General features: G+C 57.1%; 3 protein-coding genes and 1 long non-coding RNA gene across 5 annotated transcripts; 3 read left to right on the top strand and 1 right to left on the bottom strand.

Moving 5' to 3' along the window:
• Positions 1–13822: 13822 nt before the first annotated feature.
• On the bottom strand, positions 13823–15587 carry LOC120229784. Its single transcript, XR_005527842.1, has 2 exons — positions 15525–15587; positions 13823–14067 (listed from the first exon to the last, which is right to left on the bottom strand). It is a non-coding gene; the product is annotated as an uncharacterized LOC120229784 (long non-coding RNA).
• IFFO2 (intermediate filament family orphan 2) lies at positions 15261–63924 on the top strand. The gene is made up of 9 exons (XM_039228998.1): positions 15261–16237; positions 48052–48112; positions 49567–49662; positions 50866–51006; positions 52265–52407; positions 56176–56296; positions 56403–56495; positions 57439–57569; positions 59430–63924. Exons 1-9 carry the CDS (start codon positions 15567–15569, stop codon positions 59533–59535), a joined length of 1563 nt encoding a protein of 520 aa, XP_039084929.1. The 5' UTR covers positions 15261–15566; the 3' UTR covers positions 59536–63924.
• Positions 63925–65882: 1958 nt separating this feature from the next.
• On the top strand, positions 65883–93607 carry ALDH4A1 (aldehyde dehydrogenase 4 family member A1). 2 transcript variants are annotated; one of them, XM_039229059.1, is made up of 16 exons: positions 65883–65970; positions 75466–75559; positions 76084–76176; positions 81309–81356; positions 82132–82287; positions 83633–83782; positions 83862–83936; positions 84892–85079; positions 87353–87426; positions 88625–88821; positions 88977–89024; positions 89840–89992; positions 90601–90722; positions 91443–91561; positions 92190–92340; positions 93307–93607. In XM_039229059.1, the coding sequence occupies exons 1-15, from the start codon at positions 65909–65911 to the stop codon at positions 92300–92302; spliced, it is 1692 nt and encodes a 563-aa protein (XP_039084990.1). In that variant the 5' UTR covers positions 65883–65908; the 3' UTR covers positions 92303–92340; positions 93307–93607. The 2 variants fall into 2 exon arrangements, with proteins under 2 accessions (XP_039084990.1, XP_039084989.1); XM_039229058.1 differs by having other exon boundaries at positions 92190–93607.
• Positions 93608–100620: 7013 nt separating this feature from the next.
• Positions 100621–119615, top strand: TAS1R2 (taste 1 receptor member 2). The gene is made up of 7 exons (XM_039229065.1): positions 100621–100802; positions 102564–102864; positions 104546–105319; positions 110121–110330; positions 116669–116792; positions 117915–119354; positions 119437–119615. The coding sequence occupies exons 1-6, from the start codon at positions 100621–100623 to the stop codon at positions 118835–118837; spliced, it is 2514 nt and encodes an 837-aa protein (XP_039084996.1). The 3' UTR covers positions 118838–119354; positions 119437–119615.
• Positions 119616–121896: the final 2281 nt, after the last annotated feature.

Here is a 121896-nt window from a genome sequence, read left to right as displayed (position 1 = left end):
TTGCCGACCTGATCCTGACTATGATTTCTCTAATACTTTCTTTAGATTCGCCCTTTCCTTGCTTAAATTTATCTCTTTATTTATCTCCTTTGATGAACAGGAAACTTCACATCACAACAACACACCTTAACATAAACAGAAGGTGACTGTAAAAATAGCATAAAAAGGCAAACTGGCCTCATCAAATTTTCACCAGGTCCGGCCCGAGGGTCTGAGCGGGGGGGCCGGTTCTCTCTTCGTTAGAGCGACAGAGAGGAGTTAAGGACAAATGAAGACAAGACTGAGACTTCCTCCGGGTCAAATTCAGGACGGAGGTGGAAAGGAACGAACAGGAGGGTGTCTCATTCTAGAAGCCAGCATTGTTTGCTGCAGCGTCTTGCACGCCCAGCGCTGACACACTTTCCGGAGCGTCTAGCACCGCGCCTGGCTGTGGTGCTGCGGACTGTGGGCAGCATGGGTCCCGCGAGCTTGTCAAGGTCATTGACTATCTGGGGAGGAAAATGATGCTGCCCCTGACCAGCCCATCGGGCGTGAGTCAACCTCCACTAACTCTTTTGATTCATCTGAAGACAAGGTGGTGTCCAGACCCGGGAGTGCTACTGTGAATAAAATACTAATCACAGTAATGGTGGGTGAATGCTATTGATGAGATGTTAGTGCCCGAAGGCCTCCGAGCATCTTTGAAGAGCATCACTACTATAATCATTAAAATCGCTGCCAAGGTGGGTCAAGGATATAAAAGCAACTTCGGCCTGGTGAGAAAGCCAGGGGGACAGCCTCGGCACCCCGTGGTCCCTTCCCGGCAGAGCCGGCATCAGGCTTCAGGACGCTCAAGGAGATGAGAATTCTTAAGGCCCCAAGTGAGATGTGGCTTCTGACATGTGGTCTCATGTTGGAGGTTTCTGGGCCTCCATGGCCTCATCTGAGAAATGGGAATAATAATACTGTATGTGCAGGAGGGAGGGGCTGCACCAGACAAGCTCTTGAAGCCCCATCTCTGTCCTACCAGCTCTTTCCTGATGTACCCTGTCACCGGGTGGCCGGCCCCCCCCCCCCCCCCATCTGGGCGAACGTACTTGAGTCACTCCGTACGTGCTGCCGGGAGCCCAGATCCGACCCTCAGCTGTGTTTATTTCTTTAACCGGAATAGTTAAAATTTAAAAAACAACTTTCGGGGGCGCTTGAGTGGCTCAGTCATTTAAGCATCCCACTCTTGACTTTGGCTCAGGTCATGATCTCACAGTTCCGTGAGTTCAAGCCCCACATCAGCGCAGAGCCTGCTTGGGATTCTGTCTCCCTCTCTCTCTGCCCCTCCCCGGCTTGCTCTCTCTCTCTCTCTCTCTCTCTCTCTCTCAAAATAAGTAAAAATAAACTTTAAAAAATTTTAAAAAGCAACATTTGGGACTTATTACCTATTCTGAAGTCCTGACATACAGACAGAAACATGCACACGATGTAATCAGTTAGCTCAGTGATCTGTCACATGGCAGGCAGCTGGGTAACCGGCACCCGGGCCAAGAGAGAGTGCACGGCATGGGGGACCCCCAGAGGCCTCTGGTGTCCCTTCCCATCACGTGACACTGTAGTTTAAAAAATTTTTTTCACGACGTGGTGTCTTTTTTCTGCTTCTGTTTGTGACACCAAATGGTGTGGGGTTTTCCCACACGAATTCTCCAATTCTCGGACACCAGGGGAAGCATCCAGCAACCTAGCTCAGTTCTGACACTAAGGGCCTTGGAGCCTGCACAGGCCACGCAAGTTTAGGGTTCAGTGTCTCAAGACTGCCCCCCACTTCAGACATCAATGGCAAGTCCTGGGGGCCACCTGTGCTTCTCACCAACTAACTGGCTATAAATCGAGGGGTCCCGTGACCCCTTCCTTAGGTTGAATCATTCGCTGGAACGACTCACTGAGCTAGGAAGACACTTCCCTTGTGTTTACTGGCTTGTTGTAAAGGACCCAACTCAAGAAGAGCCGAGTGGAAGAGACGCGTGGGGGACCCTGGGTGCGCCACACCCTCCCAGCACCTCCGCTTGCCCGCCGACTCGGAAACTCTCTGCAACGCGTTGGGTAGGGGTTTTATGAGGGTTTTGTCATGTAGGTAAGATTGAGTAAAACCACCGGCCACAGGGGATTGAAGTCGATCTCCGGCCCCTCTCCCTTCCCCCAAGTTTGGGGAGGGGAGGCTGGAAGTCCCATCCCCCTCAGTCACGCCTTGGGCTGTCTGGCCACCAGCCTCCCGTATTCGTGAAGCTATCTTGTCCCTTCCCACCCCCCATGACTCATCTCATTAGTGTACAAGAGACAGAAAATTCCAAGAGTTTTAGGACCTCGGTGCCCGGAACCAGGAGCCAGGGACAAAGACCAAATATTTATTTTTTATTTTACTTCAGACCGTGTTTAAGCAGGGGGCCTGCCCACCGCACTTTGCCCCAGACATCCCAGTGCACTGCCAAGTTCAAAGATTCATGTTCCAGCCTTGGCAGGCATTGGAGGGGTGATCCCTGCTTTAGACATGCTCTTTGTCTTAATAGTAATAGTAACAGTTTCCACCATCATAAGCAATAATAATAATAATAAGTAGCTATCAATGGTTGGGTATTTATAATATTCCAGAGACTATATTGAGCATATCAGATTCAGTATCCCATTTAATCTTCCTGGAGTACTTCTGAGTAAGGAAGGAGTCTTATGCTCTGTATTTTCAGATAAGGAAACCAAGGATCAAAGAATTCGAGTACATTCCCTGAGGTGACGTAGCAAGCAAAGTAGAAGGCTGACGGAGCCCAGGCCTTGAAGTGGGCTGGGGCGTGGGATCTGCTCTAACTCTTTGGGAGCAGTTTTGTACTGGGGTGTGGTATGGGCTAGGGGGTCACATAGGCTGTCACATGGTCACCCTGGATAAGTGACTCAGCCTTTTGAGCCTCGGCCTCCCTATCAATGGCATGGGCACAAAGACAGCCGCCTCGCAGGGGTCACTGTAGGGAACGAACAAGCTAGGCAGTGGGTAGGAGTTCTAGAAATAATTCTCGGCATCTGGCCTAAGCAGAAGGGTTGCTAGAGAGCTGCCTCCTTCAAGACCCAGTTCAAAGCCACCTCCTCCAGGAAGCCTCCCTAGGTTCCCAGCGGCCCCACGGTTCTTGACCTTACTTTCAAATTCCTCACGACTTTGGTTGGTGGGACAACAGCCCATCGTGCACCTGCTCCGCCTCCTAGCCCAGGGTACTCACTCCTCCCTCGGAACACCCCTGACTTTCCGGAGCACCCTGGACCTCATCACTCATCACTTCTGATCTGCTGTGGGCGTCACTGGTGGGCCTCCAGGTCCCTTCCACTGGGCAGTGTGGGCTCCTCAAGGGCAGGGGTCCCGTGGAGAGTGGACAGCAAAGCTTTGCAAAGGCCCTCCCGCCCCAGGACCTGCCGCAGGGCTCAGTGCCGTGCATGCCTGTGGTTGAGGGACTTCAGGGAGTCTCTTGTCCCTCCCTGGCAAGGAATCGTGCAGGGACATCTTTTTTGCCAGAGACGTATTGGAGCAAGGGGGCTCACACCCAGCCTCATTTAACCTTCCCACGAGGTTTTTTACCAAGGATATATTAAAAACATTAAAATTTTTTTAAATTAATTTATTTTTTTAAATGTTTTATTTATTTCTGAGAGGAGACAGCATGAGCAACAGAGGGTCAGAGAGAGAGGGAGACACAGAATCTGAAGCAGGCTCCAGGCTCTGAGCTGTCGGCACAGAGCCCGACATGGGGCTTGAACTCACGAACCGTGAGATCATGACCTGAGCCAAAGTCGGACGTGTAACCTATTGAGCCACCCAGGTGCCCCATGACAGCTATTTATTTAAAGTGCCTACTATGTGCCAGCCATTGCTTCAAGCCCCTTACATTTACATGTAAATGTAATACATCAATGCATTCCCTTATTTAATTACCCAGACACAAGTATGAGGCTAGAACTTTTATTACCGCCCTCACTTTATAGAGGAAGAAAGTAAGGCACAGCGGGGTTGAATAGCTTGTCCCATGTCACACAGTAAGTGGCAGAGAAGGGACAGAAGCCTCGGCAGCCTGACTCCAGAGCCCACTACCCCAAACACATAATCATCTCTACTGCCTCTGCCTTGTAATGCACTGGGTTTCCCTCTCAATCCTCACACCCACCCTGGGAAGTAGGTATTATTAGCTCCAGTTTAAAGGTGAGAACACAGGGGCGCCTGGGTGGCTCAGTTGGATGAATGTCCGACTTTAGCTCAGGTCACGATCTTGTGGTTTGTGGGTTTGAGCCCCTGCATCAGGCTCTGCGCTGACAGCTCAGAGCTGGGAGCCTGCTTTGGATTCTGTGTCTCCCTCTCTGCCCCTCCCTTGCTCATACTCTGTGCTTCTCTCTCTCAAAAATAAAATAAACATTATACAAATCTTATTTAAAACAAGGTGAGAAAAGGGAGCCCGCAGAGAGAATTGCCTTCTGTTGCCTCTGTGGCTGTGGAAATATTACTTATGGATCGAGTCTGGACTCAAAGTTTGCTTTGTCCTGAACATGCTCTGGGAGCTGGTGGGGATGTAGGGGTGGGAGAGGTGTTGGCTCTGGGGGCAGGGGTTCAGATCCGGTCTCTATTGCTGCTAGCTTCACGGCTCTGGGGAGATTCTGGAGCCTCAATGAGCCTGGATTTCCTGTGGGGAAAATGAAAGAAATTACCTCCATCTCAGGGGCTGCCATGAGCCTGAAATGAGAAAAGACGCTCAGAGCAGAAGCCACATAGTAGGTGCTCAGTAAATTGTTCCATTGCCCCTAAATCTATTGTCCTTCCCCCCCATATTTTCTTAACACTTTGGCTGGTGCCTCTCTTGGTTCACTTACCAGATTTGAATTAGGGTTCTAGTTATTTAGGTACCCAGGGCTGGAAACTTCTTGAAGTCAAAGGCCACACCCAACCATCTTTAGATCTCCCACTTGGCCTGGTGCCTTCTATGCGATGGTCCACAAGAAGTCCTTTTGTCAAGGTGAAAATAGCTATTCCATTTTCCTCCTCATAGAAGTAATACACGCTCGGGGCGCCTGGGTGGCTTAGTTGGTTAAGCGTCCGACTTTCGCTTAGGTCATGATCTCACGGTTCGTGGGTTCGAGCCCCGCATCAGGCTCTGTGCTGACTGCCAGCCCAGAGCCTGGAGCCTGTTTCAGAGTCTGTGACTCCCTCTCTCTCTGACCCTCCCCTGCTCACGCTGTCTCTCTCTCTCTCTCTCTCCTAGAAATAAAAAAAAAAAAAAAAAGAAGTAATCCATGCTCATTGCAAAATGGAGAAAGAATTTTCCTGACCTCGTTATTTCTATGTGAAGGTCAAATGAGATAATTGATACTGGCTAAGTGCTCACCGTTGTGCCTGACACAGCTTTGTGACGACTGTCATGCTATTCGGAAGACACACAATGGCATTTTGTTAAATATTTATTAATTTTTGAGAGAGAGACAGAACGTGAACGCGGAAAAAAAAGGAGACACAGAATCCGAAGCAGGTTCCAGGCTCTGAGCTGTCAGCACGGAGTCCGACGTGGGGCTCAAACTCACAAACTGTGAGATCATGGCCTGAGCCAAAGTCGGACGCCCAGCCAACTGAGCCCCCCCGGCGCTCCCCTCCCCCACAATGGTAGGGACATCGTCTGACCTTTTGGATGACCTTACAGACTTTTGCTCTGTATTTACACACAGGCAGCCCCACAGACAGAAGAGAAACACTTTTAAAATGGGTTTTATAGCGTTTTATCGTGTCTTTTCACATCGGTGCAAATGGCGGAGCCTCCCTGCACGGATACGTGTCAGCGTGTGTTGTGTGTTGTGTCCTCTGAACTGTTGGAGACGATTCTTCTTACAGACGCGCCGTGACTGACTCCGTCGGTCCCTGTGGCTGTAGAGTGTGGTATGTGCAGGGCAGGTGGAGGGCGGGTGCAGACCGTGGAAGCCTCCGGCCGGGGGAGGGGGGGGGGCCTGCGGTTACGTATCAGCCATCGATCGGGGACGTCACAGAGGCTGACACGGCGACTTGTGTGGGGAGTGATTTCACAGTTGTGCTAAGGACAATTAGCCTGGCACCGGGGCCTGGGGATGAGCTCGGACACACCCTCGTCCGAGCTGCGGGAGGGACAAGCAGCCCTCCGGGGGGGAAGGCCTTGGACCCACCCCGCTCTTGCAGTCACTTCCCAGGAGGTGGCCCCCGTTGCCAGGACATCTGTTTCAGCAGAAGTGGGTCCACGAGACCACCGAGTTGGGCCTGCCCTGCCCGACCGTGAGGATTTTCCCTGACGTGGGAGGTGGCCGTGTGCAGACCAGAAATTAGAGGGGAGGTGAGTGCAGATTTACCCCCTCTGGCCTCCTAATGAGGGCACAGCATGGGGTGAAGAACCCAGGAGGGAACCCTGGGGGGGGGAGGCAGTCCTGTTTTGCGGTTTCTGGACGGGCCAGGGTCTCCCTGGCAACCACCCGCTCATCCTGGTGCCCCACGTGGCCGCAGGGCCCACATTCTCTGCTGTGGGTGCGGGCCATGCAGTGTCCTCGCCGACCCCGACTTAAGGTTTCAGACTCATGATCTCTGGGCCCTGGGAAGGGTAAAGAATCTAGCTTCTCCTCTCCAAGCCTCGGTTTCCCTGTCTGGGAAAGGGGAACAGCAGTCCTTCCCCCAGATCGATGCAGCTAGGAGAGAACGAGACAAAGCCTATCAGGCTCGCACACAGACTGCAGCCCTCCGGGGACCAAGGAGAAGGCTCTCAGGACCCATTAGCCCTTGAGGTCAGGGACCCACTGCTTTGCGCAGAGATGGACACGTCGCCTTGTACAGTTGGGCACTTGATGGAGCTTTCTGGTGATGAGAAGAAAGAGAGGCAGGAGAGGCGTCTCCTCTGCGAGGACTGCGGGCTTCAGAGTGACCTCGGAGAGCCACCCCCTGCCCAGCACCCTTCCCAGGACTCAATAGATGGCATGTCAAGCAGCAGTCCCTCCGTGAGATGAGGGTGACATTGAACTGTTGGAAACGCCACAGAGGAATGAACCCGCCCTAGAGAAGAACAGGAGGCCCCTAATCTGGTTTGGGGGATGCAGAGCGTGGCTTCTTGGGGCAGTGCCACCTTTCACACCCTCAGAAAGCTGAAAATAAAAACGGCCACAGCTTCTGCCCGGCTCAGTCAATGGAGCGTGGGACTCCTGATCTCAGGGTTGTGAGTTCGAGCCCCACGTTGGGTATAGAGATTCCTTAAAAACAGAATCCTTAGGGGCGCCTGGGTGGCTCAGTTGGTTGAGCATCTGACTTCCGCTCAGGTCATGATCTCATGATCCATGAGTTCAAGCCCCGTGTTGGGCTCTGCGCTGACAGCTCAGAGCCTGGAACCTGCTTCAGATTCTGTGTCTCCCTCTCTCTGTCCCTTCCCCTGCTCATGCCCTGTCTCCTTCTCTCTCAAAAATAAATAAACATTAAAAAAATAAATAAATGAATGAACAAAATTTAAAATAAATAAGCATATACATTATAAAATAATACAAATAAAATCTTTTTTATTTATTTATTTATTTTTTTTTTTAAATTTTTTTTTTTAATGTTTTATTTATTTCTAGGAGAGAGATAGAGACAGCATGAGCAGGGGAGGGTCAGAGAGAGAGGGAGTCACAGACTGAAGCAGGCTCCAGGCTCCGAGCTGGCAGTCAGCACAGAGCCCGACGCGGGGCTCGAACCCACGAACCGCGAGATCATGACCCAAGCGAAAGTCGGACGCTTAACCGACTAAGCCACCCAGGCGCCCCCAAATAAAATCTTTTTAAAAAACAAATAAATCAGGGGCGCCTGGGTGGCTTAGTCGGTTAAGCGTCCGACTTTCGCTTGGGTCATGATCTCGCGGTTCGTGGGTTCGAGCCCCGCGTCGGGCTCTGTGCTGACTGCCAGCTCGGAGCCTGGAGCCTGCTTCAGTCTGTGACTCCCTCTCTCTCTGACCCTCCCCTGCTCACGCTGTCTCTCTCTCTCTCTCTCTCTCTCCTAGAAATAAATAAAACATTAAAAAAAATTTAAAAAAAACAAAGAAATCAAAGAAAAGGGACTGGCTATTGTAAATATGAAGTAGGCTGTGGGGCAGTCAGAACTCTCAGGGTGTAAACCCTGTGATCCACTTGGAAAGCTGGGAGTGTGCACTACTTCTAAACGTGCACGTACCCTGCGGCACAGCGATGGCGTCCCTGGTTATATCCAAGAGGAACAAGAGCTCACCTTCACCAAATGACATGAATGAGTGTTTGTACAGCTTGACTCTGAAAAGCCCCAAGCGGCAAGCCACCCCCGTGTCCATCCCAGTAGGAAGGACCCATGAATAGTGATGTGTTCGTACTGGACACCAACAGAATGCTGCTACGCACAGCTACACATATGGGTCTCACACAGCTAACACGGGGCGAAAGAAGGGGTGCCTGGGTGGCTCAGGCGGTTAAGCAGCCGACTCTTGACCTCAGCTAGGTCATGATCTTGTGGTTGGTGGGACAGAGCCCCACATTGGGCTCTGCCATGACAGTGCAGAGCCTGTTTGGGATTCTCCTTCTCTTTCTCTCTCTCAATAGGTAAATAAACTTAAAAAAAAAAAAAACTGAGCAAAAGAAGCCCAAAATATATTGTATGATTTCACTTACACGAGGCTGGAAGGGAATCCATGGTGAGAAAAGTCAGAATCTGATGACCTTTGGGAGCCTTCAGGTGTGTGGGGAATGATCTGGGTGGCAAGTCCCCTGGGGTGTGCATCTGAGGAAATTCGTTGGGCTATACGTGTAATATCTGTACACTGTGCTGACTGTGAGGTATACCTCACGCAAAGTTAAAACAAGACAACACACGAAGAAGAAGTGCTACCAAAGCTAAGATCTGAAGGATGAGGAGGAACTGGCCAGTGGGAAAGGGGAACAGTGTTTCCGGAGGAGCAGCCAGCATGTGCAAAGGCCCAGAGGCAGGAAGGCATGGGGTTGCTTCTCGTCTTGGCTCTGGGCTCCTTTAATGATGCCCCTGCACCTCCATTCTCTATGCCTCCTCCCACTCATTTGAAGGCAAGAGCAACTGTGCCATGAAATGTGTGTTCTTGAAAAGGCCCTTTCACCCCCTCAAGGCCTCAGTTTCCCCATCTGTAAGAAGGGTAGAAGGGTCTTTAGCACATGGAGTTTTGCTGACAGTCGGGATAAAGATGTTCACCAGTCGCCTGTCATATGGGAGTCAGTCAATAAAGCCTAGAAGCAAGGGCCGCCCAAAGTCCTGGCTCCCCCCGGGGTGACCCAGCATGGTGCTCATCAGTTCTCTGCAACCCCCAGCTTTGATTTCTTGTCACCAGGAGCTCAAATCACCACCTAGAATGGTCCCTGGCAGGGCTTCACGGAGCGCTGGCTTGTGATGGCTAGCGCTTATGCACGCCACTTCACGCATGTGGACTTATTTTATTCCAGAGTAACCTTAAGAGCCACTACCCTCCCATTTTACAGAGGGAGGAATGGAGGCACAGAGTGGTTGAGTGACGTGCCCACAGGCACAGGCACACGGTTCGTTGATGGAGCCTGGCTCCGGACCCCCCTGCTCATAACCACACTGCCATACGGCGAGATTATACAGTGCCGCCCAGGCCGGCCTTCATGAGACAGGCCCGCGGGGGGCCTGGAGAAGGTGCTGGAAGCAGCCGGGGCTTCCCACAAGGCTGCTGACCAAGATCAGCGCTGTCTGGGCAGCCAGTGGGACACTCCGGCACCTGATGGTGGTGAAGCCCACGCCCTTTTCGAGGAAGGCAAACCCACCCAGAATAATTGTTGAGACAACCCACAGCTTAAGCCGCTTCTGAGCCCGGAGGTGCTCAGGAGGGATGAGGCCTGGCAACGTGCTGCCGCTACGGGCCCAGCCGGTCACCTGCTGCCAAGTCTTTTTTTTTTTTTTTTTGGCTGTTGTTCTCATCATTATTATTTTCTGGGAAGAGAGACGGGACATCTCAAGAATTCGCCTGCGCTGCTTGAAGAATTCATTTTCACCTACAGCGTCATGTGGGGCTTGCGGCCACTCCCTTTCTTCTGTGCCATCATGTTTTACTGCTGTCTTTCATTGTACTGGGAAGAAACTTCATGGGAATGTTCTAGAAGCTGCGGGCTGAGGGTGGGATGGGGAATGCAGGGGAGAGGGAGCAGTTTACTTCCCCCTGGCTGCATCCCGAACTGAGATGCCAGACAGGGTCCTCGGGTGTGGGATTGTGGGAGATGTCTTTTCTCCCCTGCCTCTTTGTACGTTTTTGGGCTTTCTATATTTGCATTAGCAAAAGAATGGAAAAAATTCACGGTGCTAATCGCTGATATTTACTGAGCAATTGGCATTACTACATGCCAATTTTACTCTTACTCAGTCATTTAACCCTGAGGACTGCCCTGTGAGGGAGATAGTCTTACTTGGTCCTATTTCCAGATGAGGAACCAAAGTGCGGAACAGTTAGTAGGTAAGGAAAAATCCCAACTATCAACATTTAAAAAGAGATTGTCGCGGCATCTGGGTGGCTCCATTGGTTACGCATCCGACTTCGGCTTAGTCATGATGTCTCGGTCGGTGAGTTCCAGCCCTGTGTCGGGCTCTGTGCGGACAGCTAGGAGCCTGGAGCCTGCTTTGGATCCTGTGTCTCCCTCTCTCCCTGCCCCTCCCCTGCTTATGCTGTCTCTGTCTCAAAAATAACCATTTAAAAAATAAAAAGAGATTGCAATAGCAAGGAATTATCCACGAGGACTATGTATTATGTGTTTCCATTTATATGAAATGACCGGAAAAGGCCAGTCCACAGAGACAGAAAGTAGATCAGTGATTGCCTCGGGCAGGGGGTAGAACAGGGAATACCAGTAAGAGAGCGCCAGCAATCTTACTGGGAGAGATGAAATATTCGAAAACAGGTTTATACTGATGGTTGCACAACTTGGTAAGTTTCCTAAAATCCACTGAAATGAGCAAATGATATGATAAGTAACATACAGTTCAATAGTTGTAAAACAAAGAATGTAGTTAAAATGAGAAAAATCTAACATTTATTGAGCACCTGTTCTGCACTCGAGGGGAGTTTTTTCTAGCACTAACAGCCCATTTGCTCACCTGAACCCATCTCTGCGGAGCACCTCCTGTGTGCCAGGCACCGTGCCCGGATACGGGGCTCTAGCGAATTAGACTGGGGGTTCTGGCTCCAGGTCACTGCCTGATGGAGATCGTGGTCTAGTCAGTGTTAGGAGGTTGGGGTGGGGATGGGGTAGAGGTGCAGATGAGAAAGCGGCGACAAGAGAGTGTAGCTGGGGGCTCTCCTGGGGTGGGCATGGTGCTGATGTGGCCCAAAGGCCCACCTCCAGCCCAGACCCCGAGGATGCGGGGAGGACAGAGGTTTTATGCATGAGGTTGGGATCTGAAAGGTGAGGGATAGTTACCTGGTGACATGCCAGGGGGGTGGGGTGGGAAGAATGAAGTTGTTTGTCCATTCATTTATCAGTTCGTTCATTCATTCATTCATTCATTCATTCATTTAGCAACTATTCATTGAGAGTCTATCACGTTCTCCAGCACTTTGACAGGGCAGACAAGGTGGCCGTGACAAGGAGGCAGTGCCTATAAAAAGAGCCTCGTGGGTGAAGTCGTGCCCATTTCACTGATGAGAAAACCCATCCTTATTCAGAGAGTGGAGGCTGGCATCCCTCCTGAGGATATTCTTTTCTCTGAGTGACCCCGCCCCCCACCCAGTGAAGAGCTACCTGGGCTCCCTCTGGATGACGGATGGGGTGGGGGGATTGGTGAGGGTGTCCAGGGCTGAACGGATGGAACGACTGACCTCAGTGAGCAGCTTGGGGTAGGACCGAGCATTGGACAGAGAGTGGAACAAGAATTCTAGGCCAGGCTTTGCCACCAATTTTCCGGGTGACCTGTGGTTAGTCCCTACCCCTCTCTGGACCTTGATGCTATTGTCTGTAAATTGGGAACCCTGGACTAACTTCTTTTTTTTTTAATTTTTAAAAAATATTCATTTTTTGAGAGAGAGGGAGAATGAGAGAGAGACAGAGCATGAACGCGGGAGGGGCAGAGAGAGAGAGGGAGACACAGAATTCGAAGCAGGCTCCAGGCTCTGAGCTGTCAGCAGGAACACGAGATCTTGACCCGAGTAGGATGCTTAACCAACTGAGCCCTCAGGCGCCCCTGGGCTGGCTTCTTTCTGAGCTCCATCTGCCTGGTCGTTGATGACCAGGACTTCCGGCCTCAGAAGTCCCCAGAGCTATAAGGGCTTGTCTTGGTTCCTCTGAAACTTTCTGGTGTTAGCATTGAAAGTCCCACATCAAGGGGAACCCTGGGTCCTGGGCAGATGAAGACAGCTGGTCGCTCTCCTGGTAGGATGTCGGGTTAGCCTCCCTTCTCATCTTACCCATAAAGCAAGACACACAGCATCTCACTCTGGCTCCTTTGTGGCCACAGCACTATTTTCTAGCCATTTTGTTGTATATTTCTACAGCTCAGCTGGAAATCCCTTTGGGTACTATTTCCTCCATTTCCTTCAGATCTTCTGGTTCTCTAGTCAGCCACCTCCTCCAGGCCAAGTGTCCCTTCTTGCACCCGTCCCACGCCTCAGGATTGGCTAAAATTTTGACAGTCTTCATCAGCTATCTCAGAAGTCCTTAAACTCTTGCCTTCTGATAAGCGGAGGCTCTGGGCTGAAGCAAGTGCTCTGTTCATGATCACAGAACGTCCGAATCTCTTCAGCGCCCAGGACAGGGCTGGGTGCCCCCCCCCCCCACGTCAACTCCAGGGCAATGGAGCCACTCCCCAGGTGTGGCTTCTGAACCCTTTCTGTTCCACAGGCCCCTTGGGCTTCTGCTAAAGCCTGTGGTCCTCTTTTCAGAATAATTATTTTTAAAGTTTTATTTTAGAGAGAGACAGACAGACAGACAGCGGGAGCAGGAGAGAGGGGCAGAGGAAGAGAGAGAGAAAATCCCAAACAGGCTCCATGCTCAGCATAGAGCCTGACAGAAGGCTTGATCCCACAACCATGGGATCATGACCCGAGCCGAAATCAAGAGTCGGATGCTCAAACCAACTGAGCCACCCAGGTGCCCCAAGAATAATTTTAAAAAATGGCATTAGGATTATAATCAAAACAATTTCTACCAACACCTTAAATAATAAGACTTAGTGGTGGGTCTAATATGATCTTAATTTCAGAGTCGTGGTAGCTTAAATGATATTTTGAAACATCCACAGTAACTGTAGTACCGACCTGAAAATATCTTTAATTTCCATTAGTAACAAAATCGCGGGGACTTCTACCGGTTGCCTGCACTCATGGTCAAAGAAGATACTAAATACCATTTAGAGAGTAATGAAAATAAGGATATAACGTTTGTCCATCCCTGTGACATAAATTCTATCCTCAGCCGCCTTGGGGCGATCCTGAACTCCTTCTCTAAGGCCAAAGGTTTTGATTTTTAGATAAACTAAATCACCAAGAGTGGAGAGAACAAAGAGTGAGGAACAGTGACCACGCTGGGTTGGACAAAGCAGAGAACGGTTTCAAGACAGGTGAGTTTCACTGCTGTATGTTGTCAAGGGGAGCCCATTCCGACAGGAAGCAAGGAACCGAGGATGGGGGAAAGAAACGTGGGCAGGGTTTGCCCTTGTGACCAAATCAAAAGCCCGTGCGTGACCTCATCCTGGAGCAAGCCCGAGTCTCCTTTGTGTCTCTTTTGTCACTGAGGACACCCAACCATTGTCCCTGTGAGACAAGGTACCTGCCCTCAAGCTGATACACGAGACAAAACACAAAAGTTGAGGAGACAAAATTAAATTGCAATTTGAAAAATGCAGCTGGAAGAATCTGGAACATGCCACAGGTCTGGTTAAGTGTACACAGTGCAAGCCACAGGCATTCAAAGGTGCGGGCCACCTCCCCTCTGAGGTTTATGGAGAGGATCAAATGGGAAAATGGCACAGGAGGCCAGCAGCCTAGGACTGTCGCTTTTGGGATGCGCTTTTGGGGTGGCGTGTTGTTCCTCTGGTCTCAGCGACCTTCTCTGTAAAATGGGGATAATAACTAAGTATGGCACCTGACATATAGGAAGTGCTCAATAAGAGGAGCTATTATTAGCATTAAAATTAACAGATATTTGCAAATCGGTTCAAGAGAGCTTGCGTTTTGGGGTGGTAGATCTGAAAAGACTGGCTGAGGGACTGAATGAATGAATTCTCGGGTTGGCTCCGCCCTCCAGACTGGTTCCACCCCCTTGCTGCCCCTTAAACAGTTGGCTGAAATGTACCCCAGCTGCGGGGCCCCCTGCCCTCTGCGTGTGAGTGTGCAGAGGCGGAAAGGTGGTCACTCAGGGCCGGAAACAGCAGCAGCAGCCCGGGCTGAGCTTTCGGATGTCATTTTCCGGGAGGGTCTTCGCTCAGTCTCCCTGCCCGCTCTCCCCCCGACGCCCCGTCTCCGCCGCCCCCAGCTCGGCTCGGCTCCTCAATGCCCAGGGACCAGCGGCTCGCTAGTGCCCAGGTCGATCTTGGGACAACGAACTCTCGCCCATAGGCGGGGGCAAGCGGTGCAGGAGCCGGCCCGGGGCCACCGCGTGGGGGACGTGCTGGCGGAAGCTCTGCCTTATCCTGGGAAGGTCGATCTAGGCCGCCCCAGATTGGAGTGGGGGTGGGGTGCGGATGCACTTTCGGACCCTTTGGTCCTCCAGCCCTTCCGGGACACCCCGTGGGAATTTGGGGTCGGGGGAATCCGGGTAGGGAAGGGAGAGAAGCGGAGCCTCGTTGTTAAAGGATGTGGGGGCAGGGGCGCTGTAACAGGGAAACGTGCGCTGCTCAGGCTGCCGGCCCCTTTAAGGGGCCGGGCTGGCTCTGCGGCGGTTCCAGCTAACCGCGGGCCTGGCGCAGCTCTGCGGTCCGTGTCCCCAGGCAAAAGAATCCGAGCCGGGCCGGGCGGCGGGACCCGGCGCGGGAGAGGGCGTGGTCCAGCCAGGAGCCAGGCGGAGCCGGAGCTGCAGACAGCCAGTCCGCTCAGCGCAGAAAGCGGCGGAGAGCAGGGGTGGGCGGAGCCACCGCCCCGTGGGCGGGGCCCGGCGCTGCGGGCCTAGGGGGCGGGGCCTCGGCCTCCGGGAGCGCCGCAGAGGGAGGCGGGGTGGGCGGGGCGAGGGCGGGGGCGGAGCCTATGTCTGCAGTGGGCGGGGCCCGCCGCAGAGGGGCAGTGCCGGGCGAGAGTCCTCTGCGTGCCGCTGCCGCGGAGCCGCCACAGCCACTCTGACAGCCGCGGTGCTGGGACCCGCGACCCTCACCACCTCAAGCAGCCTTCGCGGCCTCCACCGCGGCCCGAGCCCCGTCCCTCGCCTCGGCGCCCACATCCGGGGGGCGGTCCGGCCGCCGTTGCTGCGGAGGCCGCATCTGGCGCGCATCTGGAACCGCCCGGCCGGCCGCGCTGGAGCCCGCGCCCGCCCTGGCCCGGCCGCGCCGGGAGCCCTGCCCGGAGCTGGAGCCGCACCTGGAGCCGCGGGCCCGGGGCCCTGAGCCGCGCAGCCGGCGCATGGTGAACTCGCTGCTGTTCGGGGAGATGGCCTTGGCCTTCGGCTGCCCGCCGGGCGGCGGTGGCGGAGGCTGCCCCGGCGGGGGCGGCGGCGGCGGCGGCGGCGGGGCCGGGCCGGGGCCGTCGCCTGTGACGGCGGCGCTGCGGGACGACCTGGGCTCGAACATCCACCTCCTGAAGGGGCTCAACGTGCGCTTCCGCTGCTTCCTGGCCAAGGTGCACGAGCTGGAGCGGCGCAACCGGCTGCTGGAGAAGCAGCTGGAACAGCAGCAGAGCGAGCGCGAGCGGCGGCTGCGCTACAAGACCTTCTCCCGCGAGCAGGCCGTGCAGACCGGGCCCGAGCTGCTGCGGCCGCCCGCAGCGGGCGCCGGGCTCGGCAGCGGCAGCGGCGCGGCGGCCGGCGCCAACGCCAACGCCGTGGCCCTAGGCGGCCTGCCCCCCGGCGGCGGCTCGCACCCGCAGCACTACGGCCGCCTGCCCGGGACCATCTGGAGCTACACGCAGGTGCGGCGCACGGGCGGCGGCGGCGTGGAGACGGTGCAGGGCCCCGGCGTGTCGTGGGTGCACCCCGACGGCGTGGGCGTGCAGATCGACACCATCACGCCCGAGATACGCGCGCTCTACAACGTGCTGGCCAAGGTGAAGCGCGAGCGGGACGAGTACAAGCGGAGGTGAGTGGGGACCGCCCTTCCCCCGCGCAGCTCCCGGGGAGGGGGCGCCCAGGTCCGGGAGGCCGCGGAATGCGTGCGTGCGGGAGCGGCCCGGGCGGCCAGCCGGCCCTAGCAGGTGGGCTGGGAGCTGTGTTTGCCGGGCGCCCTACACGCGCTCGGGGAAACTCAGTTACCTAGTTCCAAGAATGGGGGGCTGGCGCTGACTCCCATAGGGGACACCTCGACGCTGTCATTGGTCCAGGCAGGTTGTCTTCTAGGTGACATAATAACCACTGGTGTTTTATGTGATCTCGTTTCATCCTCGCCCAAGGCAGAGTGTAAGGCAATCTTATCCCCGTTTTGTAGATGAGGAAACTGAGGCACAGATATGCAAGTGACTTGCCTAGGGTGACTTGGCTGATAGCAGTGAAATCAGGGTTTGAACGACTAGGGAATTGAACGACTTTTGGCTAGTTTGTGTGCCGCTCTAGGTATTTTCCACGGATGTAGGAGGTGGGCTCCTCTCTGTGGGTGAAAAGAAAAAACTCAACCAATCTACTGGGTTTTTTTTTTGTTCCTTGAATTAAACGAGATCATATGTTTGAAAATGGGTAGATCTGTCCCTACCCATTAGTGCCAGAGTCTGCCATCTTGCTCTGGCTCTGCAGGGTCCAGTTAGCGGGGCCTACATCAGACTGGCCACAAGCTTTTAAAAATGCCTCCTTTCACCCCTCTTCTCGCCACCCCACCACTGTCATGGCTTATCGAGCCCCCACAGACTCAGCCCTAAAGGCCCACAGGAGGAGAGAACCGTGGGCTGGAAACTAGACATTGAATGGACCCAGACCACCATCTCTGGCTAGTGTGGGGAGCAGACTGCCCGCAGGACCAGCCTGCACATTCCCGCCCAGTCCCGATTCCCCGGCTGGGACACGACACTGCTTCCTGCCTGCCTGGAGCCTGACCTCCAGGACTGATGGCTCAGCTTTCCAATAGGAGGAGGGGGTCTGTCTGTAGCTGGGGGCAGGGCCCTCTGCTGCCCCAGACATGGGCGGCTCTCCACATTGGGCGCCTTGGCTCTGAACTCTGAGGCTTGGAGCACATTCTGAGAAGGGTCTTTCCTTCTATTCCTTGAGTCCTGGCGCTTGCGTGAACATAGAGGTCTGTCTGCTCAGGGAGCTGGGCATGGATCTTAGTCTCCTTCCTTTTCCTCACTGGGCACGACTCAAATTCCAGCTCCATCACCCGGCAGGGAGTTTGTTGAACCATCTGGAAGGCTGTTTGCTCATTTAGAGAGACAGGAATAATAGAATCTACCCATACTTGCAGAAGGGGACAGGAAGATGGTGATGCTTTTTGGAAGGGATAAAGTAATCCGTTGAGGTTGTTAAAGATGAGAGTCTCAGGTCTCTCTCATACAGGGCCTGACTCTCTGGGCGGAGGGAGGGGCTTACAAGGAGCTCATCTCCTGGGCTGGTCTTTTCTGGAGGCCTTGAGAATGTCCTGGTGGCCCGCCACGGCCACATGCAGGCTACCTCTGCCTCTGTGGGCAGCTTCACTGGGGTGGGATAGAGGGAACGGGCACTTGCTCTCGATGGTGAAGATGGTGAAACTTGGAGGGCTGGGCCCTTCTGTCTGCCACTGTTAATTGTGTCGTCATGCTCCAGGCTTGTGCTGTGTTTGTTTTATTGTGTGTGCTTTTTTGGACCGGGCTACTAAGGAGATGGAAAAACCATGCCCAATCTCAAAGGGAGATAGGCTAGCGTTGAGCAATGCTCTATTCAAGTTGCACCCAGGGCGTGGGGTGTGATGTCAGCCTCTGGCGTTGGCCTGGAATGAGATGGCCATCGCTGAGGCAGGTGGAGTGTGGGTGCCTTCCGCCCACCCTCTGGGCTGCACGAGCACCTTCTCTCCCTACATTTTTTTTTTTTTTTTTTTTTTTTAATGAACCAGGGAGGTGCATCTTTTCTGAAGTTGATTCGGGGCTCAAGCTGGATTTTTCCAAAGCAAGTGTACTCCCTTCTTTGGGACTCAGGTTCCCTCTCTGTAAAGTGAGGGGTGAGTGGATAGAACCATGCTCCCTGAAGCCCCAGGCTGTTATTGGGAGTCCTGAATATTACATGGGACTTCCTATTTTAAATTATATTAAAATGTTAACATGGTTATAAACATGGGCTCACTTTTTAAGTTCACGTTAACTCCTTGAGGTCCACTGACAACAAATGTGCTAGTAGTTGGCCTCAAGTTAGAGCCACCCTCCTGCCTTCTCTATTTGTCCGAAGAGTACTCTGACATTGCAGAGCAAACCGCTAAAAACCATTCCCATTTGTAGCTGCTTATCTGTGTGAGTCAGGATTTTCGTGAAACTCTGCAGCCAGAACTGGAGACAGAATTAAACGGAAAGTGACTCTGCCATCCATGGTCCCCATTCTAAGTGTTAACGAATCAAAATAGCCTCATCAGCTTTGCTGATTGAATTTAGAGTAGGTATATTTGAAACATCTATATTTGAACTTAACAATATAAATGATACAAGTAACATTCTGTGTCTGTATTTGGATCTCTCATAACAGTTTTCTCTTGGGAGGAGGGCAGGCATCTGAACAACTTAAAAAAAAAAAGTTAGGGGTTTCTGGGTGGCTCAGTCAGTTCAGCGTCCTACGCTGGATCTTGGCTCAGGTCATGATCTCACGGTTCGTGAGATTGAGTTCTGCGTCAGGTTCTGTGCTGTGGAGGCTGCTTGGGATTCTCTCTCCCTCTCTCAATACCCCTACCCTACTCTCTCTCTGTCTCTCTCTCAAAATAAATACACGTAAAAAAAATTTAAAAGCCACCGGGCTAGGTGATCTCAAAAGGTCTTCCCAGCCTTGACAAAATAGAATCTTGCATTTGAGCTCACTGCCCGCTTCCGGGCTCCTGTCCGTGAGAGAAGGCACGGTCTGAGGGATGGGCCCACACTGTTTGCTTGCGCTGTTAGCCACTGAAGGCTTTACATACTTTCGGGATGTCTAGCATGGAGCCCCAAGCAGTGACCAGTGGAAGGTACCCGTGCCAGGAAAGGAAAGTTCCTGGGTTTCCTCTGGTCCCCCTTCCCATCCCCGGAGGAACTCACAGCCTTGGACCCCACCACTTGCTTCCCCAGAGGGCACCCCGGGATGTGAAGCTCCGTGTTCTCTAAGCTGGAGGCCTTTGGGTTCCCCCTCCGGAATGGGTGGCCATAACCACGTACATTATTCCATGTATAAGCGATCCTTGAACAGTTTTACTGCGGTGCAGTTTGTATATCATAAAATCGTCTCATTTTAAGTGAACAATTTAGTGATTTTTTTAAAAAAGTAAATCCATAGAGTTGTGCGACTGTTACCACGAGCCAGCTTTAGAACACTGGGATCCCCCCCCCCCCCTCCAAAAAAAACGATCCTTCGTGACCATTTGCAGTTAGTCTCCATTCCCAGCCCAGGCAACACAGATCTGGTTTCTGTTTCAATAGGTTTGCCTTTTCTGGACACTTCACAGAAATGGAATCGTACCATAGATAGTCTTTTGTGTCTGGCTTCTTTCACTTAGTGCTTTTGAGGTATGTCCACGTTGTAGCAAATTTCAGTAGTTCCTTCCTTCAGGTTGGTGAATAATGTTCCACTGTACAGACAGACCACGTTCGGTGTGTTCGCGCACCTCTGTGGTCAGTAGATTTAAACGCGAGAAGTCACCTGCGAAGCCCCTCAGATCATCTCGTGTGCCATCAGTGGTATAGCAACCGTGCTTCGGAAGCACCCAGCCCAAACCAGAACCTGGGGTGCCTGGGCCCTGGCTCTGTTCGCTACGGCTTTGGGTTTCCCTTCGGTCCAACCAGCTCTGAGCTCTTTACTGTGAAATGCGGTGGCGAAACTAACTATAACACCGACAAGGTTGTCAAGCGCTGATTTGGAAACCACAACAAACATCTCTGCCGTGTCACCACCCAGTGCCACCAAAATATCCTATTCTGAGTGTGCACGCTGGGGGCTTTTCCCTGGAGATTCCCGCTGAATCTATCTGAACTTTAATCAAGTGGGGGTTTCTTTGCATCACATCCAAGAGACCCAGACTCCAGGTCTGGTTCTGCCGCGAGGCGCTGTGTGACCTCAGGCTAATGGCTGCCCCCTCTGAGCCTTACGTCCTCCATCTTTACAGGAGGGGGATTTCCTTTTGGTGACCCTTTCCAGTTCACTCTACACTTTGGTCTGTGACTCCGAGGGGTCTGGGTCAGGGTTCTTTCTGCCTCATGGGACGGCAGTGTGGGCCTCCCCATCTCCTGCCCCAGGCCCAGTATGGCTTGGAACTGTCTGGTTCCCTTCCCTCCCCGCTGCAGGTTGCTAAATGTCTGTGCCCCTGACTCAAGTTAGCACGAAGGGCTTGGTTTGGTGGCTGGGTGATCGGAGCTTCACTTGAGAGTCAGAAGGGACCACAGCTATCATTTATCCTGAAGGTTCCCACATGGGCCCTTCGGAGCCCCGGGATCCAGGCCTAGATGCCTTGGGGCAATTCTGGGGACAGCAAGTGGGGGTGCAGGACACCTGGGGTTTGGCCTTCGTCAACCACAGAAGCTCCATTTCTGTGACTGTCACATTGATCTTCTGTGGAAGATTCAATTGGAAAGCAGGGTTCTATGACTTAGAAAGAAACAAAGAAGAGAAATTGCTGATTCAGCTGAGTTACTTTCATGTTTTTTTTTTAATGTTTTATTTATTTTTGAGAGAGAGAGAGAGACAGCGTGAGCAGGGGAGGGTCAGAGAGAGAGGGAGACACAGAATCTGAAACAGGCTCCAGGCTCTGAGCTGTCAGCACAGAGCCCGACGCGGGGCTCGAACCCATGAACCGTGAGATCATGACCTGAACCGAAGTTGGACGTTTAACTGACTGAGCCACCCAGGCGCCCCACTTTCATGTTTGAGGTGGGGAAACTGAGGCCCAGAGGGAGCTCACCCACAAAGCTGGGCTGGGAAGAACTTGCCTGCTGTTGAAAGGTTTCCCTACCCCTCTGAGGTGATCCCCACATCATCTGCCCGTGGTTGGGTGCTGGGAGAGTTCTCCCCACTTTTCTGTGTCTGCCGTTAGCCATTTTTTAAAAAGCTACTTTCAGAGATGGGAGGGACTTTTGTCACAGCTATTTCTGATCATGAGCCGGAAGAGGCTGGGCTGGCGGCCTGAATGAAGGACTCCAAGAAGGGCTGGTGGGTGAGCCAGCCTGAGTGTCCCCTGCCTTTTCCCATTATGCCCTGGGAGGCCCTTGAGCAGGTGTGTGCTGGCCCTTGAGTGCCCCAAAGCCAGAGGAGTGCCCCAGAAAGCTGGGTGGAAGCCTTCATTGCCTGCCACTTCTGTTGTTTCTGAAGCTGCCACCGATATGGATTCTTTATTTCTGATTTTCCTGGTAGGCAGCCTGGGATGGTGGAAAGAAGGTTCAAATCCCAGCTCTGCCATTTTCTGTGTGGCCATGGGCAATTGCTTAACCTCTCTGAGCTGCTTGATCCACTGCTTACTGTAAAAGAGGGGGAATAATGTTCCCCCTAGGAATCGGGGAGGAATACATGAGCCCTGGTAATAAGGCACCGGGGGCTTGGTAGGTTCCACGTTGGCCCCCTCTCTGACCCACCCCCAGCCCTGCAACGTCTGTTCCCTTCCTTTCACAGGGATTTCCCGGCACAAGGCCGGACTGCCCAGCACATCCATTTCAGGACACGTCACAGCTCTCTGTCCCGTGGAAGGCGCCAGACGTGGTGCTGGGGGCGGAGGGAGAAAGGGCTACTTCTTTGTCCAGCATCTAAGAGAGTGTTCTTCCTACTCTTAGCGGTTGATTTGTGCCTCCGGAAATCTCTGGCCACCCCCCCCCCCTCGCCCCCCGCCCTTTCTTCCAACCTTCATTGAAAGAAACACACAGACCCCCTCCATTCAACTCCTGGGTATCCCAGAGTCTCTTGGCTGTGCCTGGCATTCTCTTTGGGAGCACACTGGGGAGGGGTTTTTTAGAGCCTCAAGCCAGAGGGAGGGGAACGAGGTCCCAGAAAAGAAAGGGAAGCAGGAAGCCCAGGGACAGCTGACGCTGAAGATTCCTTCCCTGAGGAATGTGGGGCGGGGCCTCGCCTTGGCCACCGGATGCGAGGCCCCTGCCCCCCCCCCCCGCCCCCAGTGCGCGCACACGCGCACGCGCGCGCGCACACACACACGCACACCACGGACTCACGCGCTCAGGCTCCGTAGGCTCTTGGCCCACATCCCCCACACGTGTCTGTATTTGAAGGACATGGAAAGGGTAGACCCAGAATTTGAACGTGCTCTTTGCCGCAGGGAGATGCGTTGACTTTTAGGGGAATTGATTGAAACAGTGCCGTGTATGCGTGATACCGGAGCCTGCGGACTTTGCAGTTGGAGTCCTGGCTTTTGATCACATCGGGGAGGTGAAGCCCGGCTGGGGTTTGGTTGATTTCCCATGTCATGGAGGGCTGAAGGCCTGGGACGGGAAGGAGGCGCTCTCGTCCCCTCTGCTCGTGACCCCAATGCACTGGTTTCCCTTGACTCTCTTCAATCAGATGTTCCCGAGCGCCCCCTCCCTCTCCCATCCTGGCTCTCTGCACCCTGAATCAGGGTCTGCCTGAGATGTCTGCTCCCCAGCCGACTGTAAGCCCGTGGGGGGCCGGCTCCAGGTCTGTGTACTGGCGGAGCCCAAGCCAGGCCTGGCCAGAGTCCATGCCAAGAAAGCGTTTTGTGGTGCGGGAGGGCCTTGTGCCTGGCTGCCGCGTGGCAATAGGCCCCCCGTGCAGCTGGGAGACGTAATGTCCAGACGACTCTGGTCGCCGCCCCAGACTGTACATCCAGGGACTCGCAGCTGATGGAGGGAGGAGGCTGGATCCGGAGTCAGTTGTACCGAATTTGAATGGCACCCATCACCTGGTGCTAGATGCCAGTCTCCTGGCGCAGGAGTTAAAAGCTGAGCGACATCGGTCTAGTTGCTTTGCCTCTCTGGGTCTTTTTTCCCTTTTTCCCTCATCGGTGTCCCCGGGTTGTGGGCGGGTTGAATGGGCTCATGCAGCCACAGCACTGTATAAATGGTGAAGTTCTGTAAGAGTTGCAAGGCAGGATTTCACAGGGCAGAAACGTGGGTGCCCTGAGAGGTGAGTGGTGCCAGCTTTGTGGAGTGGGCAGAAGTCAAGCGCCAGGCTAGAGGCTGGGGGGAGGGTGGTCAGTGCCTCTGCCAGAAGTGGCTCGGTGCCGTGTGGCCTCTGGGCGTTGCTGGTTGCAGGGCCGAGTGGGAGGCTGGTGCTGGTTTCTGAGGCTGCTGCCTGCCCGCCGGAGCAGTGCCCCCCACCTTCGGTGGGCACGGGCATTCAGCTTCCTGGGCAGGATGTGGCTTCTTACCCTAGTTCCTGGTACAAGGGAGGGTAGTTGTCACCCCACAGGAAACCCGGTGAATGCCTCTGGTTCCCTCCAGGGGCTCTGGCCTGGCTGAGCCCCCTGGCTGCTGGCAGGGGTGCAGCCAGAGCACTGTGGAGTCCTGGTCATGGTCCCGGCTTGCCTGTGATGTGATCTGAGCTTCCGGTTGCCCGCTTGGGGGTGGCGGTGGTGGGAAGATGGGTTTGCCCGGTGCACTGTAAATCCTGTTCTCTCTGTAACTTTGTCAGAGTGGTTTCGAATCCGCACACCGCTTAATCTCGGGCACCTCAGTTCGTCACTCCGTAAAATGGAGTTTTCCCATGAGTTCTGCTTTCCAGGGTTGCTGTAAAAATCAACTGAAAATATGGAGTGTAAAGCGTTCTGAAAGAGGCTTAAAAATAAGTCATAAGGACTTAATAGCCTCCACTGATGGAGCAACTACTACGTGCTAGGCTCTGTGATGAGTTCTTTATTTTTTTTTTTAATTAAAAAAAGTTATCATTTTAGAGAAAGAGTGAGTGGGGGAGAGGGGCAGAGGGAGAGAGAGAGAGAATCCTAAGCAGACTCCATGCTCAGCACAGAGCCCCATGCAGGGCTCAATCCCACCTCCCTGGGATCATGACCTGAGCCGAACTCAAGAGTTGGACGCTCAACCGACTGAGCCGCCCAGGCGCCCCTGTGAGGACCTCTTTAAATAAGTGAGATTTTATTACTAGACAACCCCGAGAGGTGGGAATTAATTATGCCCACTTTGCAGGTGAGAGGTTCTGAGAGGTGAAGAAATCTGCCCCCGATCTTGTGGCAAGTTCAGTTTGGATCTCTAGACCCCAAGTTCAATGTTCTTCCTAGGGGCAGATGGGCTGGCCAGGTTCCAGGCCACTGGAGGGCCGGGGAAGACGGGTCCACGGTGAGGAGGCAGTGAGGTGTGGGGTCTCCCCAGCGCCTGTCACAATATTGCCGTCACGGGTGGCAGAGTGGGAGGTGGCTGCTGTACTGGGAAGACTTCCTGCTGTCACTCGACAGTAGTTATTTCTTGAGAAGCCAGTGAGTCACTGGCAATGGCAGGCAGATGAACCTCCCGGGCCACCGTCGAGGGCGGTCCAGCCCCCTTGCTCTTTGGAGGTGATCCTGGTTGGTGACTGGACTCTGGGCAGGGGACAGTTCCTGGTCAGCCACAGAGGTTGGCACGCCGAAGCTGGTGGGCCTGGCAGGGGGAGGAATGGGGGCATCAGGGGGCCCGTATTATTACCTGTCTGATTATTATCATTATCATTATTATTACCATGCTCTGATTTAAATCTTGTACCATCTCTGCAGATGGAAACCCAGGTTCAGGGCAGACAAGTAACCTGCTCCAAGTCACACAGCAGAGCCAGGGGCTGGATGTGGGTCTCAGATTTGAAGTTAACACTCCTTTGATCTCAGCCTGCACCCGTGCCCTGCCCGTCCCCCCCCCCCCGCCCCCGGGCAGTGACCACGGTGTCTCGTCAACTGATCATAAGCAGGAGAGAGCAACGGTCACCCTGGTGACCTCAGGGAAATGGGCCTCCCGCCCTGGGCTTGGGTCTCCCTAACTTTTACTTTCGGTTGGTTCTATAAACTTTGTCTGGGTACAGGGAACTTGTGACAGTCATTCTGTGCCTCTTGTTGGGGAAGAAGAGCCCGCTGGGTGTGGGTGTCTGAGGAGCTGAGGCTTTGTTCTGACCGTCGCTGGGCACCTGCTGTGCCCTGGGCTCCGTGCTGGGCATTGGGGTGGAGCAGACGTAGCCCCTGTCCTCAGGACTTCAGAGTCTGGGGACACAGGCAGACGTCACAATGCCACGTGACACATACCCGCTCAGGTAGTACCCGTGCATAGTAAGGGCACAATAAATATTAATTCATTAATTAAGCAAATATTTGTATAGCATTTATTCTTTGTCAAGCCAAATTCAAACTTTGATTCACGTGACCGCATAATAACCCTATGCGGTAGGTGCTGTCGTTAGCCTGTTTTAGGGAATGAAACTAAGCTGCAGAGACATTGAGGGACCTGAGCCCAGACACAGTCAGCAGGTGGGAAGCCAGGATTTCAACCTGGGAAGTCAGGCTCTAGATTCAACCTTCTGTGCTGTCTCCATGAAAGGGCATGTGTCCACTGCAAGTAGCTTCCGTGCTCTGAGCCTCAGTTGTCACTTCTGTGAAATGGGGCTAGTACATCTCACCTCCCTGGGCTGTTTGGAAGATTAAATGAAGCGATGTCTGCGGAAGCACTTTATAAACTGTTGCGGGTTTGCCCTGGGGGTGTTTGTGGGGAGTGGGAAATGATTAGAAGCCTGGGTCCTGCCTACACACACTGCCGTTTCCTCCCCAGCTTCCCAGGCAGCCTGGGGCCCCTTGCAGCCCCAGGAGATGTCCCGTGTTCCCCTTGCCTTTGCATTCACGCCTGCCCTGGATCCCGAGACAGGCTGTGCTGGGGACACTGGACAGAAACCTGCAAAGCAAGACGGCTCGGAGAAGGGTGCCTGTGTGGAACTTGGCAGCTGGGAAGAAAGGAGGTGGAAGAGTTTCTGCTGCGTATCAGCAACGTGAACTTGAGAGAGCCATTTGCTCCTCTGAGAAATGGGGACACTGCTCGGCATGGGTGGCAGGGAAAGCCAGGGGGTGGTGGTGGTGGACGCTGGGACTGGGGGTCCTGGGGAAAGGAGCAGGGGTGGGAGTTGCAGGGGATCTGGACCCCGGCCTGGGCAGGAGCTCCTCCACTCGCTGCCCCAGGTGGGGGCTGTCTTGGAGCTCTCTCTGAGATGCTTGCTCAGTGCACTCAGGCCGGCCCTCGGGCTCCGACTTCAGGATGCGCCGGTTCGCACGGCCCCCCGCTCATCTGCTGCACAATGCAGAGATGCCCCCGCAGTGGAGACACTGCCTTCCGTCCTCTTAATTGGCCATTTTTATTACTTGGGTTATTTAAGACGGTCCTTGGCTGGCTGCCGCCTGTTTGCCGTCTTGGGGGAGGGGAAGAGCTGCTGGTCTGAGTGGACCTTGTGAAATTCCCCGGCAGACAGGCTCCTCTCAGGGCAGGGTGCATATTCCCAGGGCCTCCCAGCACCTCCTCTTTGCCCCTGGCCTGCTGTGGTAATGGGCACAAGGCCATGTTGGGGGTGGGGGGGAGACCAACTGCAATAACTTTGGGAAAAGCTTACTGCAGAGTCAGACCACAGGACCAGGGAGCCGTGGACCAGAGAGCTTGGGTGGGACCCTGCCGTGCTCGAAACCCCGGGCTTCTGGAAGGCACCTGAGCCAGTGTAGAGCCAGTCAAGGAGGGCTTCCTGGAGACGTCGCCTGCGTTGTGTTTCAGAGGTCCATTAAGAGTGGAAGAGAAGGGAAGGGTGCTTCAGGTCGAGCCAGCAGCTTGGGCAAAGGCCCGGTGGTGAGGCTGCCATGCCAGTGTGCATGCTGTGCTCCCGCAGGGCCTGGTCTGCCTGCTCGCTCTTCTTCCCCTTCTCACCCTCCCTCCCTCTCCCCGCCTTGGCTCTCTTTGTTCCGTTTTGCTGCCTCTCACCCTCTCTCCTGTCCTGCTTGCCCTCCTTTCTTGTTTTGGTCTTTAGTCCTCATGGCTGGTTTTCACCCGCCCATCCCCCCCATCCGAGGCAGGGGAGGGCTGTGAGGGGGTCCCGTTCCCTGCCCCTCTGCCCACCCGATGCCAGCCCTCTGTAGGGGGCTCTTTGTCTGCTCCCCGGCCTTAGTGAGCCTTTGTGCGTGCACGTGTGTGTCTGGGGGCCTCGGTCTACACCCTGCAGACTTGGAGCCTGCGGGGTCAGGACCCTGCCTTTGGCCACCCCAGTCCCTTTGTATTACCCCTTGTACATCATCGTTGGGGGCAGGGAGGCTCCCTGGTACGAGCGATAGCTGTCGGGTCCTGGCGGTCAATGCTGCTCGTGGGAGACCTCAGCCCCCAGCCCCCTCAGAGAAGAGCCTAGACATGGGTGGGAGTGTGGGGACTGGGAGGCTAGGCTACTCACCTTACCTCCCAGGCCTGACCACCCTGCCTGACCCCGCTCCCTCACACCTGTGACTTCATCTTACCCCTGCTGGGCCCAGGGGCTGTCCGAGGTCAGTCAGAGGCAGGCTTCCTGCTCAGGCAGCGCGTTGCCCTGTCATTGCGGACGAATGGATGTCTTTCTGTCTTCTGAAAAACCCCTTCTGAGAGTTTGTCCCTCAGTGTTTATATTTTTCTTTCCACCCCCACTGACATACCCATGATTGTTTTCAGATGAGAAAGCTCAGGCCCAGAGAAGCAGAGCAGCTCCCTTGAGGTCACACAGCAGAGTAGGGTTTCCTTTGAAATGCTGCACATGGGGATCCTTCTGGGGGCTGATAGCCATTTAAGGAGGGGTTTGGAAAACTCCCTGAGGCTGGAGGTCTTAGGAGGAAGAGGCCCCAGGACCTGTCAAGTAGAGTCTGCAGAGCCTGAACCTTGCCCCCCAACTGGCATCGAGGTGCCTGGCCCCTGCCCCCCAGCCGGCATCCAGGTGCCTGAACTTGCCCCCCAGCTGGCATCCAGGTGCCTGAACCTTGCCCCCCAGCCGGGATCCAGGTGCCGGGGCTGTGGGATGAGCCTCTCTGTCTACAGAGATGTCTGAGGTGGCGGTGGGTGGGTTTGTCTCCTTATAACAAAAGGCCCTCTCCTGGCCTCAGCCAGCAGCCTTGGGTTGTTGACTGACTGACCGACCATCCTTGTCTTGTATCGTGTGTTCTCTGTCTCGTTTCTCTGTGCCTCAGTTTCCTCTTGTGCAAATGGCAAGAGGAGCCCCCCCCCCCGCCCCCCGCCCATTCTTGTCGGTAAGCCTTGCCCAGCGAGGACCCGTCCCATCCTCTTTCCTCTGGGTGGGTCCCGAGTGTGAAGGTCGGAGAACTTTGCCTTAGATGCTGGAGTTGTGTGAACCTGAAAGATGGGCCCCCAGCCCCACAGAGGTCCCCTGTCTGGGGCTGCGGCTGACATATCATACTTTGGATTTGTACTTTTTTTTTCTTTTTTAAGTTTATTTATTTATTTTGATAGAGAGAGAGCATGAGCATGGTAGGAGCAGAGAGAGGGGGAGAGAGAGAATCCTAAGTGGGCTCCGCATTGTCGGCAAAGAGCCCGACTTGGGGCTTGAACTCACGAACCGTGAGATCATGACCTGAGCCGAAATCGAGTCAGACGCCTAACCGACTGAGCCACCCAGGTGCCTGAGATTTGTACTTTGTTGTTGTTGTTGTTGTTGTTGTTTTATGGAAAGTCTTCATACTCTGTTGCGATTGGTTTTCCACTTGCCTTCAGAGGAAATACTAACAGTTAAAACACCAAGACTTATCCAAACGAAGTCCTAGCTCAGCAGGCTACTGGAAGAGCCAGGATTCACCTGATGGCAAGTTCAGGGGACATCCCCCAACTCGTAGGTGTAATAAATACACGGGCTTTCACTTAGGAGGGGCTTTGACCCTGAGCAGGGCCACCCCGAGCCTCCATTCTCTCATCTGTGAAATGGGTTGACATCCTGAGCTCACAGGGTTACAGGGAGGGTTCAGTGGAGTAGTGTGTGCCAAGTACTCAGTGTGATGCTGACCCCTCAGCTGTTATTGCTCTGTTCCGTCTTTCCCCGTGTCCCCAGCCCGCAGGTCCCGTACAGTAGGAAGTGCCTGTTCCCTCCCTCTTCTGGCTACAGACTGGCCTTTTGTATTCAGGGCACTTCCTTTCCCCAGCAGAGCCTCCTGCCTGACCAGCAAGGAGGAGGTCACGTCCCCTCTCCTCCCCGGCAGATTGTCAGTGCGGGGTCACTGGTAGGCCAAGACCTAGCATTCAAGGCTGTGGTGTCTGGTGGCCTTGCTGCAAGGGGGAGTGTGTCCCTGTTCCTGCCGCCTGGGGGGAGGGGCCCTCTAAGTCCCAGACTCCCTGTATGGATGTGCGGGGCAGCCTCCGGAGGTCCCATCCCTGGCCCGAGGTCTCACTGTCCAGGAAGCAGGGGCAGAGCTGGGATCCGAACCTGAGTCTGGCGGACTCTCCCAGAGGACTGCTCACCACTCACACGGTCTCAGTGTTCCAAGCTGAGCAGCAGGCCGCGTGTTCCCAGCCCTGGCTCTTGGGCTGTGGTGGAAGAATCGGAAGATGGATTCAAGTCTCTCCTGGCCTCTCTGCAGTTGAGGGAGGGGAGGGGTCAGCTCTTCCTCCTTCTGGGCTCTTTAATGTCATGGGAGGTTAGCTTCTGGGTTCTGGTCCAGCCCCCAGATTGCCTCTGTGGGGCCCTGTGGGTGAAGCGTGCGTTCCCAGACCTTGGCAGAGAGGTGACGTCGAAGGGCACGTTAGCATTGTTTTTCCAGGGTTGACGTCAGGGCGGCTGGTTTAGAATTTCGTCTCGGAGACAAAGGCTGCTCTGTAGCTTCTGCCTGGTTTCAGCCCGGGCACATCACCCCCCGAGGTGGGAGAGGAGATGGAAAGGATTTCAGGGCCCAGGCTAAGAAGCCCTGGGAGGTTTGGCTCACCCTCACCTCCTCCAAGAAGGAAGCCAGGCTCACATCAGCCCGTAACACTCAGCTCACCGTTTCCCAAGCACATCTCTCGTGCCCAGCGCAGCTCAGAACTTCGTGGACATGTTCTCTTGAAATCGCTGCACTCATGAAGGGCGGCTGTGGTCATGCCCATTGTACGGATGAGGAAACAGAGCCTCAGCAGGTGAAATGACTTGCTCCTTGTAATAGCTAGAAAGGGGCAGAGCTGGCATGAGAACTGGGGTCTCTACGGCTTAAGAGATTGCTCACTGCTGGGCTCCACCGCTATTGAGTCCCATTTCAAACCCGGCTTCGAAAGTACACTTCAGAAAACCAAGATGCCCTGGGGGAAAGGCTGGAGCAGATAAATCTCATGGCTTTGGGGATCCAGAGCTTCTGTGCTCAAGATTCAGGGCTGGGCCACGGTGCGTGGAGCGTGTGCTGCGTATTTAAGTGTGCATGGGAGGTGTGTGTATGTGGATGTCTAGAATAGCGGAGGATTGGGTGCCGGGGGGCTATAGTTGCAGGAATGTGATTCCAAGGAGACTTTGTGGGCAAGCGGAGAGAATCATTGCAGTGGACGCCTAGGACCTTCTGCTCTTCTTTTTCAGGAATGCTCCCACTCGATTATCCATCCTTCTATCCTTCCTTCCTTCCTTCCTTCCTTCCTTCCTTCCGTCCGTCCTTCCTTCCTTCCTTCCTTCCTTCCTTCCTTCCTTCCTTCCTTCCTTCCTTCCATCCATCCACCCACCCACCCACCTGTTTTCAGGACCCCTGTGCTCAGGCCCTGTGCCTGGGCCCCAGCAACGATGCTGCACGGACCAGAAAGGCAGACTCTTGTTTAGTGAGCTTGCCGACCGACTGTTAAATCAGAGCCGCAAGTATCCTGACAGATGTTTAGGTTCCCCTTCAACACATATCAGAGAGGGGCAGTGACTTGCCCGAGGTTGCACGGCATCTCAGGGGCAGAGCTGGGTCTCACAGCCAGGTCTGTGGACCCCCAGCCCCACGTTCTCGCCCCTTGCCCAGCCCTTGCCTCTTCGCCTGTTTCAATGTGTCCTTGGGCTTTTCTGGAGTCCTCTGCAGCCTCTGCACTCAAAGACACCTGGAAATGCCTGCTGCGCCAGCGTGTAGGTCCTAGGCTGGAGCGAGCCTGGCCGTGCTCTGCTGCCAGCAGGTCCCTGTCTGGAGCACCGGCTTGGCTGGGGCCCTGGGTGCAGAGACTCTGACGCCCTGCTTTACTTCTGGTAGCCACCAGCTTGCTGTCCAGGGGTCTCCAGAGGTCATCTGTTCCTCCCTCCACCTCGAGGTTAGGACCTTTGCAGATCCTACTTCGAGACCTTACTGCCAAGGAAGGGCATCCAGAGCCTTCCCCTGGAAGTGCCTTCTAGCTCTTTCCATTAGAAAATGCTTCCTGGTGTCTAGCCATAATCCCACACGCTGCATTCTTCTGTGTGGCCTTCCATGGCGTAGGGGAATGGGTAGGCAACACCGCCGGGGGAAGAAGCCCCACTCCCCTCTGAGCCCCTCTGCTTACCCTCTCCGCTCCTCAAGTTCCTCTTGGCTTCTGCGCACTTGTTAGAGCATGCTGTTTGCGTGGAAGGGTCTGGCCTGTCTCTTTGGGACCCCACCCCCACCAGTGCCTCGGGGCAGGGGACGCATGCCTTCTCCTGGAGTCGTGGAACCCTCTGAGCTAGAAGTGGACTTGGAGCCCGTGGACCCCCCGGCCCTGTCTTTCCTAATGGGGAAACTGAGGCCCAGAGAGGTTGAGCAACATCATGGTGGCCATTCAGCCAGCCTGGTGGAGTTGGGTCTCTTTGTTCACAGGGCCGTGCTGATTCTGGGCTTCAGGCCGGGGAGTGGGTCTTCCAGCCCGATAAAGGTGGCTGGTGGCCTTCTGGCTCCACGCGTGCATCATGGAAGCAGAGCAGCCAGCTGCGCGCAGCTCCCCAGGTCTCCTCCGCCAAGAGCCAGTGCCCTCCCTGCTTGCCCTCCAGGGTGGCACATTCCTGGCGGTCCTGGCCTGTCCCAGAGCCACCTCCTCCACTCCTGCCTGCCCCAAGCCTCCCTCTCCCCCGCTGCCTCCCTGACTCCCTTTTGGCCCTGGGGGAGGCCACTCACCTCCAAGGGCAGGAAGCCTGAGACAGCGAGGAAGTCGCCATGGGAACGCTAACTCCTGTGGCTGAGGCAGGAAGGGGTTAAGCAGCTCTGCCTGCTGGGGCTGGACACCCAGCTGGTGTCCTGGCCCCCGAGGCCGACCAGGCCATCTGGCTCGACAGAAGCCACCATGTGTTCCATCTGTCCCAAGGCAAAGTCACCAGGAGGAGGCCGCCTGCCGCCTTTGTGGGCTTGCAGGGGTGGGTGTGCACGTGGCTGTCTGTCCCCAGGAAGCTGGGCCTGTTGGGAAAGGGCCCACCACTGGGCAGGCTGCCCTGGGGTTTCCCAGAGGCAAGAGGAGGGAGACCCTGAGCTCCTGGGGTGGGGGTGGGGTGGTCAGAGCTTCCTCGTGGTGCAAGGACGGGCCCAGGGTCATGCAGTGACTCAGTGCCGGCAGAGTGGGACTTGCACCCAGGCCCTCTCGCTGCTCTGCCCCACGGCTACAGCTCACCGGCTGATTTATCCGGTGAATACCAGTTGAAGGCCTACTATGTGCTGGGCACTTGGAGACCCTGGACACCACACAGCACCCCCATCCCAAGGTGGGGGAGGGGGAGCCCAGAGGACAAACTACTGCAGGGAAGAATGGCATGACTCAGCCAAGCCCAGGACCCTGGACCCGGAGCCGCCCAGCAACTGTTCGTGGGTCCCACTCGCTAAGATGATGCTTGTGTTTGTAATCTTGTACAGTCCCCACAACCCAGGAGGTAGGAACTGTTGCTATCCCATTTCACAGATGAGGCACTGAGGCTCAGAAAGAGGTGAGGTCACTTTTACTAGGCCCCCGGCTTGGGAAGTGGCTGAGTCTGTCTGATGACAGAGTATCTTGAGGTAAAGGGACAAGGGAGCTGTGTGAATGGCCTCATGCCTTCCCCCAGGCTGCTCCTTCTTATCTTGCTCGTGCCGTCTCCTTTTCTGGCTTCTTGCTCAGTCCAGGCCAGGGGTTGTGTGGTTGGGGGGCCTAGCGTCAGGGAGAAGAGGGCCCCTATTTGGGTTTGAGCCAAGAAGAGATGCCATGCTGGTTCCGTGGCAGGATCTGGGCAATGCTCGATGGCCCCCCGTGGGACAATCTCTGGGTTTTAAAAGACTCCTTACCCACTGGAGGGCCCTGGAGGCTGGGCCAGGCGTACAGGAGCCTCATGTCATGGGCCACACGGTCAGGGTCACACTGGGCTCAGTGTGGCGGGTCAGCATGGGGACCTTAGCGCTTTGCCCTTGGGGTTTGTAGGCGATGCAGTTCAGCATCCATCCTGACCCCTGGAGGCTGACGCGCACACTTCCTGACCCTTCTCCCTCCTCTTATGAGGCCAGCAGGCACAGAGAAAGGAGCCAATGCTTTGGGATGTGAGGGACTATGTTCTAAACCAGCATCTGTTGCTCCATCGGGCGCAAAGGCAGGTGAGTCTGGTGTCGTGAACTTGGGCTCTGAGGCCAGACAGCCTGGATTCAAATCCTGGCTCTACCACTTTCGAACTCTGTGACCTTGTGCAAGCCACTTCCCTTCCCTGGGCCTCAGTTTTCCTCACCTGTAAAATGGTCATAATGATGGCATCCACCTCCTAAGCCAGTTGTGAGGACTGAAGGAGCTAACCATGCTCTACCACTTCATAACATTAGCTGTTTTGATGATATGACACCAGACAAGTCACCTCCTCTCTGTGAGCCTTGGCCTCCTATCAGCAGAATGGGGGCAAGGAAGTTAGAGGCTCCAGTACGTTCTCTGCCGGATGCCTTCCTGTCATAGCAGGTTCTCTGGGCAGCTGCTCCATGTCTTTGTCTCTGTTCTTAGGGGAACTGACCTCTCTGGCCTCTGAGAGGGGTGCCCTAGCTCCATGAATGGGCGGGTGGGATACTGTGTGTGTATGTGTGCACGCGTGTGTTGGGTGTCCCAGTGACTTCCTCACTGGTTGGGCTGGCATGATGGCAGGAGGCTGGTATTAAGCAATGAGTCTGTCCCCTTGAGCTGTGTTTAGTCACTAATCCCTGTCTTGGCGCAGACGATCGCAGAGCAGTCACCTGCCCAGCCATGCTTAGAGCAGTTGTGTGGCCAGATGTGGGGGTTAGGATGCTGCACACCAGGCAGGGCCCACCACAGCCCATTCAGACCCCGTGTGTAGTTAGCTTCCTGGGTCCTGGTCACTCCCCTCGGTCCTCCCCGGTGATGGCTCAGGAATGTCCTCCCCCCCCCTTACCGCGGTGTGGCAGAAAGCATACGGGCTCTGGGTTCCAGTCCCTGCTCTGCCACGGTCTGGCTGTGTGACCTTGGGCATGTCACATCACCTCTCTGAGCTTCGGCCTTCCCATTGACAAATGGCCTGGGCTCCTAAGCACCCCTTTCTCACATCTGCCTGTCCGCATATAACCCAAGTGGGGGCCATTGTCCCCCATTTCACATATGAGGGGACCATGCTCAAGGCTGCAGGGCCTTGGTTTAAATCCAAGGTGGGCTGTGTGCCCCCTGCTCTCCAGTGGGCTCCCCTTGGCTTTGACCCCTTGTTTGTGCAGGCTGCAGATGTTAAGGGAACTTGGAATCCGAGGCAGGGGGCCAAGGCGTGCTCAGGGTGCACGAGCGCTCCCAGGGAGTGATGTGGCTTTGATGGGGAGGTTGCACTGAGCTGCGGCCCCACAGTGCCTTGCGTTTACCTGCGGGGCGGCGCAGTCACTTGGAATAAACAACGGGAGACCCAGAGTGCACATTAGGTTTCCAAAATAGCCTTGGGAGTTGCTGTTTTCCCTCAAAGCTGTAAACATATCTCTGGGTGGGGCCCCCCCAGCCTTCTGGGCACAGAATCCCCTCCCCCACCCTGCCAGGCTTCCTGCTTGTTGGCCTGGGTGCCCAGAACCACTGCTGGCTTCTGGAGTTGAGCTACAGCAAGAGCCCCAGAGTATGAGAGCTGCTGAGTGCCTGATGTTGGGGATAGGATGGAGGGGGGGGGGTGCGTCTTTGGGGGCTTGCTCAGGCCTGAGCAGACAGACAGAATCCTGGGGACGGAGAGCCATGTGCTCACCTTTGCCCTGTGACCAGGTGAGAGAAGGAGCGCAGGAGGAGAGTCGCAGCGCTGGCAGGGAGTGTGGAGGTTGGGGAAACTGAGGCTGCTGGGGAGGGGCAGGCAGGGAGGTCATGTCCAAGGCTGCACAGTGAATCAGTGCTGCAGACTCCAGACTGGATGTCCTAAGAAAGGCCCTGGATGCACCAGTCATCCAGGAAACATTTATTTGGTGCCTGCTGTGTTCCAGGCTCTGTGCTGGACTCTGGAGTTGCAGCTGGGAAGCCAGAGGTGGGCCTGGCCTTGTGAGAGCTAAGTAGGGAGACCACTTCTCTTTTGGAAGAGAGGTGTCGGGCCCATTGCTCAGATGAGCCCGATCTCCCAATACTTTGCTCCTTGGGGAGGGCAGAGTGCCACCCCAGTGAAGATGAGGAAGGGCAGTATTTATAGCAGGGTCTTCTTCCACCAGCCTTTTGATTAATGGGGGAAACTGAGGCACAAAGCAGCGTTGCTGCAGGAACTGGGGTGAGGACCGCGGGACCCTGCTCTTCCTTGGCTCCCTGAGCAGCTGACCAGGCTCCAGCAGCTGCTGAGCCCCGCAGGAGCACAGCCCTGTCACACATGGCGCTTTGGAGGGAACACTGATGCCTCTTCCCACTCTTGACCCAGCCACTCACTCCACTGAGATAATATGCAAATATGCATGTACCAGGATGTAGTTTGCAGTGTTGTTTACATTGGTAGGACTTGGGAACGAAAGCATTGAGAAGGGTGTGCAGCCAGTGTGAAGGTGATTCTCTCTGGGAGGGGAGATTGAGCGGGGTTTTAATGGTTTTGTTTCACTTACCTGATTTCTCGCGTGATCCTTGCGACATACGCGAGCAGCGTAAAACAAGGGGAAACTGAGCAGGTGTTTTTGTCTTTTAAAAGTTTGGATGGTTTTGATTTTTTGGCTTAACAGACACATTACATCATTCAAAATATAAAAAGATAACAAGAGAGTAGAGTCTCACACAGGCTACAACATGGGTGAGCCTCGAGGACATTATGTTAATAATTAGTGAAATAAGCGAGACACCAGAGGGTAAATACTGCAGGGTTTCATTTTGTGAGATCCCTGGAGTAGTCCATTTCATAGAGACAGAAAGTTGCAAGGCAGGGGCCGGGGGAGGGGAGCGTGGGGAGTTAGTGTTTCATGGGTGCAGTTTCCGTTTTGCACGGTGAAGGGTTCCAGAGGTGCACGGTGGTGATGGCTGCACAATAACATCAATGTACTCGGTGCCACCGAACTTGTTTGCTCCAGGGTTCATCTTAAAGAGGGTTATGATAGAAGGGGGCGCCTGGGTGGCTCAGTTGGTTAAGCATCCGACTCTTGGTTTCAGCTCAGCTCATGATCTCACGATTCGTGAGTTCAAGCCCCACATCGGGCTCTGTGCTGAGAGTGCAGTGCCTGCTGGGAATTCTCTCTCTCCCTTTCTCTCTCTGCACCTCTCCCTCTCAAAAAGTAAATAAATAAACATTTAAAAAGTTTAAAAAGATGGTTATGATGGTACATTTTATATTTGTATCTTACTATGACTTAAGAAAAAAAGATACAGCAGGGGACAGAGTGAAAAACCTCGCTCCCACCCCTGTCCCCCAGCCACGTGGTTCTCTCTCTGGAAACAACTGCTGTTTTCAGGGTGGTGGTAGATTCTCGGCATCCTCCTCTCTCTCTGCCCCTGAGTCCAGATGGGCAGGGACAGCTCCCCTCCGTTCGTGGACAGAGCAAGGATGCCTCCTGCCCCTGAGAGCCCAGGCTCAGCAGCCCTTCCATCCCTGCTTTCTGGGCACCAGGCAGCCGGTGCCCAGCCCTTCCTGCCCTGTGGGTTGAGGGATTGCGGACTTGAGGGTAAAGAAGCCAGAGGTGCCACCAGGAGAGAGCGCCAGAACTGAGCCCCGCCTCACAGTGGGAGAGGGATATTCCTAATCCACTTCTCTGCCACCCTCTGCCACTTGGCTCCCAAGTGCATACTTGGGAAATGTTTGTTGAAACTCTTTGGTGGGGAAGAAGATGCAATCCAAGCCAACAGCCCGACAGAGCTGGGCCGCAGTGGATGCCGGGAGGTGCTGAGCTCTGCGACCCAGAGACACCCAACTCTCATTCCCTGGGGCGTGCCGTCAGTGCCTGGGGGCCCGATGGCAAACCGCAGCCTTCTCCCCGTGCTTTCCATAGAGCAGCAGAGCCAGAAGAAGCAGAGACCATTTTACAGATGAAGAAACTGAGGCCCAGAGAGACCTCAGAGCTAGTTACTGGCGGCAGGGCAGGGCAGGGGAGAGAGCCTCTGTTTGTTCAGAGCCTGCACAGATCACCTCTTTTGCAGACCAGAGAGGCCCCGAGGAGGGTCCTCCGTGATCCCCATGTCCAAACAGGGAGGCTCAGGGTCAGGAAATCATTTGCCCAGAAACGTGAGGCCCATCATGTTGGGATCTAAACCCATTTCGATCTGACCCCGAAGCCAGCGCCCCTTTTGCTGGTCACATGCTGGCCCCCGCTAGTTTCCAGGTAGGTGGATGGTAAGGTTGCAGGGAGATGGGTCTTGGCCACTGGGGGTAGAATGCTGATGCCTCTCTCCACCTGAGCTCTGGGGCCTCGCAGGAAGGAAGCAGGCCAAGCAAATACCCTGGCTAAGCAGCTCTTTTCCAAGTTGGTGACTGAGACCCCACAAAGCCACATCTGACCCTGGGATGGTAATCTGGGGTGTGCTGGAGGGCATGGTGGAGACTGGGGTTTACCGAACTGGTAGGAAGACACTCTTAGCCCCTAGAGGCTGCTCAGCCCAGAAAGTCAGATGGACCGGGCTTGACCTGGGGCCAGGCACGGCACCCGGACCTCTATTTGCGTGTCGGTGAGGTGGACGTGAGGACCCGAGGCGGGGGACGGTGATGAGGCCAGCACACACGAAGCACTTTCAAGGCAATGCAAGTCTTCCCCTTCTCCTAGGAGAGCAAGTGTGATGAGAGAGGCAGAGGAGTGACAGCTCACGGATGCCACGAGGAAGGCATGTGCCAGGACTGGACATAGTGACTCACCCTGGGGAAGTCAGGAGGGGCTCCCTGGAGAAGGTGATGAAGGTGTAGCAAGCCTGAAAGAGGTTGGAAATGGTGCCCCAGAAACCTCATGGTCGTTTATGATTTGGGGTGCAGATTCCTCCTTGCCATGAGTTGCCCTTTGAGTCACTTTGCTTCTCCGGAGTGGTCTGGTTTGTGGGGGACAGTGCCTGCTCGGGTATGGTTTCTGGACAGAGGCACTGGAAGGAGGGCGCTTCGCCGCATGCAGCCTCCGGATTACAGGCATCTGCAGAGCGGCCATTCTCGATAGCTGTTTCAGTGCAGCCGAGTGGGGAGGGCACTGGGAGTCTGGGCACTGGGGTCACTGGGAGTCTGGAGCAGATGCAGATGGCTCCTAGAAACGGCCCAAACCTCAGACTGGCAGTGGGGCGGGTGCCAGGGGCTCCTCATTCTCCCTGAGCCCAGGAGAATGCCTCGTGCCTGGGGGCTGTGCCGTGAGACCAGCTGGGCTCTGGCCGGCGGGGCATCTCCTGCCTTGGTCTCTCTGGTCGTCACGGTGGCCCCAGGCAGGACAGACAAAGGACTGAGCACATGCCCGTTCATTCTTGAGGCGTGTCTGGGGGCAGAGGGGGGTCAGAAACAGACACTGGCTGGGTTTTGCTGGCAGTGGAATCCGACTTCTTTCCCTCTGCTGCCCCTACCCCAGGTCCCCCCTCGCCCCCTGCCATCACCCAGCCAGGTGACGGTGGCATCTGGCTCATCACTGTCATCATCAACATGAGGATTATGGCAGCTCTGGAGTCAGCCAGTCCTGGCTTCCAGTCTGGGACCTGCTCTGTGGTCCAGGACCATTCTCTCCGCCCCTGGACCTCGCTGACCATCTGTCCCCGGGAAGTCACAGGGATGATGACACTGAGCGTGTGCTCGTGGCGCGCCGGGCGCCATTCTGGGTACCTGTCATACACAAGTCCATTGAATATTTGCAAAAAAAAAACAACAAAAAAAACCCAAAAACCCTGTGAGGTGGTGGGCTTAGCAAGGCTCAGAGGTGGTGGGCTTGCTCTAGTCACAGAGCTGCAGGATGTGTCGCTGGGGTGTGGTCCCAGCACCCTCCAGGGCCCCTGCCCTTCTCTTTACTGTGCACAGTGGGTTTGAGCTCAGAGACTGGTATCTCACATGTCTTCAGACTTCGTGGCTTATCAGATGGATTTGTGGCCAGCATGGGGGTTTTGCCTAGGGGCCACGGGCATTGTTTTCTGGCCTGGCTGGTCAGGTTCTTAGAATTTATCCAGCCGGACACCGCTGCATTAAGAATGGGAAAATGACGCTTGGGGAAGGAAGGGACTTGCCCAAGGTCACACGGCAAGTTAGGGGCAGAGCCGGGACCAGATGCAGAGCTTCCTGCACGACCCTGGCTGCTGTGTTGCCTGAGGGTGTGTGGCCCTAGGGAGGGGGGGTCCAGTCAAGGGCTTTCCAGTCTCCCCCTTCGACCTCTCTCAAGGCCTGGTGGGCTCCACAGAGAGCCCTAGAAGCCGGCCATCCGTCCTGCAAAGGGTGCCCTTGGCCATGGAGAAATAGGGAGGGAGAGTGTGGATAACTCCATGCAGCTCATCTCGCAGTTCATCAGCAGGGCCAGCTTTCACCTCCTCGCCGGGGAAGCTCACGGGCAACTGAATTTCAGCCCTACCACTCGTAGTAGCTTCCAGATCCCGAGTCGGGGCAGGATGGAGTAAGTGCCCCTGCTGCTTAGGTGGCCCGGGACATGCCACCCTGTCTCTCCTTCCCCCAGGCAGGCTCAGGGAGGGGGACACCAGTTATGAGAATGGCCATCGTCCATCAGGGGTGCCTATGGACCCTCACGTGAGTTTATCTAACCTGCCCATGTACCCTGCAAGGTAAGACTGCTATCCCCATTTTACAGAGGAGGAAACTGAGGCTCCTAGGTAGTGGTACGTGGGCCCCTAGAAATCACAGTAGCAGAAGGCTTTCTCCGTTCACAGTCCCTTCTTAGTGGGGTCAGTAGGCTCCTTTCATCATTGGTTCTATAAGGTCCTGGGCGCCTCGTGGCAAGCCGTGTCCGCCAGGCTCCCCGGACGGGGCTGCAGTTTCAGGGTGAAGGCAGGTCCGTGCGTGTGTGTGTGTGTGTGTGTGTGTGTGTGTGTGTGTCTGGTGGCAGCATGCCAGCTAGAGGTACACACGAGGCATGGTGGCTGCTCACATGTGGCCCATCACCAGCTCACAGCCCATGCTCTGGCCTGCCCGGGCCATTACTGCCCGCCTGTAATGGAATCGGCTGCCCTGGTTAAGTGTACACATTAAATTAATACCTCCTCCGTGGAGACAATCAGCTGGCATTTAATTTGTGTTTCCTTTCGAGCAGCGGAGCACAGCTGGGCAGCCAGGCTGCTCGTGGGCACGTCTGCGCGGGGTCCCTTCCCTGGGATCGGGGGCTCAGTGCAGATGGGAGCACCGGGGTCCACAGGGAGGAGGGCGGTGAGCACGAGTGAGGCGGTGCCAGGAGGTCCCCGTGACAGTGGGGCTCAGGGGCAGGGGGAGCCTCTTTGCTTGCGGGCTGGGGGACCCGGCCTCCTTCTACTGGAGAGCAAAGATGCTCCAAGTTAACCGCATGAGAGGAGGAAGTCAGGAGGCGGCCGGAGTTTAGGCACTTTGCTGCCTGGGAGGAGGGTCCCCCTCCCTGCCCGTTCTGCTCATCCATCACTGAGAATGGTTCGTGTTGTCAGGCAAGGGGGTGCTGTGGTGTGGGAAGTTCTGGGGGGCTCCGCAGAGGCTAGGAGGGAGAGGGGCTCTGGATCTTCGCCTGCAGCTTGGCCTCTGTTGAAGTGCCTGCTGTGATCTCCTACCTGGGGGCTTGGGTGAAGCTGCATTTGCGGCAAGGGTCCCCTGCTCTGCCTGTGGGTCTGCTGCCTTGTCCCCCAGCTTGGGTATTAGTCTGGACCCAGCTCTGCAGTGTGGTCAGGGGGGCGGGTGGCGGGGGGAGCAGCGCCTCTGTGCATCTGTGAGTGGGCTCACATGGAAGCCAGGGCTAGCGCAGAGCCCTGGGGTGGGAGGGGCGGGCGGAATGTCCATCCTGGCAGCCTGCACCCAGCTGTGCTGCACTGGGGGGAGCTCCCCATGGTCTGGGTGGAAACCGTTCTCTGCCACCTGCCCTCCACCAGAGGCCAGGCCCATGCTTGGCTCAGAATGAGCTTTTCCACCGACGGCTCCAGCCTAGGCTCGCCTTTCCACTGATGGCTCCTGCCTAGGCTCACCTGAGCTTGCTTCCCATCACCTGAGTGAGTCAGCCTGGGTGTGCCAGCTGCTTCCCTTCCCTGGAAAGGCGTGGACCATTCCTGTGGCGCCCTCCCAGCCCTCCGAGGTCTGGGCACTGGAGCCAGCCCTAGCATTTCACTGTTCTCGTCGAGAAGCCCAAAGTTCATTGTCTGCTCTGTGCCGGGGGCGAGTCTGGGTGTTTTCACCTGTTGTGCCCACCACAGGTAGTCCTCACATCCACCTTCAAAAGGGGTGGAGAGTTTCCCATAGCAGAGGTAAGGAAACGGAGGCCCAGAGAGGGTGATTGACTTGCCCAAGGTCACACAGCTGGGAAGTGGCCGGGGCAGGATCCAAACCTCATCTCCTGCTGCCTAGGAGCCTCTAGGACTTCCTCCCTAGCAGCCCCATGAGCTGTCCCTAAAGCCTTAATTGTTTTGCTGGGGTTGTACCCACTCTCCTCTGGACGTAGGGCCCCCACAGCTTCTTTGACGGCACAGGAAGTGAAAAGTCTGTGAGTCAGTCCCTCTGCCAGTGACTCCAGCTTGGCTTTCCGTCCCCCAGCAGGCCAGGCTTTGTGGGCCCCTTTCCTGAGGCTCAGTGTGTCATCGTGAGCCGCTGGGGGAGGGGCAGTGCTGGCGGGGGGGGGGGGTGAAGTGGCCCGTCCTCTCCCCCCAGCGGCCCTCCAGACTTCTCCTCCATCCTGTGGTTGTGGCCCCTCCGGAATGCGGGGAGACGGCTGGGGCAGGGGGCGGCGTGTCCTGGCCGCGGGCCTCGCACATGTTCCCCTTCTGCTGAGGTGGTGCTGTCATTTCCCCTCCCTGCCCTCTTTGTCCTGGGGCCCGTGCCTCCCCTCTTCAGCCCCCAGGGCAGTGGGAAGCTTTCTCCTTCTCCCCGCCCCCTTCCTGCCCCGGCGGCCCCTCCCCCTCGCCTTCCTCTCCCAGGAGTGGACAGAGCTGAGCAGACGGCAGTGCCAGGGACTCTGCTCCTGGGAGCCCCTAGGCTGGGGTGGTGCAGGCGTAAGATGGTCCAGGCGGGAGGGGAGAGCAGGAGGGCTGGGGAGTGATCACGGCTCGGATTCATCCCTCCCTCCCTCCCTCCTTCCCTCCCTCCTTCCCTCTCCATCCATCCATCCGTCCGTCCACCCATCCCTCCCTCCCTCCCTCCGTCCATCCCTCCTTCCCTCCCTCCATCCCTCCCTCCCTCCTTCCCTCCCTCCCTCCATCCATCCGTTCATCCCTCCTTCCCTCCCTCCCTCCCTCCAACAAATCCATGCAACCCTTTGGCTCCTGACCAAGTATGGGTGGGCTCTGGGTGCAGGAGTGCAGCTCTGGGCGCAGGAATGGTAATTGCAAGCAGTGCCTCAGACCCGACTGCTCTGGTGACTTGTATGAGATGATGGCGCCCCTCCCCTCGGCCTCTCTTCCCACCTAGAACAGGCATCTCTGCCATCTCTCCTCGTGCCCCATGAGGCCAGGGCACAGGGTGCCAAGACTAGTGAGACGGGTGCTGGGGGCTTCGCCTTCTGCCCGCACACACATCGGGGTCCTGGTCTGTGCACTTCCCGGTTTGCATCGTCCTTTGCGTCGGCACAGAGGCCCCGTAGGGCTGCCACTGCCCTTGTCCGCTGCCCCGTCCAGGCGCTGTGCTGTGCGTCGTGCTGGGCTCAGGGGTCTCCAGGGGTGCCACGCGTCAGCCCCTTCCTGGCTGGGGGCTTGGTTTCTCTTTCAGTTCAAGGCTCCAGGCAGTGGGAGGGTTTGAGCACAGGCCACCGGAGGGACTGGGGGGGACAGGAGGCTAGGGGGGTGGGGCCCGGAGGCACGCCCTGAGGTCCCGCCCGGCGAGCTGGGGGCTGCTCACATGACCACCGGAGAGTGTGGGAACAGAGTGGTTCCTCCTGAGCGTCCCTGGTGTGTGCCGGGGCTGCATTCGCGTCCAGGTGGAGACACGCGGCTCTGAGGGATGGAGGCGGGTGCTGGGGGAGGCCGGGCCCGGGTTCAGGCTCACGTCCCTCGGCCTCCCGGTCCCTGCGAGCTGGGGCCTGAGCTAAGGGAGCGCAGGGCAGTCTGCCTTCAGCTCCCTGTGTGACCCGGGCCTCAGTTTCCTTCTCTGCACCCTCAGAGGTTTGGACTAAGTGAAGTCTGGTCCCCTTCCGCCTTTTACTTTCGGAGATTCTCGGAGTAGAGGTGTGAAGTAGAAACGACCCCACTTTCCTAGCTGTGCGATCTTGGGTACTGGTCTTGGACTCGAGCTTCTGCCTCAGTAACACGGAGATGATGGCTGCGCCTAGAGCTTAGCGGGAGGCTTGTTTAAGTGAGGCCGTGCGCGTGAAGCTCCTGAGAAGGGTGGCGGCCCCCCCGTGTGCACTCGGTCTGTCGTAGCTGCTCTGTTAGTGTTCTTCCTCCTCCTCCGTCATGTCGGCCCTGCCTGCTGCGGAGGCTGCTGGGAACGTTGGAGCCCTCGGCGGGGCCGGCCTCGGAGACTGCTGTCGAAGGGTGTCTGCAGGTGGGGAGGTGAGACCACCCCGCGGGGGGTCCACCCTGTGTGATTGGGGCACAGCTGGGGCCAGGGCCGGGCCCTGACACTTTCTCCGGAGGTCCCCGGCATGGTGGCTGGCTCTCTGGGTCAGAGCCATACGTGATGAGGTCCCACGGCCAGGCGTCCAGGGAGGCCAGGGTCCTGAGACCCGGCCCCCTCGAAGGAGGCACACACCTGGTGTCAGCAGAGGCCTGGGAAAGAGATGGTGTGTGACACAGCTGACAGAGGAAGAGGAGGGACAGGGAGGGACAGGGGAATCGAGCTGCCTCTGAGCCTCTGTTTCCTCACCTGCAGAATGGGGACAGTCTGTGGGGGGAAGGTTAGGTGGTATTTTCTATTATACTTCTATTTTCAGGTATATGAATGCCTGACTAGGTGAACAGCACCTAGATGGTGACGAATAAATGTCCCTCCTCTCCCTTCTCTTACCCAACACTTGAAGAAAGAGAAGCTGGAATTTTTTTTTTTTTAATATTTTTATTTATTTCTAGGAGAGAGAGAGAGAGACAGCGTGAGCAGGGGAGGGTCAGAGAGAGAGGGAGACACAGACTCTGAAATAGGCTCCAGGCTCCAAGCTGGCAGTCAGCACAGAGCCCGACGCGGGGCTCGAACCCATGAACCGTGAGATCATGACCTAAGCGAAAGTTGGGCGCTTAACCGACTAAGCCACCCAGGTGCCCCGAGAAGCTGGAAGTTTTATGAGCCGCTGGGCCAGGGTGGGCAGTGTGGTTCTAAGCGATGCAGGCCGCCATCCCCCTGGCTGGAGTTATCTCTGTGCCCTGGACCTTCATTTTCCCCACCTGTAAAATGGGGAGAGGTTTCTCTGTAGCTTTTTAGTCTACCACGTGAACACCTGTGCTCGGCGGTGGGCCAGTGTGACAGCCGGGAGGGCAAAGGCTTCAAAGACTCGATATTGACCGACCCCTGACCCATAGCAGGTGTGTCCCTGTCTCAGTGGCGGTGGCTACTCCCTGGCCTCCCTCCTGCCCATCTTTGCCGATGCGGGTGCCTCCGCCTGAAACACTCTCCTGCTGACACCTTATTCCTATGGGCAGATCCAGGTCAGGGGAGTGGGGCGGGGGGGGGGGGGGGTTGGGGTGTTGGAGACCACGCCCTGGGACAGAGGTGTGGGCAGTTCAGAGGCCACAACTTAAAAAAAAAACTTGACCCATGTTTCGTTAAGCTGCATGTTCGCTCCTGGGCTGAGCAGCAGAGAACACGGGGTGCCTGGGGCCCCTTAAGAAGCACATCACGGGCGTCCTTCCACCCCCGTCAGGCAGAGCGGCTGAAGGGCAAAGCTTTTCTGCACCGTCAACGTTGGAGCCCGCAGAGCCAGGTTTTCCCACGGCGGCTGGGAGGTGGGGCGGTGCGGGCAGCGGATTTGGTCCATCATGCCAGCTGCCGTGGACACGCGGGGTCTTCTGGGAGCAGGCCCGCTGCCTGCCCACCCAGGCCTGCTTTGGAGATGAGAAGGCCCGCGAAGTCATGTGTGCAAGGGCACCCATGTCGGGGGACAGCTTAGAAACCCCAGTGAGGTGTGGGGCCGCTCCAGGCGCTGTGTGCAGCAATGTCAGGTGTCTGCCCTGCCCCAGACCTGCCGAGTCCCAGCAAGGTCCCCGTGTCATTCCTGTGCACATCACAGCATGGTTCTTGCTGCTCTGGAGCACGGGCCAGGCTTGAATCCCCTCCCTGCTGACCAGCTGTGTGACCTTAGACAAGTTCCCTCGCCTCTCTGAATTGCACCTCTTGCATCCACAGAATGGATGTGGGGAAGATTCTCCACCCGGGCAGGTTAATAGTAATTCACACGAAAGCCAACGAGCCGTGGAGGAGGCACTGAGCTCAGCGTGGGGGCGCAGATGGTGCCGGCCCATCCGTGGTGGGCGCTCCAGAGACCTGGCTTGTGATTCCTTTCTCTGGGTCAACTGGGGCAAATCCCTTTCCTTCTCTGGGCCTCATTTTCCCTCTCTGTGCAATGAGTCTGTTAACCCCTCTGGCACTTCCGTCCTCCAGAGGTTGCTGGAGAGAAAAGTGAGAGGGGCGGGGCCGCATCTCCAGAAGCTTGTCTGGGAAGTGGGTGTGCTGGGGTGAGGTGCCCCTGGGCGCCCACATCTGCACCCCTCGCTGCCCCCTTCTCTGATGCTCCTGCTGCAACGTGCAATAGCGAGGCCGGCTTGCAGAAGGCAGGGTGCGGCCCTTCCTCGCACCTGCTCTGCTAGTCTTGGAATTGAGTCCCCTGCCCCCCTCAGAGCCGCGTGGCCAGGAGAGATGATTCAGCTGGGACCCGTGTCCTGGGCCTTGTCCTCCCTTGAGAGGAGCTTCAGGATCCCCGTGCTGCCGGGCAGGCTGAGGGCAGCCTGTGAACCTCTCCCCACCTGGGATTCCTGTCTCCCTCGGGGACCCGGGGCTAGACTCCCGGCCTTGCCCCTGACATACCGGGTGACCTTGGACAAACTCCCTGTATGCCGTGGGCCTCGGATTCCTAATGTGTACGGGGTAAGGGGGGGCGTTCAGTGAGACGGTCTGGCCTGGGTTCGATCCTTCACTTCCTCTGTGCCCTCCCTCCCTGGCAGGAGCCCCAAGCCCCGGTCCCACTGCCCGCCAGGTTCTGGACCTGGCAGCCCCTGGCAGATCCAGGCCTGCCTGCCAACACCAGGGAGGGCTGGTAAGGGCCAGAGGGAGCAAGGGAGAAGGGGAGCGTGTGGGGGAGAGGAGGAATTTTCCTCTGTGTGTGCAAACAGTATCCGTTTTCTCTTGTTTCCAAAAGCCAGTGACGTAACCTACCCTTCCTCCATTCCTCCCCTCTGGCCTATTTTTAGCTGGCCCCGGACAGCATCCTAAAAGGCTTCCAGACTTGCCTGCTCTGAGGCCATGTAGGGAGGCGGCCCTAGGGTGAGGAAAGAGACAAGCGCATCGCCTGTCCCAGGAGGGAGGGAGGAGACCTCCCCGAGGCTTCCTCTGGGGAGGGAGGGGGCTGGGTGGGGAGCCCGCGTAGGGCTCCCATGGGTCCTACGTCTATGGGGGGCCTGGCAGTGTTGCAAGTACTCAGTCGGGAGCCTCCAGCCTGGGTCAGAGTCCTGGCTTCACCTGTCCTCACCCTGACCTTGGGCACCTGACTGCACCTTGCTTTCTCCGTCTGTAACATGGGGTAACGGTGCGCCTGTGCTGGAGGGTTGTTAAGAGGACCGCATCATGTCATGTAGGACCGTGCCTGGTACCGAGTGAGCACTCAGTTCAGGTGAGCTCAAGGATTGTCACGGTGACAACTAGTAACACCCTATTTGACCTCCAGTTAATGTTGGGGGGACACTGGGAGCCCCTGTGTGCCCTCTCTTCTTTCCCGTCTGGCTTTCACCAGCGTGTGGCCGAGTGAGACAAAACACAGAAAGCCCTGGAACAAGGCCTGTCACATAATATGCGCTGAATAAGTGAGAGCTATATTTATTGGTTTTGTTTTAATGTAATCAAGCAGACACGGGTTTGAGTTCCAGCCCCACCCACTAGCTAGCTGAGCGTCTCTGGGTAAGACATTTAAACTCTCTGGGCCTCAGTTTCCGTATCTGTGAGCTCAGGGTAATAGTGGTGTAGGAGATTTCTCTGCCGATGAAGGTTGCTGCGGGACCTGACTCTGAGATGGCGATGATGAGCACAATAAAAGTTTCTTTCTGGCGGGTGCAAAGAGCCCCTAGGGTGCTGGCTACGGCCCGGCTCCTGTGAAGCAATAGCAGGAACATTTGCACGGCACTTTATAGCGTGTGTGAAGGGGAGAGGGTGGTCCGCCTGGTATTATGGTTATGGGTCAACCTGGATGTCCCCCCCAATCTCTAGACTGGGAGCTCCTGGGTGGGTGCTGCATTGTGTCTGAGGGCTGGACTGGCCCGGGGAGGCCACCTTCTGACCGCCTGTCCTTCTTGGCTCTTGCAGATGGGAGGAAGAACTCGCCAAGCGCATGAACCTCCAGACCATGGTGGACACGCTGCAGGAGGTGAGCGCCCTCAGAGGTCCCGACCGGGAGAGGCTCGTGGGAACCATGTGGTCGAGGGGCACCGGCTTGGTGGGGCAAAGCCCGAGGCCATTCCTGGCTCAGCCCTTGCTCTGTGCTGCCTCCTGCTGCCTCGGGCTCTCTAGATGGAGGCACCAGGCCTATCCTTGTCCCCTTCTTCGGACCTAGGAAGGGACTGGCAGTGTTGCAGAAAAGCGTGGGGACAGGAGTCGGGAAGCCTGGGTCTAAGTCCCAGCACCGACTCCTGCTTGCTGGGTGACGTGGGTCCAGTAACTCTTCCCACGTTCTCCCCACCTGAACTCAGGATTGGATGGTCTCTCTGTCTCTTTTTTTTTTTAGTGCTTAGTTATTTATTTTGAGAGAGAGAGGGCACTAGTCAGGGAGGGACATAGAGGGATGGAGAGAGAGAATCCCAAGCAGGCTCAATGCTGTCAGCGCAGAGCCTGACATGGGGCTCGATCTCACAAAGAGTGAGATCATGACCTGAGCTGAAGTGGAGTCAGATGCTTAACCGACTGAGCCACCCAGGCACCCCAGGACTGGATGTCTTTTGAACTGCCCAGCCCCCAGCTTAAGGGAACTGACTTGGGGCGGAATGCCTTGGAGAGGGCGGGGGGTAGGGGGGCCGTGTCACCAGCTAAGAACATTCCCTTGCAGTTCTGGCTCTGTGTCTGTGGCTCTGCTTCTTACCCACCTGCTGGGTTCCCTGGGCAGCAAACTTCACCTTCTTGGCCTTTGAATAGCGACCGAAAGTTCTTTCAGACATTTTAAAAAATTGCTTTCTGATATTTAAAGCGCTGATCTGGTAAGAGAGAGAATAAGATAATGTCAAGAAGGAAAAGGATGGAATGTGTGCCCCCCGTTCTTTTATAACAGGAATCTTTTTGTTTACAAACATGGTCATGGTCACATATTTGGAAAATTCAGAGAAGTACAAGAAGAAAATGAAACTCCCCTCCAGCTCTTCCCCTGCATAGTTGATAAACTGCCATGCAGCCTTCTGGCCTTTTCTGTGCAAACACATGTGCCCTAGATGTATACATTTGATTAGGTTAATGCATATGACACCGCCATCTTTGAGATGCTGATGGTCACCACTGGCAATTTCACACGGACCGACCTCATCTTTTCACCTATTGGGATCATTTGTTATATTAACCTCCTCTTTTCTTCCTAATATCTGCCAATTTAAAATCTACCAATTTTTCCATACATTAACTATTTCTTTGAGAAGCATTTTAAGCTGAGTGGTGCCCTGCAGTGAGCTGGGCTCAGAGGGAAACCGGGCTGGCGTGAGGTCCTCGGCACCCGTTTCCTGGCTCGCAGGCGCCTGGCCCGGTTGGACATAAGGCGTCCAGGGCTGCAGACCCAGGCGCCCAGCCCCTCCGAGCCCTCAGGATGCCCCCTGAGCCCATCCCCGTCTCTGTCGTCCATAGGCGGCACAGGAGGCCGAAGCCATCCAGGAGGAGATGAACGAGAAGATCGAGCGGCTCAAGGCTGAGCTGGTGGTGTTTAAGGGGCTCATGAGTGACGTAAGTGCCGCTGGCCGCCATCGCAGGCGTCATGACACCCCCCACACACCCATCATGCAAAACGCTTTATTCACTCCGAGGCTCCAGAGCTCGGCTTCTAGTTAGAGTCCTGGCTGGCTGCGTTTGCCCCGTGAGGATGTCGGATGCATTGGAGACCAGCCCCCCCACCCCCCCGACTTCTGCTTCCCTTGGTCTGAGTAGAGATGCATTAATCTGCTGCTTAACCCATCCCGCCCTCCCCTGGGCTCCTCTGACGGTCTGTTTGTGTTTGCCCTGACGCGTCCCAGCTCCCCACGTTGAGGGCGGGTGGTGGCCGCGGGCCTCGCTGTCTGGTCCCAGCGGAGGGCCCAGTGGCTGGTTATGGGAGGCCCCCGGTCTGGCCCATGCCAGCCTGAGAGGCTCCCCAGGCCAGCGGCCTGCAGCAGGGTTGCTTTGTAAAGTTGGGGGAAGGCCAGCGTGTGCATCCTTTTGACGACTGGGACCTTTCTGAGTGACCGTGGGTGCAGGGAGCTGTCGGCAACAAAGGCCTCCTTCCTTCTGGGGACCCGGGTTTCCTGCCGCCTTCAAGCAGCGGGCCGCACGTAGGGAGGGCCGCCAGAAAGGGGAAGGAGCCCAATCGCTGGTGACTCAGCCTGGTGTGGCTTCTGGTCCTGCGGGGTGTGGAGCTGGCTGTGGTTGGAAGGAGGCTCTGGGGGCTGCAGGTGGAGGCCGTCCGGCTTCCCCTCACTGGGGTCCTGCGGGACCCCCCTCATCTTAGGCGATGCCCTGCTGTCAGCCGTGGGGGGAGTCCTGGGGAGAGTGCGCCACTCCGCTGGCCCCTCTGTGGGGGGGGACAGGTGGGCACGCGGGGTGGGAGAGAAGGGAAGTCTTTCAACGGTGGAGGCTGTCTTTCTTTTTTCTTTGCTCTAACAAAATAAACAGTCGCACAGTGTCCCTTAAGGGGATGCCTTCCAGCAGCCCTTAGGGAGGCCGCCAAACATGGTCTCACATTGTCTCCCGGCGCCAAAGCCTTTAGCTCCTACGACCCCCCTCCGCCACCCCTCCCCCAACCTGAGCAGCGCTGGCCCCACCCTCCATGCCCAGGAGAAGCTTCAGGGCCCCTGCGCCCCTCTGCCCACCCCCAGGAGCCTGGGAGCAACTCCCCGCCCCCCATGCTTGCTCCAGCCCTCGCTCATGTAACCCCCCCTGCTGTCCTCCCTGCAGCCCATGACAGACCTGGACACAAAGATCCAAGAAAAGGCCATGAAGGTGGACATGGACATCTGCCGTCGAATCGATATCACGGCCAAGCTGTGCGATGTCGCGCAGCAGCGGAACTCGGAAGACGTGTCCAAGATCTTCCAGGTGACTAGGGCCACCCTGCTCACCAGCCACCACGCCCCGCTCCCAGAGGGCCTGGCCTCCACCCTGTGCAGCCAGGCCCTATTCCCCTCAAGTCCTGCCCACTCCCCTTCCCCCAGAGGTAGCGTTTACCCACCCGTCTGGCCTCCCCAGGACAAGGTAGCATCAGGGACTTGTAGGGCCGTCAGGCTGCATCGTCGAGGCTGGCTGCTTCATCCTGTGGCTGAGGAGACCACTCGCCCGTCGGGGGGGTGCGGGGCATGCGACAGGCACAGGGAGGGAAAGGAAGAGCTGGGACCAGATCTCAGGTCTTCTGACCCCCCAAGGCTTGGTCCACAGCTCCACGGGTGCCATTGCCAAGGTTGAGAGCCCTGGCCAGGCTGTGGGAGCCCTGGGTAAGCCGACCTGAGCCCTGGCAGATGAGCCTAAGAATTCCTGAGAGGAGCTTTTCGTCTCTATTTTCCGTTTCCACTGAAGAGTCTCTGTCAGTCCCCACCCCCAGCCATCAGTGAGCAAGTGTGTGTCCCTAGAGATGGCAGGCACGGGGGCAGTTAGCACTGGTGGGCTGTCCTCTAGGGAGGGCTCGGGGGCTAGTCCAGTTGCCCAAAGGCCATGCGTCATTCTCCAAAGGCTGCTTCTTGAATTTTGGGTTGTAGTTTGGCTTTTTGCTTGAGCCCAGGGCAATACGGTATGTGTCGTCGCTTTAAGTGTGTGACTCTGGATGTAGCGGGGAAATCCGGGCTCGCTGCCCCTCTGCTGGGAAGCCGGGGCAACCATTCCAGGCTTTGTTTGGTTTGCTCGTGTCTTGTCCGCTCGGAGTGGAGGAAGCTTAGTGAACCTTGGGCTGCCTGCCCGTTACCTTTGCATGTGAGCAGGAGGGCTCTGAAGCATGGGGCCCTCCGGGCCTCTGTGAAGGGTTCTCCATCTCTCTGGCTGGCTCTGACGCATCCCGGGTGACTCTGTGCCCCGGTCTGGCCCACTCCTCTGCCCAGATCATGGGGCTGCCGCTCTGGTGAAGGGCCGAGCTGGGCTGGCCCACCCCCCAGGGGAGGGCAGGGTCAGGCCTTCGGCCCTCCGTCCTGCATGCCTCCTGCCTCGCTCTCCTTGCTAACGCCGCCTGCTGCCTAGAATAGCTAGCTCCGCTCCTTCCCAGCAGTGGCTTCCCCAGCCACGCTCCATCCATCCCGGGGGTGCCGGCTCCTTTCCCAGCCCATCTCAGTAGAGCCTCCCACTTACCTCGATCTCTTCCTTTCCGGGTCAGGTGGTCCCCAAAAAGAAAGAGCGTAAGGTGCCTTCCGACGATGACATCTCCGAGCAGGATGGGGAGGTGACAAACCGGTTCTCGGACGACGAGGTCGGCTCCATGAACATCACGGATGAGATGAAACGCATGTTTAACCAGCTGTGAGTATCTCCGCTGCCCCACCCCCCGGGGGCTTCTCTCCAGTTTCCCCACACCGCTGGGACAGGGGTGGCAAACTGGTGGCCCTGGGTGGAAAGTAGCCTGCAGACATGTTTTGTTTGGCCCGCATGGTGTTCTGAAAGAGTTTATCTTCAACGGTTCCAATTTGGGGAGTTTCAACGGTTTCAGAAGAGGCCGAATAGTAGTGGTGGGGCTGTCTGATCAAGCCTTCCACTCCCACCGCCGTCCTTGGGGTGTGGTAGCCAAGGCGATCCACGCAGCAGGGCCCCCCATGTTGGCCGGGGGCGGGCTCCCGACCCAGTGAGCAGCCTCTGTCTGCAAGGTGATTCACAAATGTGGCTTCGGTGACTCCAGTCGACCGAAGAGGTGGGTTACCGTTCCCCGTTTTGTACATGAGGAAACTGACACTCAGAGAAGGGAAGCCACTTGGCCAAGACCACCCTACTGGTAATGTGGCGGAGCTGAGATTCAGAGTCGGGCCCATACCTGTGAGAAGCCGTGGGTTCGTGGCAGAGTCCGGGGCCGGCTGTGGTTCCTGAGAGGCCGGAGCCGGCTCGTACCAGCTCGTGGAAACGGATTGCACACACATCTGTCCACTCCACGCTCAGTGACGGCACAGAAAAGGAGCTTACTAGCTGCCCTGGTGTGAAGTTGAAGTTGGCGAATACTTCCCATCAGGGCCGCCCTCCCCTCCCCTGGGGGAAGTGGTTTCCTAGACCCTTACTGGGTGTAGTCGCTCAGGGCAGGGAGACGTTGTGGCCTTGGCCTGTCCAGTGCCATGTTCTCGATCCAGATCCATCTTTAACTCCGATTCATGTAGTGCCCTAAGTTGGGGAGGGGGAGGGGAGAGGAGGGTGCAGCTGCAGGCATTGGGTGACTCGCCTATGGGCCTGGAGTCAAAGGGCTGGGCTGGGACAGGGTCTCCGGGGCCCACATCTCCTCCAGCCCCACAGGCCTGCTCTTGCCTGCCATTTCTCTGGGGCTCCTTGCCGTTGGGTGCCCGAGCCCTGAGAACTCGCTTTTCCCCAGGACTCTGGGTAAAAAATGGCAGGATGACGTTCGAGCTCATGGCTCTCATGAGCGATCACAGAACCCCACAGAACCCCTCCAGAGAGGGCACGTGCCTTCAGCAGTTGCCTCTGACATCGTACTCAGTTCCGGCTTCCTGAGAAGCTCTGGGGCTGGCTTAGCATTACAGAGTCCAAGGGTCCCTCAGCGCAGCCCCTTCACGTACGGACAGGGAAACTGAGGATACGAGAGGGGCATGCCAGGAGTTGGAACAGAGCTGGGTCCCTGACTCTTGCTTTGTCCCCAGCTAGCTGTCTTTGTGCTCGGAGAAATGTCTCCCTCTGCCCTCCTTCCAACACCATCCCTGCCCCGGTCCCTTTGCGGCTGAGCCAGGTGACTCTTAGGGAGGCAGCAGTCAGAACCGACCCGGGATGGGCTCATCTGACCCTTCCTTTTACTTGTCATTGAAACAGGCTTTTCTTGAAACAGAACTGAGGTGGGGCTGTGTTTTGGGGGGTTGCTCTTTGAGGGTGACAAAGAGACTCCTGGACTTTTGATTTCATCTTTTGATGTCCCCTCCAGATGTCATATTCTCATCTTTTGGTGACGGGAAAGGCTTTGGAAGAGAACTCTTGGTTGGATCCAGTTTTTCTGAATGTTGTACGGGGCACTGTCCGCCCCACAGACCCAAGCTGGGTTCATTTGGGTGAATTAAGGGGCTTCTCTGGAGAAATTGTCTGCGTTTTCAGAAAGTCGCCAGGGGATAATTAGACTGCCTAGGAATGGGGTGAGCTGAAAGGGACGGTCCCCAGAGCTGGGTCTGGGGGCTCCAGCAGAAGCATGACTGTGTGGATAAAGGAGGTTCCAATACAAAATCGGGTGTCTGGTGTTGACAGGTCTGAACTAGGTTCAGTATCCGGTTAGATTTATCAGTTGTAAAGTTGCCTGGGTTAAAAAAAAAATCCTCTGATCGTCTCTCTACCCTTTCGGTTCTGGCCAAGGCCATGCTGACCCCACCCTCAGCAGGGCCCTGGCCCCCTCCCACCGAAGTGTCCCTGCCTGCTGGCTAGGGGCTGGGCCGAGACCCAAGCCGGAGGCTGCCCTCCGGTCAGTTCCACCGAAGTCTTTGAATAATGCGCCCGTGTCAGGGCTGTTTTGTTTTGATCAAAATCTGTTGCTTGGGCTTCAGACCAAGGAGCAGGGGAGGAATTTGCTACTTCCTCTGCACCCAGGCCAGCTCCTGAGCCCCGCCCTCCCGATCTTCTGACCCCTCTCTCTTGCCCATCTTCCCATCCTTTCCGGCTCCCCATTACTCAGCCAGGGGTTCCTTTAGATCCCAGCCACTAGAAAGGAAGTGAAGTCAGCAGTCGAGTATGCGTTGCAGGGCCCGTGGACCCCAGGGGGCTCATCTGGAGCTAGTCCAGGCCAGCAGCGCCTTCCATACAGCTCTGGTGCCCGCTGTGGGCCCTGGTCCCTGGGCCTACGGAGCCACCTGCAGGATCCAGCAGGAACTGCCTTTTGCTGGGGAGCCTGGCTCCAGGGGGTGCTCTAGGTAGTTTTTAACCGGAAGTTCTTGGGCCTAAGCCCGGTGGCCCCCAGCCTGATCCTCTGGGAAAATAGGGAGCAGTGCCTGGAGGACCCAAGGAGGAGTTGAAGGAGAGCCCTGGGACTCACGTTCTCCTCTCCTCTGTGGCTGATTCGATGGATCAAGTGATTTAACCCCTGCAGACATCAGCCTTCCCATCTGATTTTTAGGGTCCCCTCCAGAAACCAGGGCACCTCCAGAAACCCCTCAGTCCCAGGCAAGCCCGTGTGGTCTGTTACCCTACTTCTAGCCCCGGTGAATAGGGAGGCCCTGAAATTACTCAGGCTTTGAACGCAAACCCGGTGTCCAGCATGTGTTGGTCCAGAAGCCCCCCTAATCCCTGCAACCTTGAATGTTCTCATCTGTAAAATAGGAATAATAATCATGCAGGTCTCATAGGAATGTTGTGAGGATGGAATGAAATGCAGTTTAATACAGGCATAGCGGCCCGGCCCGTGCCCCACACACAATGGTTTTTACTGGGGAGGAAAAAGCTGTGGGAAACATCTGGTTTTTAGCCCCGGTTTCTGTTATGGGCCAGCACTGTGACTTTGGACGAGCGAGTTATTCTTTCTGAGCTGTAGGTTCCTCATCTGTAAAATGGGAACAACAGCAACCTTTTCCGAATTGTAGAGAAGATGATATAAATCACCTCTTGCAAAGTAGGGTCTCAAGAAATGAGCTGGTACCTGAGTGAAAACAGTCACAAGGGCGCCTGGGTGGCTCAGATGGTTGAGCGTCGGACATCAGCTCAGGTCATGATCTTGCGGTTGGTGGGTTCAAGGTCCGGGTCGGGCTTTGTGCTGACAGCTCAGAGCCTGGAGCTTGCCTCGGATTCTGTGTCTCCCTCTCTCTCTGCCCCTTGCCCATTCACGCTACTTCTCCCTGTCTCAAAAATAAACATCAAGATAAAAAAAAATATATATATATATATACACACACACACACACACGTTTTAAGTTGTATAAATAATACGTAAATACTTTCTGCATTTTAAAAGAGACGGAAAAGGTGCGTGACCCCTTTGGCCGGCGCCCCGTCTGTCTGGGGAATGCCTTGCAGGAACATCCCCATGGGGGCAGCACCTCCCTCTCCCGCACCCCGGCCTCTGGAGCCTGGCCTCCCTTCACCCCTGCCTTCCGGTGCCCTCCCACAGGCGCGAGACCTTTGACTTTGATGACGACTGTGACAGCCTGACGTGGGAAGAGAATGAGGACACACTGCTGCTCTGGGAGGACTTCACCAACTGCAACCCAACCATCGACCTACAGGGCGAGGTGAGCCCGGGGCCTGGCGCCCCACCGGCCCGCCGGCCGTCCCCTGCCCTGCCCCAGCGGCCTGGGCCACCAGCCTCACTCGGCCCCCTTTGCTCTGTGTCCCCAGCAAGAGGAGAATTTGGGCAACTTGATCCACGAGACAGAATCCTTCTTCAAGACGAGGGACAAGGAGTACCAAGAAACGATCGGCCAGATCGAGGTGAGGGCTCAGGCTCTGGGGCCCCCTGGAGAGGCTCCCGTGAGGTGAGGTGTCTGTCACAGCGGGGACCCCGTGACGAGCGTGCCTGTGGGCGCCGGGTCGGGAGTTGGAGGCCCGCGGTTCCCTGCCTGCCCCTGAGTGGGTCTTACCCCACTTTAGGGCCTCAGTTTTCCCATGTGTGAAATACATAAAATGGGGGTGGTCATCCCTGTCTGTCCCAGAGAGTTGTTTTTGTTGTTTTTTTTTTTTTTAAAGTTATTCAACTGAGACGGTGACCAAATAACCAGGGATGACATTTGAGTGACATTGAGGGATGCTAGGCACTAAGTAAGCCCTTTACAAGTGCAGCCTCTGCGGCATCCACACACCCTCTGCATGTGCTGACTGCTAGCTAGGTGCCTCCGCCCTGCACAGTGGGTGCCGTGCACCCCGTTTTACAGAGGAGGAAATGAGATGGAGAAGGGCCCACGTGGCCTGCCCAGGGGCACCCAACCGGGAAGCAGCCTTCAGGGCTGCTGTCTCTTCTCTGGAGCCCGCACTCCTCCGTCTTTCACAGAGACTGAATGCTGGCCAGAGCGCAGCCCGGTCCCTGCCCTGGGGGATATAGCATTTCGTAGAGGAGAAGGGGGCAGAAACTTAATGGGGACCTGAGAGCTTCTTCATCAAGTCCACGTGAAGGAGCGCAGGGATGCTGGGCTGGGTAGAGTCAGAGGAACCAGGAAGGCTGCCACCCCCACAACGGTCGCTAAGCAGCCATTCCCCTTTTGCTGGAAGCAGTTCTAGAGGCCATAGACCAGCACACAGAGAATGGAGGGAGGCCCATAGGGTGTGGTGGGGGCCGTCTCGGAGCCATCACCACAGAGGATGTGGGCGGGAAGTTGCTGAGGGTTCTGGAATGCGGGTGACTTGGCCTCACCTATATCCTCACATCCGGTCCTGGCAGCTGGAACTGGCCACGGCCAAGAGCGACATGAACCGACACTTGCACGAGTACATGGAGATGTGCAGCATGAAACGCGGCCTGGACGTGCAGATGGAGACCTGCCGCCGGCTCATCAAAGGCTCCGCAGACAGGTACCCAGCCCTGTCCTCCCTGGGGAGTCAGTAACTGTGTCCTTCGGGGGGCATTTGTGAGGCTGCAGTTTACAGCCTGGCCCATTTCATCAGCTCAGCCCATCTGTCCATTCTCCTGTCCATGTATCCATCCACCCATCCACGCATCTATCCATCCATCCACCTACCCACCCATCCATGCATCCATCCATGCACCATCCATCCATCCATCCATCCATCCATCCATCCATCCATCCGTCCACCCATCCATACTTCCATCCACCCATCCACGCATCCATGCATCCACCCATGCACTCATCCACCTATCTACCCATCCATGCATCCATGTATCCATTCATCCCTCCATCCATCTACCCATCCACGCATCCACACATCCACACCTCCATCCATCCATGCATCCATCCACTCATCCATCTATCTACCCATCCATGCATCCACGCATCCACCCACCCATCCATCCATCTATCCACCCACCCATGCACCCACACATCCACCCATCCATCCATCCACCTACCCACCCATCCATGCACCCACCCATCCACCCATCCATGCATCTATCCATCCATCCACCTACCCAACCATCTATGCATCCATCCATGCATCCATCCATGCATCCATCCACCCATCCACCTATCTACCCATCCATGCATCCATGCATCCATTCATCCTTCCATCCATCTACCCATCCACGCATCCACGCCTCCATCCATCCACCCATCCATCCATCCATCCATCCACCCATCCATCCATCTAATGAGTATTAGCCACCTGCTGTGTGCTGGATGACTTACGTGGTCTGATCTCACGTAACTCCCATGACAGCCGTGTCCCCACTGATTCCACAGCTACTTATCATGTCAAAGGCCTGCTCTGTGCCAGGCTGTGGGGACAGTGATGAACAGAGCAGCCACAGCCTCTGCCTCTTGGGGCTCATGCCCCACTTTCTGCTGAATTGCCAGGTGGGTGGGGGAGGTCGGGAAGACACTGCCCACCACTGCCGATGGGGCTCATATTTGCCCATGGGAAGCAGTTTCCCTTCCTTTCCTGTCTTCCTTCCAAGGGCCACGTGGGTCTGTCCTCAGGAGACTGACGTGCATCAGGCCAGGAAATGCCAAAACAAAGAGCCCCTGCCTTGAGGAACACGCATTCTTTTGGGGGAGACATATGCTAATGATAAAATGAGCTAGTACATGTAAAATGCTTGGCACGAAGCGCACATATCTTAATTGTAATTGTTTCTCTTATTATGACTGTGTTCCTGCAGGCCACAGTTTAGGCTGTAAGAGGGAGAGACAGCTCAGTGGGAAGCTGTGGGGGGCAGGGGGCGGGCCTGGGCTTGGCACGTAGCACCCTTAGCTGTTTCCCCTGGAGCCCACTGTCATTATCTCCAGTATTCAGATGGAGGAGCATACGCTCAGGGTGGTTTAATAGCTTGCCCGAGGCCCCCCAGCTCATCAGTGACAGGGCCAGAATTCAAACTCATCACCATCAGCCACTTTCCCGTATGGCCTCCCTCTGAGCTCTGAGTTAACTGGGGTTCCCTGGGCGCCTACCACGTGCCCAGCCCTGTGTCAGGTGGTTGGAGAATAGGAACCACAGTATCTGCCTCCAGGGAGCTCTCAGCACCCAGCAGTAAGAGGCATTGTGGCGGGGGAGGGGGGGGGTTCCCCGAGAGGTCTTGAGGGCCACATTCAACTCACGAGCTTAGAAGATTCTAAAGAAAGCAGAGCAAGGGCAGGGGTCTCAGAGTAGGAAAGCCCTCTGGGGTTAGATTATATACACAGGTGGCGGCTCTGTCTTTTCTGCTCCTTGGATCCCTTCAGGGGATCTGAATGACGCCCGTTCTCTGGTGCCTTCCAGGAACTCACCATCCCCCAGCTCCGTGGCCAGCAGCGACTCAGGAAGCACAGACGAGATCCAGGATGAGTTTGAGCGGGAGGCGGATGTGGAGCCCATGGTCAGCTGATGACTGAGGCCCCCTGCACCTGGTGGTCTAGGTGATGAGGCCTCTGCGCCTGCTCCCCACGGGGCCAGGAAGGCTCCTCGGAGCGGGGCTCCCGTCCTCACCACGCCGACTCCCTCTGCCCTCCCGTCTCCAGAGGCCCTGAGGGCCCGCTGCTTCCTTCCTTCCACCCCACCAACCCATGCCCCTTCTCCATCCACCCACCCAAGGAATGGTGCTGTCAATTTCTATCGTTCTCCACATTACAGATGCAGACTTCTGTCCGGACGATGCAGTGTTAACTGTGCCTTTTCCCCTAAGCTGAGCCACTTTGAGCTCCAAAGAATTATTCCTAGCAGGTGTTTTTATACAAAATTCTGAGGTGAGGGTGGGGCCCCTGGCATGGTATCCAATGGATTTCTACCCTCCCACCTGCTCCTCTGATTGGCCGTGAGCTATGCCCTTCCCTCCTCTGCCTGGCCAGTGCAGACCCGAGTTGGCCTTGGGGTGGTCTGCCTGCCCCCCGCCCGCCCCCCCCAGGAAGGAGCTGTCTGCCTTTGCAACCCTTCTAGGCCTGGGTGGGGGCCTCTCAAGTGCTTTAACTTGAAAAGACGGAAGGAGGGAGGGAAGACAAAATTTTCTTTTCTTTTTGGATCTAGTGGCAAAGCGGAGGGACAAGGCACTGCAGGGGGGAAGTGGAGTCTCACTGTGTTTAAACTACTATGCAAAAAAAAACAAAACAAAACAAACAAACAAAAAAAAAAGCAGCTTGCCTTATATCATTGTGGAAGGTAGGCCCCCCGCCAGCCCAGACTCCTGGTTTTCCCCTGGAGCTCAGAGGGAGGCGGAAGCTCGGGCGATCTCTCTCGCAGCCTCTTAGGGTGAGCACTGACTTGGGAATGGGGGGGGGGGTGTTCTGTCAAGGTCGGTAGTGAGGCCTGGGTCCTTCAAGACCCTTGGCCCACCCGACTGCTTGCTCTCTTGGGACCTCTGTGGGGTGGGAGAGGTCTACTATCGCCCTGATGACTTGATGTGTTTCTGTCCCTTCCCAGCCAATGATAAGGGGCCATAGATGTGTAATTTCTCTGTGAGAAAGTCCGAAGAGGGCTCGGCCTGGCTTCCACCCCCTCCACAGTGGGGCTGGGTTCCTACCGCCTGCCGCCATCTTGGTTCTCCACTGCCCCCAGTCGCCCACTTCTTGGCCACTGGCTGGCACTGGAAAGGGAAGGAGAGGGAGGCAGTGAGGGCTGCTGGCGGTTCAGAGGCAGTGGCAGGAGCGGAGGTCATCTCTGGATGAGAACCACCCTTGTTCTGCTCGTGGACACACGCAAGCCTGTTTCCATACTTCACCGGCCAGTGGGGAGTTAGTCTGAGCCAGTATCTCCCCAAGACTTGAGCGGGCCTGTGTCAAAAGGCACCACGTCGAGGCCACCCTGCCACATCTCAGCTTGGAGCCAGGCGAGCAGGTTTCGCTTTGTAAGGAAGATTTCTTTTTGTACCCACTCCTGTGGGTGGGATTATCCAATTTTTGGTTTTTTATTGGCCCAGGAGCTCCCCCTGGAGGTCAAAGAAGCAAAATGGGCCCAAGGACCAGAACTTCCCACCTGCTGCTCCGGTTGCGGAGATGAAGGAGGGCTCTGGCTTTAAATCGGATTGCAGCCCCCTGCCTTTCTTCCTCAGGGTACCAGCGACCTGTCAGGGCCTTCTCTCTCTTCTGTTTCCCCCCCTGTTTTGCAGTCTTAAAACCACTGTAAATAATATTCATATAATATATATATATATGGAGAGAGAGAGCGTGTGTTAGTGATTGTATGTAATTTTTATTTATCAGAACTTGGTGGCCTTTACTGTGAGTTTTTTCCATTGTTGTTGTTGCTGAGGGAGGCTGCTCGCGGTTCCCTGCGGCGGCCTGGATGAGAGGCCTCTATTCCCAGGCGAACGGTCCCTGGGTAGGTACGCGGAGGGACGCTGGCTTCGGAGGCCCCTTCCCCTCCTCCTCACTGACCCTTGTTCTAAAGGTTACAGGGTTCAAACATACCTGACTATTATTGTCATTAGTGTTGTTGTTTTAGTTTTAAGTTTTTATTTTAACCAAAGGTTATCAGAGCCAGTTGGGCTGGGACCTCGGCTGCTGAAAAGATTTTCCGTTTCCGGGAGGACCCCTCGGGCCTCCTCTGTCCGGAGCTGGCGGAGGCCTGGAACGGCGTGTTTGGGAGGCAGGGTGGAAGCCAGCCCTGGGCTGCTCCTCAAGGTGGTGGGCGGGTGACGGACCTATCTTTAGTGTTAAGAGTTAAGGCAACAGTGTAAGTATCTGGGGGTAACCAAGGTGACCAGGGCAGGCGGTGTCCGGTGGTATTATTTACGCTTCCCCCCTTGGGGACATAGGACGTTTGTCTCTGGGACTAGTGTGCTTTATGTTTGCCCAGGCAGTATGGAAATGGCAGGGGCCAGAGACAGATGCTGGCCGGAAAGTTCCTTCTTGCTGGTTTTCCATAGCTGCTCCCCTCTGGGGAGCAAGGAGTTGGGGCAGGATGATGGGGGTGGGGGACAGCAAGGGGGTGGCCGGCCTGCCTCCTGGGCAGGGGGCCTGGGTCTTGGTCTGGCTACCCTCCTCCCCACCAACTTCCTTTTTTTTTTTTGAGTCCATTGCCAGTGGGCCCTGCTTGTCCCCTCGCCGTGAGCCCACAGCTTGCCAAGAAAGCCCCCAACGCTCGCTGGGGCAGCCCCAGGTCCAGTTGGGATGAACTGGTCCGTCCTTTGTAAAGCTGTAAATAGTCAAATTTCTATTTCTAAGCCCAGTGTCACATTGATACTGGTATTTTAGGGTTGTTCCCAGATGGACCCTCCTGTGCTGCCCTCTCTCACTCTCCTATTTTTGGGGGTTTTATAAAAAGAGAGGATCGGGGAGGAACAGGGGGAGTAGCTTCCTTTCGGCTCCCTGGTTGTGGGATCCATGCGCGCGCATGCGCGCGCGCACACACACACACACACACACACACACACACACACACACACTCCTCTGAGACTCCAAACAGGGAAAAAAGATCTTCGGCAAGTAAACACATTTTGTTTTCTTGTAGCAATATATCTTGAGGTCTCTGAAGGGTCAGTCCGTCCTGGACTTGGCTCTGACCTACGGGAGAAGCAAACCACTTTGGCTTGGAATGGGGGGGAGGGTGCGGGGTAGGGGATGATAGAAGGTGTCGCTTAAGCTAAATGTAATCTATTTATAAAAGCAAGAGATTCTCATCTATTTTTATGAAAGGAAAGGGTTTTTAAATCTAGGGTAGGCAGTTACGGCAGCCCAGCGTTCTTCTGTGAATGAGATGCATGTTGCTGCTGCTGAGTATAGCCAGTGCCCCTCGCCCCATCTCCCCGGCCTCACCGCCTGCTCACCTGCACCCATGAGCGGCTTCAGCAGAGCCTACGTCCCACTTCGCCTCATTTCCCTGCTCCTTGACCCCTCCCCCAGCTCCTTGGTCCTTGAAAGTCTTTGGGGGGGCACTTGTGGGAGTGGGTGGGCAGTGGGGGATTCAGAATTGAGGTGGGTGGGGGGAGGGGAAAGGGGGGCACCAGGTAGGGGGACCAGCTCTGCCTCAGTTGTCACTCACACTCCGGTCTGCCATATCCATTTCCAAGTCAGCTGTGTTTGGGAGGAGGCGGAGAAGCCACGGGGCTGTTGGTTCAGGGAGCACTCGGCTTCCTTGGGGCCCGGGCCCTAGTGGGTCCCAGGTCGTCAGGCAGCTGGTGCCAGGGATGGAATTGCCAGGCGACGCCTACCTCCCAGCCCCAGCTGCGCGTACTCAGGCCGCAGCCCAGGCTGTAGTCTTTGATGTGCTCTTCCGGGGCCTGGGGGCGGACTAGGGTGCTGCGTGCGGGGTCTTGCACGTGTGGGGTCTTGAACCTGGGTTCACCACCTGGAGAGACACCGAGTTCTAGAAGGATGCTCTCCCGGAGTGCAGTCTGGAGGCAGCTGGGTGGGTATGGGCAAAGGCAAATTCTCTCTGAAAGGGAATTTTTCACGGGCAGAGGATTTCCAGGTTCAAGGTGGGCTGTGTGTTGGTCTTGGGCAAATCCCCCACTGTTCCCGCTGCCAGGCCCTCAAAGAAGTGAGGCGAAGGCACCATCCCCACCCCCCAGCAAGACCGCTTCGGTGGACCTTTTAGCATCTACCTGATTTTTAGCCCCATCCAGGGGGACTTTGTATCCCACAATCCCATCCCACCCCACTGTTGCTGTTTGTCTGCCAGTTGGGTCTAGTGTCAAGGGGAAGGGGGGAGGGGCGTTTATACTCATTGAAAGACTACTGATCCTACCGGAAACCAACCTGTTTACTGTACTGTTGTAAATATCATGCCCTTTATATCCTGTATATTGGCTTCTTTTAAATAAAGTGAAATGTCTTAGAATTGATAGTGTGTTTTTTTTTTAAATTGAAGATAAAGTAATGATGGGGTGGGGAAAGGGGACCGAGGGCCACATAAACACCAAAACCAAGTAATTAGCCAGTTTGTGATAAAATAGGAAAATTTCACATCACCTGCTAGAGTTTCATCTCACAATAAAATCTTTGGAAGTCGATTAAGGAGGAAGGGGAAGAGCCAGCCAGAGATATCACAGGCTGAGTAACTGGCATAGCCTGGTTTGCAGTTGAGGTCCTGTTAATCATAAAGCCACCCCCCCACCCCCATGTCTTTAGCCTCCTTTTACTGAGCCCATGAGAGACCACCTCTGGGACTCTGGATTTGACACTGTCCAGTGTTCTAGTTTCTTCTCGTTAATGACCAAATTTGGGGAGACATTGCCTGGTGTGAACTGCCCCCACCCCCACCCCCACTAGGGTTTTCTGAACGAATTGAGAGAGCGACAGGAATGCCTGGGTGGTTCAGTCAGTCAAGTGTCTAACTCTTGAGTTCTGCTCAGGTCATGACCTCACAGCTCCTGAGTTCGATTCCTGCCTTAAATCTATGCTGACAGCACAGAACCTGTTTGGGATTCTCTCTCCCTCTCTCTGCCCCATCCGCACTTGTGGTGCCTTCTCTCAAAATAAACTTAAAAATTTGTAAATAAAAAAAGACACAGCCACCAATTCCAATCTATTTCTATCATCTTTAAGACTTGAGCTTAATGTAGCTTCCTTTTCTCACTTCCCACTCTTTAAATTTTCCAGAAGTGTCTTAAAGGGCATGACCTGGGAAAAGAGGAGTAGCTGAAATAATGGGGGCATTCTAAGGTGGGTATTCTAACCCCTCTACTATAGACCTGAAAACTGAGGCCCGGGGAAGTGAGGTATTTATTTTGCCAAAGTCCTCAGTTGGAACCACAATTACGCATCGGGACCGACTCCTAAGCAGGTTCTCCGTTCACGTTGGAGGAAATATAAACAGGCAAACTGCAAGAGTGTTAGAAACGCTTCAAAGGTAATTTAGGAATAGAATGAATCCCTAGGACCCCGCCATCGGAAAGTCTTCAGAATCCTAGTCGTAAATAAAGCGTTCAAGCGAACGGCTTCGAGAGGAAACCAAAATTTTGACTGCGGTGGGGTGGTTGGGGTGGAATGGAGCGCAGGGGCAACTGGTTGGAAGGTCAGAGGCTTTGGGGGAAAAGCTAAGCACGGACTGGCTAGGTTTTCTCTCTTATCGATCGTAATCTGCCAGCAAGCAGGCGGATTTATCTCCACGCCAGGCCCCCGCAAGCTTCAGGGCCCGCAGGACGCTGGGAGGTGGAGGCGGCTGGGTGCCCACAAGGAGGAGGCTGGAGGCAGAGGTCGGCTGGCTCCTCCCAGGGGCTGCAGCCCCCGGGTGCAGGCAGGGGTGGAGGCAGGGGGCTGGCCGCAGTGTGGCCCGCGGGGTCCAAGAACCTAATGGCCACCCGACCAAGGGCAGCCCCAACGGTCAGGCTGGGACGCTCCCGACACCTGACGCACCAACTCGCAGCCCTTCCGCGGCCCCGCGCACGTGTCCCGCTCCAGCTCTCTCATTGGCTCTTTCAGCGCCCTCGCCCAAGACGGCTGCAACAGGACCGTCCACCTGATTGGCCCCTAAGCTTCGATGTGTCATTCTGATTGGTCAATGAGGCTCACGCCCCTTCTCCCTCGGCCCCCTGGAGGGCGGCTGGGTCATACCATAAGGAGGAGGGGGAAACGTGTATATGTCAAGGCTTCTCTTTGGGGCTACCTCGTCCTGTGTCGCATACTGGTCTCTACAGGGCCCTCAAAACGGGAAGTGTTGTATTGTCAGAAGGCACATATGGAGGCATTTCAGTTGACCCCCGACTCGGAGGACGGCCGCGTGATCAGATCCCCCCGCCTGCCGGGGTGGTGCGCTCCGGGCGGGGCTCCACCTTCTGGCCGCGCCCGCGGCGCTCGGTGAGCGGACAGCCCCGCCGCGCGCCCGCGATGCTGCCGCTGTGCCCCGCGCTCCGCCGCGCCCTGCAGGCCCGCCCCTGGAGGGGGCCCGGGTGAGTGCGCACCTCCCTGCCCGCCCCCCGCCGCGGGCTCGCGGGCCCCCCAGCCGGGGGGCGCTCCCTCTGGAGGCGCTCCGCCCCTCACCCAGGCCTTCCTCGCGCTGCGACCCCCCACCGCGGGAGGCCGGCGGGGGACCTCCTCCCGGTTCCCACGCTCCGCTCGGAAAGTCGCCTCCTTCGCGCTCGTCTTTCTCCTCATGCGGGACCCACCGCCGAAGTGCATCCCGAGTTTTCGCACAGTGCTCCTTGGTCTCGCATTCAGGATCCACCTCTGGGATTCCTTGAGTCTCCTCTGTCCTTTCTACTGGGACTTCCACTCTCCTTCCTCTAACTCCGCCCCCCTCCCCCCCTTTAAGTTAAGCACCGGGGGTAAAAGGGCCTCTTCCTTCTGATAGGTGGAATAGTAATACTTACGGAGTTCGTATAATGTATATGACGCGGACTAGGGAAGACAGTCATGCAAAGTGCCCTGAACAGTGCCTGGCACTTAGCACCCAGTTCTTCTTAATCACGATCGTCGTTTATTACTCTCCTTTAAACTGTGCGGTAGATATTCCAGATCACATGTGAAGAAACCTAAGGTGGATCAGCCCCGGAAACGCCCATGCTGTGGAGTTGGATTCTTGGACCCGTGCCCACTCAGTGAATGACAGATGTTTCCCCCTCTGGGCTAGACAGGATGTGTGTTGGGGGGTGGATGGGAGAGGAGGTAGGACACAGACCCTGTCCCAGAGGGGCCCAGTCTGATGGACGGGTGTTTCCGTGGGCCTCCCTTTCAGAGCTGGGTAGCCCCCACCCCCAATTTGAGGTTTGTTTGCCTGACCCCTCGGACCGTGACCAGCCATGTCTTCTCTGCTGAGCTCTGCCCTCTCTGAGTTAATCAGTGTCCCAAAGGCTGGCACAGGGGTGTCCTGGACATGGGTTAGTTTCAGCACAGCTGGGTGTCCTCTGTGGGTGGGGGCTCGGTAGGTAAGGGCACAGGAAGAACACATGGGGGAGAAGGATTTCTCTCCCCAGCCCAGATTCGGGGCCACACGTGCCACACCTTCAGCGCCGTTCCTTTTGCGGGCTTCTCCCTGCGCTCTGACACCCACTCCCCTCCCCTCAGACCTTAGATGGGATCTCCATAGATTCTTGTATTACCTGAGCACCTACTGTGTGCGGGTGTTGTGCTAAACACTGGAAGAGAAGGGTACCCGGGGGATTTGCATGTGGACTTTTCAGTTTAATGGCGGGGGTGCAGGGTGGGGAGAGGAGGGCTTAGCCCTAAGAAGCTCTAATGTCTGCTAGAAAGCAATTTATATTCTTTGGAAAAAAAAGCTTATAATGGCAATAATGTTTCTCAAGCGATCAAGCACGTGGCGCTGTCGTTGATAAGCACCATATTATCCCCATTTCTAGAGAAGGGAAACTTATCTTCCAGTTAAAGCAAAGGGAGAACTAAATTCGTAGTCAGACTCCAGATTCGTGCTCTTAATTACACAGCCCCCAGCGTGGAGAAAAGGCCTTTGGCAACCAGACCTGAGGCTCAGGTTAGTCTCTTTCCATAGAGCAGCTGGCGCAGGGCCCTAGACAGGGTTTCTCAAGCTTGGCACGAGTCACATTTCGAGCTGGGTAATCGTGGGTGGCGGGGCTGGCCTGGGCCTTACAGACTGCTTAGCAGCGCTCCTGGCCTCTGCTCCCTGGACACCCTTAGCACCGCAGCTGTAACAGTACAAACATGTCAGCCGTTGCTGAATGTCACCTGGGGCAGAATTGCACCCCGTTGAGAGCCACTGCTCTAGAAAAACAGGTTTGAGGGGCGCCTGAGGGGCTCAGTCGGTTGAGTGTCTGATTTCAGCTCAGGTCATGATTTCACCATTCGTGAGTTCAAACTTGAGCGCCGCGTTGGGCTCTGTGCTGACAGCTCAGAGCCTGGAGCCTGCTTCGGATTCTGTGTCTCGCCCTCCCTCTGCCCCTCCCCTGCTCATGCTCTGTCTCTCTGTCTCAAAAATAAATAAAACATTAAAAGATTTTAAAAAAAGAAAAGAAAAATAGGTTTGATGTTTGGGCCCTTTTTCATTTATTCAGTGACCGTTTAGGATGCACCTTTGCTTTTCGTGAAGCAACAGCATTAGGGCATTTTTAGTGGGGCCTCTCGGTGTCCTGTTTGTAAGACTAGTACGAGGAAGACTTCCTGTCTCGAGCTGACATGGGTGACGTCTGTGGTGTTAACCCCTTTGTCTGGAGTGCCAGGGACTCAACCAATTGTTTTTAATATTTATTTATTATTGAGAAACAGAGAGAAGGGGAGACACAGAATCCGAAGCAGGCTCCAGGCTCTGAGCTGTCAGCACAGAGCCCGACGTGGGGCTCGAACGCACGAACCGTGAGATCATGACCTGAGCTGAAGTCGGACGCCCAACCGACTGAGCCACCCAGGAGACCCCAACCAATTTTTAAAAATACCCTCAATTGTGTTTTCTTTTTATTTCGTTAACATGATCTGTTGTAAAAAGTACAGATTAAGCCTAAAAGAATAGGCATATCACTTGGAATCTCACCACACAGAGGTAACCACTGTCATCATTTTAATACTCCCCTCCCCTTTTTTTTAAATTTTATATACTAGTTTTGAGAGAGAGCGAGTGGGAGAGGGGCAGAGAGAGAATCCCAAGCAGGTTCGGCACTGTCCGTGCAGAGCCCGATGCAGGGCTCGAACTCATGAACTGTGAGATCATGACCTGAGCTGAAACCAAGAGTTGGACCTCAATGTACTGAGCCATCCAGGCGCCCCTCATATCCTTTTAAGTTTCTGTGAATATATATTAAAAAAAAAAACCCAAAAATATAAAAGTGGGTTCGTCTGCAAATCCATTTTTATAGTTGATTTTCTATTTCATAGCCTTGTCTGCCTTCCCATCCCCAGGGCCTTGTACTGTGTCTGGCACCTAGGAAGCCCTGAGCAAACATTCGGTGGAGAAATGATGTTTACAGTCCTTCTTGCCAGTAGGTGCTTATTCCGACTGGTCTTGAGCCGGCCAGCACAGGCACGTGGCCTTGAGGGATGGCCCCGTGATGGCCACTAATGGCAGTAGCTGCCGTTGACCTTCTGTGTGGATTATTTTACTGAGCTCCTCGGGAACCTAGGATGTGGGCGTGACTATTCCCATTTCACGGATTAAACAACCGAGGCCCTTGGAAACTAAGGAAAATTTGCCTAAGGCCTTAAGCTAGCACACCCTAGGCCCCCAGCTGACTGCCTCCTGTCTCGCTTGGCCCTGACCTTCTGCTTTTTTCTCTGCTTCATTGACTTATCAGGAGGTGTCCTCGCTTACATCCTTGAAGATGCTTGTTAGAAAGAGCCAACATGCATATTTATATTTATGTATAAATGATAAGTGAAAGAACTAGCCTGGGCTCACAGTAGGCTTACAACGAATGTTATTTTTGTCCCTCACTTGCTTTTGTGCCAGACCTTGCTGGGTGCCAGGGGTGCGGAGATGACCCCACCTGGGCCCCCTCGCTCCCCCGGCCGCACCCCAGCAGGGATGGGTGGGCTGGGATTGGCCCCAGTCATGTCCCTGCCGGAGTCCTGGGTCACTTTGGACTCCTCTCAGCCCACCTGTCTGTTTCAGCCTCAGAATTTCAAAACTCCCCAGTGCTTGTCCCCGCCTGCCTGGCCCCCAGAAGGGGCACAGGCTGGCACGTCCCACGGTCCCCTGGACATACTCTGCTCTCCCAGTCCCCCAAGCAGAGGCCGGGTGGCGCTTCTTGCCCTGGAAGGCCCCCCCCACCGCCCCCTTGGTGAACCCACACTCACCCAGCGCTTTGCGGCCTTGGCAAGGCAGGCTCTTCTGTGGCCCTCCAGCGCCCTGTCTATAAAATGGGGATAATCCTATTAGCCGGGTAGCAGAAGGATTAGAGGTGATGCGACAGGTGGATTGCTGGGGTCTGGTGCCCCTTCTGTAAATACCTTAGTGAAGTAGTAAGTGGAATCTGCAGTGATCCCAGTACTTGCTTAGAGGCTATTCAAGCCCCACTCAGGCTGTCATCACTGGCGTACCTTGAGCACTTGCTTCTGGTGCCTAGCACCTGGCCTGGCACACAGTCGGCGCTGAGCACTTGCTCTCAGGACGGCTGGAGGACAGCAGGGGGTGGATTCCGGCTTCACTTCTCAGCAGCTCTGTGGCCCTGGACCGGTCATTCAGCCTCTCTGTGCTGCCTCTTGTTCCCAAGTGGTAAAGTTAATAATGGTGGGGACTTCACAGGACTGCTTGGGAGAGTAAATGAATTCGTACAGGAAACCCACCTCGAGGAATATCTGCATCTAGGAAACGTTGCTTTAAGTATTATTTTTGATCCCCCTCCCCCACCAGGGGGCTGCCCTGTCCCTGATCAGAGACATTCAGACAAGAGGCTCCTAGCTGCACAAGGATGGTGGCGGGTGGGGGGGACTTGGGTGCCTTGCCTTATGCTCAGTCATTACCCCGAGGCAAAACCCTTTCTGTTGGGACTGACCCTGCTCACCCCAGGGGAAGGGGCAGCCGCCTGCCCATCTTAGAGGTGTCTTACCCCCCAGACCCTCCCTTTCCTGGCAAGAGATGTCATGGAGTGAAGAGGCCTGGGCTGAGCTGTCTGTGCCCGTGGACAGCAAGCCACCGCCCACCTCTTCCCTCAGGTGGGAAGTGCTGGGTGGGAGGAGGACGCGCCTGTCCCCTCGGCCTCCGCTGCTCAGGGGTCTCTGACCAGCTCCGGGTCCCCGACACGTATGTCTGCCGTAGTGCATGTCCCCTGAGTGGGGAAGACCTGGCCTGCTCTGTCGGTCAGGGTCAGGGAGCTGTGACCCGGAGCCATGTGCTGACGCAGCACGGTGATCTCAGAAGCTCAGTCTTCTCGTCTGTGATGATGATGATGATGGTGAGTTCAGTGCCTTCTTTGTGCGCTCGCAGCTCGGATTCTGGGCATCACCCCTTAGCATCGTGCCAGGCATGCTGTGGTGCTTAATAAATACGCTTTGATGTTCCCGGGCAATAAAGTGGAAAGAGCTCAGCCTGGGCCTGATGCCCCTCCCTTCTGGACCTGCCCTGGGCCCCGCACTTTCTCTCTGCTCACCTCTGCTCCCGGCCCCTTATCTCGGAGATAAGGAGGATTGGCCTTATCATGTCCCAGATAACAGCTGGGAAGGTCTGGAAGCTGCAGGAAGCAGAGCTAGTTTCCTTTCTGCTCTTCTGCTTGGCCTCGGGCAGCCCCGGCCCCAGTCACTGGGGACCCGCAGCCAGCGTCAGGCGTTAGCAGCGGAGCCCTGGCCCTGGAGTCCAGTCCTGGGGCCCCGGAGTCCTTCCCACAACGCTTGGGTATTCATTGGGGTTTTTTCCCCCTCCCTCTTTTTTTTCTCGATGAGTCTGATGAAAGGCTTACCTGTGTGTTCTCTGTTCTAAATGGTACTTTCAAATGCTGCTGTGCCCCAGGCCGTGTGTCCGGTGGTGGGTGGAATGGGCACAGGCTGGGGTGGGGGTGGGGGGGCTGAGGCCTGGCTAGAGCACAGCCGGATGGTGCTCTGCGATGAGCACCTTTGGTGCCATCCTGGGAAGAGCCTGCGGCTCTAGGTGACCCATGGGACCCCGTCCAGGCGCCATGAGGGTGGCATCCCAAGCAGAGGGGACCCAGAAAGACCTGGGTGGCCGGCGAGGCGGACGGGGTGGAGAGGTGGTGGGAAGGGAGTCTGGAGGCCTCAGTAAGGACTCTGATTTTTTGTTGTAGAAGAAACGAGAAGCCACTGAGTAGTTCGGGGCCGAGTGCTTGCTCTCTGTGTGCCTGGTGCTCAGATTTTCATGTTAGAACTAACCCTGGCTTGTGTTGGAGAGTCGCTGGGGGCCAGTGCAGCGTGGCCACTGCAGGCACGCAGTCCAGACCCAAGGGTGTCCTGGGACCAGGGTGGAGGCCGGGGTGCCCTGGGAGCTCGGGCCCGACGTTTCTGAACCTCAGCGTTCCCCTTGTAATGTTCTGTGGTTGTGCCGGCTGGCCCGAAGCTCTGTCTGGTCCTGTTGCAGACTATGTGTGGGTGGTTTTTTGTTTTTTTTTAGTTTTTAAAAAAGTTTAGTGTGTGTGTGTGTGTGTGTGTGTGTGTGTGAGAGAGAGAGAGAGAGAGAGAGCGCGCATGAGCGGGGAAGAGAGAGAATCCCAAACAGGTTTCAAGCTGTCAGCGCCCAGCCCCATGCGGGGCTTGAACCCACGAATTGTGAGATCATGGCCTGAGGCGAAACCAAGAGACGGATGCCTAACTGACTGAGTCACCGGTGTGCCCCAGTGTTGTGACCTTTTTAGCTCAGTTCCGATACTTGCAGAGGGTGGAGAGGGGCAGCTCAGAGGCCCAGGTCATCAGCAGAAGGGGCACCAAGGTTGTTAGGGACCCCTGCGTCAAGTTCAGACTCTGCCCTGGGCCTCCCTCCCAAAGTGGCGGGGCCGAGAGCTCCTCTGACAGAGCAGACTGGCTTCACCTTTGCCTCTCAGAGCCAGGCACCTAGTAGGTGCTCAGAAAACTCGTGAGGAATAAATAGGCGAGTTTCATTGCCCTGATCTGAGTCGTCTCTGTGCCCTTGCGATGTATAGTGAATGTGCGCTGGTGACTGAGGACAGCCGTCCTGCCTCGAAGGGCCTCGAAGATCCTCACCAGAGGCTCCAGGCTCTGGGAGTGATTATTCTTTGCCTTCCCTGGAGCCAAAGGAAGGGTCCTCCTGGTCATTCCAATGACCCATGCGCTGAAATCAAAGAGGCGGGTGGTTCTGTCAGGTGTCTTCAGGTTATTTTTGGCTCCAGTTGACTCAGGCGGACCTTTGAATTCTCTTCCCCACCTTCGGGCCACCAGGCAGCTGGGCCAGGGCCTGGAGACTTGCCAGGTGTAGAGGAAGCCCTGGCGAAACTGATCCTGTGGTCACAGTGGTCCTCTGCCCTGGGGAAGGTGGAGAGAGGCCTGGGAGGGAGCAGGTGCAGGAGGGCTGGTGGCTACTACATTTTGCATTTTAAGCTGGGCAGAGTGTAGTGCTAAATTTATTCCAGGAGTATTTGTCCAGTGCCCCTCAGGGTTAGCCCCTGATTGTTGTGACCTTGAGGGTGTCTGAGAACCAATTTACCTTTGAACACCTGGCCTGGTGCAGTAACGTATATAGAATGTATCACTATATATAACGTAGCAAAAGATACGTGTGTGTGTGTGTGTATTTTGTTTATATACTATATAAATATATAGTATATACATACATATATAAATAAAACAGGGCTTAAATCCGTGACCTTGAGATCAAGTGTTGCATGCTGTACTGACTGAGCCAGGCAGGCCCCCCTGGTGCAGCAGTGTTCTAGAAGACAATTTTCTGGGGCGCCTGGGTGGCTCATTCTGTTGAGTGTCTGACTTCGGCTCAGGTTATAATCTCTTGGTTCATGGGTTCGAGCCCCGTGTGGGGCTCTGTGCTGACAGCTCTGAGCATGGAGCCTGCTTCGGATTCTGTGTCTCCCTCTCTCCCTGCCCTCCCCTGCTTGTGCTCTGTCTCTCTCTTTCTCTCAAAAATAAACATTAAAAAATTTTAGAAGACAATTTCCTTAGAGCTACAGAGCAGGAGGGTGAGGAAAGGCAAGCACTTGCAACCTCACCACAACCCATCAGGGCACACGGCATCAAGCCCATTTCTCAGGTGGGGAGCCCGAGGCTTGCCGAGCTTAGAATAATGGGCTGATGTCTCGAAGCAGCTATGGGTTTCGGTCCCAGAGACATCTGCCCCCAGAGCTGTGCCTTTTTGCGCCCCCTGGGGGCTGGGGTCCGGGCTGGGTTGGGGCGCGTTGAGGAGGAGGAGATGGCGGTGTCCGCTACACTGCTGGCTGGTGGCGTGCTGCCTCTGAGGCCCAGAGAGATGCTGCTGGAACCTTCCAGAGTGCCCCAGGCACAAAAGCTGCCCCGGCTTTCCTGACTGGTGTTGAGGCTTGTGCCGATTCCCCGTAGCTTTGTGTTACTGTCTCCTCAGCTCTCCAGTAGTCGCCCCCAGGGGTGGTGGGAGGCAGGCCTCTCCTCACATTTCTGCTCTGGTGAGGGGCAGGGTGGGGCCTGAGGAATGTGCTGGGCCTCCCGGGGTGTGGTGGGTGCTGCCTGGGGGGCAGGGCGGGGCGGGGCGGGGTGGGGAGAAGGCCTGAGCTCACTTTGCTGCACGCTTTGCCGTTAGGCAAAATCTTGGACAACCGGGTCTGCTCTCCTTCCTGCCGAGCACAGGCCCTTCTCAGCTCTTCCTGTCATGCTTCCTGCTCTGGGGTTTTGGACTTGCTCTCGCCTATGCCTGGAAAGTTCTTCCCAGCCCTTCTCAGAGCTCACATGGCCCTCAGAAGGACACCTCCTCGGAGAGGCCCTCCCTGACTGCCCTGGCTCATTCTCACATCCCCTCTGTCATCACGGTGTCCGTGGCCCTCACCGAAGGTCGGCTGCCTGAGCCCAAGGCCTTGCTGTCTAGGCCACCGCTCTGTCCGCAGTGTTGAAAGCACAGTCAGAGACACAGCAGGTGCTCAGGAGCCTTGTGGAGTGGTGGAAGGGCCGGCCCTCACGGCCCCTGGTTTTGTGTCCTTCCTCCGGGTCTTCCGGGCTGGGTCCTTGAGCCGGAGTCCCTTCCCGGTGGGAAGGAATAGAAGCACCCACAGCACTCCCAGGCTGAGTGCCACGGTGGCCTGGAGGAGTCCCCCAGCCGGGGCTCCAGCTCTGGAATGAACGACCTCAAGTCCTGGCTCTTACCCATCTGCGCCCCACTTCCCGATCCCAGACACGCTAGGGGTGGCGGTCACGAGGGGTCACCTGTCAGTGGGGCCATAAGGTTCCAGGCTTGGCAGGGTCTCCAGGTCAAGGAAGTTTTGAAACTCAGGCACCCTGGGATCAGAGCCTGAACCCCCAAACTAGCCCCCCCCCCCCGTGGCTGAGGTCAGGGCAGCCTCCTCCCAGGGCACCGCCCACATCCTCGATGTTCCCGCCTCCCCCCCCCCCACGGAGCTCACCGCCTGGTACCCGGAGAACCCCAGCCGAGTCACATGGGTCACATTCCGAGGGGACTGAGCTCTGGGCCGCCTTTTCAGCCTGGAGAAAGCAGAAACTTGGGGCTGCATCATGGGGAAGTCAAGGCGGAGTCAGCCCTCTCCGTGTGCACAAAACGCTGAAACGCTAAGTGGTTTTGCATCATTTGCATTTACACTTCACACGCCGTGTGTTTGTTCACGGATTCTCAGCAAGTGCAGAGCCGGGCCTGGAGGAGGCAGGTCACATGCCCAGGGACACGCAGTGGCAGGTCCCAGACTGGAATTTGGATTTTAGACCCCAGGGCCCGTTGGCCCCCACTCCCGCAGTTCTGTGCTTGCTCTGGATTTCGGGGTTCTGGGCCAGCCCACGGCACCCCTCCCTGCTGTTGGAGGTTGGGGGTTGGCTGGGTCTGGCAGCAGCCGCCACTGACCTGTCTGTCCCTGTCCCCTGCCCTTGTGTCCCAGGCTGCGGTGGAAGCATGCCCCCTCCCTGAAGGTGGTCAACGAGCCCGTCCTGGCTTTCACGCAGGGCAGCCCCGAGCGAGACGCGCTGCAGAAGGTAATGGGGGGGGCACCCAGTGGGGGGCAGGAGGGGGCGGGGGACAGCCTCCGCCAGGCCCCCAGGGTGCCTCTCTGTGCCTCCAGCCGTTACCCCCTTCTGTGCCCTCCCCAGCCTGGGAGGGGGACCGGGTCTGGGACAGCCGTGCGACTGGAGCGTTCACCTGGGCGCTCAGGCCAGGTCAGGGGGTAAAAGCCCACGGAATGTTTTATGCTTAAAAACATTCTCCCGTTAATTCCCAGGATTTTAAAACTCGTGAGGCTTCCCATAAATTTCAGATACGGTCTTCTGATCTTTTTATAACGGGAAGACCGGCAACACGGGCCTCCCTTCCTGCAGGATAGCAGGTGGCAGTGGACGGGCTGAGTCCTGCTGTCGCCTGAGGGGAGCAGATGCCCCCGGCCCTGGGCCCCTTCTCCTGTCCGCTCTGGCCCGGGCAGCTGTGTCTGCAGACTCCACGCCGGGCGCGGGATGGGGGCAGAGAGGGGGAGTGCGTGTGCCCACCCGCCCTGTCCTTCCCCCAGGCCTTGAAGGACCTGAAGGGCCGGACGGAAGCCGTCCCGTGTGTGGTGGGGGACGAAGAGGTGTGGACCTCGGACGTGCGGTACCAGGTGTCGGTGAGTCTGGTGGGTGGGCGGGGCGGGGGGGAACGGCGTCTCCCCGAGTCTGGGGTCCGTCCCTCAGGGAGCAGACAGGCTCATAGCACAGGGTCGCTGCCTCCAAAGCCAGGTTTTGAATTCCGTGCACCGACGGCACACCTCCCAAAAGTCATCTTGGCAGTATCGTCATAAAATGTGCCAACGTCACGCCCGCCAGGGGGCAGTGTCAACAGTGGCTGCCACACGCTTCACCGTCTCTTTAGAAAAGTCGACCACCCACAGAGTAGGAAGGACAGGACTGAGGTGGTCCTTCCAGAGAAGGGACCGTCACCGCAGCCCCAGCCTCTGTTTTAGAACCCGCTGCCCTGGCGGAAGATGAGCTCGTCTGAGGTATGCACCCAGGGGCCTAGCCAGGTGTCGCCTCCTCCGAGAACCCCTCCTGCTGGAGCCAGGCTCCTTCCAGAGACACATCGGAGAGGCCCTGTCGCGTCTGCACATGCCTCTCTTTCAGGCCTTGCCCCCTGCTTTTGAAGTGGGAGGAGCAGGCAGTTAGCCGCCCATTTTACAGATCAAGGAACAAGCTCAGAGATTAGATGAGCCGCCTCGGGGGCCCAGCTAGGTAAGGAACAGGTTCTCCGGAATTATGTCCCCTTGACTTTGCTTCCGGCAGATTTATTCATACCCTGTTTCTTTCTTTCTTTTTTTTTTAAACGTTTATTTACTTTTGAGGTGGGGGGGAGGGAGCACGAGTGGGGGAGGAGCAGAGAGAGGGGGACAGAGGATCTGAAGCAGGCTCTGTGCTGACAGCCGCGGGCCAGATGCGGGCTCGAACTCACGAGCCTTGAGATCATGACCTGAGCCAACGTCAGGCACTCAGCCGATGCCACCCGGGCGCCCCCACACCCTCTTTCTAGAGAAGATTTGGAAGCCGTGTACTGACTCACACGCAGACAGTGCGGTCGGAGAATCTTGCTGGGACCCCCTGGTCATGGCGCTCGAGTGCGGGGGCAGTCCACACGTGCCTGACGCCTCCTGGTGACCACGGGAGGAGAACGTCACTCACGCTCATCAGGGTGTTGTTGGAGTGAGTTCTGCCTGCATGGTGGGGGGTGCACAGCCATTCCTGACGTGGGGCCGGAGAGAAACTTCTCCTGAGGGTGGCAGAAGGACTCGGTGACGTGGCAAGCAGTGCGCCCACGGGAGTCTCCCATCTCATGCGCAGATGTTTCACGGGGCCGCGATTTTGCGCCCTGTCCCTTTGTGCGGGCCGAGGACATCCTTACGGGGATGCAGGCCCGTGTCCACTGCTGGGGGACCTTTCCCATCCGGGGCTCAGGGGGCAGCTTTGTGTCCAGACCTCACGATGGGGAGATTTTGCACACACCCACACGTCCGGCTTCCCTGGAGGGTGGGAAGATGTGGCCGCGCGAGGCTGGCATCCTGCCGGGCCCCACGGCACTGGAACGCAGCAGCGGGCTGCCCTCCGGGGGCCGTGTCCCCACCCATGCCGCCTGCACGATGCCAGCTCTCTCCACTCACCACTTTTCCGTCTCTGGCCCCAGCGGGAGGCCGCCGGCCTGCCTGAGTGCTCCCCTCGGCGGGGCTTTTGCAAGACAGGGGACAGTGATAAGGCGGCCTGACAGGTGCCAGCGGCCCGTGGTCTGTGCTGAGGGCTGAGAAGTGTCCCCTGCTCCTGTGTCCCAACCGTCAGGTCAGGGTAGGAGGGACCTGCTCTTGTGACAGTGGGGGATCTCCACCAGGATTGGAGGCTCAGAGCACTTCCCCGCGAGGGGGCCTGAGGGCGAACTCCTGGCTGTGCTCCCACCCCAGACAGAGGACCCACCTTGTTCCCTTTTTATCCCTTGTGTGGCCATGACCTTTTTCCAGAAAGCTGAGAAAGGCTTAAAACAAATGCCCACCTCAGCCATCAAGACAAAACAAGACAAAACATAACGTGTGCGCTGCACGCATGCGTGTGTGTGTGCGCACACACAGATACATGTTTTGAAACTCTGTGCACACGGCTATATGTGGAGTTTCTAGCATTGTGCTGTGCAGCCAGTTGCAAAATGAGCGCCTTGGAATATAAACAAGGTGGCTTACTCCATGGCCGAATTAGCCAGAAATCCGTTCCAGTCCTTCTTTCTAGCCGGGCATCCATCCACCCTCCTCGGGTCCAGGCCCGGGGCAGCCGGCTGTGCCCCCTCAGAGCTGCCCGGTGGACGGCAGGGTGGCACCCGGGTCTAGAAGGGAAGGGACAGGAGTTCCGGCCGGTGAGGGGCCGTGGGAGGCGCACGTCGGGGCGGGTGGTCGGCGGCCTGTCTGGAGAGGTGACCACTGAGTCGAACCCCAAGGATGAGGATGGGTGGGGGGTTCACTGCCGGGCAGAGGGGGCCTCGGACAGAGTCCCAGAGACGGGGACGGGCTCCGTGCGCCGTAGAGCAGAGAGGAAGCCAATGGGGCTGAGAGGTCTTTGGCGGTGACTTTCGGAGCTTCTCGTTGGCTGTGATTAAGGAGCCTCTGCCAGCAGGGCTGGGGAGGCCCTGGAGGGGGGCTAAGGATGGCAAGACTTTCCAGAAGAGCGCTGTGGCTTGTCGCAAGAATATGCTTTTTTATTTCGGGACAGCAGAGTGAAAAAGCAAGGGCTTGGCAGAAGGTGTGAGGCTAGACATAGACCCACGTGTGTCCGGGGCTCACAGGCCGCAGGGAGGTTGTGGCGGGAAGGCGGGTGGAGGGCTGCCCCCGTGGGGTCAGTCGCAGTTACTGTCCTAGAGCTTAGACTGGCCACAGCGCCCCTCCCTTTGAGGGGGACAGCTTCCTCGTCTAGGAAACGCAATGGCAGCAGCCCTCTGGGAAGGGGCAGGGCGCCGCCTCTCAGTGGAGCAGAGGGAAGGAGGGAGGAGCTTGGGGTTGTCAGGCTGGGCCCCTCGAGTCTTCCTGGGGCCCAGCTGCGGGCCGCCCGAGTCGCCATAAGGAGGTCCCTGCCTGTAACGAGTTCCCCTTCCTGCCCGCTTGCTGGTCATGCATCCCTGTGCCTCAGTCTTGTTGTGTGTAAAATGGGGGTAGCCATCATGCCACGTAGGGATGTTGTCGGGTATAAACAGTTGATCTGTGTCAGGTACCTAGCGCCTGCGTGCGGGAGGCTGCGTCAGTGACAGCGCCATGCCCTGTGTCTTAAGTGGAATCTGCAGCTGGTTAGTCAAAATAAAAAAGGCCACAGGGGCGGACTTGTGTACTTTTTTTTTTTTTTAATTTTTTTAATGTTTTTTATTTATTTCTAGGAGAGAGAGAGAGACAGCGTGAGCAGGGGAGGGTCAGAGAGAGAGGGAGTCACAGACTGAAACAGGCTCCAGGCTCTGAGCCGGCAGTCAGCACAGAGCCCGACGCGGGGCTCGAACCCACGAACCGCGAGATCATGACCTAAGCGAAAGTCGGACGCTTAACCGACTAAGCCACCCAGGCGCCCCTGGACTTGTGTAGTTTTAAACCTCTGGAAATCACTCACCATGAAGTCAGAGGCTTTCTCCTGACAAGCCCTGGTTCTCACGCAGCATGGTGTGGGCTTTGGGTCATGTCACACTGTGCCCGCCCATGACTGAGTCCCGGCCACAGGCAAGAAAGGTCCTGCAGAGTCCACACAGCATCTCCCATGATTCCTGATGGATTTCTCCAGAAGGGGGCTTCGGGGCTAACTGTGGACTCAGCCCCGTGATGACATTAGCCTGAGAACCCACCTGCTCGGGGTCTGTGGAGCCAGGACCTGGCGTGTACTTTGGACGGACCAAGAAGCTCCTAGATCTGTAATGCAGGGGAGAGTAAAGGGCTGGCCCTTTCACAGATGGGGTGGGTGGGGGTGGTGGAGGCATGTTCTGGCACTTTCCAGCTGGAACCCTGAGCAGGCATGTGCAGGGGTGAGGGTGGAGACCCTAGGCCCCCCGCTCTGAGGGTTCCAAGGACGGCCCTGAGCAGGAGTCACCCGTGGGAGGCATCCAGAGCCCCCACTGCTGGGAGCCCTCGGAGCTCAGCTTGGGACCGCTCAGTCCACCTGGCACCTCAGGGTCGTGCCAGGCGCCAGCCGAGAGTGGCTGAGCTGAAGTGTCAGCATGCACATGTGGCTAGTGGCTGCCACGTTAGACAGGAAAGCCCCAAACGTCCCGTTGGGCAACTGGTGGGTGGCAAAAGTGTTGATAATCGTGGTGTGAAGAAGTGAGATGTCTCCCTGCTTTCATGCTCACACTAGCACGCGGCGCTGCCGGCTTCTGGGTGTAAATATGTGTTGAAGGTCTTCCCTTTTATTTTTTTTAAAGTTTTTTTTTTTTTTTAAATGTTTTATTTATTTCTGAGAGAAATAGCATGAGCAAGGGAGAGTCAGCAAGGGAGAAACAGAATCCAAAGTAGGCTCCAGGCTCCAGGCTCTGAGCTGTCAGCACAGAGCCCAACGCAGGGCTCGAACCCACGAACTGTGAGATCATGACCTGAGCCAAAGTTGGACACTCAACTGACTGAGCCACCCAGGCGCCCTGTGTGTCTTCCCTTTCAGAAGAGCATCTCTGGGTCCCGTGCAAGGGGCTGGAGAGGCGGTCGCTCTGTCCCCTGGGCCTTGGGGGGACAGCAGAAGTCCTGAGCGATTCTCAACTCTGGCGTATTGTTTGGGGGCCCTCACGGTGGCAGCGCCCCTTCCTGAGCCACAGCCACGCGCCACGCCAGCTCTGGAAGCATTTTCACCTGTGAGCCCATTTGCCGCCCCCCCATGCTGTGAGGCAGGGGTCCCCATTTCTCACGAGGTGACCTGCAAAGGGGAACTCAGGTTACGTATGGTCCCCACCCCCCCCGCTAGTGGTGGCAGAGCCGGGATGCAAACCCATGTCTGTCTGACCACAAAGTCCACACTTTCCATGAGGCCATGCGGTCCATGCCTTTCTCGGGGACCGTGAACCTTCTGGAGTGGGGAGCCATCTCCCTCACCGAATAGCAGGTGCTCCCTAACCTGCAAGTGAGAGAGATGGATGGGTGTGGGGATGGGAGGGGAGAGAGTGAGTGTGCTCAGGGCTGTTGCCTGGAAAGGGAGCTCTGAGCCCGGTCTCACACTGCCCCCCGCATCCTGGCACCCCCCTCCCAGGCAGGGACCTTACTCTTCTCTCGTCTTTCAGCCCTTCAACCATGGACACAAGGTGGCCAAGTTCTGCTATGCAGACAAGGTGAGTCTGGGTTGGGAGCTGTACCCCACCTGTTGCCCTGCTGGCCGCTGACGTGACGTCCGTCGATGCTCCCTCTCTGGCCGTGGGGGTGGGGTCATTCACAAGGCCGGGCCCACCGGGGTTAACTCCAGAGGAGAGCTGCGTGGGCCAGGGCTGACGCCCCCTGACATGCCTGTGGCCGTGAGGCAGCCTGGCTTTGCAGGGAGAGGAGAGTCCCCAGGGCCGAGCTGGGACACTTGGAGACGCCACGGATGGGAAGCCAGATGGGCTCAGCCTCATGGAGGGCCGGCGAGACGGGCCGGGGGGCCCTGTGGTGGGGGGTCTAGGAGCCGGCGTTGGGGGGCAATGGGGGCAGTTTGCCATCAGGTATGGCAGCAGCAGGTGAACGTCTCAGGCTGGGGCTCTGGCCGAGCAAGGGCAAGGCCAGGTGCCTGACCTTGAGGGCTGGAGGCTCTAGCCGGTGGGTTTGGGGGTCCCTGGAATGAGATGAGGCCCTGAGTGGGATCACAAGAGAAAGTGGAGCAGGTTTGAGAGCTGGGGGACTCGGTGCTGACCTTGCTGGGAGGTCCCCCGGACCTCCAGACGGCAGCAGGACTGGCTCCGAGCCTTGGCCTGACCAGCAGGCGATGGGACACCGCGTCTGCAGCTATGGGGGCAGGGGAGGGGCAGTACTGGGTCCTTGGGTGGAGAGTGACCTCCAGCCTCCTCCCTCGCCCATTCCCCTGGGGCCCTTCCTGTTCTAGGAGGCGGCCCCCAACCTTTTCCTCTTCACCAGGCCCTACTCAACAGAGCCATCGAGGCCGCTCTGGCTGCCAGGAGAGAGTGGGACCTGAAGCCTGTTGCAGACCGGGCCCAGATCTTCCTGAAGGCGGCAGATATGCTGAGCGGGCCTCGCAGGGCTGAGGTCCTTGCCAAGACCATGGTGGGACAGGTGCGGTGCCCGTGGGCACAGTGGGGGTGGGGCGCGGGAGGCAGTCGTTCTCTGGCTGATGCGGCGGGGACCTCAGCTGAGCAGCTTCCGGGCGCCAAGACGGGCTGCACCTGCTGGAGCCGCGTGTCCTCAAGGCCCCGCCCGGCCCTCTGCGGCCCTCGGAGTGGTCCCGCCAACACCTGAGCCGGTCACCCCAGCCTTGCACACCGCCAGCGTCTCTGCCTCACCGACAGTCACGTCCCAGGTCCTGCGCACAGCGCTCAGGGCCCCTTGTTTCCAGCCTCTGTGCAGCTCGCCGGCTGCCCTGCCCTTCCCCGCCGGGCCAGCCTTCCGGGAGGCCGCCAGCCTGGACCCTGTGGGCGTCCCGCCTCCCCGCCTCTGCCCGGCGTCCCTGCCCACTCTTCTGTGATATCACCTCCTCTGTGGGGCTTCCAGAATCTTCTCTGTCCAAAAAGAGGAGCCCCGCCTCTGCGGTGCTGTAGCACGCTGTGCGTGTATCGTTATGGCGCAGATCGCACTGGGTGTGATGAGCTCCTGTGTGGTTGTCACCCCTCTACAAGCCTTCTGGAGACAGCGGTCCCACGTTAACTGTCCTCCAACTTCCTGGGCTCCACACGGCGCCCTCCTGGACTCACAGAAGCTCCTGATAGACGTTTCTCAGTGGAGTGCACATTGAGCCAGAGCGGCGCCAGCAGCTCCAAGTTGGGAAGGGAGAGGAGGGAGAACGGGTTAATGTCACCCTCCCCAGCAGCAGGATGGTCGCTGCTGCCCAGTGCCTGTCGCTGTCCTGTGGCGAGAGCCCCCTCTGCTGCATGGAGGTGGCATGACCGCCCCTCACCTGCTAAGTGTCTGCAGGTTCTCCGCAGCTCCTGGGGACAGGTCGTGGGCTCCATCGCGTCCCAGATGAGCCACACTTGGGCAGGGAGAGGCACACGCACTCTGCCACCAGATGAAGGTGCTTTATTTGAATAAAGACTGGCGCTATAGGAAGCGTGGCAGCCTCATAGAGCCGGGACCCATGTACCGTGGATTCTGTGGCTCCAGGTCCCAAGCAGGATGGCACCTGCTGGTGACCGTATGTGCCGAGGAGGGGCTGCCCTGGTCTGGAAGAGGCCTGTTCTTGTGGCCCATGAGGCCCTCCCCAACCCCTCCAGCGTTTGCCATCAGGAGGAACAGGTGGTGTAAGGAAACGTTTGCCTCCTGCTTCTTGGTCGAAATGCCCCTGATGAGGGCACATCCTCACCCTGGGCGGGGGTGGGGGGGCAGGAGCCTCCAGCGCTGCGGGCATGACGTCACCGTGGGCACACGTCTGCTGCTGCTGACCCCCTGGCCATCCTGCACACAGGGTAAGACGGTGATCCAGGCGGAGATCGACGCGGCGGCTGAGCTCATCGACTTCTTCCGGTTCAATGCCAAGTTTGCCATGGAGCTAGAGGGTCAGCAGCCCCTCAGCGTGCCGCCCAGCACCAACAGCGTCGTGTACCGGGGGCTGGAGGTACCCACGGGTGGCGGGGTGGGCGGGGGCCTGCTGGAAGCCTGGAGCTTGGCCTCACCGCCCCCCTCCCCCTCCCCAGGGCTTTGTGGCGGCCATCTCTCCCTTTAACTTCACTGCGATTGGCGGCAACCTGGCGGGGGCGCCAGCCTTGATGGTGAGATGCGGGCAGCGGGTGGACGTGGGCCTGCTGGCTCTCCTTCCCGTCCCAGCAGATGAAAGGGGCCCAGCCCTGGTCGTGGCCAGATGCCCAGAAGGCAGAGGCGGTGGGGGCGCGTGGAAAGGCTTTGGGACCAGAGACGGCTTTGGATCCCAGCTTTGCCCCGCTCCAGGGGGACCCCAGCCCAGGCCCCTGAGCTGCTCTGAGGCGGCTTCCTCCTCCTCCAAGTGGAGATCTAGGAAAGCCCGCGTTACAGGGTTGTGGGGAGCGAGCGAAGCCATGTGCGGGGCACGTCCAGCCCGGTGTGGGCTCTGTACGTGGAGAACGTTGGTGGTGATGATGCGTCACTTTTGAGCACCTACTGTGTACTCTCTGGTTTATCTGTCAGATCTAGGAAATGGTGACAAAGACGAGGACTCCAAGTCCCTGGCTTCCCTGCCCTTGTCAGGGCGGAGGTGGCTGTCACCCTTGTGAGCTCCTGCTAATTGGGGGTGACAGAGCCCTGCCCTCAGAGGGCCCTGGCGGCTCGAGGGAGGGCTGATGCTGGCGGGGCCCGGGCCCGCGGGGGGCGGCTGGCTCATCTCGAGGACGGTCCTGCCCCGGGCTGCCCTTGCGCTTCCGCCCACAGACAGACACGCACACGCCCAGGCGCCCACGTGTCATCACTCAGGACACGTGCAGAGGTAGCCCTGTGAGTGCTTGCCCGGCCGCGCCCAGTGAGCGCCCAGCGTCATGGAAACACCCACAACAGACCTGCCTGAGGGGCACTGGCGGGACCCGTCGGCACAGGCTTCCCAAGGAAGGCGGCCTTGGCCAGGGCGTGGGGGCGGGGCAGGTGTGGCCTGCCCCGGGGCCTGGCCGCTCCAGGGGAGGGGTGGCTGTGCTTTGGGACAGGGTGGGAGGCAAGGCTGGTGACCCCTGGGCTTGAGTCATCACCATGTCTCCCGGGCAGGGCAACGTGGTCCTGTGGAAGCCCAGTGACACGGCCATGCTGGCCAGCTATGCTGTCTACCGCATCCTCCGGGAGGCTGGCCTGCCCCCCAATGTCATCCAGTTTGTGCCGGCCGATGGGCCCACCTTTGGGGACACTGTCACCAGCTCAGAGCACCTCTGTGGCATCAACTTCACAGGCAGCGTGCCGTAAGTCCCTGAGGTGGGGCGGGCCGGGTGGCATGGGGACGTTTGCCAGGCCACTGCCGCATAACCTCAGTGCAGGAGCTGGAGGCCGGGCACTGACTACACCCACTTGCTGTGTGGCCACAGGTGGCCCACTTCACCTCTCTGAGCCTCCATTTCTTGACCTGCTCAACAGGAATGATGGTCCCTACCTTGCAGAATAATTGCGAGGGTCCCATGAGTTAGCAAAGAGGAGGAGCTTCACAGGCTGGATGCAGCCTACAGATGTTTGGTGACACCGAGTTTGATGCCACTGCTGTCACTGGAAGGGGCGCAGGGAGCTTGGAATGAATTGGAGGAGAGTCAGGAAGCCTTCTTGGAGGAGGTGGTATCTAAGCAGAGGGCATGGCTGAGCAGAGAGGAGGAAGGGAGAGATTGTAGGAGAGCAAACAGTACATGCAGGGCCTCCAGGCTAGAGCTCCGTGCCTTGGCGGCGTCCCCTGAGGCTTGGAGTGTGGAGTTCCGCGGCCAAGGTAAAAGAGCGTGGACAGGAAACAGTTGGATCGTGACTGCCCTCACTCGGTGAGCAGGCGTACGCCAGCAAACATGTGGATGCATATGTCCTGCCCTTTTGGGGGGTTTAGTCCCATGACTATAGGGCTCTGTGAGCCTGCCGGGGTGTCTGGACTTCATCCCGAAGGTGACGGGAGCCATGGAAGGTTTTATGCATGGGGCGTGGATTAAGCAGTTTTGTTTCAAGCAGAGATTACAAACTCCATTCGGCCCCGGGAAATGGCTCTGTTTTCTTTGATTCCTTATTGAGCTGGACCAAGCCTGTACTGTTGAGGCAGTTTGCTGCAAAAATCTGTTTGAGATCTCAAACTTCTTTTGAACGCCTGACCCCTCCGGGCCTGCGTGTCCCGCATGGTGCGCCCTAGCCGGAGGTGGGGTTGGGGTGCTCTGTGATCCCCTCACCAGGCCCTGGGTCTCCGCATCCTTGGTGTTCCGTTCCCAGCCTGGCCCTGCGGGACCTCTATGTTTGTAGCCTCCATCCTACATGACCGCCCTGGCTGCTGTCCAGTGCCCGGAGGCGGGAGGCCAGGGGGGAGGCTGTGCATGACCAGAGCAGAGACGGTGGGAATGGATTCCAGAGAGCAAGCAGCAGGGAGATGCGATTACTCGTCCAGGGGGTCAGATCAGTGGAGGAGGGGTGCGGGAGGGACCGTCCAGCCTCTGGCAGAGGGACCCAGAGGGCACCAAGGTGCGCCCTGGCCGGAGGTGGAGGCCCGTGGAGGGCTTGGGTGAAAGTGACGAATCCCATGCTGGCCACTTTGGGGTGCCCGGGGGTCATCTGAGCAGAGATGTCGGGGTCTGCACTGGGGGCCCTTCCGGCTGTCCCCAGGGACACCTGCGGTGGCTTCCAGTCTCCCTTCCCCACCCTCAGGCTCCCCTACCCGCCCCCCCCGCCCCCCCCCTCGTTCCTGCTAGGGTTTGCCGGGTGTGATGGCGGCGTTAGAATTGCTGAGGAGGACCGTTTTCCAAAAAGCCCCACTGTGCCTGTGCAGGCCCTACGGGTCCCTGCCTATTAGCGGGCGGAGCGGGCCTGGCCCCCATTTGCCATGCTCTGATGAGCAGCGGGCTTAAAGGTAGGAAAGTCATAAATTAGTATTAGCTACTGTGTCGCAGGCTCCCCGGTGATTAGCATTTTTATTGTTTCGTGGTGCTGAGGTTGGTCACACTTGGATCTTGGGGAGGAGGTAGGGGCCCGAGCTCCCTCTCTCCCGGGACCCTCTGTGGTTGGTTTGGCCTCTGGAGCCTGGGCGCTAGGCGGGGGGCACCCCTCCCAGACCATGGCGGCGTCGGTCCCCCCTCCAGGTACCCGCGGCGTGGCTGGCCCTGACCTGAGCCCTTGGCTCGCACCGGAGCTGTCACAGAAGAGCTCAGCCGGGCGGGGTTCGCTCCAGTGCCCGCATGAGGTGCCCAGTTTGAGGCTCAGAGAGGTTGAGTCAGGAGCGCAAGGTCACGTGGCTGTGAATGTCTGGGGCAGGGCCCCCCGGCCTTCTCTGTGTCTTGCTACCAGGCCTGCCCTCGCCGCCTCCCCATGGGCCCTGAACATCACCTGTCTCCAGCTGCCCCCACATACTCAGTCCCCACCCCCCTCGCGGGGACCCCCGCCCCCACCCGCTAGGCTGTTGGGCCCCTTCTTGTGATGGTGCCTGCCCCCGACCCCCAGGGCCCTTGCCGCCTCGGGCACCTCAGCCTGCCTTCCTCATCCTTGCGCTCCCCTCTGGTTTCAGCACCTTCAAACACCTGTGGAAGCAGGTGGCCCAGAACCTGGACCGGTTCCGCACCTTCCCACGCCTGGCCGGAGGTAAGGGCCCCCCTCCCGGCGCCTTCGCCTGGGGTCCCAGGGACAGGGCAGAGTGGGGGCTGGTGGCTCAGCATTCTCGCTCCTGAGCGGGTCCGAGCTCCGATGGGGGGGCAGCCGGGGAAGGCGCACCATCAGCCCGCTGTGTCACCTGCACCCCAGTCCACCCGTTATAAGGCGGGGGAGCAGCGAGCTGTCTGTGGTTTTCTGTTCTCTGCTTCCTTCCCACTGTGCCCTCAGGGAGAGAGACCGCTGTTTGCTCTACCGCGTCCAGGCCTTGAGGCTGCTTCTCTCTCTGCTTCGGTTTTCTTTTTTTTTAATGGTTTTTTATCTAAGTGATCTCTGTGCCCGGCACAAGGCTGGAACCTAGGACCCAGAGATCCAGAGCCTCAGGCTCTGTTGACTGAGCCAGCCGGGTGCCTCTGCAGTTTTCCTGTCTTTAAAATGGGAATGATCCGGGGTGCCTGGGTGGCTTAGTCGGTTAAGCGTCCGACTTTCGCTTAGGTCATGATCTCATGGTTCATGGGTTCGAGCCCCGCGTCGGGCTCTGTGCTGACTGCCAGCTCAGAGCCTGGAGCCTCTTTCAGAGTCTGTATCTCCCTCTCTCTCTGATCCTCCCCTGCTCATGCTGTCTCTCTCTGTCTCCTAGAAATAAATAAAAATATTAAAAAAAAAAAAATGGGAATGACCTGGGAGGCTGTTGTGAGGCTTTAGTAAGACAAAGCAGGAAGTGCTAGGAGCAGGGCCCAGAAGGTGGTCAGTGCCCTGTGACCGGGGCGGCTGTTAGCTGGTGTGGGAGGGAACCAGGGCCTGGAGGCTGGGGAAGGGTTTCGCCGCCCTGGGTAGCGAAGAGGAGCCAGCCCTTGGGCCGAAGTGGAGCCGACCCCTCCTCTCCTCCCACTGGGTTGGGGGTTGGGAAGGTACGAACAAAGCTGTGCCCACTTCTGGGAGGGGTTGGCTCCTGGGAGCCTGGGCATCTGGTCCTTTTTCTGCCTTGATGGTGGGCGGCACCCCTGCCCCAGCCTCAGTGTCCTCAGCCGTAGAGCGGGACAGGGGCCTGGCCCGCTGGCTTCTGGGATGACACAGCCCGAGCCCATCCGCCAGCTTGGGCTGGGCGCACCTGTGCACAAGTGCAGGCACCACGGTGGGTGTCCTGCTGGCCGGGAGGCCTGCGCCCCACCCGCGCCCCCTCCCCCCGCAGAATGTGGTGGGAAGAACTTCCACTTTGTGCACCGCTCGGCCGACGTGGACAGCGTGGTGAGCGGGACCCTGCGCTCGGCCTTCGAGTATGGCGGCCAGAAGTGCTCGGCCTGCTCCCGCCTCTACGTGCCTCAGTCGCTGTGGCCGCAGATCAAAGGGCGGCTGCTGGAGGAGCACGGCAGGATCAAAGTGGGCAACGTGAGTGGCGCTGCACCCCTGCCGCGGCCCAGTGGGTGGCTGATGGGATTGGAGGCTCTGCGGGGTGGGCCGGGATGCGCGGGGAGGGGGCTCCCTTTGTCTCCTGCCCACAGCCACTTGGTGACTCTCTCTTCTGGTGCCTCCCTTGCCTCCAGCCAGCCGAGGATTTTGGGACCTTCTTCTCTGCAGTGATCGATGCCAAGGTACTGGCCCGGAGCAGGCATTCGCGGGGGGCTGAGCCCTGGCCTGGGTGGGAGAGGGAGGAGGAGGCGTGGGGGCCTTGACTGGGGCGACCCAGCCCCGCTGCTTCAGGCAAGGCACACGGTCCAACAGCCTCACAGACACCCCCGCCCCGAGCTTGGAAAAGGCGGAAACTCCATGATGGGAAATCTCACTTCCCGCACATCCTGCACCCCGGCTCGACGGGGGCCCCCCCCAGTTCAGATTCACACGCACCCAGAGGGGCCTGCATGTCTGCAGCATGAGCCCAAACACACGTGCTCATGTACATGCACATCCACGAGCACGTTCATGATCTTGGTGTGCAGACGTGCAAGTCACCCGCATCAATACCCATGTCCACGTGCACGTAGGCGCACACGTTATCTCCAACAGAAACATGCACCTTGTGTGCACGCATGCACCTTCATGTCTGTGTTCACACGTATGTAGGTGCATGTCACTCTGTCCATGAACATACATGTAACAGGCATGTATATACGCATATATTTAAACGTGAAGACACGTGACCACACATAGATGTGTGTGTACATTACTGTGCATGTTGTGTTTCTGTAAGCGTAGTTGTGGTTCTGCCACACGCGTGTTCACACACTCTCTCACACGAGTGTGCACGTCTGCCCTCGTCTCTGCTGCGGCTCAGCCAGGTCCTGGCTCTTGCCCTCTTGCTGTCTCCCGCCTCCAGCTTCAGGATTTGGGCCCTCCGGGGTGTGTTGGGGATGCTGCTGCTCGCTGTCACCTCCCGGCTGGCCTGTGACACCCCCTCCCCCCTCCCCAGTCCTTCGGCCGCATCAAGAAGTGGCTGGAGCATGCCCGCTGCTCACCCAGCCTCACTGTCCTGGCCGGGGGCAAGTGCGACGACTCCGTGGGCTACTTCGTGGAGCCCTGCATTGTGGAGAGCAAGGACCCACAGGAGCCCATCATGAAGGAGGTGACTGGGGTGTAGAGCACAGTGCACGCGGGGCCCTTGCACGTGGGTGTCTTCTCGCGGTATGGTCCCATTTCGCAGACAGGAGTGTGAGGTAGGTCCTGGAAAGGGAGTGTCTCACTCCCAGAGAGAGCAGGGCCCGGCCTTGAGCTCAGGCCCACCGACCCCAAACCCAGCGCCCTGTCCTTGCCACTGCTGACCCTGGTGGTGTCGCAGCACTTCCGCCATTCGCAGCTACTGTCACGACCTTACAGCGGACATTTACAGACTCTTCACTCTGGGCACCTGTCTGATGGGAAGGGGGTATTATCATTCCCATTTACAGATGACTAACTGAGGCTCGGAAGTCAGGGCACCTGCCCAGGGTGGCCGTGCAGGGGTGGTAGTGGGGCCAGTGGTGGCTGGCAAGGAGGGCTGGCGACTTTGGTCCTTTGCCAGGTCAGGGAGGGGTGGGGCGGGCATGGCGGGAACGGGGCACAGGAGACGCCAGGCTCTTCTTGCAGGTGTGGAACTGTGGGCCGAGCCCCGGGGCCTGGGGAGAGGCAGGGGGATGGGGAGGCCTGGGGGCTCTGGTCCGGGTGGGGGGCCTGACCCTGGGGCTTCCGTCGCAGGAGATCTTCGGGCCTGTGCTGACCGTGTACGTCTACCCCGACGACAAGTACAAGGAGACGCTGAGGCTGGTCGACAGCACTACCAGCTACGGCCTCACGGGGGCAGTGTTCGCCCAGGATAAGTGAGCGGCCACTGCCTTTCTGCTCTTGTCCAGCCGTCCTGCCCCAGCCTGCCCAACTCGCGCCCCCCCCTCCCCTCAGTCCTGACAGGCCTCCCGAGCAGGGGTGCACAGAGCGAATAGGGGTGCACAGAGCACAGCCAGGCTCTTTTTTGAAATGTAGATTCTGGGGTCCCATTGGGGGCATGGCTGGGGAATCCGTGCTCTTGACGAGCTCCCCGGGGTCTGATGGGGCCCCGCTGAGAAGGCCCCCACCCCATGCTGCAGGCAGGAGAACTGGGCCCAGGGGCCAGGGGCCAAGAGGCTAAGTCTGGGACTTGGCTTTTCCTTCCTCTGGGGCACTAGCCGCCGCCCTGTCTGTGTCTAAGAGCGTGGAATTGGGATTGGAAGCTGGGGGCAGGGTGGTCGTCTCGGGGTTCCCCCAGCTCCCGCGGGGGCAGGAAAACTGGACCGGGATGGGCCACTCGCCTACAGCCTGACTCTCCTGTCCAGCTCTTGCAGCAGCCCCGTGAGGGAGGCGTGCTAACCACCTTCCAGAAGACAAGGAGCATCAGGCGCTCTAAGATGCTGCCCAAGGGCCCTCAGCTAGTGGCCGGCCCGCGTCATAGGCCTGGGGCTGCGGCTGGGCAGCCAGTGGGGGCTGGGCTGCGTGGAGGAGGAGGTCAGACCCCGGGCTGGTGGAGGGTGAGCCGGCTGCTCCCTCATCACTGCCCTGCCTTGTAGGGATGTTGTCCAGGAGGCCACAGCGATGCTGAGGAACGCCGCCGGCAACTTCTACATCAACGACAAGTCCACAGGCTCGGTGGTGGGCCAGCAGCCCTTTGGGGGCGCCCGAGCCTCCGGTGAGTGGGTCCGCCTTTCCAGAGGGGAGGCGAGCTCCTGGCGGGAGGCCAGCGTAATGGGAAAACATTGTGGGCCAGGTGCTGGGTTGTCTTCTTCCCATTTTACAGAGGAGTAACCTGAAGCACGGGGAGGGGTAGTGACTTGTTCAAGGGCACGTGATCGGGGGGGGGGTTCCAGCACCCACACCTTTTAACACCATACTCAGGTCACTTCAGTGTCGTCCCTCGTGTTTACGGTTGGGGAAACTGAGACTCAGAGCCGGGTGGTGACTTGCCCTAGGCCCCGTCTGCCTTGTGGCAGAGCCAAGGCCAGAGCCCAGGGCTGCTGGCCCCCAGGGCAGTGCTCTCTCCACAGCGCTGCCAGGCCCTCCTCGCAGGTGGGCACGCAGACCCGGGGAGGCCGGCGTGCTGTGCTCACCGGTCCCTGCCTGCCCTGCCCTCGGGCTCGTGGGCTGCATGGATGCGCTCCAGAAACCTCGGCCTTGCGAGCACGTTTAGTTTTAGTTCAGCTGCTTGTAGCCTGTGCTGGTGCCCCGGTTATTCCGTCAACTCTTCCCGCCCCGCCCTTTCCCTTCTGCCCGGAGCTGCTGTGTCTTTTCGGAGAAAAATGGCGCTGTCTTTTCCACAGGAACCAATGACAAGCCGGGAGGGCCCCACTATGTCCTGCGGTGGACGTCGCCCCAGGTCATCAAGGAGACCCACGAGCCTCTGGGGGATTGGCGCTACGCGTACATGCAGTGAGCCCCGCTGGGCGCTGCCGCGCCCACCTGTCCGCCCAGGTGGCCCATCTCAGTGCACACCGGCCCCACTGCAGCCCCCTCAGCTCACTCCCCCGTGGCACGGCCCCCTTCCCAGGGCCACCACCCGCCCCCCGGCCCCACTCTAGCCCGTATCCTGGCCTGTCCATGCCCGGGGCGGGTGCAGGCTCTAGTTGGAGACCATGCTGGGGAGGAACAGGGCCACCACCCCGTCGCATCGGCTGTGCGACAGCTTCTAGCTGGTCGGCCTGACCCAGGGCCCTGCTGGTTCTCTGCCTCCCTTTCCCGGCCCGCTGCCTCGGGGACCTGGGCAGTGGCCGTAGAGCAGCTCCCGGGACCCCTGGGGGGAAAAGGAGGCATCCTGGCCTTGGCCTTGGCTCCTCCAGGCCTCTAGGACTAGGTGTGACCCGGGGTGGCCTGCAGGGCACAGAGGGCACCAGCTGGCCTTGCCCCCTTGGGCTGCCCACCTCCTCACTAGCTGTTTGCACAGGCCCGCGCTGGCCGGCGGCTACTTCCGCCTGACCGTACGCCTTAGACACCCGTGTGCCTTTCGCCAGGGTCCCTGGGTTCCTCGGAGGCCCACACGACTCCTGGCAGCCTCCACATGGGGGGGCTGGGGGGAAGGGGTGCTGGCAGAGGTCCCTGCCGAGGTGTGGGGTTTGGGGGTCCTTCCCGTTTAGGCAGAGGTCTGGGGGAAGCCTTGGGGGGTACCTTTGTGCAGTCTTTGCTTCCTTCAGCTCTCAGCCCCGCCTCCTGGCGACGGCCGTGCTCCCCACCCACGTGGGCCCGGGGTCCCCCCTCAGGAGGTCGATCTCCACAGGCCCAGGGAGGCCTTGCTCCCACCTTCTCCTGACCCGAGCCCTGGCCTTGACCCGAGCCCTGGGCTGAGGGTTGCCCGCTGAACCTTCCCTCCCTTGCACAGAGGTGGCTCGGTGTGGCCTGTTGCAGCCAGTTGGTGGACACTTAAACCTGCTCATTGGATCGCAGGTGGCCGGGGATTGACAAGGGTTGATTCAGGGGGCCCTAAGAGTGCTGGCCCTCCGCCAAGGACAGCCGGCTGGGGCCCCCCATGTCACTGGCCCCGAAGCACGTGGCTCTACACTAGCCCACGGTCGGTGGTGATGCCACGCGGGCCTCCTTCCTTGTGGCTGCTTCCTTCCAAGTCTGCACTGTTCCCCAGGCCAGGCTGCGGGGGAGACGTGCTGGAGCTGCTCCCGGGCCACTGATTCTGCACCGTGGGGGACAGGAGAGCCGTTCCGCTGCCACCCAATAAACGCTTATTACTTAATCAAACGTGGGTTCTTCCGGTGGGGGTGGGGGGGCCAACTTCACCGAAGGCTGACAGTGTTGCCTGTACGTCCTTCACGTCAGGAGTGCAGGGCCCTCGTGGGACGGGAGGGAAGGCGGGCGCTGGTGTTTGGGGATATGTGCTGGAGGCACGGTTGCTCCGGGGTCAGGCAAACCTGGGGTCAAATCACAGCTCTCGGCCTCAGGGCCGCTGATCTTCAAAAAGTTACGCAAAACCTGCCTGATCTGCCTCTTCACGTGTAAGGTGGGGATGATAGCACAGCCGCACACACAGAATATGATGCGCTAGTTCATATCAGCGCATAGAACAACGCCAGACACGGAATTAATTGTCCAACCGCACTCACCTTTTATACGGTGCTGTAATGGCCACTGTTAACTGTGCTGTGATGGTTAAGTTTATGTGTCATCTTGACCTGGGCTTTGGTATTTAGTTAAACGTTATTCTGGATGTGTCTGTGCTTGTGGTTTTTGGGTAACTTTGACATTTAGATTGGGGACTCCGGGTAGAGCTGATTATTCTCCATTTCTCCATAATGGGGTGGGCCTCGTCCAATCAGTCGAAGGCCTTAATAGAACACAGACTGACCTCCCTCAAGCTAGAAGGAATGCAGCGGGTAGGCAGCCTTTGGACTCGGCTGTGACTCTGCCCTGGGTCTGCTGCTCTGCGGAGTTCTCCCCGCAAGCCTCCCGGAGTGTGGAGCAGTGTCCGTGCGCCGTCTCTCTGTGTGCCGTTCTGCATCTCTGGAGACCTCTGTGCATTTCCTCACTCCCAATAGCCTGAAGCACAGGCTGTGTGCGCCCATTTTGCAGAGAGGAAACCAGTGGAGGGACTCAGCTGTGGACGCAGCGCAGCACGGGGATGTAAAGCCAAGCCTGTCTGATTCCCAAGCCTGTTCCCTGTCCTCACTCCCAGGTGCCCATACGTGGCACCGACGTGCCCTGGAGAGACCCTGGCTGGCCACGTGATGAGAGCACCACGGCCAGTTTGCGTGAGCCCAGAATCTGTGGGTCCGAGTCCACAGGGGCCACAGCGGACTTGGAGGGGTGGCTGTGTGTCTGTCTGTCTCCAGCCAAAGGATGCAAAAGGAACCTGCTGCCGGCCACGCCCGCCCTCCCCGTCCCGGGGCCTGTTGCTCGGGGCTGTTGGCGCGCGGGGTCACGGGCCTGTGGGGAGGGGATGGAGACTCTGACCTTGGCGGGAGCCCCGCCCAGCTCACCCAGGGGCTATCAGTGGTTTGTGCCAGAGAGGGCTTCGCTCAGGGACAGAGTGCAGCCCGGAGGCCTGGGCCGGGCGCACAGGAGGGAAAGGAGTGGCTGCACTTTACGGTCAGGGACCTGGAGGCCTGTTACTGGTTTTGAGCAAATGGAGTGACTTGCTCAAGGTCACACAATGAGACCCCAGCCTCATCCAGCCTGACAGTGGCCTTGCTGGGTAACGGTTCTCTGCCTTCTGTGGAAGGGCCGGTTCGGAGGAGCCTTCTGGGGCTCGAAGGCAGGTGTGGCGCCCACAGCCCGTGCTCCTGCCACTGTTCGTCTCAGGCCCCCGACTCCCAGCTGGTGCTCTTCCACTGCCCTCCCCCACCCGTTTAACTATAGGGCATCGGGGGGTCCAAAGCCGCCGCCTTCGTGCCCCAGCCGTGGGGCTGGTGGCTCCCGCGGCCCCAGGGCCCGCCCTTCGCACGGCCGCCGGCAGCAAGTGCCCGTGTCCTCCGTGGCCCAAAGAGCCTCTTCATTTCCCTGCTGTGGTTGGGGCCCCAGCCACAAGTCCGGGCTCAGAGCGTGAACCATTTGCCTGAGGCCGGATGTCCCCGCCACCGCTGTCCCCGCGGGCTGCCAGTCAGGCATAGACTCTAGGGAAATGAAGGGCCACCTGTGCCGGCTCCTGGCCTCCGGGCCGACCCGGGGCTCCTGGAGGGCTCGAGAGGAGGCAGGGTGAGACCCACCGTCTTCACAGACATGCACCTGCCTTTTCACTAATTCGCCGCTACACACGTTGCCACGGTCCCCACGTGGGGTCTGTCGGGGGCCAACACTGGAATGAGCAGGAGCCACGTTGCGGGGGGCGGCCTGCGTGCCCAGCACTGTGCTAGATCCTCACCGCAACCCCCGCAGGCACTCCTGTTACTCCTGTTTTACAGATGGGGAGACTGAGGCACGGGTGGGTGCAGTAACTACTAAAACGGCGGGAGATGAACCCCATCTCTGCCTGCCAGGCCTTTGCTCATGAGCACTGCTACGGTGCCCTGGGGCACAACCCTGGTGTCAGGCGGACCTGCCTCAAGTCTCATCTTAGCCCCCCTTGCCTGTGCCTTGGAGCCTCCCCCTGACCCCAACCCTGGACGTGATGTTTCTCAGGGAGCTGAGGACCCAGCGACCTGTGTCAGGTCCTGTGCTCAGTGAAATGAGAACTTGTTCTTTGCTTTCTTTTTTCTGTTTTAATTTTTAAAAAATGCTTATTTCTTTTTGAGAGAGAAGGAGAGAGAGCATGAGCAGGGGAGGAGCAGAGAGAGGGGGACAGAGGATCTGAAGCTCCCAGGCTCCATGCTGACAGCAGAGAGTCTGATGCGGGGCTCGAACTCACAAGCTGTGAGATCATGACCTGAGCTGAAGTCAGACGCTCAACCAGAGGAGCCACCCAGGCGCCCCAGAGACCTTATTTTCAGCTGCTTCCTCACACCTTCACCCTAGATCCCTGTGCCCAGGAAGGAGGAAAAGCCGGGCATCACTGACCCCTTGTTTCTGGGCCCCCTTCTCCCAGTAGGTACTTTGGATCATACCAGCCTGCGAGGGAGGCAGGATTATTTTAGCCCCATTTCGCAGATGAGGAAACTGAGGCCCAGGGAAAGAAGGCCTGATCAGTAAGGGGCAGGGACAGAACTTTTCCTGGGGGCCGTGCCAGCACCCCCTCTGCCCTGCTCCCTTGCAGGAACCCAGCAGCTTCTGGATGGGAGCCGTACAGCCAGCGGGCAGGATGGGGTGCACCTGTCACCGGGGCTCCAAACACAAGCAGCCACAGTCTCGACTCTCGGGTTGTCGGCAGCCACTCTGAATGGTGGATCAGGTGCCGCACGACCCTCGGGTGCCCAAGGAACATCACACTTCTGCTCAGGGACTCCCCTGTGTCCTCCGGGGCCCCATGTCCAGGCAGTCGCCCTCAGCCCCTGGAGCATTCGGCCCACAGGGGCCAGGGCAGATCTGGGGAGCCGACTCTCCAGACCCCATGACATGCATCTGGGCAGGCGTCAAGAGCCGAGCGGGGCTCAGGGAGGGCCGTGCCTGGGAGAGGTCACACGCCAGCGAGTGGCAGAGCCGGGATTGGAACCCAGCTTGGGCGGATCTGAGCCTTAGAAAGAAGAGTCGTACAGAGTCATGGACCCCAGCCTTCTCTTGGGATCAAGATCGAGAGAGCCACACCAGGATCAAAGCCGTGGACACTAGCATAGAATATTTGTTAGCACCCACTGAGCACATTCTTGGTGCATCCGTCTCATTTACTCGCTCTCGCTGGGGGTGGTGGCTTTGGCCACTTTCTAGGTGAGGACGCAGAGAGGACCCAGAGCCTGCTGTGTGGCCCCCGGCCACTGGGCTGAGCCCTGAGGGCCCAGCAACAGAACCACCTCGCTCCCCACCCACCCCCCCGTTCCTTCACCTGCCCCCTGTGGGACACCGTTGGTGGTTCTTCACCCCTGCCGTGGCCTCCTGCGGGGTGGGCCTGTCCACTTCACTTTTGATGTTTAAACTGCTCTCAGTGGATGACGGATGAGGCTGGGGTCTCTGGAAATGGGCCCTGAGGCCTCCCCAGTGACCTTCCTTCGAGGGGTCTCTGAGCCAGGCTGGCTGGGGTCACCTGGCTGCCAGACCTTCTCCCCAAAGGAGGTCCTGCCCACTCACCCCTGGCCCCACCGTAAGCCGGACCAGAGCCAGGTTTCCAGCTGCCCAGTTTGGTCCAGGGGGGAGGCAGCACAGGCCGGAAAGAAAGACTGGACCTGGGCAGGGGGGTGCAGAGCAGCAGTGGAAGGAAGTGCAAGTCAGTGGACAATGGGAGGGTTGGGTGGGGGAGAGGAGCTGATGCAGTCCCAGTCCCTGGGGCGAGGCCTCCTTGGGGGTGCCCCCTGCGCTCCACCCCCCCCCCACAACCACCTTGGCAAGGGGAGGAGGGAGGTGCACGGCAGCCCCTTCCAGCCCGAAGCAAATGTGGCTGCTTCCTGCCCGTGGGAGGCAGATGTAAGGCAAATTCACAGCCCGTCCTGACCCGTTTCCTTGTCCCCTCTCCCCCGCATACTTTGCATAAGCCTGTCGTGGCTCTCCATGGCCTCGGCCGCCCGTGGCCACGCAGATGGGAACACGGCGACACGGGGCCCGGACTGGGCCACCAGGGTGACGGCTGTGTCAGGCCCGGGGCGCCCTGGGGCACGTGCCCTGTGCACAGCCCTGATCGAGAACCACGGGGCTGCGGGGTTCCCGGGTGCTTGTCCTCAGAGCGGCCTGCACCCCAGCTTCATCCACCTGCCCCTCTCAGGTGAGGTCCAGGCCGGGGGGCTGTGGAGAGGGTCCCGTCTGGGGCACCGAAGCCCAGCCCGTGGAGGAGCCTCATGGCCTGAGCCTCGCTCACCCTGGGTTTGCGTGCACGGCCGCGTTCACTGGGGGTATGTGCATCAGCGTTCAGAATTTTCATCAGAATCTCAACAGGATCTCATCCCCGAAATGTTAAGAAGCATTGATTCCATTTCATAGGTAGGGTGACCACAGCCCAGGGAATGGCAGTGACTTGCCCAAGGGGAGTGTTGGGGCACAGCTGGCCCTGACACCGAGGCTCCTGACTCCCTGTCTAGTGCTCCTTCTTCAGATTTTGGCCTTCAGGGAGATCATCCCTGTCAAGGGGGCCCCTCAGTCCCCACCACGTCTCAGAGTCCTCCAATGCACAAACTCGCTGTGTGACTTTGGAAAAGTGACTGTCCCCCTCTGAACCTCAGTCTCCTCATCTACAAAGTGGAGACATAACAACAGCACATCAGGAAGGCAGTGAGAATAGGGGCTCCTGGGTGGCTCAGGCGGTTAATCATCTGATTCTTGATCTCGGCTCAGGTCATGCATGATCTCAGGGTTCATGAGTTCAAGCCCCACACTGGGCTCTGTCCTGATAGCACAGAGCCTGCTTGGGATTCTCTTTCCTTCTTTCTTCTCCTCACCCGCTTTTCCTCTCTCTCCCTCCCTCTCTCACTGTCTCTCTGTCTCTCTTTCTGTCTCTCTCTCTCAAAATAAATAAACTCGAAGGAAAAGGAAGGTAGTGAAGGTAAAGCGGGATGGCAGACGGAGAGGGCGTACCATGAGCCCTCAGGACGTGGCAGTGATGGACGTGAACTGTGCGCACGGTCACCACCACCCCAGCAGGCCTCGAGGCATGGACCCTGCCTCGCCCGCAGAGCTCACAGTCTCCGAGGCTACAGGCTGTATCCCTTGTGTGTCCTGGAGGTGTCCCCGGGACCCCGCCCAGCCCTGCCACACAGTGCGCTTGCCAGTATCTGCTGGGTTAGTGGCTCTCTCGGCGATCCTGCACCCTGGGTTTGGGGCCACACCCAGGGGCTCCGGTTAATTTAGATGCTTTCTTTCTCTGCCACCTGCTTGTACCCCTGAGCTTGGTTAGAGAGCCTGGCTTTGCTGGGAGTTTCCAGAACATCCCAGGACCCTCCCAGCAACCAGCCTCTTTATTCTCCCTCCTCAGAACTGATGTATGCAATCAATGTGCTCCTGCAGCTCAGAGCAGAGGTGGCCCCTGTGAATTGGGGCCAGGGTCGGTGTCCTCGCGGAGGCAAGGCTCCGACTAGCCCTTGACGAAGGGGCTGGGCTTGGCTGGGGTGGGACAGGGGGAGAGCGTGAGGTTGTCGGTCATTTGTGCCTGGGAGCCCCTCCCCCCACGACCCTGGAACCCAGAGGCCTTAATGGGCCCTGTCTGTAGCCAACCTGACTGCATTGAGATTCCGCAGCAGGTGTCCCCAGGCTCCCGCCGGGCCACCCAGGGAGCACAGCGACCTTACCCAGACAGGGTCTCGGACCCTAATGGGTGCCCAGTTTGCTTGAAGCCACCTCCCTCCATCCCACTCTGGGGGACTTTGGAAATTTTCAGCTTTCTTTTCTGACGGTGCCCCTGCCCATTGGTGCTGGGTGCGAGGGGGGCACCCAGAGGGGGCTCACCCCGCAGAACTGACTATTGGGCTGTTGAGCTGACAGATGGCAGCCACCTCCCTCGCTGCGCCTGCTCTCTTTGCTGCAGAACCGCTGCTTTTTAGCAAAGGCCATGATCTCAGGAGGTTATAGGTCGTGGAGATTAAGAACCAGGTCCTAGAATGTGACTGTGTGCCTTGAGTCTTCCTTTTTGCTGGTTGTGTAACCCAGAGTGGGCTTCTTAACTTCTCTGTGCCTCGGTTTTCTCATCTGTGGAATGGGGCTGGTCATAGTCCCAGTTATTGTGATCATTAAGCAAGATGGTGAATGGCAAGCGTGCACCAGGGTACCTGTTCTTACTGACGATGGCCGCTACTTTTGGAACACCTGTCCTGGGTCAGATGCCGTATATAAGGTACTACAGGCCAGGAGCAACTTGGTCAGGGTCTACTCTCTCTCCTGGGTGAGCATCTGTGTCCTTTACTCCCAAATGCTGGAAACATCAGGCGCCTGAGACCCGTCCTTAACCAAGTGGCAGAAGGTTAAGTTGTGTCCACATTAGCAGGACATGCTTTCTCTACCTCCGAAGGGGGTTCTCTCCCAGACCACCCAGGCCCCACCATGCCCTGGGAAGGGATCACCCTAATCCTAGCATCTTCTTCCCCCTCCGGAGTTTTCAAGCTTCTCCACCGGTCCGAGGTGCTTTCCCCGCCCCTTGGGCCATGGCAAGACCGTCACTATGTAAATGTCTGTGCAAATCCCCTGGTGTCAAGCTGCCAGCTCTCTGATGAGGCAGAGCCACCTCCGGGGACCCCTCATTTCCCAGCCATGGGACCCCGGGCCAGGGAAATCTGCTCCCTGATCATTCTGTTGCAGGTCCTGGCTGAGTCGGCCGAGAACTCAGAATTCTACTTGGCCGGGGATTACCTCCTCGGTGGCCTCTTCACCCTCCATGCCAACGTGAAGGGCATCGTCCACCTCAACTTCCTGCAGGTGCCCCAGTGCAAGGAGTGAGTCTCCAGCGTGGGGCTGGAACTGGCACTGGGGGTGCGGTGGGAAGCCAGGGCTGGTCCTGTGCCCCTCAGGGGACTGCGCCAGGACCGAGGGCTCCAAATGCTGCTCCTCGTTCATTGCCAGCCTCTCATTCTGCATTATCCCCACGGGCCTGCAGGGAGAGACCCTACACGGCTCATGTTACCAAAACCTTGGGCAATTGTATTCTGAAGTATGGAGAGCTGGTTGTCCCAATGCTTCCTCTCTTGATAAAGAATTACAGGGTATTTGAGCCTGGAGGGGTTGTAGAGACCAGCCTCCCCCCACCTACTTTGTCAAGCGGGGAAGGCCTACTGAGTCCATGTCAAGTCCAAGTCTAGAAACCAAGGGTTATGCCTCTGGAGGCCAGAAATGGGGGTTTTTCTGTAGCAGGTTTTCAGACTGAAGGGGAAGGTTGGCATTTCTCTTGGGCTGTTGGTTAGGTGGGAGGACCCGGGTGCTCCAGGACTGGAAGGGATTTCCTCCACTCATTTCGGCCCCTGTGAGCCCCAGGGGGTGGCGGCATCACTCAAGCCTGGGCGAGACATCTTTGTGCAAGCATGAAGGCTGGGATAACGGACCCAGCCTGGGATGATGCAGTAGTGACTTGGTGCAGAGAGGGTGAAGGCATTCTGTGAGACGGAGAAAGAAGAGTGTGCAACACATGCTGAAGGGCTGACTATAAGAAATTTGCCTTTTATGTGATATCTGGGAAGATTACCTGCTGGTTTGGGAATGATGGAGGTGGTACCAGTGATGGTGCGAGGCACATCGCTGAATGAATGTTCTGATACCTGTGATCAGGGTGGGAAGTCCAGTGATGGTGGTAATGCTGATGATGTTGATGGCAGTGACAATGGTGATAAGGCAAATGGTGAGGAGTATGGTGATGGTGGCGGTGGTGGTGGTGAAGATGATGGTGATGGTGGTGGTGATGATGGTGATGAAGATTATGGCTGTGGTGATGGTGGTGATGGTAGTGGAGGTGATGAAGATGAAGATGATGGAAGATGACATTGTGATGATGATGGTGGTGGTGGTTTTGATGGTGAGGACAGTGGTGTTGATGGCGATATGGTGGTGATGGTTGTAATGATGGTGATGGTCATGATGGTGATGAAGACGATGATGGTGGTGGTGATGATGGTAGTGGTGATGGCGCTGATGAAGATGATGGTGATGGTGATAAACATGGTGGTGGTGGTGATGAAGATGATGGTGGTGGTGATGGCAGTGATGGCGGTGATGGTGACAGTGGTGATGAAGATGATGGTGATGGTGGTGATGGTGATAAAAGTGGTGGTGGTGGTAGTGACAGTGGTATTGGTAATGGTGGTCGCAGACATGTGGTTATAGTGAGGGCAGTGGTGGTGATATGGTTAATAGAAATAGTAGATGATGCTGCTGACAGTAATGACAGAGGTTATAGCGGATAATGGTGGTCACATTGGTAGACGTGGGTAGAATCGTGGTAGAGATCATAGGGATGGTGGTAGTGGTGGCAATGGTAGTGATCAATGGTAGCCACGGAGATCAGTGTCAGAGGTGGCTGTAGAGATGATGGTGATTCTGGAGATGTGGTAGATGACAATGGTGTGATAAAAATGCCAGAATCTTCCGGAGTGGCTCCTTGGGCCACTCCTTGGCTTTCCTGTGGCAGGCAGAGGGGACCCTCTGGCTCTTCCATCCCTTCCCTTTCTCACTCTAGCCCTGCTTCCCACCCCATGGGGTTCCCCCAGGTATGAAATGAAGGTGTTGGGCTACAACCTCATGCAGGCCATGCGCTTTGCGGTGGAGGAGATCAACAACCACAGCAGCCTGCTGCCCGGGGTGCTGCTGGGCTATGAGGTGGTGGATATCTGCTACATCTCCAACAACGTCCAGCCCGTGCTCTACTTCCTGGCACAGAGGGACTACTCCCTGCCCATCCAGGAGGACTACAGCCACTATGTGCCCCGTGTGATGGCTGTCATTGGCCCTGACAACTCCGAGTCCACCATGACGGTGGCCCATTTCCTCTCTCTCTTCCTCCTTCCACAGGTGAGGCCCCTGGGTCCTGGGGGAGGGAGCTAGGGGGCAGATGAGTGGTTATCCTGAGAGCTCACTTCCCCCCACCAGTCATGGGGATACGAGGAGGCGGCAAGTAGGATCAGAACGTCAGCCCCAATCCTAGGAAGCCAGCCCAGCCTCTTGGTTAAGAGCTCAGGCTTTGGCGGCAGACGGACCTGGGTGTGCCCTTGGCTCTGAGTCTTGGCCATGCTGAAGTCCTAAGCAGATGTCTTAACTCTTCTGAGCCTCACCTTCCACACCTACAAAATGGGATGGTAAGAGTTCCATCCTAGGGCCGTCTGAAGGTTAAAGGTGTTACCTACGTAGGAGTTTGTAGGACGCAGAAGCTAGTCCACTCACGTCATGGTACGTAAGCATCTTGCACAGAAGTGAAAACTCAAGGAGTGCTCGACATTATCCCGCACCGAGGCCCCGCACAATTCCTGCGCGTTACAGGTCCTCAGAAAAGTGCTACTAGTATGACTACTGTTATTGTAAGCGTCGGCATCATTGTGATTAAAAGTGCCTAGGCCAGAACTGGCCAAAAAATTTTATGCATTAAAAAAAAAAAAGTTTTTATGCATTCATGAGCAGTTAGCACAAGTCTTGACACATAGTAGGTAGTTACACTCTAAGTTTTGCTGTCATTTTTTTGTTATGTAAAGCGCCAGGGGTCTGACTCGTAGCAGGTGCTCAGCAAATATTAATATGCTTATGTGAAGCATCTCGTCCAGGACTAACCTCATCCTTTCATGCATTTAGCAAGTATTTATGGAGCGCCTCCTGCGCTAGGTGCTGTTGTAGGGCTGGGGACACAGTGGGGAACAAAACCCAGCACATCTCTCCTAGCGGGAGGGCCAGGCCACGTCAGTAAACACGTGACACAGGCTGTTGGAAAGTGAGACGTGCACGGGACAAAATTAAAGGCCAGCAGGGCGAGGGAAGCTGGGCAGGTCGGTGGGCAGGTGGAGCGGGTAAGGGGGAACCGCAGTTTCAAGTGGGGTGTCCGGGGGACGTCTTTCTGACAATTGGACAAAGACCTGAGGGAGATGAAGGGGTGAGGGAGCTATGTGGGTGTCTAGGAGAAGAGCATTCCAGAAGAGGGGGCAGCGAATGCAGAGGCCGGCAGGTGCCTGGTGCGTTGGCTAAGCTGGTGAGCCTACCTGGGACCAGGTGGGAGAGGAGGAGGAGATGAAGTCAGAGAGGTGAGGGCTGGGGTCAGTGACGGGGCCCCTTGGGGGCCACTGAAGGACTCTGGAGTGACACTAGGAGCTGTTGGTTTTGGGTTTCTTTTTTTAATTTTTTAAAATGTTTATTTATTTTTGAGACAGCGTGAGCAGGGGAGGGGCAGGGAGAGAGGGAGACACAGAATCCGAAGCAGGCTCCAGGCTCTGAGCTCTCAGCACAGAGCCCGACACGGGGCTTGAACTCACAGAGTGTGAGATCATGACCTGAGTCCAAGTTGGACACTTAACTGACTGAGCCACCCAGGCGCCCCTGTTGGGGGGTTTTGAGTGGAGGAGTAAGGTGACGAGGCCACCTGGCTGCCACGAACGGCAGAGACAGCCAAGCAGAAGGGTGGGCGGAGGCCGTGGTGGCCTGGGCGGGGTGATGGTGGCCCGCCGAGGCCCTGGCTCACGCGGGCCGCCCTGCGCTCTCCGCTCTCCGGCAGATCACCTACAGCGCCATCAGTGACGAGGTGCGCGACAAGCAGCGCTTCCCGGCCGTTCTGCGCACCGTTCCGGGCGCCGATCACCAGATCGAGGCCATGGTGCAGCTGATGGTGTACTTCCGCTGGAACTGGATCGTCGTGCTGGTGAGCAGCGACGACTACGGCCGCTACAACAGCCAGCTGCTCAACAACCGCCTGGCCGGCCGCGACATCTGCATCGCCTTCCAGGAGACGCTGCCCATGCCGCAGTCCAACCAGGCGGTGACGCGCTGGGAGCGCCGGCGCCTGGAGGCCATCGTGGGCAAGCTGCAGCAGAGCTCGGCCCGCGTCGTCGTCCTGCTGTCGCCAGACCTGGTCCTGCACAACTTCTTCCGCGAGGTGCTCCGCCAGAACTTCACGGGCGTCGTGTGGATCGCCTCCGAGTCCTGGGCCATCGACCCGACCCTGCACAACCTCACCGAGCTGCGCCACACGGGCACCTTCCTGGGCATCACCACCCAGAGCGTGCCCATCCCAGGCTTCAGCGAGTTCCGCGTGCGCCCCGCCTGGGCCGGGCCGCCCGCGCCCAACAGGACCAGACGGGGGGCCACCTGCAATCAAGAATGCGACCGCTGCCTCGACACCGCCGTGTCCTTCAACAACGTCCTCACGCTCTCCGGCGAGCGCGTGGCCTACAGCGTGTACTCGGCCGTCTACGCCGTGGCCCACGCGCTGCACCGCCTCCTGCGCTGCACCCAGACCACCTGCTCCAAGGGGGTGGTCTATCCTTGGCAGGTGAGGCCCCGCCCACGGAGAGTCAGGGCCACGCAGGCGCAGAAGAGCCGTTGCCATGGAGACTACTTAGCCTCCCCCCTGTCTGGCTGGGTCCAGGGCAAACTGGCGGGAGAGGCTATGGGACACGCCCTGCCTCCAGACACATGGGACCAGACGTCCTTCATGGTGACAAAATTCCTTTTTTTTTTTTTTTAATTAGTGTAATCACTGCCATCCGAGAAAGCCTGTCCTGGCAGCAGATTTGGGTGAAGTTCCCTGGAAGGAAGTGGGCACCCCAGTCCCCCACCTCCTCTCCTGGGAGGTGGCCTTGGGCGAGGACTTGGGTGTTCAGCTCTCTGAGGCTCTGCCTTGGGTTTATGCATCTTCTCTCGTCCCAGGTCTGGACGATTCAGGAGTAAAGAGGGAGGAGTCGCCTGGATTCAGACCTGGAATTTAAATATGTAGTTTTCTGTTTTGCACCATTTAGTTAGTTCTTTAAAAAAAAACTTCCCCTTTCTTTTTTTTTTTTTTTTAAATGTTTATTTATTTTTGAGAGACAGGCACAGAGCATGAGCAGGGGAGGGGCAGAGAGAGGGAGACACAGAATCTGAAGCAACTTCCAGGCTCCAAGCTGTCAGCACAGAGCCTGATGTGGGGCTTGAACCCACGAACTGTGAGATCATGACCTGAGCTGAAGTTGGAAGCTTAACTGAGCCACCCAGGTGCCCCTACTTCCCCTTTCTCTTAATATTTGTAACCTGTCTCTCTGCCCCATAACCTCAGAGCCTAGCCTTGCAAGCGTAAGTGCTTATTTTTTTCTAAAACTTCAGTTATTCTTCCTTCCTTCCTTTCTTTTTTTTTTTTTTAAATGTTTTATTTATTTTTAGGAGAGAGAGAGAGAGAGACAGCGTGAGCAGGGGAGGGTAAGAGAGAGAGGGAGTCACAGACTGAAACAGGCTCCAGGCTCTGAGCTGGCCCGACGCGGGGCTCGAACCCACGAACCGCGAGATCATGACCTAAGCGAAAGTCGGACGCTCAACCGACTAAGCCACCCAGGCGCCCCTTTCCTTCCTTCCTTTCATTCATTCATTCATTCATTCATTCAAATAATTTATTGTCAAATTGGCTTCCATACAACACCCAGTGCTCATCCCTACAAGTGCCCTCCTCAGTGCCCATCACCCATTTTCCCCTCTCCCCCACCCCCATCAACCCTCAGTTTGTTCTCTGTCTTTAAGAGTCTCATGGTTTGCCTCCCTCTCTCTCTGTTTGTAACTATTTCTTTCCCCTTCCCCTCCCCCATGGTCTTCTGTTAAGTTTCTCAAGATCCACATCTGAGTGGAAACACACGGTGTCTGTCCTTCTCTGACATTTCACTCAGCATAATACCCTCGAGTTCCATCCACGTTGCTGCAAATGGCAGGATGTCACTCTTTCTCATTGCCAAGTAGTATTCCGTTGTGTAGATAAACCACATCTTCTCGATCCATTCGTCACTTGATGGACACTGAGGCTCTTTCCATGATTTGGCTATTGTTGAGTGTGTTGCTATGAACATTGGGGTCCATGTGCCCCTGTGCATCAGCACTCCTGTGTCCCTTGGGTAATTCTTAGCAGTAAAATGCAGTATTCTCTAAAGGAATTCTAGCCTCCGCCAGCAGAATATTATATTTTACTGTATGTCCTCCTATGTTAATAACATACGTAATTATCATGGGTGCTTTCCTGCCTCTTGAGCATCCAGGAGGCACCCTAACTCGTGACCATCCTGTGAGGTCGCTAATCCACAGATAGGAAGGCTGAGACGGGATCAAAGTGACCCGTCTGGGCCAGTTTTAGTGGTAAGTGGCAGTCCGTGGCTGTGAACCCCCTGATTTTCCCACCGTACCGTTCAGCTCTCCTAAGCCAAGAGTAGCAATATCTGTGATGAGGGGCCGTTGACTTCTTTCCTCTGCTAACAGTAGGGACCAGACAGCACCCATCATAGCAACCCATTTCCTGAGCACCCGCTACGTGCCAGGCCCCGGCAGGGCACTGTGGGCACACCGGACCCTCGTCAGAGTTGCAGTGTGTGTGTGTGTGTGTGTGTGTGTGTGTGTGTGTGTGTGAAGCAGCATCACTGTGACCAGGCCACTGTGACCAAAGAATGGGGACCAAAGGGAGCTGCAGGTGGCACCCCTGCAGGGCAGCAAGTGCCGGATGGAGGAGCTGAGGCTTTGCTCTAGAAGCAGTAGGAGCCCACCGGGAGTTCCAGGGCAAAGCACTGAGACTGCTGTTTTGGAGAGAATCCATCAGGCCAGTTCGGGGTTGAGGTGGATGGGGGACAGGGACAGGAAGTGGGGAGCCCGGAGCATCATCCTATGGTAACGTCACCCAGAGTCTCCACTGGCGTGAACAGTGGAAACGATGCCCTTTTGCGCAGACACGTTAGACCAGAATGCCCTCTGCTGGGGGTAGACGCCGCCCTGCAGCGGCCGCGTGGCCTGGCGAGGGGCCGAGCTGAGCTCCGGCTGTCCCTCCCCGTTACCCCCCTGCTGCGGGGCCCCCCGCCCCGATGCTGGGTCACGCCACGCCACCCTGTGGGTTTTTGTCATACAGAGCACTTACCCCAAGTTGTTTTGATTGTGTTTATTCACTTGCTTTCTTGTTTGCTGGCTATTCCCCACCACCCCCTCCTCCCAAACGTAGGCCGGAAACAGCAGGGACCTTCGAGTCCCACGTCCTATTCCGTGCTGTCTCCTGAGCTGCTGGAACTGGGTCTGGCTCAGCGCGGACTCTCAGTGAATATTTATTGAATAAGCGAATGTGTGAATGAATGAATGAATGAGCCCCTACTGTGTCCCAGCACGGCGCTAACCCCTCTATGTGACTGATCAACTATCTCCAGATGCCCTGTGAGTAGACACTGTTACTCGATGGTCGCTGCCCATATGGAGGTGAGGTGGAGGCCTAGGAAGTGGCCACGCGGTGGTGATGTTCCAGGGCAGGGCAGGGGGGATGGAGAGGAGGGCAGCCCTCAGAGAGGCAGGGAGGGAGAGGCCCGGGTGAAGAGGAGGCTTGGAGATGAAGGCGAGGAGGGCGCTCTGCCCATGTGATGGGGAGGGCACGATTAGGGGGAAGCTGGGGAAAATCCAGGCTGACAAATGTGAGCAGGGCGCCGGCAGCCTGAGGGAAAACGTTCAGCGCATTATGGAATCATAGAGCATTGGAGTTGCAAGGTGTTCTCAGAGTCTTGAGGCCCAATCTTTTTTATTTTATTTAACGGGGTCAGGGCTGGGGCCGGTGGGGCCCTAACAGGGACCGGCCAGCCAGGACCACAGGCTGGGGCGTTTGCCATCGGCTCACCATCCCCACTTCCTCTTCACTGCGTCCTTCTCTCCGCCTCTGTCCACCCCACATCTCAGCTTTCATCCATCTGCCTGTCTGTTGGGAGGCAGAGCTTTGTCCTCAGGCGGACCTGAGTTTGAATCCAGCTTGGCCACCGCTCACTGTGCAACCTTGGGCAAGTTAATGAATCTCTCTGAGCCTCCGATTTCTCATGTGCTAAGTAGAAGGGATGCTATGCACCCTGCCGAGTTTTTGCGAGGACTCGCGATGACCTGTGCACATTACCTGGTGCTGAGATGAATGTCTTCTTTCTTCTCATTCATTTCTGACACCAGTGTTGGGACAGTGATAGCTGAGGCCTCGTCCCAGCCTGGAGAGCTGCAGGGACAACACTTGCTGACCCCCGACCTTCGAGCCCCGGAGTCCCAGGTTGCTCAGCCCAGCCTGGCCAGGTCCCTGTGCGGATGTGACATGGACGCCCGGACCAGGTTCCCCGAAGGCCCCCACAGCGTCCTGACCCCCACCCAGAGGCCACCCCCTGGAAGGAGCCTCCCTCCTCTCAGCTCTCAAGATCCCGGCCCTCAGTCCTGGCAGCATGTGTGAATTCCAAAGAGCCTTGCAGAGCCAGGACCCCACTCCCTGGGCAGAGCAGGAAGAAGGCTGCGGCCCGAATCCCTCGGCTGTCTGTCTGTCGGTCCCTGAGGTGGGGTGAGCTCTGGACCCCCAAAACATAGCCCAATAGACTTTCTCAGTGATGGAGGGAAAATCTAAGAGTCAGATTGATGGAGTATCTAAGTTGGAAGCTCTTTCAGGGGGGGAGGATCCGCCCACCCAGAGAGGTTCAGTGACTTGCCCAACGTCACACAGCAAAATGAAAAAAGAGCTCAAGTTGGAATTCAGACCAAAGGATGCCCAGTGCAGAGCATATTCCGGTTTTATCCAGCTTCTGCATTCTCAGAGTGACAGGGGATGGCACCGGGGAGAGACTGGAGAGTGGCCTCTGACTGTGGGGGAAACGGGAAGTATCCAGGGGGCAGGGGCGAGTGCAGCTGACCCTTGCAGGTGAGAGAGGCGGTGGACTCTGGAGCCCAGGTATCGGGTCCCCGAGGGATGGCCAAAGTGACTTCCAGAGGGAAGGAATAATATCAGCACCTCGGCCGGAGGGGACTACTTCCTAGTGTTCAGGCGCCGTGCTAAGCTCCCAACATTGGGAAACTCCTGTATTGCTTCAGGGCCCGCAAGACTGGGTTTTTGCTCTCCTACTTTGCAGAAGAGGAAACGGCGCTCTCGGAGGTTCAGAGCGGGGGCAGAGCTGTTGCCTGGACCCACTGTGTCTGACCGCAGAGCCGGGGCTCTCAGCCACCAGCCCCCGGATGGCCACATCTACGGTCTCATTGCCCCCTAGTTCGGGTGTGGACACCAAGTCTCGTGGGGTAGTAGAATCTCCCCCAGGTCTGGCCTGACTTCTAATGCCGGCTTCACTTCCTTCCTCTAGCTGCTTCAGGAAATCTGGAAGGTCAACTTCACCCTCCTGGGCCACCAGATCTTTTTTGACAAGCAAGGGGACCTGCTCATGGGCCTGGAGATCGTCCAGTGGCAATGGGACCCGAGCCAGAACCCCTTCCGGAGCATCGCCTCCTACTGCCCGGTGCTACGACAGCTGAGGGCCACTGGTAACGTCTCCTGGCACACGGCTAACAACACGGTCAGCTCTCGGAGGGCTGGGGGGTGGGCCAGGGTTGGGGCCGGGCACCGGCTGGTGCAGGGGTGGCAATGGCCCTGGTGGGGTCCCTATTTGTGGGTGTCCCTCCCATTGACTAAGCTCTGTGGAAGTCTAGGGCTTTCTGACGCCTCAGGACCCAGGGGCTCGGTGGCTGAGCAAAGTGAATGTGGACCAGTGTGTGCACAGGACCTCAATTCTCGTGTCAACCCTAGAAAATAGTTGCTGCTATCCCTCCTACTTTATGAGTTGGAAAACTGAAGGCACAGAGTGGTTGCATGACTTGCCTAAGGCCACACAGCTTTTGCCTGTCTCTATATGCAGCATTCAGGCTACATCCTATCGATTAATACTCCCATTTTGAGGACAGTAGCTGTGCCCTCAACTATCTGACATCTGTCTAAGGCTCCTTTGGATAACCCTCTTGGATTATAAGCTGTCAGAATGGCCGCGATGTGGGGAGAGATAGAGACCCAGCCTTGTGGGGTTGCCGGGGGTAGGGGTGGGGATCTAAAAGCTCAAAGAGCCAGGGCACCTGGGTGGCTTAGCTAGTTAAGCATCTGACTCTAGATCTCAGCTCAGGTCTTGATATCAGGGTCATGAGTTCAGACCCCGCGTTGGGCTCCATGCTGGGCGTGGAGCCTACTTAAAAAAACTGATAAAATAAAAGTGTGGAGTGCCTTCGCCAGACCCCTGACATACCACACACTTTGCCCCGGTTTCTGGGGTGACTGGTGCTGCTGGTTCCCGAGCTTTTGGGGAGATTTAAGGAGTCCGTTGTGTTGGTGCCTTTATTGGTTTGTGAGGGCTGCTGTCACAAAGGGCCACAGTCTGGGGGCTGGAGGTCCAAACTCAAGCTGTCAGTAGGTTTGGTTCCTTCTGAAGACTGTGAGGGAGAATGTTCCAGGCCTCTCTGCCAACTTCTGGTGGTTAGCTGGCCATCGCTGGCTTTCCTTGGCTTGGGTTTTCTCACTCAAGGTGTGGTCACCTCCACAGGGCACTCTCCCTGGAGGCGTGTCTGTCTCCAAATCTCCCCTTTCATAAACACATCGGTTATATTGGAGTGGGGGCCCATCCCCCCCCCAGGATGATCTCATTTTACCTAATTACATCTGAAATGATCCTACTTCCAAATAAGTTCACATTTTTAGGTCCTGGGGTTTCAGACGTCAGGTAACTTTGAGGGGACGAACAGTGTCTTGGCCTGGGTTTGTTTGTTTGTTTGTTTGTTTTCCTGGAAAGCAGAGCCTGAGGCAAGGGTTTATGTACTGACAGTTTCTTCCAGGATACACTCTGTGGGAACAGGAGTGGGTGAGGTGGGAGAGTCCATTAGGGATAGAAAGAAAGGCATAGAAGGGAGTGTTGTCAAGCTGGACATCGATGGTGAGCTCAATCTTACCAGGACTCTCTGAGGGGCCACTTTAGAATTGTCGCCAAGGGGAGGAAGAGGATGGAATGGACCCATCGGTCTGTACCTCCCCCTCTCCCCCTCGCTGTGGTCCAAGGTCGCCGCCTGGGGCGTTAACTTGTTTGTGCTTCCAGGGCCACACATGTGGGGGTGCCTGGCGGCTTCCCACAAGCATCTCACACCACAGCCCCAGGGCACAGAGCGGAAGGGCTGGAGGGCAGTTCAGGGGAGGTGCTGACAGGTAACACTTGTGTGGATTGGTTGCCATGGCAACGGCAAGCTGAAAAGGTGGGCTGAGAGGCCATAGAGACATCCGCTCCTCGCTGAGCTCACTGTGACGGCGACCTCCCCCAGCCTGCCCGGTCTCTTCGCGGGGACTTGAGTGGACACTGTGGTCACAGGCCCTGCAGCCGCCGTGGGGGCCAGGGGGAGCCGGCCCTCCTCATCTCTCCCTCCCGCCGTCCATTCCGGAGTCTTTCGCCCTCGGCCACTTGGCTGGTGGGGTGTTCTGGACATTTGTCCCCAGGTGCCTGAGCCCGTGGTCGCCTCGTCCTTGCCGGCCTGTGGCTGTGGCAGGCGTCTAGCAGCAGTAATGACCGGGCTGCTGCAGGGAAACTTCTGGATTCCAGACCGGCTCCTTCCTACCCTCTTGTGTGGTGGGGACCTGCCCCCCCCGCCCCCCCACTAATCCAAGTCAATTACCTCCTCTCGACCTTCTCACTCCCTGGCGTGCGGCCCCTGAAATAACCAGGTGGCACCTCGCACCCATTTTGTCTGCCGGTGGACGTATTCGTCTTTGGAGGCCAGACCCTGAATTCCAGAAGAGTCCAGCTGGTGGGGACGGGAAGCACCAGTTCTACAATGAGCTCCTGAGAACAATGGTGAGGGTGGCCGATCCTTCTTCCACGCCGCGGTGGTGGCTGGACCCACGTATTCTAGCTGTTGGGGCCACAGTGCTATATACTCGCTTTTCATGCAGTGCTTATACCTCACCCTGAAGGGCAGTGTCCCCACCCTCGAGGTGCTGACTGTCGCCGAGCTGGTACCTTACCGTCGGTTTATCAGACGGGATGCCTGCCAATGATGCTGTGGAATGTGTGGGGATCAGTGGATCCTGTGGTCATGTGCCCATGTCACGCCCCCTTTGCCATACGCTGGGTCCCTTGTCTGAGGTGATTCATGGGGGACCCATGACAGTAACTTGTTGGGGTGCCGCATGGCAGACGGGGGGGCGTGTTCTTACACAGGTGATTCGGTGCTCCCTCCAGGGAAGAAGGCACCTGACGTTGATAGCTGTGCCAGCATCTGTGTAGAATGGTAGCAAATCCAGGGCTCAGTGTGGATTCTGGGCTGGAAGGGTAGGTGCTCGGCAGCGGCAGTAGCTATGCCAACCACGGAGAGAGGAAGCCCAAGGTGCTGAGCTCCCGCCCACAGGCTCCACCCTTGACACCGCGAGCACTCGATGCAAGCCCGGGAGGCTGACGACAGAGGCCAGCTGAGCTGTATCAGAGACTGCCTCCTTTCCATCCGGTTCTTCACCACTCCCTGTGTTCTCGGACTGGCATTGGCCCGAGATGCAAAGATCGTCACGCTTTGCACTCCCTCCCGTAGGTACACACACACCTTTCCGCCCAGACGACGTCTTCTCCACTCTTCTGGTCTTGCTCAGGTCCCCGAGCCACCGGCCAAGCCAGTCATCACTGCTTGGGGATCCTGGGAATATGCACATCCAGGGCCTTTTTCCAACCACACGTGTTGTGGGGGACATTGTCCCTCATCGCCGCCCTTCAGGGGCACCCCCAAGAGGACCTTACTGTGGCAACAGTCCGTGCTGAGCTCACGTTGATACATCAAGCTGCGAAGAGATCACCTTGAATCACTGACTTAAGAAACATACACTCCCCCCGCCTCCCTAGGCCGGCTTTGGCCTGATCCCAAATGCGCCATTTCCGTTGCATGGACGTTTGCCGCTCTTCCTGCCTGACCACACGACTCCGTGCATCTGAGGGTCCCTTGATGTCCTGAGGCCACGTGCTCATTGTCCACGAAGACCCAGCAGGACACTGGGAGCTGACTTTCAAGTAGAGAGTGGTGCTGTACGGCGGAAGGCGTGCTGGAGCTGGGGTTTGCAGTCTTGTGCTGGGGCTTGCCCGGCTTGTCTCCAGCAGGCCACACTGGCAACAGCAGATCTGCGTGGCATATGGCCCGAGTGGCAAGGATGGCGTGTCCTCAGCAGAGGCCTTCCTCCTCCGGGCTTGGCATTGTTCGCCTGGACACTGGAAGTCATTTGAGTCCCCCGATAAATGTGGCTGGAGCGGTATTTCCAAGAGCGATTTATGCTGTCCCCTAAATCTCAAGAGGCTCACCAAGTGCCATGCATCTCTAATGGTAGAAGGCAGAAGATGTCACAACTCGTTCTTTCGCAGAGAGGATGTCCTGGCCTTTCCCAGACCACGGGAACCCCGAAAGCATCACCAGTGTGGCCGGGCCCATTTCATGTACCCTTATACCTAAGCATCCGTGTCTTACCCGGCGTGAAGGGTGCTCCCTGCTTCCTCCTCACCAGATGCCGTGGGTACGGTGCCCAGAATAAAGTGGGTCAGCATCATGTTCTGCAGAGTGTCAGAGTGGTCCAGTTCCGTGTGGGCCAAACCAGGACGGAGAATAGAAGCGTAAGCTTAGCTCTGTAATAAGACAGTAAATGGTAGTGACTTGAGAGCTTTCTCCTCCTTTACTGGGCATTTATGGCTGGACAATCCCCTCTAAGTACTGCATTCGCTGCCTTCTGTAAGTTTTGATATATATTAACGTAATATAATTTTTTAATGTTTATTTATTTTTGAGAGAGAGAGGAAGTGCGAGCAGAGAAGGTGCAGAGAGAGGAGGGACAGAGGATCTAAAGCTGACTCCATGCTGACAGCAGAGAGCCCGACGTGGGGCTTGAACCTGTGAACTGTGAGATCATGACCTGAACCAAAGTCGGATGCTCACCTGACCCAAGCGGCCCTAAAATACACTTTTTAATTATGGAAAAACCCTCTATAACATAAAATTTACCACTTTAACCGTTTTTTTTCCAATTTTTTTTATTGGGGCAAGATATACATAAACCATTTACCACCTTAACCATCTTAAATTACACAGTTCAGTGGTATTAGGTACATTCACGTTCTTATCATCTGTCACCACCCTCCATGTCCAGAACTCTCCATCTTCAAAATGGAGACTTGGTACTTCTTAAACACCGACTCCCCGCTCCTCTCCGCCCAGCCTCTGGAGCCACCATTCCACTTTCCAGTCCTATGACTTTGACTCAGAACCTCATATAAATGGAATCGCACAGCTATTGTCTTCTCGTGACTGGCTTATTTCACCAGACAACATCCATTCTGTAGCATGTGTCAGAATTTTCTTCCTTCTTTAGACTGAATAATCCAGTACAGGTATATATCCCGCTTCACTAATCGTTCATCCATCAGTGGACACTTGGGTTGCCTCTACGTTTAAGCTATTGTGAATCACGCGGCTCTAAACGTGGGTGTACAAATATCTCTTTGAGTCTCTGCTCTCAATTCTTGAACATATACACCTGGCGGTGGAAGCTGGATCATGTGTTCATTCCGGTTTTAATTTTTTGAGGGACCGCCATCTTGTTTTCCACCACAGCTGTACCAGCCTACCTTTCTGGCCGAGAACAAAGAGGTTCCAGCCCCTCCACATCCTCGCCAACACAGATCATGATCCGTTCTGTGATAGTAGCCATCCTAATGGGTGTAGGCTCGTCGTTCACTGCAGTTTTGATTTGCGTTTCTCTAAGGGTTACTGATTGAGCAGCTTTTCAAGTGCTTGTTCGCCATTGGCGTATCTTCTTTGGAGGAATCTCTATACAAGTCCTTCGTTTCTGAGTTAGGAGTTCTTTATATATCCTGGATATTAATCCTTTGGTTGATGTACAATATGCAGCTATTGTCTCCCATTCTGTGGGATGCCTTTTTCCTCTCTCCGTAAATCACTCTCTTTCTCATTTGGTGGACAAACGTTTTAAATTTGCATGGAGTCCCATCCAGGAAGTCGTTGCCAGATCCAGTGTCATGAGACTTGTGCCCCGCGTTTTCTTCTGGCAGTTTTTATGATTTGAGGTCTCCCAGTGAAGTCATGGCTCCATTTTGAGGTAATCACGTGTGACATTAGGTCCAACTTTATTCTTTGGTACATGGCTCTCCAGTGCTCCCAGCGCCATTCCCTGGAAACATGGTCTTCCCCCCACTGAATGGTCTTGGACACCTGTCAAAACTCACTTGACCGTATGTGTGAGGGTTTGTGTCTGGACTCTATTCTATTTTATTGGTCTGTATGTCTGTCTTTATGCCGGCACCATGTTGCTTTGCTTGCGTGGTTTCGTAGCTACGTGTTGAAGTCAGGAAAGGTGCATCCTCTGGTTCTGTTCATTTTCATGATGGCTTTGGGTATTCAGGGTCCCTTGAGATGCCATCTGAATTTTAGGATAGGTTTTGCCCCCTCCCCCCCAACCAAAGTGAAGTTGTTACCTCCCATCGCTGAAAACTCCAGGACTGGACCATGAGACTTCAGGCACGGATGGATCCAGGATCTCACTCTCCAGATCTCAGTTCCTTCGTTGGAAATGTTCCCCCTCTGTGGACACATGGGAGCTGCTCGCAGCCCCAGAGTCGTGTCTTATCTGCCCGCCAATCTCAGAAAGTCTCCGTCTCAATAGCTGCGTGCTGTTCCCTAAAGAGGGCGGGCTGGGTCTCAGGCAGGCTGAACTAAGAGGGTCCCTACAAAGATCCAGTTCCAATGGCAATCTCTGCTCCTCCCCACTCCCGGAGAGGGGCCAGGCTTCCTCTCCCGAGCACCCTGCTAGTCGGGCTCAGGATCTCCACCCTCCTCCCTCCAGATCCCTGTGTCCATGTGCTCCAAGGACTGCCAGCCCGGGCAGAAGAAGAAGCCCGTGGGCATCCATCCCTGCTGCTTCGAGTGTCTCGACTGCCTTCCGGGCACCTTCCTCAACCGAACTGCAGGTGGGGCTCGCAGCTCTGCACCCCTGCCCCACCCTGCCCTGGGGCTCTCAGGGCCCTTCTGCCCAAAGGCCAGGGACCCTGTCTGATTCCACTTGTATCTTCCTAACAGACGGTGTAGAGAAAAATCTTCAATGCACGCTGTTGGGGGGCGGGGGGAAGGGACAGTCTCAGCCAGGTGAGGCGGTAACTGATCCCCACTGCACACGCGTGTAGCTGAGGGCCCAGGGGGTCAGGCCAGGGAATGTCCACTGGAGGAACGAACAAACGAATGAATGAATGAACGAACGAACGAACGAATGAATGTCTCTGTCCATAGAAGAAATGTTTCTGGCAGACAGGGATAGGAACTGACTTATCTCTCTGGCCTCCCGAATGCCTAGAGCAGTTCAGAGCATATAATGTTTGCTCAGCGCATGTGTATTGAGTGCCATCCTTGATGAAGAGAATGGACCTCTCCCCTATAGATCACACACTCCAGGAAGGTGGGGACAATGTCATCTCTCTGTCTACGTTGGCGTTTAGCCAGTTCATCATTGGGGCTCAAATTATTTTTTTCATGACTTCACTGATCAGTAAAGTAAGTGGTTGCAAACATCTACCAATCAGAGCCCTTACTATGTGCCCAGGAGAGCCCGGGCCACAGAGCAGGTGCTCAACAAAAGTTTGAATGATTTCACAGGCCTTCCTCTTGTAACTGGTCAGTAGGCAGGAGTCAAGGGGCTGGTGGCTATCACAGTGGATGGTGCTCAAAAAATAATTTAAATAAACGGTTGAATGTCCATCTCACCAGAGGGTACAGTCTTAGAAGGAAGGCATTACAGTTGTTAGGCTCTGAGTCAAGGGGACCTTGGTTTACATCCTGCCTCTGTACTTTCCTGCTTTTGTAACCACCCGGCCGAGCCTCAGATTCCACATCTGTGAAATGGGGCTGCAGCAAGGAGGTGATGGGCCTGCGGATGTGAGGGACGCAGTGAGTGGTAGCTGCCAGTGCGGGCATTGCCCTTAGCTCACCTCCCCGCCCCACCCCACCCCACCCCTATAGCCTCGCCCGGTGCAGGTGCGGAGGACGTGGGTGCCGGGAAGGTGGGTGTGGCTGACGGGAGCTGCTGTGTTCCCTTGCAGACGAATTTGACTGCCAGCCCTGCCCAAATTACGAGTGGTCCCATAGGAAAGACACCTCTTGCTTCAAGCGGCGGCTGGCCTTCCTTGAGTGGCATGAGGCACCCACCATCATGGTGGCCCTGCTGTCCGTCCTGGGCTTCCTCAGCACCCTGGCCATCCTGGTCATCTTCCGGAGGCACCTCCACACGCCCATGGTTCGTTCGGCCGGGGGCCCCATGTGCTTCTTGATGCTGCTGCCGCTGCTGATGGCCTATGCGATGGTCCCCATGTATGTCGGACAGCCCACGTTTTTCACGTGCCTCTGCCGCCAGACCTTCTTCACCCTCTGCTTCACCATCTGCATCTCCTGTATCACCGTGCGTTCTTTCCAGATCGTCTGCATCTTCAAGATGGCCAGGCGCCTCCCGCGTGCCTATAGCTATTGGGTCCGCTACCACGGGCCCTACGTCTTTGTGGCGTCCTTCACGGTGCTCAAGGTGGTCATCGTGGCGGGCAACGTGCTGGCCACGACCGCCAACCCCACCGCCCGCCCCGACCCCGATGACCCCAAGGTCATGGTTCTCTCCTGCAACTACCGCAAGGCGCTGCTGTTCAACACCAGCCTGGACCTGCTTCTGTCCTTGGCGGGCTTCAGCTTCGCCTACATGGGCAAGGAGCTGCCCACCAACTACAACGAGGCCAAGTTCATCACCTTCTGCATGACCTTCTACTTCACCTCCTCCATCTCCCTCTGCACCTTCATGTCCGTCTACGAGGGGGTCCTGGTCACCATCCTGGACTTCTGGGTCACGGTGCTCAACCTTCTGGGCATCAGCCTCGGCTATTTTGGCCCCAAGTGCTACATGGTCCTCTTCTACCCAGAGCGCAACACGCCCGTCTACTTCAGTAGCATGATCCAGGGCTACACCATGGGCAAGGACTAGCGCCGCCCATCGGCTGCCCAGGGGGCCGGAGGGCTCCGCCTTGGGCGATGGACGCTGGGGACTTGCTTGGTCAGCGCCAGCTGGGGGCAGAGATGCCGGCCCCATTACCAACTCACCCTCCCCTCGGATTCAGCCTTCCCCTGCAAGTTCTCCGCATCCTGGCCATTTCCCCCCACCGGGTGGTGGATGCCTAAAAGTAGTCACACTTTCCCTACAAACTGTTTGGCTTGTGGGGCACCGCCACCCGTTCTAGGGAAAAGATCCAGGGTGACCTACCTATTGGTCGCCAAGACAGAGATGGATTTAAGCAGCCTACAGTCGCCATCTGGTGGTCATAGCGGGTGTCTGCAGGTTCCGGCTCCTTCCCTTCACCCCTGTTGGTGGGTGGGGGGCGGGCAGCTGTGCCCGAAGGCTGGGCTGGGGCTGGTGGGGACGTGGTTCGCCCGGCTCGGGATCATTCACCACGTGCCCACGTGTCTGAGCCTCACCTCCCAGACTCCCCCCCCCCCCCCCCCGGGTGGCTAGGCAAGGAGAGGCCGGGAGGGCATGCCCCTCCGCGCAGGGGGCGGCCCTGGTCCAGNCCCCCCCCCCCCCCCCAGAGCTTGGGACCCAGCTTCTCTGAGTAATGGCTGCACATAAAGGCTGCTTCATAAATGCTTATGAATAAACCTCACTTGGGCGAAATGAAAGTGTTTCCTTCTTGTTTCCAGAATTCCCCCACCCCCAAGAAAGAAGATTGGGAAAGGAGACCTCAGTTTCAATTTCTGCATTGTCACTTCTGAGCAGTGTACTTTGGGCCAATTCTATTCACTGTTTTGGAGCCTACATGTCCCCTTCTCTAAAATAGGAACAATAAACCAAGAGTGCACCTTACGTGCTGTCTGTTGGCCAATTTGACAATATATTATATTAAAAAATAAAAATAAAATAGGAACAATAACTACTTCACAGGGACATCGGAGGATCAGAGAGAATGGGCATAAGTGCATACAGTAGGTACTCAATAAATGCCAACCAATCCAAGTCCACGTGTCCCTTGAACTGTCAGGCTTCAAAAGAAGGTTGTGTTTCCTTTTTACACCCAAATTTCCGTGGTATATGTTCTAGTCCGTGGTCCTAGCCCTGGGAGGGAAATTCTGGGCTCTGTCCTGGGGTACGTGGGCCTCCCCTGTGCCCAGAGCCACCCTGGCACCGCGGAACCCAGAAGAAGCTGGCATGCTGAGTGTAGCTGTGCCTGTGCCCGTCACCCCCGATGGTGGGGGTAGCCCTGACTTCTCTGTCCAGGGGTCGGAGCCGGCCTGTCCCAGCTCGCCAGGGAGCCGGAATCTCAGTGCCGACGCCTCCGAGCTGCAGCCTGCAGAGGCCGAGTAACCGGCTCGGGGACCTGTTACTGGGGTGACCTGTCTCAGGACGCCCCTGGGGGTGATTTCTAGATTGGCCCAACATGGGCCCTGGCAGGAGCAACTTCTGGAGGCTTCCTATGCAGCAGGGAAGGCAGGACTACCTCCCTCCCCGTCCTGAATTCTATCTCTTTCATGCTTCAAGGTGGCGGGTGGTGGGATCTCGCTTTGAGTCATCTGGAGTTTGGGAGAACAGCATTCAGATTTTGGGGGGCTGTTTCTCCATCATGGCAATGGCGGGGACAGGCCCTGTTTCCCTTCCTGAGCTCTTTCCAGAGCTGGCCCATAGCAGGTGCCCATGTATATGGATGGGACGGCTAAGTCACCGTGCTTGTCTGACCTTCTCCTCCACCACTGTTCCCTCAGGCCCTGCATCATTAATTCCATTCATCTCCCGTGGCCTTGGGTGCTGGGTCCCAAGAGGCATCTAGAAATACAAGACAGGGGCGCCTGGGTGGCTCAGTCAGTTGAGACCCTGACTCTTGATTTCAGGTCAAGTCATGATCCCCGAGTCGTGAGATCGAGCCCCGCACTGGGCTCCATGCTGAGCCTGGAGCCTGCTCAAGATGCTCTTTCTCTCTCTCTGCCCCTCTCCCCTGCTCTCTGTCTCTAAAATAAAAAAAATAAATAAATAAAAAATAAGAAGAACTATCAGACAAACACCTGTGCTCACCACCGGTAAGGAGGCAGCTAAGACGAGTTACCCTCCCTGAAGGCTTCACTGCATTATCCACTCTTTCCTCACAAAACTCTGTTAGTCACTTGGGTACTAGTTTTACAGGCGGGGAAACTCCCCAGCCCCTCACAGCCGGGACCTGGAGCCGCGGGAGGTGGGGTGGAGAACCCGGTCACAGTCCCGGGGCGGGGGTGCGGGGGACATAGTCTCTCCACCACGGAAGGACTCTGGTTGGGGGGGAGGTTTGGAAAGAGCAACCAAGGGCAGAGAAGTGCTTGGGAGGGGGGGGCAGGAAGCCTGAATGTGGAGAGAGCAGCTGGGGAGCAAAGCTGGGGTGCCAGGAGCCCCTGGGGGCAGCCCGAGTGGGAGCACGTGGCTGAGGCGGCCGGTGTGGGAACTGGGCTTGGGCCTTGGCCTTACCCACCTGGTACCCACCCGGCCCCTGTGCGCGCTGGCTTGCTCCCTCCAGGGTCCCCCAGGCGCTGCTCCGGGCCCCCTCCCTTGCCTCTGGTCCTCTTCGCAGGGTCCCAAGTGCCTGCCCGACCCCCCCGACGGCTGGAGACGGCCCGGGAAGACCCCACGGGGGAACTACTGCGCGCGCACCCCGTTCTCCATCCCTTGCTCCTGCGTCCTGGCGGGGGGAAGGGCTCCCAGCCCCCAGCTTCCAGGAAGCTCCTCTGTGCCCTGTCTGCTCCTGGATGTGCCCGTGTTCCGTCCCCCTCACCCTCGGGACCAGATCGTCAAGCTCAGGGAGCTTTAAGCTCTTAATTCTCTTTTCTTGCACGCTTCTGATGCCTTGGTTTACTTTTTTTTTTTTTAAAGAGATAACGACCTCCTTTTCCTGACTGCCTCACAGACCACCGTTAGAGAGGGAATCCTGGAATCCCCTGCCCTCAGAGGCGTCCACACCTCCCCCTACAGCTGCCCCGAGCTGAGATCTTAATCCCCTCTTGGTCTCCTCCAGTGACGGGAGGCTCATGGAG

The sequence above is a fragment of the Hyaena hyaena genome, unplaced genomic scaffold (genome assembly GCF_003009895.1).
Source record: "Hyaena hyaena isolate Hyena2069 unplaced genomic scaffold, ASM300989v1 scaffold_35, whole genome shotgun sequence".
NCBI lineage: Eukaryota > Metazoa > Chordata > Mammalia > Carnivora > Hyaenidae > Hyaena > Hyaena hyaena.
The sequence above is the reverse complement of the archived record's forward strand: the minus strand, read 5'-3'. Positions and strand labels throughout refer to the sequence as shown.

Coding starts and splice junctions, on each gene's coding strand:
- IFFO2 (XM_039228998.1), top strand. CDS start 15,567: ATGGTGAACTCGCTGCTGTTCGGGGAGATGGCCTTGGCCTTCGGCTGC. Junction 16,238..48,051: donor CGGGACGAGTACAAGCGGAG/GTGAGTGGGGAC, acceptor TGGCTCTTGCAG/ATGGGAGGAAGAACTCGCCA. Junction 48,113..49,566: donor TGGTGGACACGCTGCAGGAG/GTGAGCGCCCTC, acceptor TGTCGTCCATAG/GCGGCACAGGAGGCCGAAGC.
- ALDH4A1 (XM_039229059.1), top strand. CDS start 65,909: ATGCTGCCGCTGTGCCCCGCGCTCCGCCGCGCCCTGCAGGCCCGCCCC. Junction 65,971..75,465: donor CGCCCCTGGAGGGGGCCCGG/GTGAGTGCGCAC, acceptor CTTGTGTCCCAG/GCTGCGGTGGAAGCATGCCC. Junction 89,993..90,600: donor AGGAGCCCATCATGAAGGAG/GTGACTGGGGTG, acceptor CTTCCGTCGCAG/GAGATCTTCGGGCCTGTGCT.
- TAS1R2 (XM_039229065.1), top strand. CDS start 100,621: ATGGGACCCCGGGCCAGGGAAATCTGCTCCCTGATCATTCTGTTGCAG. Junction 102,865..104,545: donor CTCTCTTCCTCCTTCCACAG/GTGAGGCCCCTG, acceptor GCTCTCCGGCAG/ATCACCTACAGCGCCATCAG. Junction 110,331..116,668: donor GGCACACGGCTAACAACACG/GTCAGCTCTCGG, acceptor TCCTCCCTCCAG/ATCCCTGTGTCCATGTGCTC.